Below are 130,890 nucleotides of genomic sequence, written 5' to 3' on the forward strand. Positions count from 1 at the left end.
AGTCTGTTGGAAGATGTAGACAAGGGAAATGTCCAATCCATTTCTGAGAGTTTTATATGTTTCCTACAATTTTACTGTGATACTTTATTTTCCTCCTATAGATCCATTCTGTTGCTGAATCCTAAATGGCTTCTAGTCCTCCAGGCTACTGATATTTCTGCTGGTCTTTTATGCCTCAATCGAAAGCCATCCTAATTTTTCTTTGTCATTTCTGGCTAAACCACATTACCTGTTTTATAACTGTGCCAAATCAGTGTGAATTATTGTTGCCATTCATACATTAAATCCTTCAAGATTCACCATAGCCTGTCTACTACCAAGTGTTTTAGTATGGTTCCCTAATCCATCATTGCCAACTCACATTGCAGACCCCCTTTAGTTACTTTTCAGGACCCTAGTTTCAGAGACAATATTTTCACACTCCATTTTAATAAACAGTTCTATCATTTTATGCTTGCTTTTCCCTAACGGACACTAGAATACAACATTGTGCAATGAGAATTGGTTAAGTAACAATCAACAATCTAAGATCATCTGATCTCTGGTTGCAAGTCTGAAAAGTATCAAATAGATAGCCCAGGAATTCCTTCTCTACAGTATTATTGCCAATTCAGTTTGTCCAGTCTAAAAGTAGGTTAATGTTTGGCATGACGACATTCGTACACTTATTGCTTGTGTCTAACAATGCGACTAGTGCAAAGCAATATCCATGGTTATGTTATAGCTGCAATTACAGAAACATAGCTGCAGGTCAAATAAGGATGGAATTTGAACTGCCAAAGATTTTCAATATTTTGGAAGGACAGACAATAGGTAAAGGAGCCGAGGTAGTATTGTCAGTAGGGGAGAATATTGGCTCGGAAAATCATAACATGAAATTTTTTGGGTGTTGAGCGAAATGCCAAGGGACAGAAATATTGGTGGGGTTGTATGTAAACCCCAAACAGTAGCAACGGTGTAAGGGAAAGCATTAAACAAGAGGTTAAAGACAGAGGCAATAAGAGGTCAGTAGTTCTTGCTTTGCCTACGGAGTTCAGCTCTTTTGAACATGTTTGGAACAATGCTCTCGTGGGGTCTGGTTAATGCTGAATAAATGTCATGCACTATACTGACTTAGAACTAATCTGCTTTCCTTCCCTTTTGTTGGGTCAAAGACCTGGATCTCCCCTTCTAACAGAACTTTGTGTATTCCTTCAGCCCGACCCTGTGGCAGTTCAAGGTGGCAGCTCACTACTGCCCTCTCAAGGGCAATCAGGGATGGACAATAAATGCTTAACGGTGCTCACATCCTATAGTGATTGGAACCAGGTTGACTATAATGACTAAGGGATACTTGATTGGGGTTGTTCACCTTGGTCAATCAAGAAAGCCCTGGGTGACCAATATAACCGGGAGATTAGAAACTCCTCAGTTCAGGGGACTGACTCCAAGCTGGCTGGTGCACAAATAAATGAAGGGTGACTTGGTGATGGGTACCAGCCTCTGTACATGCCTGAAGAAAATTCGCGTGCAACGGCCATCTTGGAGTTGGGTAAGCATTTCTGGCATTATGTCTTTATTTGAGAACGTTGACTCTTTTGATCCTGCAGTCGAAGACTGTGCCCAGTATGTGGAATTCATGCAATTTATTTATGGGCAAATGATGTTGGGGTGGACGAAAAACAATAAGTAATCATTCTGGCATGCTGCGGAGCTGCAGCATTTTCTGTTATAAGAGGCTGAACTTTCCAAGGGGCACCCAACACTAAAACCTTCCAAGTGTTACGGAATATCATGCCTCAAACCTCCTCTAATTCTGAGACGCTATTGGTTTTATTCGGCTGTTAGAGAACCGGGGGAATCTATATTGGGATTTTTGATGAGGTTAAGTTGACCAGAAGAGTCATTTGATTTTGGCTTTACCCTGAATGAGATGCTGAGAGACCGTTTGGTATGTGAAATTAATGGCGAAACTGTGCAGACCCATCTACAAGCTGAAGACCAACTGGGCGCAAACGGGCACTACAACTGGCTTTGTTGTTTGAAAATGCAGCAGGTGGAGCACGGGAAATGCAGGGCATCCCAATGCAAGTGGACACCCTCACCTGTCTGACTGAGCTTGGGGAACACCACTTGAGTGCAGGCAATCACAGAGCCTCAAGCAGGGCACATCCTGAGCAGAGGGACCGGAGGCCAGACCACAACAAAGCCAGGCCTCAGCCAAGTGGCTAAAAAGTTCTTCAGGATCTGGGCCAGCAGGCCATGGTATTTGCTGCTGTTTGCAGACTCGAGACAACAAAAGAGCCCTACAAGGCCCAACTTGAGTAAGAAAACTTGTAGGGCAGTACTAGGAGAGTGCTCACCCCGGAATGTCCCTCGACGTGTGGATTGGAACGATTAAATTGCTTAGTGACGTCCAAGTCAGAGCCGATTAAAATTAATGTTTGGTTAAATGGTCACCAGCTCCCATGGAGATCGAAACTGGTGCAGCTGTATCTGTAGTTGCAGAAGCTGTCTCTTGCAAAATTCACTCAGGACTCCAAACCTTAAGCTTGTACAAGACGTCAGCCAGAGTGAGAACGTACACTTGGGAACCATTGCAGACTAAGGGTTCTGATCACCTATGAGTAGCAATTAATGCAGTTACCACTGATGGTGTGAAAGGCTCGAGTCCAAGCCTGCGCCCTTTTCCAGCAGACCACGGAGAACATTTTACAAGGACTACCCCAGGTCACCTGGATGATGTGTTAGTAACAGGAAGGACCATTAAACGGGCACTTGGAGAACTTTGAACTAGTGTCTAAATGTTTCTCCCAGGTGGGTGTACTCCTGAGAAGGGAAAAATGTGTGTTCCAGGTGCCGCAAGTGACCTACTTGTGTAACTGGTTTTGTTGACTCTGTAACACCCATTGGAAGAGAAAGTGAAGTCGATCAAAGGGTCCCTGGCACCAACATCTGTACCAGAGCTTTGGTCTTTTTTTGGCTTATTGAATTATTACAGAAAATTCATCTATAACCTGGCCTCCATCCTGGCACTCTAACACTCGTTGCAATTACAGAGACATGGCTGCAGGTTAAATAAGGACAGAAACTGAACTGCAAGGAGTAGTCAGTCTTTTGGAAGGACAGGCAAATAGCGAAAGGAGGTGAGGTAACATTGTCAGTAAGGGAGGATAGTGGCTAGGAAAATCATCACATAGCATTTTTTGAGAAGTTACAGAAAGGCCGAGGACCGAAACCATTGATGGGAGTTGTAAATAGGCCTGAAACAGTAACAGGAGTGTAAAGGGAAAGCATTAAACAAGAGATTAGAGACACAGGCAACAAGAAGGCAATAACTCTCTGGAGTTCAGCTCCTCGCAACATATTTGGAACAAGACTCTACTGAGGTCTGGTTGATGCTGAATAAATGCCACACCCAATGATGATTTGGAACTTGTCCGTGTTCCTTCCTTTGTTACTGGGTCAAAGACCCGGATTGCTCTCTCAAACAGAACAGTGAGTATTCCTACAGCCCTGCTGTGCAGCAGTTCAAGGTGGTGGCTCACTACTGCCATCTGAAGGGTGATCAGAGATGGGCAAATAGCACTCAATGCTGTTCACATCCCATTAATGCATAAGAAAATAAATCCTCCTCTTTTAGTTGTCAAATCAGAGTTAGTTGTCACAGCAACAGTGTGGATGTGAACACATGGAGCCCATCATTCACAGCATTTGTAACTCAACACAAGGATGAAATCCAAGGTGATGCAGAAGAGAACTCCACACATATTAGGATTGACAAGATTGACAAGTCGCCAGGCCCGGACCAGATTTGTCCTCGGCTGCTTTGGGAAGCGAGAAATGCAATTGCTTCGCCACTTGCGAAGATCTTTGCATCCTCGCTCTCCACTGGAGTCGTACCTGAGGACTGGAGAGAGGCAAATGTAATTCCTCTCTTCAAGAAAGGAAATAGGGAAATCCCCGGCAATTACAGACCAGTAAGTCTCACGTCTGTCGTCTGCAAGGTGTTAGAAAGGATTCTGAGGGATAGGATTTATGACCATCTGGAAGAGCATGGCTTGATCAAATACAGTCAACACGGCTTTGTGAGGGGTAGGTCATGCCTCACAAACCTTATCGAGTTTTTTGAGGATGTGACTAGAAAAGTTGATGAGGGTCGAGCTGTGGATGTGGTGTATATGGACTTCAGTAAGGCATTTGATAAGGTTCCCCATGGTAGGGTCATTCAGAAGGTCAGGAGGAATGGGATACAGGGGAACTTAGCTGCCTGGATACAGAATTGGCTGGCCAACAGAAGACAGCGAGTGATAGTAGAAGGAAAATATTCTGCCTGGAAGTCAGTGGTGAGTGGGGTTCCACAGGGCTCTGTCCTTGGGCCTCTACTGTTTGTAATTTTTATTAATGACTTGAATGAGGGGATTGAAGGATGGGTCAGCAAGTTTGCAGACGACACAAAGGCCGGAGGGGTCGTTGACAGTATAGAGGGCTGTTGTAGGCTGCAGCGGGACATTGACAGGATGCAGAGATGGGCTGAGAGGTGGCAGATGGAGTTCAACCTGGATAAATGCGAGGTGATGCATTTTGGAAGGTCGAATTTGAAAGCTGAGTACAGGATTAAGGATAGGATTCTTGGCAGTGTGGAGGAACAGAGGGATCTTGGTGTGCAGATACATAGATCCCTTAAAATGGCCACCCAAGTGGACAGGGTTGTTAAGAAAGCATATGGTGTTTTGGCTTTCATTAACAGGGGGATTGAGTTTAAGAGTCGTGAGATCTTGTTGCAGCTCTATAAAACTTTGGTTAGACCGCAGTTGGAATACTGCATCCAGTTCTGTTCGCCCTATTATAGGAAAGATGTGGATGCTTTGGAGAGGGTTCAGAGGAGGTTTACCAGGATGCTGCCTGGACTGGAGGGCTTATCTTATGAAGAGAGGTTGACTGAGCTTGGTCTCTTTTCATTGGAGAGAAGGAGGAGGAGAGGGGACCTAATTGAAGTATACAAGATAATGAGAGGCATAGATAGAGTTGATAGCCAGAGACTATTTCCCAGGGCAGAAATGGCTAGCACGAGGGGTCATAGTTTTAAGCTGGTTGTAGGAAAGTATAGAGGGGATGTCAGAGGCGGGTTCTTTACACAGAGAGTTGTGAGAGCATGGAATGCGTTGCCAGCAGCAGTTGTGGAAGCAAGGTCATTGGGGTCATTTAAGAGACTGCTGGACATGCATATGGCCACAGAAATTTGAGGGTGCATACATGAGGATCAACTGTTGGCACAACATTGTGGGCTGAAGGGCCTGTTCTGTGCTGTACTGTTCTATGTTCTATGTTCTATATTACAGCAGCTCAGGTAATCATTAACTGCCTAAACTGGGATCTCATTTCAATAATCCAACAGTAAGATGAGTTACCAAATAGGAAGGGTCACAAATATCTGTTTGAGTTTGATGGGCTGGGCATGTGTGTACTGATTTTATACATACACAGCACAATGCAGCGTATTCATAACCACGTCAGTGTCATTTCAGAGTTTTATGTTCTTTTTGTTTTGTTTAATTTAGCCAGCATGTTCTTGACATATTGCTTCTGACCACTAAGCAGTAGCTTTGTGATCAAATATAATTAGAGGCAGCAGATTGAAAAACCTGGGTTTCTGATGAAACCTGTAGCAGGACATTGAGTGGGAAGAAGGGACTGAGATGTGCTCTTTGACGTATACAACAAGTAGCATTGTAATGTGTGGGCTGTGCAGACTGAACGCTAAGCACTCATGGCCTGAAAGCTGAGTACAGAATTAAGGATAGGATTCTTGGCAGTGTGGAGGAACAGAGGGATCTTGGTGTGCAGATACATAGATCCCTTAAAATGGCCACCCAAGTGGACAGGGTTGTTAAGAAAGCATATGGTGTTTTGGCTTTCATTAACAGGGGGATTGAGTTTAAGAGTTGTGAGATCTTGTTGCAGCTCTATAAAACTTTGGTTAGACCGCACTTGGAATACTGCATCCAGTTCTGTTCGCCCTATTATAGGAAAGATGTGGATGCTTTGGAGAGGGTTCAGAGGAGGTTTACAAGGGCTACAAGGTTCAGATCATGTATATCTGTGAGGCCACTTAAAGTTAGGAAATCTGTTTGGTGGTAACTGAGCAATAATTCAGAACTCCAGACGTGTGGTCTGGAGATTTGGGTTCAGATCCCACTGCCACAGCAGGTGGAATTTAAATCTTAAAATTCAGCCTTGAACTAAAGCTTTGTTTCGGTAATGGTGACTGTAAAATCATTGTTAATTCTCATAAGAATCTATCCAGTTCAGGCCTATGTGTTACTCTAGATCCACAGCAAGGTAGTTGACTCTTCATTGTGGTCTGAAATGACCCAACTAGCCACTCACTTCAAGTTAAATTGGAAGTAGCCAACAAATGCTGGCCTTGTCATAGAAAACTTTGAATCATTATAAACCAAATCACCTGCAAGTTTTGGAATAGTGTGCTGCACACTATGCTTTAATATTTATCAGGAATAGCAGTGATCCAACAGTGATCAGTTGAAATCTCCAATACAGACCTTTCTCCAGTGTGAAAAACACCCATTAACCATTATTCTCTTTCTTATTAGTGAACCAATTTTATATGCATGTTTTTAATGTCCCTTTTATTTGCTAGGCTGTAATGTTGCTCGTAGCTCTGTGTGCAATACTGAATAAAATAGATTTTGGAAGTCCATAGACATCACTTCAATAACATTGGCCTCATCAACTTGTTATTTCTTCACAAAACTATAGCAAACTGTGTCCGGGCTGGCTTTCCTAAATTAAATTGCATATGTCCAATTGATTAGTAATTTTGCACCATATTATTGTCCTATAAGTTACCCCACCACCAACTTTAACTGATTGGCCTGTAATTAATGGGCTTACCATGACAAATTTTTTTGAACAATGGAATAATAGTTGCAAATCTCAAACCTTCTGAGTGTAGTAAAGACTAGAAAATCCAGGCTAGTTCATCCACAATTTCCAGCCTCTGTTCCCTCGGTATCCTTGGATTGATCTCGCCCACTTCCTGAGCTTTATGAAATTTAATCACAAAGCCTCGCTACAGACACCTTGTTATCAATGTTAAGCCTTTCTAGTGGATTCATAGCCTCATCTTTTACTATGTTCTGGATGGTGTCTTCTTCCTTAGTAAAGGCAGCTGCAAATTATTAATTTAGTACCTTTATCTATTCCCACTGCCTCTTGGCATATAGATTCATAATAGATAACAAAGTGTGAAGCTGGATGAACACAGCAGGCCAAGCAACATCTCAGGAGCACAAAAGCTGACGTTTTGGGCCTAGACCCTTCATCAGACCCTCCTGAGATGCTGCTTGGTCTACCGTGTTCATCCAGCTCCACACTTCGTTATCTTGGATTCTCCAGCATCTGCAGTTCCCATTATCTCTGGATTCATAATAGAGCCTGCTCTTCCTTTTACAACCTCTTGCTTTGTTTGCTGCCAGTTTATTTGTATTCACCCTCTTTCCTTCTCTTTGTTGTTCATTTTTCCTATGAACCTTCTACATTCAGCTCGATTTTCCATAGCAGTATTCAGATGACAGCTGTCATAAGCACTCATTTTCTTCTCCATCTTAATAGCTAACTCTTCTGACATCAAAGCAACCATGGATGCCCTATCTTTAACCTGGGAGGGATCATACCTTGCCTGTGCCCAAGCTGTCTCTTCTTTGAAGGTAGCCCACTGTTCAGGTACCATATTTCCTTAGAAATCTTTGGCTCCGATTTATTCACCCAAATCCATTCTTACCCTACTGAAGTTAGCTTTTCTCCCATTTAGGGCGGCACGGTGGCTCAGTGGTTAGCACTGCAGCCTCACAGCGCCAGGGACCCAGGTTCAATTCCAGCCTAGGGTAACTGTCTGTGCAGAGTTGCACATTCTCTCCATGTCTGTGTGGGTTTCCTCCGGGTGCTCCGGTTTCCTCCCACAGTCCAAAGATGTGCAGGCTAGGTGGATTGACCATGCTAAATTTCCCATAGGGTCCAGGGGTGTTAGGGTTATGGGGGGATGGGTGTGGGTTGGATGGTCCAAGAGGCAGTGTGGACTTGATGGGCCGAAGGGCCTGTTTCCACACTGTAGGGAATCTAATCTACTTATACTTAGTCTGGATGCCCTTTTCCATAACATTCAGACACAATGATCACTGTTCCTTAAATGTGCTCCCACTGACACTTAGTCCCAGCAACCAAGTCCAGCAATGCCTCCTTTCTCATTGGGCTGGAATCAGACTGCTGTGGAAAATTCTCCTGAACACTCTGTAGGAAGTTTTGGTCACCTCTGTCCTCTTAGAATACAGTCCCAGGTTATATTTAATAATTAAATCCCCTGTAATAACTAATCTAAGATTTTTGCACATTCCTGTACTTGCCTTGCAAATTTGTTCCTTTAACCCCCTTCCACAATTGGTGGCCTATAGTCTATATCAAGCAATGTAGTTGCACCATTTAAGTTCCTTGGGGGCTGCTTAATGGTTCTGTCTCAGAGCTTTATATTTTATCCTGCCTCTATTTTTTTCTTGCCATTTTGCCATCCTCCAATGTCTGCACGTAGCACCGATTTCCAGTTAAGTCAATGCATCCCCATCAGTGTATATACAACATGCATGGACACTCTGTGAGAAGCCACCCAGTTTAGAGGGAATTTTGCTTGATACAAATGGAACGCTTTCCCTTTTCAGCACAGATGCTGTCTTTAACCAACACTGTGGCTCCTACCCCTTTCCTTCCTTTTGACTCTTTACTGAGCACATTATATCGAGGGATATTTAATATTCAATCCCACCCATCCTTGACCCTGATTTGAGTCATGGTTGCAGCATCATATCTCCCAGTGTCAATCTGCCCCTCTAACTCACTAATCTTATTAACCGCATTCCACCATTCCCAGACACACACTTTATTACTATCTCCCTTGCCCCCATTAAATAATTTACTGTTCCCTATTCTAAAGCTGTCTATCTATATATGCAATTTGATGATATACACCTTCTGCTTCCCATATCCATGCCAACACAACTTACAACTTACAATTAGCAGAGAGAAAATGAGCCCTCCTCCCACGAGGGAACAAACAAAACAGCAAGTGTCTCACTGCCACACATTATTTGCGCAAGAGAAGTTTTGCCCCCGGCTCAAAACAGCAGCTATAAACTGGAAAGGGGTGATCTGTGCTGCACACTCTCCACCCCCTTCATAAATGGAATGCTGCCAATCATAGGAAGGGGCTAGGTTGAAGCCACAGACTGAAATATTGAACCTTAATCCTCTCTGACCCTTTAGATTTCAGGTACACATTACACACTCTGCATGACTTGTTACAAATCCTTTCATCAGCCACTTCTCTCTCCCTCTCTCTCTGCTCCCCTTTCAGACAATAAACTAACTGTTGTCACACTCCTTTATTTCACATGCAAACAATGGTTACGCCCCTGTGAAAAATAGAAATCGCAAAAGATGAAAGCATCCCACAGGAAGACCAACAGTAACTCATTGCAAACTTTGCAAGCAACAGGTACTTATCGGATGCTTGCTCCACTTTGAATGTTAGAGGTTGTGCCGGTGGATATGGCTGCCCTGACCACTCACCAGGCTGAAGTGTTCGGGAGCTTACCAATTAGATAAGATGCTACGATGCCATTTCACTAGACCTCTGCCCAGCTGACTGAACTTGGGGGCACAGGAGTGTTCCAGCTTCAACTTGTCCCAGGCCTTAACACAGAAATGACAGGACCTCCAGCACCGTCAAGTTTGGGTTCAGTGACTGACAGAGTATGACACGGTTCCTAAAATGTTTAAACCAAACTCAACGTATCAGACAATTACTGAACTGTCATAAACTGGGGCCATAGCTGAAAAAGGCATACATGAAGAAGGCATTAATAGGATCAGTAATCTGTGTGTCTTAAACATGGAAAGAGTCAAAGATGTGTGTGGAGATTTTGTTCGTACACAGCACCATGCAGTTTACAGGGTGGTGTCACGCTTAACTGCCTCAGATCATTGATCCATGCTTCTATTACCAAATATAATTAGAGGCAGAAGACTGAAAGGCCTGGATTTCTGATCTCATTTGGAGAAGGACGACGAGGGGTGGGGGCAGCAGGTATAAGGTTGAAGTATGCTGCGCACACACCCGGCTATCTTTACTTCAGGCAGAACATCACAGTGTAATGTGTGGAGTGGGCACCCTGAACTTCCAGCACTGCTCATGGCCTGTAAATGGGTAGACAGAGTGGGGGCAGATTCTGTGACTCTCTGAGGCCACTTAAAGGCATTGTGCCTTTAGCAGGACAGGATGGCGTCAGGGTGACATCACTGGGCAAGTATTTCCAAACCACAGAATGATGTTTTGGGGACATGAGGGTCAAATCCCACCTTAGCAGTAGGTCGGGTTTAGATTTAGTGATTAATTCTAGAACTCAAGCTTAGCCCCAGTGACGGGAACCGGGGTGGACACCTACCTGGTTTACTAATGCTATTTGGGGAAGGATATACTATTACCTTGTCTGGCCTACTTGTGACTCCAGACCCATAGTAAGGAGGTTAGTTCTGAAATGGCCTCTTAGTTCATGAACAATTAGGAAGGAGGAACTCCCTGTTTATTACAGCTGATGTAACAATTCTAGGGGTATTAATATGTTCGGAAGGCGCCACCAAGGCACTATGCCGAAAGCAGAGGAGACGAGGGAGATCTCCTCCAACTAACTGGGAAGGGTGAAATGCTTTCAACCCTGCCATCAGTGAGAAGGGTTTGCTGGATATGTAAATGGTAGGAGACTGAAATACTAGCTGCAATGCAGTAAGAAGTACATACAAGGACAAGAGATGTTGTGGTATTGGTCGCAGCCTCACTAATTACGCTAATTACCTTTGACTTAGCCGATACATCCGTCGTTCCCAGTGTACCCAGGCATCTCCTCATTGACCTATATTAATCCTATCAGAATAACCTTCACTTCCTTTCTCCCTCACAAAAGCATAAGATGTCGGAACAGAAGTAGACCATTTGGCCCATCGAGTCTGCTGCACCATTCAATGAAATCATAGCTGATCTGTTAATCCTCACCTTGGATTCCCATAAACCTTGATTCCCTTCTGGTTAAAATGTACCTATCAAGCCTCCGCTGAAAAGCATTGACGCTATTCACCTCTATAAAGAAGTGCTATAACTAGTTCTACAGTTTTGTTTTGGAGAAAAGAGACCCCATTTGTCTTCCTCATGTGCTCAGATTAAAATTACACTCCTTATTCTGAAAAAGGTTGAATACAACTCTTTGTTCTACTCCTTTTGATGCATTTGTATTTTTATAGCCTTGACAGCTGCATTGCTGTGAAATCATACATCGACCTAAATTTATGTGTTTGAAATATATTTCATGTTTTCACACCAACGTTTCAGGTTTATTCATACCTTCTTGTATTTTGTTGCAGTCTTTTGAATTAATTATAACGTCCAATTCTGATGTCTCTCTCACACATGTGAAATTATGCTTCCAGACTTCAAAATGAAAGGATCACTGTACACATAAACATCAAGTTACACTGATCCTTGTGAAATATCACTTTTCACCTGTCTGATGAATCTTTAGCACCTATTGTAATTGGTTTTCTGTTTAATAGTCATCTCACTGTCCATTCTCTTGTCTACTGAATCCTCATATTCCGATCTGAATCCTGAATCTCCTATGTAGCATCTTACTGAGACCCATTTGTAAATCCAAGTACATATGTTTATTCTCTCATGCCTGCCTATTCTCTTCCTTACTTCACAAAAATACAATCAGCTTGGTCAAATAGCACTTTCATTTTTGACCATGATCTATTATTTGTTATAACTTTTGACTTCTGTTATTTTTTCTATTATATCTTTTTGGGTGAAGTTTCCATAATGTTTGGTAAGTGCCCATGTTAAGTTCACTGTTCCACTGTTCCTTTTTACCCACAGCTGACATTTCACACAGAGAATATAAATTTATCTCCCATGAAAGGAACAAATGGAATCCTAAGTTTCTCACTGTTCACATCTTTAATGCAAGTAAAGGTTGTGCCCAGCTCAAGGCAACAGCTGGGAGCTGGAATGGGGTTGATCTGTGCTGCACATTTACAATGCCCTTTGTAAAAGGCATGCTGCCAATCATGGGGAGGGGCAGGGTTGAAGCCACTGAGACTGGCAGTGCCGTAAAAGATATCACTCAGTGCTTCTATGCCCCTAATCCTCTCTGTCTCTTTGGATTTCTGCTTCACCCTACACCTTCCGTGTGACCTGTTTCACCACACACTTCTCTTTCTCTCCCTCTCTGTACCTTTGTCTCTTACTGCTCTCCTTTTGCATTACATCCCTTTTTGTAGAAGAAGTCAAAGACAGCCCACGGGATGATCAGCCATCACTTGATCCAAACCCTGTCAGTGTATCAGCCATGTAAATAATGTGGCTATGAACAGCAGGTCAGAAACTGAAGATTGCAAAGCAAGTTAACCACTTCCTGATTCCCAAAGCCTATCCACCATTTACAAGGTGCAAGTCAGGAGCAGCAGAGAATACGCATGGATGAGTTCAGTTGTAATAGCACTCATAAAACTTGACACCCTCCAATATAAAATAATAAGGGCATTGGTGGTGTAGTGAAGATGTCATTGAGTTATTAATCCAGGATCTCAGTTTAATGTTCTGACGACATGGGTTCAAATCCCACCATGGTAGACTGTGAAGTTTGAATTCAATTAAAAACTGAGCCCGTGGGAACAGTGGCCAATTGTTGTTGGTTTATAACAGAAAACAATCTGGTTCACTGAAGTCCTTTTAAGGAAGAAAATCTACTGAACTTAGCTGGTCTTGCTTAGATGTGACTTCAGTCCGAAAGCAGTGTGGTTGTCCCTTAGCTGCTCTCTGGGGGATTGGAGATGGGCAATAAACACTGGCAATGTCAGCAACACTCATATCCTGTGAATTAAATTTTCAAAAAATTTTGATTGGAATGTCAGCCATCACTCACCACTGGTGCATACTGGCAGTCATCTGCATCATCAACAAGCTGTTTCCCGAGGCTCCTTCAATACCACCTTTGACAGCTATCACCGAGGAAAATCACCACCACCTTAAAGTTCTCCTTCAGTATCCTCAGCTGGGAATATATCATATAGGCCTGCATCGCATGAGCTGCAAAGGCTCAAGGTTGTGGCTTACCAGCATCTTCAAAAGGCAGTAAATGCTAGCTTGTGAATGAATTTTTTAAGATGTGAATCGACATTTGTCCGTTCCTTTATTCCGTCCAACTTGCTCTATCAAACTGTGTCACCTTACAGTAATCTGTACTGAAATTCATTTACAGTTGACACACTCGTTTCACCAATTATTAATAGTGCCTTGGCAAACAAACAGGAGGCTGGAAGAACACAGCCAGCCAGGGAGCATCTGAAGAAAAGGAGAAGTCAATGTTTCAGGTATTATCCTTTAGGATCCTTCTACAGTTGAGAATGGGCCCCAGCCCTCGAGAGTTGGGAAAGGTTCATGGCTATGGTGGCAGCTAGAGTATTGACGGCAATGAGGTATCTTTGGCAGAGATGGTGATCTGGGTCTATTCAGCAGTGGCAGGGGCTGCTTCAGTATGCTTCCTTGGTGTCGTGGCCTCAGGGACAGCTTAGGTGGCTGTGCAGTAAGGCACATCTCGTAGCCACTTAGGAATCAAGAATCCGTGATTGAAAAATGAAATTTGTCTTAACATTGTTTGCATTATTTTCTTTTATATAATTTATCAAAATAAAATGGTACCAGATTAATTGTGGTGACTCGTACACATTTTACTGTATTTCATAAATACATATAACAAAGTACTGTACAGTTTTGAAATGTGAAGTGCCTAATCAGAAAATGAGGTGTTGTTGCTTGAGCCTGTGTTGCGCTTCATTAGAACAGTGCAGTAGGCCCAGGACTGAAATGTCTGCTTGAGGGCAGTGTGGTTCATTGAAACAACCAGCAGCTGGGTGGTCAGGATCAAGTGTGCAGATGGAACGGAGGTGTTCTGCAAAGCGGTCACCCAGTCTGCCTTTGGTCTCGCCAATGTAAAGGAGACCACATTGTGAGCAGAGAATACAGTCGATTTGGTTGCAACAGTGACTGTGTCAGTCAGTGAGCTTGTAATGAATATTGGGAGACAGCTATCTTCAGAAACAGAAAAAATGAAGTCAAGGAAGGGAAGAGTCAGATGGATCACGTGAAGGTGAGGGAAAGGTGGAATTTAGAAGCAAACTTTTGCGTAATTCCAGACAAGACCAGGAAACAGCACTAAAGAAATCATTGATGTATCGGAGAAAGAAAGTACAAGTGTAACAAAGAAGATTCCACATACATAACTAAAGGACAAGCAAAACTGGAACCCATGCAGCTTCCCGTGGCTGCACCTTTGTCTTAAAGGAAATTAAATGAGTTAAAGGAGGCGTTGTCCAAAGTGGGAACAAGCTCAACCAGCTGCAGGAGGGGAAATGGTGGATGCAGGCTTCTTTTGAAGGAGGAGGCACAGAGTCCTCAAACTACTAGACCTCTCCAGCATCTGCCCACTTCGTCGTCCTCCTCTGCCTCTGCCAAAAATATTTTCAAAAATCATTTTCGAACACTTTTTTTTTTCCGTTCTGAAGAAAAGTCACACCACGTTTGAAATGTTAGCTGTTTTTCTCTCTCCACAGAAGCTGCCGAACCTGCTGAGTTTCTCCAGCATTCTCTGTATTTGTTTATGGCCATTTTAAGCTGGCCTGTAAATCCCTGTATGTCTGTAACTTAAAGCCTGCGCAGACAGCATCGGCAAGTCCACCATAACGGGTACACAACGCATCACAATGTTCTCACAAACAGATCTCATTCTTCTTTGAAGAAGGCGAGCTGCGTATCATGGGCAGGCATAGTTTTGGACACATGGTGACTGCAGGAGGACGTATCACACCGGGTTTGTTCACAGCCGATTTCCCCCTTATCCCTTCAAATTTCTATCCCTTCCTACAAGTGATGCCCCAAATCCTTGGCAATGATGTCTTTCCTCTTAGTCGCTGTTGAGAAAGGTTGTTTTCTCAAATACTTGATGCAGGAATACTGTGCAGCCTCTTTGAATGTTGGGAAGCAATTTAGTGATAATCACTCCATTAACCAACCTCTGGATGGTAATATCTCAGCACGTACTTCAATTCCTTTATGTGTTATGGTCACGGTGAGGTAAATTAGTTTGCAGATCAAAGGCCATCTCAGAGGCTCTTTCTTGCAGGTAGTATTTTGGGCAATTTGATTCTTTATTATTTGGCCTGAAAACTAAGTTGATAACTAAAGGATGTACCTTGTGCTGCATTTTTATGAATAGCAGTGATCTCTGTCCACTTATATTCCAGGCTATATCATGGAAATACTTTGAACTTCTGTCTGAAAGCCCATTTTTCTGTGCTGGTCTCTACCAGCACCAGCAGCCAGAACATCTTTTTATTTCTGATTGATGACTAGAATTCAAGTTGTCTGGTGTCGCTAGTCATCACCTGAGACAAGTGGATAGAAATGTCCTGAGTCCATCAATTATCTTTTAACACTCAGGACAAAACTCCAGACTGTGGTGTAATTAATTGTGTCCGTTTCACAACCACTCACAAGAAAGACAGTAAGCAGATTTATGAAAGGGTTCTGCATTCACAATGAACGTTCATCACCTGGGAAATGAGTCACTTAGAGCTATAACATCAGATGCCAACTGCACAATGGGAAACAGATCCCAGATCTCACTGCTCTGTCTTACTCAAAGTAGGAGATGGAGCAGAGTGTCTGGAAAAGGTGGCAGCATTGTGAGCAATCATCTTTTCTTTAAATATAGGAACGTTCAGTTGAATTTCATGACCAGGATTTGTCAGCAACGAGCCTCATTGAGTCAGATGGGACCCCAACAGATGAAGATTACTATAAACAAAGGGAAAAGGTTAGTAATTTGTGCTGCACTGTCAGGAACGCAGTTTTCTTGCACTCCAGGCAAGATTCTGGAGTTTTGTCTCTGGTGGCTGAAGTTGATTTATCTTGGACTTTTTGAGCTGTTATTTCAGGTTATCAACTAAACAACAGGGATATCACTGACTATGATTAAAGATGGAAAGAGCTGAGCATCTGATTGCATCTAGAAGTGGCCATGTAGAGGGTGACATGTGAACTGCACATGCCCACTAAACTCATTCAGGCAGCATTTGTAAATTACAAAGAGTGTGGTCAGAAATCCCACACTGCTCACTGGTGACACACCTGTTTTGTGGCAACCAGGCTTCAGGTGCCCATGACCCCACTTAAAGGAAGCCAACAGCTCCTAACCAGGGTGTGATTTTGGAGCTTCTTCTCCTTTGGTGAAGTTTGATTTATTCACAATGTCTTACTTTACTACATCAGGATATTAAGGGCTGCACGGTGCCTCAGTGGTTAGCACTGCTGCATCACAGCACCAGGGACCGGGTTTGGTTCTCCCCTCGGGCCTGTCTGTGTGGAGTTTGCACATTCTCCCTGTGTCTGCATAGGTTTCCTCCAGGTGCTCTGGTTTCCTCCCACAATCCAAAGATATGCAGGCAGGGTGGATTGGCCATGCTAAAATTGCCCATAGTGTTCAGGAATGTGTAGATTAGGCGGGTTATAGGTGGACAGGTCTGGGTGGGCTGCCGTGAGGGTCAGTGTGGACTTGTTGGGCCAAAGGGCCTGCCCCACACTGCGTAGGGATTCTATGATTCTATATCATGACAGGCCTGGGCATCTGATTGGGTCCCACCCCTTAACCATCCATTTCTGGTCACAATCTACACAGTCTGATTGTAACTGACTCAGGAAACATGGCATATCCTAATGAGTGATGTGTGCAGCTGGCACTCCCATTCTGCCCAATGGCTACACACGGTCTTGAAAGCATAAACATAGCTTGATCTGACAGATCTGTCTTGGTCATTGTAGCAGGTGTTGTACAGTCACGGAAAGCTACATGCAGCTTTTCTGAATCTTTCTCTTATCAATGCAGAAACGTTCATCAAGTTATCAGAGTATCGACTGGTCAAGTTTGGGAGCTGACAAGGAGGAAGATAAATTTAAATTAACCGGAACTGCCTCACCATCTAAGGTATTCACAGAACTGCCAAAACTGGGACTAAACTTGCTGAAGGGCTCAGCAATCCTTTGTATTAGAGGTTGAAAGGGGTGGGACTGGGGTATTGCAGCTTTCTGACATCTCTACACAGCTCGGTGGGGTTTATTTATACCCTGGGTGTGTTCCAAGTGATTCCTCTTTTACTGAAGGCTAATTTGTTCAGATATCTCGATCGGCTGACCTGGGATCATTGAACACCATTGCGATCACCTTTGGTGGAATGGAAACAGTAGCTGTCCAATCATTTCGGAGTTGAAGGCACGCAGAAAACAGGGTGCCCCCTAGTGAATTGACTCAGACAGCTGGTCCTGTTCATTCTGACTGATCAAATGTGCAGCCCAGTTACTGTCATGACAGAAGTGTGCAGCTAATGTTACTCACCCTGCTAAGTGACTGCACATTTTAAAGAGAGGCATGCGGTGCGACTGGCAGGATTGGTAGAAACCATATTTCAGACATCTGCCACGCAAAGGCCCAGTGCAGCAGTTTGACACGGTAGACAATTGCCTGCAATATGGTGACCAAAACAGTAAGATCAGAATTGAGCTTTGGCTTAACAAATGCCTTGTGCAGGTTTGACAATATTCCCTAGATTGCATCCTCTACACTTCTAAACACAAAGTGAAGATCTAAGTGAAGGTCATCCTGTTCTGTCTTATCTACCTGCATTGCCACTTTTCATGACCTTCACATCGAGATCTCTAAGGCCCTTACTGCATTACAAATCTTGTTATTTCAGGTGTATTTCCTTTATCTATTCGTACTTCCGGTTTGGGTTATTTCATACTTTTCCACATTGAACTGCCTATGCCACCTATTTGCCCAACTTGAAGTCTACCTAGATCTTCTTTCAATTTTTCAAAAGACGCTTCAAAGGGATGTTAATGAAAAAGATATGAAACCAACCTATGTAAGGTGATACCAGCCTGAATGGCCAAAGTTTGGTCAAAGGTCTAGGTTTCAAGAATTGTGTTGAAAAAGACAGAGACAAGAAAAGCTTGAGAGAGGGAGGTTTAGAAGTTAGGTCGAGTGTCAATCCTTCTGTCCTAGCTATTTCTCAGCAATACCAATCATTTAATTTCTTTTGCTGCTGTCTCCATAATATCTAATATTTGTCTGACCTGACCCCAATTAGCATTAATAGCTGGTTGACCACAAAGCTGATTGTGTTAAAATCCATAACCCCTGTACTCTAAAGGAAAGATGACACACTAGTTATTTGCAGGTAGAATTTTCTTTTTCAAATCTACTCCCAACTCCAGTGGATGGGGAGGGTTCACACTAGTGTGGCAGGGAGATGGGAACCAGAGCAGTAGGACAGTAAAAGCAGAAATTGAAGGAGAGGTAGAAACCAAGGCAAACATGACTAAGAACAAGAACAGGTAGGGAAGCGTTACTGAAAAGAGCAAGGGATGTGGTCTGAAATGTCTGCGTTTCAGTGCAAGAAATATAATAGGCAAGATTGATGAACTCCAGAGATAATGGGAACTGCAGATGCTGGAGAATTCCAAGATAATAAAATGTGAGGCTGGATGAACACAGCAGGCCAAGCAGCATCTCAGGGCACAAAAGCTGATGTTTCGGGCCTAGACCCTTCATCAGAGAAGGGGATGGGGAGAGGGAACTGGAATAAATAGGGAGAGAGGGGGAGGCGGACCGAAGATGGAGAGTAAAGAAGATAGGTGGAGAGAGTGTAGGTAGGGAGGGGATAGGTCAGTCCAGGGAAGATGGACAGGTCAAGGAGGTGGGATGAGGTTAGTAGGTAGATGGGGGTGCGGCTTGGGGTGGGAGGAAGGGATGGGTGAGAGGAAGAACCGGTTAGGGAGGCAGAGACAGGTTGGACTGGTTTTGGGATGCAGTGGGTGGGGGGGAAAGAGCTGGGCCGGTTGTGTGGTGCAGTGGGGGGAGGGGACGAACTGGGCTGGTTTAGGGATGCAGTAGGGGAAGGGGAGATTTTGAAACTGGTGAAGTCCACATTGATACCATATGGCTGCAGGGTTCCCAGGCGGAATATGAGTTGCTGTTCCTGCAACCTTCGGGTGGCATCATTGTGGCAGTGCAGGACGCCCATGATGCACATGTCATCTAGAGAATGGGAGGGGGAGTGGAAATGGTTTGCGACTGGGAGGTGCAGTTGTTTGTTGCGAACTGAGCGGAGGTGTTCTGCAAAGCGGTCCCCAAGCCTCCGCTTGGTTTCCCCAATGTAGAGGAAGCCGCACCGGGTACAGTGGATGCAGTATACCACATTGGCAGATGTGCAGGTGAACCTCTGCTTAATGTGGAATGTCATCTTGGGGCCTGGGATAGGGGTGAGGGAGGAGGTGTGGGGACAAGTGTAGCACTTCCTGCGGTTGCAGGGCAAGGTGCTGGGTGTGGTGAGGTTGGAGGGCAGTGTGGAGCGAACAAGGGAGTCACGGAGAGAGTGGTCTCTCCGGAAAGCTGACAGGGGAGGGGATGGAAAAATGTCTTGGGTGGTGGGGTCGGATTGTAAATGGCGGAAGTGTCGGAGGATAATGCATTGTATCCGGAGGTTGGTAGGGTGGTGTGTGAGAATGAGGGGGATCCTCTTGGGGCGGTTGTGGCGGGGACGGGGTGTGAGGGATGTGTTGCGGGAAATGCGGGAGACGCGGTCAAGGGCGTTCTCGATCACTGGGGGCGAAAGTTGCAGTCCTTAAAGAACTTGGACATCTGGGATGTGCGGGAGTGGAATGTCTTATCGTGGGAGCAGATGCGGCGGAGGCGGAGGAATTGGGAATAGGGGATGGAATTTTTGCAGGAGGGTGGGTGGGAGGAGGTGTATTCTAGATAGCTGTGGGAGTCGGTGGGCTTGAAATGGACATCAGTTACAAGCTGGTTGCCTGAGATGGAGACTGAGAAGTCCAGGAGGGTGAGGGATGTGCTGGAGATGGCCCAGGTGAACTGAAGGTTGGGGTGGAAGGTGTTGGTGAAGTGGATGAACTGTTCGAGCTCCTCTGGGGAGCAAGAGGCGGCGCCGATACAGTCATCAATGTACCGGAGGAAGAGGTGGGGTTTGGGGCCTGTGTAGGTGTGGAAGAGGGACAGTTCCACGTAACCTACAAAGAGGCAGGCATAGCTGGGGCCCATGCGGGTGCCCATGGTCACCCCCTTAGTCTGTAGGAAGTGGGAGGAGTCAAAAGAGAAGTTGTTGAGTGTGAGGACGAGTTCAGCTAGGCGGATGAGAGTGTCGGTGGAGGGGGACTGGTCGGGCCTGCGGGACAGGAAGAAGCGGAGGGCCTTGAGGCCATCTCCATGCGGAATGCAGGTGTACAGGGACTGGACGTCCATGGTGAATATGAGGTGTTGGGGGCCAGGGAATTGGAAGTCCTGGAGGAGGTGGAGGGCGTGGGTGGTGTCACGGACGTAGGTGGGGAGTTCCTGGACCAAAGGGGAGAAAATGGAGTCCAGATAGGTGGAGATGAGTTCGGTGGGGCAGGAGCAGGCTGAGACGATGGGTCGACCAGGGCAGGCAGGTTTATGGATTTTGGGAAGGAGATAGAAACGGGCTGTGCGGGGTTGAGGAACAATGAGGTTGGAGGCTGTGGGTGGGAGGTCCCCTGTGGTGATGAGGTCATGAATGGTGTTGGAGATGATGGTTTGGTGCTCGGGTGTGGGGTCATGATCGAGGAGGCGGTAGGAGGTGGTGTCGGAGAGTTGGCGTCTGGCCTCAGCGATGTAGAGGTCAGTGTGCCATACTACTACTGCGCCACCCTTGTCTGCGGGTTTGATGGTGAGGTTGGGGTTGGAGTGGAGGGAGCGGAGGGCTGCCCGTTCTGCGGGGGAGAGGTTGGAGTGGGTGAGAGGGGTGGAGAGGTTGAGGCGGTTAATGTCTCGACGGCAGTTGGAGATGAAGAGGTCGAGGGAGGGTAGGAGGCCTGGGGGTGGTGTCCAGGAGGAGGACTTGTGTTGGAAGCGGGTGAAGGGGTCAGTGGAAGGAGGGTTGGGTTCCCGGTTGAAGAAGTAGGCATGGAGGCGAAGAGCAGTTTTTCCGCCGTCTATGTCCAACCGTGACTGGTATTCATTGATGTGTGGTTGTAGGGGGACGAAGGTGAGCCCCTTGCTAAGGACTGACCGTTCGTCCTCAGTCAGTGGGAGGTCTGGGGGGATGGTGAAGATGCGGCAGGGCTCAGTGTGGCTGTCTTCTCTGGGGTTGCTGGCTGTGGAGGTTGTGGGCGGAGCGATGAGGTCGTCGGCCGTGGGCGGGGTTCCTCCAGAGCTTTGATTAGTACTTAGAACTATGATATTATTGTGTACAGAGTCTTGGCTGAAAGAGGAACAAGACTGCAGCTGAATATCCCAGGGTTTAGATGCTTTAGGTGTGATAGAAAAGGATGTAAGAGGCGTACATTGCTGATAAAAGATTATCTCACAGCTGTACTGAGAGATGATCCATGCACCGAGACAATCTAGGTAATACTCAGGAATAGAAAAGGCGAAATCATAATGCTAGGGGTATACTACGTGCCTCTCAACAACCAGTGAGCGATAGAAAAGAGAATATGTCGACAGATTTAGGAAAGGTGTAGAAACAGCAGAGTTGTTGTGATGAGTGATTTTAACTTCCCCTATGTTAACTGGGACTCACTTCGTGCTAGGGGCTTGGATGGGGCAGAATTTGTAAGGACCATTCAGGAGGATTTCTTGAAGACAGCAAGTAAACACTCCAACCAGGAAAGGGATTATACTGGACCTGGTTTCAGGAAATGATCCCAGCCAGGTGAGTGAAGTTTCAGTGGAGGAGCATTTCAGGAATAATGACCATAATATCGTGAGGTTTAAGGAACACATGGATAGGGATAACGGCAGTCGTTGGGTGAAGGTGTTAAATTAGGCGAAGGTGAACTACAACAATATAAGTCAGGAACTGGAGAATGTTGATTGGAGGAGGCTGTTTGAGGGTAAATCCACATTGGATATGTGGGAGTATTTCAAATGGTAGTTGATAAGAGTTCAGGAGCGGCATGTTCCAGCGAGAATGGAGGATAGGTGTGGCAAGTTAAGAGAACCTTGGATCACCAGGGACGTTATGACCTTGGTCAAAAAGTAAAAGGAGGCATATGTAAGGTTTTGGAGGGTAGGAACTGATAAACCCTTGAAATATATAAGCAATGTAGGAATGAACTTAAACAAGGAATTAGAGGAGCTAAAAGGGATCATGAAAAGCCATTAGGTTTAAGGAGAATCCAAGGCTTTTTACATACATATAAAGTGCAAGAACGTAGCCAAGAAAAGAATTGGCTCACTCAGTAACAAAGGATGAAGTCTATGTGTGAAGACAGAAGAGTTGGGTAAAATTCTAAATGAATACTTTGTGTCAGTGTTCACCGATGAGGAGGAATTGGTGGAGAATGATCTCGAGGAAGTGAGTGTCGAATTTCTAAGCCAAGTTGCTATTAAAAAGGAAAATGTGTTGTGAGTCTTAACAAATTTTAAGGTAGATAAGTCGCGAGGTCATGGTGGGATCTATCCCAGAACATTGAGAGAGGCAAGGGAACAAATTACTGGAGCATTGACAGACATCGTTGTATCCTCTTTAGCCACAGGTGAGGACCCAACGAACTGGAGAATAGCCAATGATGTCTCATTGTTTAAGAAGAGTAGCAGGGATTAGCCTGGAAATTACAGGCCTATGAATTACACGTTGGTGGTAGGGAAATAATGGAAAAGATTTTCTGGGACAAGATCTATACCCATGTAGAAGCAAATGGACATATTAGTGATAGAAAGCATGGTTTTGTGCAGGATTGGAGGGAGAGATCATGCCTCATTAATTTGATTGAGTTTCTTGTGAGGGTAATGAAGATGAGTGATGAGGAAGAAGTGGTTGATGGTGTCTACATGGACTTCAGTAGAGCCTTTGACAAGGTCCCTCATGGCAGCCAGGTACAAAAGGTGAAGTCACATGGTATCAGGAATTAGCTGGCAAGATGGATACAGAACTGGCTTAGCCATAGGAAACAGAAGGTAGCGGTGAAAGGATACTTTTTCAAATGGAGGGTTGTGACCAATAGTGTTCAACAGGGAGCAATGCTGGGACTTCTGCTGTTTGTGATCTACGTAAGTGATTTGGAGGAAAACGTAGCTGGTCTAATTAGTAAGTTTGCAGATGATACAAGCATTGGTGAAGTTGCAGATAGCAACGAGGATTGTCAGAGGATACAGCAGGATATAAATTATTTGGTGGGATGGATAGAAAAATGGCAGGTGGAGTTTAATTCGGATAAATGTGAGGCGATGCATTATGGAAGGTCAGGTAAAGATGGAAATTATACAGTAAATGACAGAACCCTTTAGATATTGATATGCAGGAAGAACTTAAGGTGGCAATGCAGTTGGATAAGGTAGTTAAAAAAAGGTTTGTGGCATGCTTGCCTTCATTGGAAGGGACATTGAGCATAAGGGTAGGCATGTTGTGCTGCAGTTTTATAGAACTTTTGTTAGGCCACATTTGGAATATTACACAGTCTGTCACCACATCTCCAGAAGGATGTGGATGCTTTGGAGAGGGTACAGAAAAGGTTTACCAGGATCTTGCCTGATCTGGGGGATTTCAGCTATGAGGAAATGTTGGATAGATTGGGATAACCAGGTGTAGAGCTGGACGGACAGAGCAGGCCAAGCACCATCAGAAGAGCAGGGAAGCTGACATTTCGGGTCTAGACCTTTCTTCAGAAAATCCTTGCAGTGATTGGGTTTGTTTTCACTGGAACACAGGAGGTGGAGGGGGTGACCTGATAGAAGTTTATAAGATTACAAATGGCATGGATAGGGTGGAAAGTATGAGGTATTTTTCCCAGGGTGGAGGGGTCAATTACGAGGGGATACTGGTTCAAGCTGCAAGGGGGAAGTTTAGTAGAGATGTATGAGACACATTTTTCACACAAAGGGTGGTAAGTGCCTGGAAAGCATCACTAGAGGAGGTGGTGAAAGCAGACACAACTGCAACATTCAAGAAACACCTGAACAAATACATGAGTAGAAAGGGAAGAGAGGGATATGAATCCTGTAAGCAAAGACAGTTTTAGCGTGAAAGGGCAAAATGTGTTAACGCAAGCTTGGAGGGCTGAAGGGCCTTTTCCTCTGCTGTATTGTTCTTTGTTCTTTGTTCTTTGTTCTTATTATCTCAGTGTTTAAGACAGAAAAATTCAAAAGAGTGAATTGTCCGCCAATTACGAGCTGGACATTCCACCTGTTAAATAAACCTCCTCGTACTATGCTCAAGAAATGTAACAAAGATTCATAAAAAATGTGTACGTCCACAGTTAATTATCCTTAACCGGTCAGTGGTGGTGGCAGAGACAGTTGTGAAAATCGCGTGGCTCCTTATTTCTCCCAATGTCTAAATGCGTCCCTTGGCCTCACTACTCTGCCTGGTTCAGTGTGGGTGGCAGTTTGGTGAAGACAATATGTAACAGTGCCAAAAATAACCATCTTTCTGCTTTTAAACCCAGAAACCTTCAGGGAAATCTTTCAGCCTGCATTTATTAAACTATAAATCTTCATTGACATCGATTCCAAGCGTAGAGAGTGATCAGGACCTAGAGGAGGGAACAAAAACTCCCATGTCATTGTCTTCCTCTGATGTTACCAGACAACAATCCGAAACACAGACCACTGAGGAAGGCGAGCAGGAGGGGAGTTCCCAACAGGAACAGGCCAGTCATGTGTGTTAAAAGTTAAAGGGTCTTGTGATAATTCATTACATACACAGCTCAAAGGAGTTTGTTTGTGCCCTGGGCATGATGAAGGAGTTGTTTTCTTTTTGGTAAAAGTTGAGTTGTTTGGGATTTAGCGCTTTGGCTCATTTAGCTCCCTTGGTATGGCCATCAATAATGAGGGATGGCAACTTGAGAGGCAACACATCATGCCCAGGGCATGAGAGACACACTGTGTGCTGTGTTGTGGTTGACCTAGGTTATGCGTAATATTCATACCACCCTATCATTGCCACAGTGTCTCTTGCACTGTTCGTTTGGATGTGGAAGACACCAGATTGCAGACATCAGTAGTCCCATTTCTTTCTTCTTCTGTCCTCTTCCTCTGCTGGCAAGGTCTCTTCCCTAGGATAGCTCAGCTTGTCTAACTCCCATACCCTCACCACCATCCCAGCATATACCACCACTCCTTTTAAAATCCCTTGTTCCCCAACCACCATCTACCACATTGAATGGTCCACTGCAGACATTCCAGAAACTTAAGCTTCTCCAAACATCTGAGAGCCACGTCTAGCTCGTACCCACTCTTACCATCATGTGCTCTTAGCTACATTTGCTTCTGGTTGGTCCAGACATTAAAAATCTCAATCTTGTCTTTGAATCTGTCCTTTGCCTTGCCCATTCTTTTGTCTGTCACCTCCTGTGGGTCTCCAACCCTCCAAAACCTCTGATCTCTTCCAATGCTGACCTCTCGCACCTCCTCAAGTCCATCACACTACCAGGAGAGGCTGTGCTTCCAGCTTCCCAGATCTAAGCAGTAGAATTCCTTCCCTAAACCTTTCCAAGTGTTCCTTCATTTTAAAATGCACTTTTTTGGCAGAAGTTTAGCTAACCCATCCTAATACCTCCTTGCATGTCTCTGTGTCCAACTTCATTTGCTAACACTTCTCTGAAGGGCTCGGGGCCGCTTTTCTACTGTAAAGATGCTGCACAAATGTGTGCTGCTTTCGTAGGAGGCAGTGCGGAGTGATCGACGAGGAGAGTTGTGACCTAACATTAGAACAATACAGATGGGCTGAGCATTGGCAAATGGAATTTAATATTAAAAATGTTGAGGTGATGTCTTTTGGGAGGAATAACAAGGTAAGAGAGAACACAATGAGTGGTGGCCTTCTAGAAGGAAAAAGATCAGGAGGATCTTGGCATGCATGGCCATTAAGCCAAAAGACAACAAGACTGGTAGATAAGATGGTTAAGAAAACATGGCATACATTCCTTTGTTAGTCAAGGCATTGAATCCAAGAGCAGGGAAGTTATGGTGGAGCTGTGTAAGACAGTAATTAGTCACAGCGGAGTAATAGATGCAGTTCTGGGGAACACATTATGGGAAGGATGTGATTGTACTGGAGAGGATGCAAAGGAGATTCAGCTGATGTTGCCTGGGCCAGAGCAATTCAGCTATGAAGAGAGATGAGATGAGCTCAGGTTGTTTTCCTTCAAGCAGAGAATGCTGAGGGAAGATATGATGATGTGCATAAAATTATGAAGGGCCTGGAAAGAGTTGCAAGTAAGAAACCTTTCAATAGCCGGAAAACATAGATTCAATGTAAGGAGCAGAAGTTTAGAAGAGATTTAAGGAAGAATTTTTCACCCAGAGCATGGTGGGTTTCTGGAGCTCACCACTTGAATGTATGGTAGAGGCAGGAGCCATCACAACATTTAAGAAGTATAGACTTGAAGCACCATAGCATTGAAGGCTGTGACCAAGTGCTGGGCAATGGCTCAAGAGTAGATAACTGTTTGATGGCTGGGTTGGCATGACAGGCCAAATCACCTCTTTCTGTGCTGTAAAACTCTAAGACTGCCTATCCTAATTGTCCAACCGTTTAACCTGACACAATGGCCCTAGTTCTATAGTCACCAACCAGAAGTAATGGATCCTAAATATTCACCTGTCAGGCTCTTTGAATCACAATGTAAGATGGTCACCTACAAATGCAAATTGAAATTCTGGGGAATCGTCTTTACCCAGAAAATGGTTCAAAAGCGGAACTCACTACCACACAATACATGAGGTAATGAGCATATGTACGTTTAAGTGGACACTAGTTAAACATGAGGGTGGAAGAAATAGGAGGTTGTACTGATGAAGTTAAATGAAAATGGTTGGGAAGACGTTCATGCAGAACAAGATAGGTCATTTGGTATGAAAGGCCCTTCTCACTGCCAAGGATTCCATGTAACTCAAAAAAAATCTCGAACCACCTTAGTCCCAATGAGTAAAAAGATCTCCGAAACGTTGATCATTGTTAACTCCTTTCTGATTATAAACATAAGATCTTTCAACACAGTCCGATTCCAGACTGGGCTCAGCAGAAAGGAGCCTTCCCAGGGAACAGCTTCCTAGGCCGGAGAGTGAGGCAGCGCCTGATCGAAATGAAACAATATCCGAACCTCCGTCCACAGCTGATGAGGTCAACTATGAAGAGACTGAGCAACTGGAAGGGGTCAGTGATGTGTTTGAAAGGGTTTGAGGGCTGTGGTAGATATGCTGTCATTTGGTACATAAACAGCACAATCGAGTTTCTTTGTGCCCAGGGTGTGATCTCAAAGGTTTTCCTCTCTTGCTGATGGGTAATTTATTCAGGATGTCTGAATCTACTACCTGAGCCTTTGAGCAATGTTGGCATCACCAGCATATAGTAGAGACAGTAAAGTGAAAGCTCTGGACATCTGGTTCCTCCCAGAAAGGGGCAGACAGGAAATGGCGGATAAGAAAGTGTGGGGCTGGATGAACACAGCAGGCCAAGCAGCATCTCAGGAACACAAAAGCTGACGTTTTAGGCCTAGACCCTTCATCAGGAAATGCCATCTGCTCTGTGCCAGTCTCCGGCAACTGACACTGCATTTGTGCTGCCTCATCATTATTACTTATTCACAGGGTTACATCCTTCCTTTCTATTTTATTCAGTCTTTGCAGAATTCCTTTTGGACCTTTCACTGAAATTGTGCCTCATCATTTGCATCCAACGCAATATTCAAAATATTTAATGTCCTGTATTTAATTTAACTTAATTTAATTTATTAATTTAATTTAATTTAACGACTATATTTAATAACAATTGTGGGAACCTCTATTTGTACAGAACCTTGAACAGAATGAAATGTCCAAAGTTGTATCACAGGAACATTACAAATCAAATCAAGACATTGAACCAAAAATTGTGTTAAATATTGAGCCAGATGACCAAAAGCTTGATCAATGGGATGGGCTTTTTTGAAATGTCTTCATTGAGGAAAACAAGGTGGACAGGTCTAGGGAAGTAATTCCCAAAGTTCAAACTGAGGCAACTGAAAGAACAGACACAGTAGTGGACCAATTAATACTGGTGTTGGATGAGGGATTTGGGGCTGGGAAAAATTACAGCATTACGGAGGTGCAATTAAGGCTATAGATGGATTTGAAAACAGGTTTCAAAATGTTTTAAGAAAATCAAAATGTTCCTTGGCTCAGAGTCCGTGTAGATCAGTGAATGTAGATGTAACTAGGGGAATGGTACTTAGTGCAGGTTAAGGCACAGGCAGTAGAGCTTTGGAAAATCTCAAGTTTATGGCGGGTGGAATGTGGGAGACCAGCCTGGACAGTGTTGGAATGATTGAGTTTAAGGGGAACAAAGGCAGATATAGTTTTGGCAGCAGATGAGCTGGGCCGAGGCAAATAAGCAATTCTAGTGATGGTGTGAATATAGGGCTGGTAGCTTTTCCCAGAATTAAATGTGACACTAAGGTTTCAAACAGACCAGTTGCCATAGAAAGGGATGGAATCAGATGTTAGGAAACAGAACTTGGGGCAGGGACTGCAAACAGCAGCTTCAAACTTTCCAGTTTTTGATTGGAAGACATTTTCTGCTCATCCATGCAGGATATCTGATAAACAGTCTGATAATTTAGCAACAACAGGGGAGTCAAAAGGTTCAAAAAAATCTCCTGACTTATTGGATAAAAGCCACAGGTCACAGCAACTGAAGGGAGGTGGGGTGGTGGGGAACAGAGGAAACAAATTGACTTTCTTCAGGCTTTGATTTGTTTCCTTTCTAAAGAAACAGTCAGGGGAGGTTCGATGGCTTCTAACCAATCATTCACATCCACAAGTTGTTCAGTTACCCAGGAGCCAATCACATAGCTGTTGGCAGGCAGTTGGACTTAGTCAGTGACAATTCATCACAATTCCACAGACCAATTAGCTATTTGTTGCCAGCCGAATCACTGTCCCTGGTTCTAATGCAATTGGATTAACCTTTCCCACTACTTGAACAAACAGCAGTGTAAACAACACTTACAATGAGTGTCAGTAGCCTGTTTTAAAAAGTGCCACAAACCCTTCCAAATCCTTGTTTATTTCAAAATACCCTTTTCCCATTACAATTAAAATTACAGAAAAATAAAATTACAGTGTTTACAATTTCATTGGGTTGGGGGAAAGTGATGGTGTGGGGGTGCTAACAGGAATTGAACCTGTCCAGCCTGGCAAGAACTAGCTTGCAGCCACTGGGGGCTGCCTGGGATACAAGTGTACCATTTAAAAGTTCTCTGGGATAAAAAGAAGAGCAAAACCAAAAACAATCCTCAATCCCTCACTTCACAATTCCTCACTTCCCTCCGTACCCCCCATTTCCCATCCATGCCAATTTAGAGCCCATACCCACCCTGATGCCAACTTAAGACCAACCATGATCCCTCCACTCATCTTCATAGCCTCTTATAGCCCCAGTGGCAGCTGAGTGGTATTTCATGCTAACCCATTGACCCCCTACTCATCCCGTTAGCCCTTTATCACTCCTGTGCTAATAATGTGCCGACTATTCTCCACTCACCACCCAGATTCTGGTAGCTGGCACAGTTCTAGCTGTGGAATATAACTTTTGAAAAGCTCAATCTCTTGTATCCAAGGATATTTACTGCCCAATTGTACTCATTTCTTTTTGACTGGGCCTCTGTTTTTCACCCAAAATAATATTCCCATATGACTCCCACCAACCTTATTTACCACCTCTCCAAGGATTCATACATGTGAAAGCCTAAATTACACCAAATTGTACTGTCTTCCTTGAGCATTGTCAATTCTTCATGCATCTTTTCTCCCCTCTAATGTTGCCCCTGGATTCCCTTCTCCTGCTCACATTAATTTAAATGTTCCCCTTAGCACCAGCAAGCCTCCCTGTGAAAATAGAAAATGACTAAATAGGGTGGCGTGGTGGCTCAGTGGTTAGCACCAGTGCCTCACAGCACCAGGGACCTGGATTTGATTCCAGCGTCAGATGACTGGCTATGTGGGTTTGCACATTCTCCCTGGGTCTGCATGGGTTTCCTTCAGGTGCTCCGGTTTCCTCCCAAAAGCCAAAGATGTTCAGGTTAGGTAGACTGGCCATGCTAAATTGCCCAGGGTGTCCAGGAATGTGCAGGCTTGGTGGATTAGCCATAGGATATACAGGGATAAACTAGGGGGAGTGGGTCCAGGTAAGATGCTCATCAGAGGGTCAGTATGAAGTCAGTGGGCCAAATGGCCTACTTCCACACTGTAGGGATTTTATGAACTGCCTCTTTCATCTTTAAGCAAGAGCAAACTCACAGACTTGAGAAAAATAAAACCCACAGTTGTGATCTGTTCACCAGAAATTCCCTTATGTGGAAATCACTGGCGATTCCATGTGAATCTCCATCTAGTTGCTCATGTTTAGGTGCCTAATCGTTGTCATAACTGCAACTGTTGTGTCCAATTTTTAATGAATAGTTTGATTTTCAGGATGATGGGAAGGCACTGCTGGAGTCAGAAAGTAATCCACAAACATCGGAATCCGAAGTATCTGGAAAAGTATCTGATACCTCGACTGTTCAAACTGTGACTAAAGTTCTTAGACAAGCTCCTGAGGGCGAAGATATTTTTGAATCTATGATTTCCTTGGCAATCAGAGAACTGGAGATGGAAGCAAGCGACACTGAAGAGCAGGTGAGTCAAAGGACTTATAAAACAGGAATGTTGTTCAGTCATTGTTCATCTGATTGTTTCCAGTTGTTTTATTGCTGAGAAAGGCAACATGCTCTTGAAGCTTTTCATCAAGCAGTCACTGAGACAGACAAAGTATGACAAATTTCAGAATGAGAGACAATTTATAGCTGCTTATTTCAGATAGGGCAAGGGACATACTGTTAGATACCATCTGCCAGTTGATGTGATGTATAGATTTTGCACTACACTGACAGCAAAATTCATAAACTACTCATTGGTGCAAAAGGTAGAATGACATTTTGCCTTGTCATCTTTTGTGCTTTGTGCCCTCAGCCAGAAATACCAGGCTGATCACTCCTGGAGTCAGATAGTAATCCACAAATATTGGCACAGGCACAAAGGGAGAAAGCTTGTCACGGTTATCAGTAGGTCACAGTCAGATCAAGGTAGTCAATCTTCACTCAGGGGATCCCAGCGCAGTAAGGCAAAATATGTCAGTGCAGGCTTGGAGGGCCAAAGGGCCTATTTCTGTGCTGTACTGTTCTTCCTTCTTTGTTGTAAGTCAAGGGCAGCCTCTGATGCCTGCTTGGGCTGGTCACAGTCAGGGTCCTCAGTAAATAAGGAGCAGCTAATCACCCATCTTGACTCTTACTGCCCTACTGGGGGTTGTTTTCCTTCTGGAGTGAGAGGGAGGCAGGTATTAAGGGTGATGAATGTGGTTGGCACCACCACAACAGTTGGCGCAGGTGGGCAGGCTACATAGGGCACGAAGGGTTAGTGGTGTCAGGGGTTTTGGTGGGACAGCAATGTGCAAGGCAAGACATGGTGGACAATAGTGCAAGTAGTTGAGGTATGAAACTTGGTGGGAGCTACTGAGTACAGTATTGGAGATAGAGTGAGTGTGAGGTATCAAAGAAAAGGTGGTGGCACTTACCTTGATGGAGTAGAGAAAGACATCACTTCCGACAGTGATGCTTATTGCTCTGGGTAGCTGAGACTGCTCTTACCCAGGTGGCAGCCTCGCACCAGGCTGGCATAGCCTGGTGTTGTGGATCCACTGCCAGCTCTGGGGGAGAAGGATGCGCTTCCCCTGCACCACTCCATCCAACAGGATCTACAGGTCGCTTCTGATATCATGTGGGTCGTCTGTCCGCTGTGTCGATGGCAAATGCCTGGGACCGTGCAACCCAGCTCCATACCGACAGTGCTCAGTCTGGATGCAAAACCAGCTCTTGAACCTGGTGCAAATGCTGATGAATTCTGGGATACCTGCTGAGTGGCAGGTTGCCTCCCCACTTGAGCTCCTGACACCACTAACCCTGCATGCCCTCTGCACCAACAGTCATGGCAGTGCTACCCACATTCACTTCTCTTAATACCTGCTTCCCCCTCATTCCAGAAGGAAAACAACCCCCAGAAAAAGTCAAGATGGGAGACTGCTGTCTTACATTTAACCCCTCACCCTTATTTGGAGAGGATCCAGAGGTTGCTTTGGGAATGGAGCGTACCAAGATGGCCACAGATATGAGGGATGCCATGGAGCACGCAGGTGGTTAAATGGGTGCATCTGGTTAAATGCAATTAGAAATTTCACCAGGTCTTGTGGTGAAAAATCCTCAAAGTCAACTGCAACGTAGCCAAAGAAAACATATAAATCAGCACGTATAGTCCACTGTTGCATGTGATTGTGTGGCTGTATATCTCTTGCTAAGCCAGTGTAGCAAGCATTACACTAACAACTGACAACAGCTAGGGCTGTCACTTCCATCTTCTAAGAATTATACATATTCGGACTTAGGTCCTCTGCAGGCAAAAGGGACATGTCCAGGTTTTGTATCTTCTCTTGGATTAAACAAAAATATAAAGTTCGATACTTTACCGGTGCATTCTATATAGCAATGCCGCAATGCCTACTTAGCAACGAATCAGCACCCTTTTCTCACGCAAGTATAAATCACTGCTCCTTTGAAACTTGGTATTTGTGCACATGTCATGATTACGACAAAAAACTTTCAAGAACATCAGTTTTTCCAGCAATATTCAAATTTATTCTGATCAGTTGTTTCAGTCCTCATCTGTACACTCTAAACAGTGTTCAAAATGACAGATGTGTCGAAGCAGCAAATACATTTCAGTTACATGCTGTATCTGTACCGGTTATTGAGATGGGGTAAAATATCTAAATACTAATATTTACTCCCCGTTTTAATAAAATTTCAGAGACGTCATTCGAAAACTGGCGACAGATGCAGAAAAGTGATTTTATTTCCTGAGGTAGTGGTGACAGACCGAAAGCTAGGCACCCTGGGCTTCAAAATGCGCAGATATATGTTGGAACGAGAGAAAGCAGTGGATAAAAAACATCGCAAAGCGAAGACAGGATCCACAAAAGGGGAGTCCCAGCAACAGACAACGTGCAAATACGTTCCGAAGGTTAAGTCTTCTCTGGACAGGCTGGATTCGGAGCGCATTCTCCGTGCGCTCCGTGCGGGCAATAGAGTCTGTGTCCGTGGTACAGATCCCGAAGATGTGGCCGGCGTGACATCTAACAAGCAAGATACGCAGCCAAGTGGTGGTGTTGAAGAATCAGCCCAGAACATATCATTACAACAACCCTCCAAAAAGAAAGCAGCCCAAGGTGATTGAACAGTGTTACCTATAATACAAGGCAGCTAACAGGGGCGTTTCTGCTGAAAAGACAGGGATTCTACCTTTTTACATTTCTCCATGTAGTTATTTTCTGAGACAACGCAGTGTCTTGTTTTGAGCATTTTTGTCTGTCCTTAATAAAGTTACAAAATTTAAGGACAATGGCAGTTTGAATCTTGAAAGCAAGGTAGATTTATAGAATTAGACTCCAGTTAGTTATCTGTTTCGCCTGTGAGTTCTATGATAAATCGTTAGAATATTTTACCCATCTCTAATTGCTTAATATACACAAGTGATGTTAAAATTGAGATAACAAGGTGTAGAGCTGGATGAACACAGAAGGCCAAGCAGCATCAGAGGAGCAGGAAGGCTGATGTTTCGGGCCTACACCCTTCTTCAGAAAGACCCTTCTTCTGAAGGAGGATCTAGACCCAAAACGTCAGCCTTCCTGCTCCTCTGATGCTGCTTGGCCTGCTGTGTTCATTCAGCTCTACACATGTTATCTCAGATTCTCCAGCATTTGCAGTTCCTACTATCAATGAAACAATGCTAAAATTATGTTTGTTGAGCCACACATGCCTACTTACTTCAGTTACCTTATTTGACATTCAGTATCCAACAGAACAATACAGGCAAAAACTCTTGGAAACGTTCCATGGACAGCTTTCATTGGGAGGCTGGGAGCTTCTGTGGAATAATGGGCTGTACAGCTTTGTTCAACTGCATGTCTCTGTACAGATTAGCAAATGACTAATCAGCAGTTGTTAAATCTGTGGTTGCCACATGGTACGACAGCAGTAAGAGTTAGTTTTACTCTCTCACACCAGCAGATTTTGAGTACAATACATGACTTCAGAGCTTTGAGCATGGAAATTACAGATGGCACTCCTGTGGTGCCATCTTTTGGCTGTGATATGAAACTGAAGTCCTGTCTGGTGGTTATGAAAGATTACATGGAATAATTTGAAAAGTGGGAGACATCTCGCAAATACTATTACCTCAACCAATGTGCTAAAAACTCATCATTTGACATTATTTTTCACATTGTTGCTTGTGACCACTTGCTATGTACAAATCGGCTGCTAGCGTTTCTAATATGACATGTCAGAGGGCCTCGCTGGTTGTAAAGTACTTTGAGACATCCTGAGGTTGTGAAAAGCATTATATAAATGCAAATCCTTCCTTCAACTTGGCATAGGAGTTTGATCTACTTGTACAGTTGGAACTTTGAGATAGCAATCATTTCAGATAATCAGACTATTATATATAGGAGCAGAATTAAGCCATTCAGCCCATCGAATCTGCCCCACCATTCAATCATGGCTGATGTGTTTCTCAACCCTATTCTCCTGCCTTCTCTGCATTACCCTTGATCCCCTTACCAAACAAGAACCTAGCTATCTCAGTCTTAAATACACTCAATGACTTGGACTCCCTTCTGCAGCAATGCTCTACAGATTGTCCACCCTCTGGCTCAAGCTACTTCTCCACATCTTAGTTCTAAAAGGTCGTTACTTCACCCTGAGCATGTGTCCTTTGGTCCGAATCTATCCTATTAATGGAAACATATTTTCCATATCCCCTTTTATCCAGGCCGCTCAGTATTCTGTAAATTTCAATCAGGTTCCCCCCTCATCCTTTCAAACTCCATCAAATACAGACCCAACTCAACTGCTCCTCGCATGACAAATATGAAACATACTCTGAAATTCGGTAAGAAGCAAAAGAGGACAAAGGGATTGATTAAGATGGATTAGATAAAGTATGAGAGTAAGCTTGTGATGAATGTGCAAACTGATTGTAAAGCTTTTATAAATATGTGAAGAGAAAAAGGTTCACAAAAAATGTGTATAGCGCAGGAACAGGCTCTTCAGTCCACCAAGACTGTGCTGACACACTTTAAACTAAAAATCTTTTGCCTCTATGCTGTCATATTCCCTGCCATTCATGTACGTGTCAAGATGCCTCTTAAATGTTGCTGTTGTATCTATCTCCACCACTTCCTCTGACAATGCATTCCAGGCACTTACCAACTTTTGTGTAAAAAAACAGTCTCTCACATCTCCTTTAAACTTACCCCCTTTTACCTTAATCTTATGTCCTGATCGTGATCAGAATCTCCTGTTTAAAATATGGAACTCTTTCACAGTGTAAATAAGAAGGAAGGTTATGTCAATCTACAAGAGATTGGTACTCTTTGGTGTTATAACCTATTTGGGAAATGGTACTGGATCTCAAGCCCCACTTCCCCTAGTGTCACCAAAATTGTTAACGAGCCAATCAAAAGTTGCAAAGTCTCTGATTTACCTGTCTAATAAAAACAAGTGAACAGAAACCCCTGACCATAAGACCATAGAACCATAAGACAGAGGAACAGAAATTAGGCCATTCGGCCCATTGAGTCTGCACCATCATTCAATCATGACTGATAGGTTCCTAAACCCCATTCTCCTGCTTTCTCGCCATTACCCTTGATCCCCCTGATAATCAAGAACCTATCTACCCCAGTCTTAAATGTACTCAATGACCTGACTTCCACAGCCTTCTGTAGAGGCTCTCTGGCCGAAGAAGTTTCTCCTTCTCTCCATTCTAAAAGGTCTTCCCTTTACTCTAAGGCTGTGTCCTTGGGGCTTAGAGTCTCTTATTAATGGAAGCATCTTCCCAACATCCATTTGTCCAGGCCATTCAGTATTCTAAGTTTCAATTAGATTCTCCCCTCATCCTTTTAAACTCCAATGAGTATAGTCCCAGAGTCCTCAAACGTTCCTCATATGTTAAGTTTTCCATTCCTGGGTCCATTCTCGTGAACATCCTCTAAACCCACTCCAGGGCCAGTACATTCTTCCTGAGACATGGGGCCCAAAACTGCTGACCAGGTTCTTGTGCTTAACAAGAACTACTCTTTTTATTAGCTAAAGATAAATTCTCTTCACAAGTAAACAGCTATTAATGATCAACATATGACTCATGGCCAAGAAGAATCCTTGGCAGGGGAATTGAGTATAAGAGCCCTGAGGCTATGCTGCAGCTCTATAAAACCCTGGTTAGAGCACATTTGGAATATTGTTGTTCAGTTCTGGTCGCCTCATTATAGGAAAGATGTGGAAACTTTAGAGAGGGTGCAGAGGAGATTTACCAGGATGCTACCTGGACTGGGGAGGGGCGGGTCTTGTGAGGAATGGTTGAGGGAGCTAGGGCTTTTCTCATTGGAGCGAAGAAGGGTGAGAGGTGATTTGATAGAGGTGTACAAGATGATGAGAGACATAAATAGAGTGGATAGGCAGAGACTTTTTGCCAGGGCAGAAATGACTATTACAAGGGGGCATTATTTTCAAGGTGATTGGAGGAAGGTATAGGGGAGATGTCAGAGGTAGGTTCTTTACACAGAGAGTGGTGAGTGCATGGAATGCACTGCCAGCAGTGGTGGTGGAGTCAGATACATTAGGGACATTTAAGCGACTCTTGGATAGGCACATGGATGATAGTAAAATGTAAGGGCGTACAGGGAAGTTTAATCTTGGAGTAGGATAAACGGTCGGCACAATTTTAAGGGCTGAAGGACCTGTACTGTGCTGCACTGTTCTACGTTCTATGACTCTACTAGTGTTAAACTCTAAACCTCTTGTAAAACCCCTACATACACATAGACACATAGGCAAACAACAATACATTGGGTTTATTGACCAGAAAGAACTGGTGACCAAAGTTCATTAGCGTTAGTCCATAGGTTTCACTGAAAGAATCCTTTCGCCTTTCCCGAATTTTCTGTTCTTTAATCTCCTTTCTCCAGGTTCTTTCATGTCTTTGTTAGAAGTGGTTGGTACACTAATTGCACTGTCCCTTATTTATTGGTACCTCACAGCAACTCACAGGAGAAAAGTAGATGGCTTTTTCCAGACATCAGATTTTTTTTATTGCATCAAGGGAGACATACAATCTGGCCTAGCCCTAACCCAGATGTTGGAAAGCTTCTGACTGTATTGTTTACACCCACAAGCTGTTTGATAACCTGGGAGTCAAAGGGTTGTCATCAGCATGCTGATCTAGGGTGGCACAGGGTTTAGCAGTGCAGTCTTACAACACCAGGGACAATGGTTCCATTCTAGTTTTGGGTGACTGCGCAGAGTTTGCACATTCTCCCTGTTTCTGCATGGGTTTCTGCCAGGTGCTCTGGTTTCTTCCCACAATCCAAAAATGTGCAGATTAGGTGGATTAGCCATGCTAAATTGCCCATGGCATCCACGGATGTGCAGGGTTGGTGGATTAGCCATGGGAACTGCAGTGGTCGGGTAAAACAGCTTCAAGCTGACATTGAGGAAAAGGAAAACCCAGAACAGCAGTTTCTGAAGGTAGTCTCTTCAAGGCCATCACAAGTGTCGTTGCTTCATTACAGACTGTAAAATCTAAGTTATTCCCTTTCATGTTTATTTTCTGTTTGCATTAATGGACCAGTAGAATGAACCTGAAGAACATAATCCAGCCAGTGTGCAGCACAACAATCCAGGAACAGTTCTGATTTTAACTCAGTTGTTAATAGTCCATCCTGTTCCCTCTCTAAATTAACCAGCATAAGAGCCAGAGGAGAAAAAAGGACGTTTATTTTGTGCAGAAAATGCCCGGATTGCGCTGACTGAATGGCTGGTGGTGGCAAATTGAAGCTAATGTGATAAGTACATCGGTCAGAGTCAAACCATTGATTCACCTGAACACTATTCAAGCTAAGGCAGCTCAGTTTACTGGACAATTTGAAGTTGACTCACAACAAAGGGTCGGAAGACGTTTAATACTAGTGCACCACAATCAAGAAAAACTGTTCTCACAATCATCTACTTTTAGAAAAAAGGAGTAGGAAAACTTCCTAGACATTTGTTTGCTGCGAAAACTCATCCAAAAGTCTACTATCCACACTTTAATTGACACTAAGTCCTGTAACTCACACTGAGCTCACTAACCTACATTGTCCTGCAGCATCTTGGCTCAAGAATCTATGTCTTCCTCTTTGCTGGCCTCTCCAAATTTAAACCATTGTAGGCGGCATTGTCTTCTGCTGCCTGGCCTTATGCTCTTAAGTTTATAAAATGTCTCTGCATTGCTACCTCTCTATCCTCCTTTAAGATGCTCCTTAAAATTGGCATCCTTCATAATACTTTGCATCATCAGTCCTAACACTCTGCAGCTCAGTGTCAATTTTTATTTGATGATGCAAGTTTGAACATCCTTTGGGATGTTTCACTGATTAAAAGACATTATACAAATAAATGCAAAGTGTTGTTGGATTTATGAATAGACTTATTGAAATTTAACTTCGTGTGCAGCTGATGGTTACTTTAATACCACTAATCCATTCATGAAAGAGGATATGCACAAAGCCCTCATTCAGTCATAGCTGATATTATTGCATTCCTAATACTTTAGAAGTCTGAATCATGTGGAATTTTCAAGGTAATAAGGAGATGTGATGGGACAAACAGGAAGTATTTTTGTTGGTTAGGAAGTCTAAGGTTGGAGGCTACAGCCTAAAAAAAAGCCAGATCTTCAAGAATGAAATTAGGAGTCATGTCTACAAACACAAAGGGTGGTAGACTTTTTCCGTTATTCATTTGTGGGATACACGCATTACAGGCTAGACTGTCATTTGTTGCCCATTCCTAATCAACCTAGAGAAGATAGTATGAGCTGCTTCTGCAGCCCATATGATGTAGATGTGGTACCAGTGCTGTTTTTGAGATAATTCTAAGATTTTGACAGAGTGACAATGAAGAAATGACAATATGGTCCAAGTGTGGATGGTGTGAGGCTTGGAGGGGAACTTGCACTGTGTTTCCATGTTTCTGTTGCCTTTGTCATGGAGTCATAGAGCTGTACAGCACGGAAACGGACCCTTCGGTCCAACTCATATATGTCAACCAGATACCCTAAATTAATCTGGTCCCATTTGCCAGCATTTGGCCCATATCTGTCTAAACCCTTCCTGTTCATATGTCCATCCAGATGCCTTTTAAATGTTGTAACTGTACCAGCCTCCACCACTTCCTCTGGTAGTTTCATTCCATACACGCACCACCCTCTGCATGGAAAAGTTGCCCTAAGGTCCCTTTTAAATCTTTCCCCTCTCACCTGAAACCTATGCCCTATCTTTCTATACGGTAGATGTCATGAGTTTGGAAGATGCCATTGAAAGTGTCTTCATACATTAATATTGCTCCTTTTACATCCTACACATTAATACCATAGCTCATCAGTGATGGGTGGTGTAAATATTTAAGATCTTGGATGCAAGGCTGAACAGACAGGTTTGTTTTTTTTTAATCTTGGATAGTGTCTAGCATCTTGAGTGTTGCTGGAGTGGATCCAGCTGGGCAAATGTGGATTTTTCCATCAAACTCCTAACTTGTGCCCTGTAGATGGTGGGCAAACCAGTTACTCTCAGTATTAGAGATAATGGGAACTGCAGATGCTGGAGATTCCAAGATAATAAAATGTGAGGCTGGATGAACACAGCAGGCCAAGCAGCATCTCAGGAGCACAAAAGCTGACGTTTCGGGCCTAGAAACTTCATCAGAGAGCTCAGTATTACTCCAGTCTCTGAGCTGCTCTTGTGGGCATAGTATTTTTGTAGCTAGCCAATTCTGTTTCTGGTCAATGAGAAGCCCCCCAGGGTGTTGATGGTGGGGGAATTCAGTGTTTGTGAAGCCATTGAATATCAAACAACAAAGGCTAAATTTTCTCCAGTTGGATATTGCCTGGAACTTGTGCAGTGTGAATGTTTGAATGGTGAAAGTTTAGAACTCTCTTCTTTAGTGGGACTTAATGCTATATCAATTATTGCATTTAAAAATCTGTTAGCCAAAGATTTTAAGGCATAGGAGGTTCATGTGTGTTTATAGGATTAGGTCACAGGTAAGGCATGATTTGAATGAATGGCAGAACTGTCTCGACAGACTAAAGGTATGAATTCAACATTACGATGTTCTTCCAGTGGATCTCTATACATCCACCCAGATAGCGTACTTAGGTCCTAGTGCTCGCTTTGAACACGTCCACTGTCAAGCTAACTTGCAAAAATCCTTCCTGAGACATTAGCCCAGGCGTAAGCAAAAATAACAGTTTTTGTGTCTCTGAGTGAACCATTTTGGAAGTTAGGAACGTAATCACTGTTTAAAGTTGCTTTGTCGGCTGTCTTCAGAGGAACTACCACCTCATTAGCTGTCAGCAAACAGTGCAACACGCCATGCCAGCATAGGCATTCCCAAGGTCATGACAGCAAATATTTCCTCGGAGACTAGTTGAATAATTCTCTGTAATTAATTAACTATGAGAATCTGCTGACATGCTCACACATTGTAATGAGTGGAACTAAGTTTCACCTTATCAACGCCCAAATCCTGGATTTTCCGACCACCAGGCCACTGTTTCTTAAGTGTTGACAGAAGTTGCATTTGGGGACCCTGCGGAATCCCTATCATAGCAGACTATTGCCTGGGCAACTGAAGATTCTTCTGGGAATTTCACTGCACCTGGAATTCCCTGGAGGTCTCCATTTAAATGGAGAATCTGGAGGATTCTGCTGTTACCCCCACGCCCCTCCCAACACCTTGGGCGGCTTGTCTGTGATTCTGGATGTTTACATTTCAGAATGCAGCAGCTAACCGCTATGGAAACAGGCGTTTACCTTCTCCCGATTGATCTGCGCTTACGATGGACTCGTCAGAATGGAAATACGGCTCTGCATTTTGGAGGAGCTCCGATCGGAATCTTCCGTCAGAAATGCAGAGCTCATTCGTTGCACAAAAAGAAACGGAGTGAAGGGTCAATCTACATAAGACTACACCCCACCCCCACAGAAAACCTGGCCACTCCGGTTCCACCTGACAATGAAGCAGCGAGAGGATGAAAATTGGGAATTAGTTTTCACCAGTGTCAGCTTTCAAACTGATCTTAATTTAAACAGCGACTCAACGGCTGTGACGTTTGCCTCTGATACAAGTCCCAAGCCAGAGATTTGAGAGCTTGGGCTTGGCCAATTCTCCCATTGGGGTGCAAAGAGCATGCCCCATGTTAAACCAAGGCTCTGCCTGCTCTCTCACAGCACCCACAGTAAAGAGCAGGGGAGTTCTTCCCATCATTCTGACCAACATTCAACCAACAGTAACCTCTGTTGCCTTTAAATGGCTCCGAGTGACTTCACAGGGTCATTATAGAACAAAGTATGACACCGAACGACAGATGTAGATGTTAAGTTAGAAAGCCAAAGGTTTGGTAAAGGAGGCAGGATTTAAGGAATATATTCAAGAGGGAAAGCACGATGGAAACATTTTACGGATGGTATTCCAGAGCTTGGGCCTCAGCTGAAGGAATGGCTGTCAGTGGCGGAGCCACATGTGGTCAAAAAGGCGAAAATAGAGGAGTACAGCCGTCTCAGAGGGCGGATGTATAGCAGAACGTGGGAATGCTCTGCAGTTGGTAAGACGAAGTCATGAATGAGGGTTCCCACGCCAGATAAGCTGAGACAGAAGCGAGGTTGGCTGAAGTTGTGGAGGTGGAAATCAGCACTCAACAACAATAGGAACGTGAGGTCAGAAGCTCATTAACAGGATCAAATGTGACAATGTCACAAAAACACTGATCTGATCCTTATCACATTGCTGGTTCTGGGTATCTTGTCGTGCTCAAACTGGTGTCACATTTCTTATACTACAACAGCAATGATACTTCATTAACTGTAAAAGACTTTGGGGGAGCCTGAGGTTATGAAAGGCGCTATATAAATGCAAGTAATTTCTAGTGTTCCAGCACTCCCACGGAAGATACAATGTAGATGATGAATTGAAACATTTAAACATAGGCTAATTGACATACACACAGTTCTCCAACACCATTTTCGTCTTAATTTGTTCTCCCGTATCTAAAACCTCAACCACATCATAAGTCACGTCTGATTGAGATCATGGGTAGGAACGTTCTTCAGAGAGACTTTTAACTTCATTCAGGAAAAACTGGTAGCAAATCATGAGGCTTGAATCTATGAAGCATCCAGGGTTTCATATCCTCACGGCTGCACATGTCCATAAACATCTCAGTTGCTGAACCACATTGTTCCCTTTAACCGTTCTTGGGTCTAGTCCCTTTTCTTAAGCTGCATTCTCAAGTTTCCCAAGCATCACCCCCAACTGCGACCAATCTGAATACTCTCCCCTCCGCACGGTGAGTTCCAGATGAACAGCACGCTTTGCGTGGCCAATTCCCCCGTTCCATTTCATACATAAAAGCTAAAATGCAGCAGTGCTAAAAACAAGAGAAGGCCATTTGGCTCCTTTGACCTACTTTGTCATTTTACAGAATCACAGAAACCTCAGAGTATAGAAACAGGCCACACCAATCCTTAAAAGAGCATCCTAACCAGACCCACTTCCCTATCCGGTCCCTGTAACCCCCACGTTTCCTGTGGCTAATCCAACTACACATCCCTGGACACTATGGACAATTTAGCATGGCCAATCCACCTAATCTGCACATCTTTGGACTGTGAGAGGGCACTGGAGCACCCAGAGGAAACCCATGAAGACACAGACAGCATGTGCAAACTCCACACAGTCCCTGGTACTATGAGGCAGCAACGCTAACCACTCAGCCACAGTGCTGCTCATGGCTGTTCTGACTCAGTCCACCTTCCTCTCTACCTTCAATGTCTTTTGACTCTCTAAAAACATTTATGGCCCAACCTCTGTCCTGTCAAAAGAGGATCTTTTAATCAAAGAATTCCTCTTCATCTCCATCTTAAATGGGAGACCCCCCTCGTTTTTCACCTACCTCTCTCCTACAGGAGAAATATCCTTTCAGCATCCACCCTGACAAGTCCCCTCAGATTCCTATATGTTTTAAATGTGCACTGAAACAGATAACTGAGACTTCCAATTGATATTACAACCTGAATGTCTCACTATTAGAGACCAAACTCCCAACCAAAATAACCCTCATGGTGTCGACAGTGCGGAGTTTTATCACATTAAGGTCAGTATGTTTCTATCATGGCCCCAGAGATCATAGGACAATACTTTCATCCTTTTTTAAGAGGCAGAATCTGAAGAATGTGATATGCTTAAAGGGGACACATGTTTAGTCTATATTTTAAAAATGGTTTTGGGTGACCACATCAAATGGATTTTCAAATAGTCATCTTTCATCTCAAAGAATCCATCTATTTATTGTGTTTTAAAACTGGATCCCATTTCTGATTGATATCCCTGGAGAGTCAGAGGGTTCACTGACAGACGTTAGTATGTGTCATACAAATGGTTCTGGAGGGAGGTATGAGAACATCACTCAGGTTTGCTCACCAAGAGACAATAATATTTGGCACGGAATTCCACAACAGTATCACTGGACACTCCCATGGTCTTTTGGAGCCTAAAGAGAGAGAGAGAAAATTCATCAAGTATACTCAACAGAGCACATTCAACTCAACAGAAACAAATGCAACCGTGTGGAACACTCTCAGAGACAGAATAAATTCACAGAAATGTAGGAAGAATATTCAGCCCATCACATTGGAATTAATTCCCTTCATCAACTCATCAAATTCTCTTCTAAAAGTTATTAGTGGTGTGATTCACTGCCGTTTCAGGCAGTGTGTTCTGGATCATAACCTACTTAATTCATGAACAAGCAACTTGCCTCATCTCACCCTGTAATTTCACCAATTGTACCAGTCAGTCTCCTCTGGTTACAGTCCTTTCTGCTAGGGGAAACCGTTTCTATTGACAGAACTCAGCCTACCCCACTCTCCTTTTAGATTTATTATCCTGCTCAAAAATGTTGTTACATGCCTCTGGAGCAACTGGTACTTGAACTTGAGGTGAGGTGTTGCACTCATGTTGTCAGTGGACTAATTATCCAGGACACCAGGTCTAAGGATATGGTTTCAAATCACATCATGGATGTTGGTGAATTTTCAACTGCGGCATTCACAAGATATTGTTTTCTCTTTGGATAGTGACAGCATGCAGTGATATGTGGGAAAAGCAGGAAATTGGTACTAAATAACAGAACCAGACTAGATAATTGAGTTGGTGTACTCACTACAGATTAAATGGACCTTTTCTGCTCTGTACTGATTCAGTGTTAACTCATTTTACACACACCCAGAACCCATGGCAGCTGGCATTGAGATACCTCACTCTGAGCTACTTCTGAGTGTCAAACAAGAGCTGTCACATATTTTGCTTTTAAATTCAGGTCTACAATAACATATTGTGATCCTTTGTTCCACCCCACTTCTGCCTCTAATCCTTTTATTTCTGATCATTTGTAATCTGATAGTGAAAGTTCCTGGTCTCGAGATTTTCTTTTGAAACCAATCCCTTTCCAACAAGTCTATGCCATTTCTCTATGGATTTTAATTGTCCTCACCACAAATTTGATGGCGATTCAAGGCTGTGAATGGTGTCTTGTGTCAAACTGATCTACCTATAATTCGCATATGTTAGTGCCTTTAACCCGTAGTCTTTTATTTTTAAACAGGCTGAGAGATTTGGTTTTGAAACACAATCCATCAACACAACTCTTGAAATCCTTTCATAAAGATGAAAATCTTAAAAATATGGAAGTTATTTTTCTGTCATTTTCCTGGTCAGTTATGCCTCAGTTAGCTCTTACCTTTAAGAATTCGGCTTCAAGCCACAGGACATAAGTACAGAGGAATCAAAGCGGACACCCCATGCCGCCTCCATGATCCTGTGTTCCACGTCAAATGTGAAACCAAGTCCTGTTCATGGTGGCACTGACATCAATCATTGCACTTACAGCCCCATTCATTCCCAACCTGCTGCTCCAGTTTGGTTCATCATCCTGTGTTTAGCTCGCTGCCCCACACCATTGGTTCCATCACCACCCCCCGCCCCAGTTTGCCAACCCATGTTGTGAAAATTATGATCCTGAACCATGACATTCAGCTTACAGAATAAGATCGCATTGAGACTCTGCACATCAGAGAAACATGAGTAAATGTGAAGAAATGTACATTCCTGCAGTTGTTAAAATCACTTTGAAATGCTCCATATTATGGATGGACCAATGCTTTGATGAAGGCAGCTCCCTCAGCATCTGTTGTGGTGCAGTGATAATCACGGTGACTGGCGGGGAGTGTTCTGACTGCAGTTGTGGTGGCAAACACAGAACACGAGTGCTCCCCAATGTCCTGAGCATTTTTGTTTTAAATCCCTCAATCAACATCACAAAACCAGACGATCTGGACTTTCTCATAATGTTGTTTGTGGGAATTGCTGGCACAAGTTAGCTACCATGTTTCCATCCTTACAACAGTGAACACATTCTAAAAGTACTTCATTAGCTGTGAAGGTCCTTGAGATAATGGGAACTGCAGATGCTGGAGATTCCAAGATAATAAAATGTGAGGCTGGATGAACACAGCAGGCCAAGCAGCATCTCAGGAGCACAAAAGCTGACGTTTCGGGCCTAGACCCTTCATCAGAGAGGGGGATGGGGGGAGGGAACTGGAATAAATAGGGAGAGAGGGGGAGGCGGACCGAAGATGGAGAGTAAAGAAGATAGGTGGAGAGGGTGTAGGTGGGGAGGTAGGGAGGGGATAGGTCAGTCCAGGGAAGACGGACAGGTCAAGGAGGTGGGATGAGGTTAGTAGGTAGATGGGGGTGCGGCTTGGGGTGGGAGGAAGGGATGGGTGAGAGGAAGAACCGGTTAGGGAGGCAGAGACAGGTTGGACTGGTTTTGGGATGCAGTGGGTGGGGGGGAAGAGCTGGGCTGGTTGTGTGGTGCAGTGGGGGGAGGGGATGAACTGGGCTGGTTTAGGGATGCAGTGGGGGAAGGGGAGATTTTGAAACTGGTGAAGTCCACATTGATACCATATGGCTGCAGGGTTCCCAGGCGGAATATGAGTTGCTGTTCCTGCAACCTTCGGGTGGCATCATTGTGGCAGTGCAGGAGGCCCATGATGGACATGTCATCAAGAGAATGGGAGGGGGAGTGGAAATGGTTTGCGACTGGGAGGTGCAGTTGTTTGTTGCGAACTGAGCGGAGGTGTTCTGCAAAGCGGTCCCCAAGCCTCCGCTTGGTTTCCCCAATGTAGAGAAAGCCGCACCGGGTACAGTGGATGCAGTATACCACATTGGCAGATGTGCAGGTGAACCTCTGCTTAATGTGGAATGTCCTTGAGATGTCCGGTGGGCAGGATAAGTGTGATATAAATCAAAGTCTTTTTTCACTCAAAGCCAATTTGGTGCAAATTGCCATTTTCTGCCTGCTGGGTATTGAATGGCAGAAAGATCAAGGTGTGGGCAGGCAAAATTGTTCTGCCTCAGAAGGCTGCCCTCTTTATTACTCAGTGACTGATCTGTGAAGAGAAATCTGCGAACAACAACCTAGCTCTGCTACCAAAATTAAACCCAAGATATACAAGGATCAAGAATGAGGGGGCACAAAAGACACAATGAAGACAAGGAGACATTCTATCATGCACACAATGATTCAGATCTGGATTGTGCTACCTGAGAATGCAGTGGAGGCAGGTTTGATTGAGACATTCAGAAAGGCAATTGTGTTATCTGAACAATGTGTGTAGCTATGGGTGATATGAAATGACAAGCTGTATTGATCTGCAGTTATCACACTGTGATTCTTAAGTCAGCTCCCATAATAGGAACATAACATGTGGGTCATGTAATACTGAAGAATTCAATGAACTTTAATAACAACTCCAGATATTCACATAAGTACATTGCAATTTAAGACACTTGTGCGTCTGGATTCAAGCTAAGCAATTCGGACGTACTGCAGCACACATCCATCAGTATGTAATGCTGCCAGAGGACTGAACTCAGTAAGATGGAGACTGAGAACTTTATGCTATGAAGTCACATGCCATGGTATAGTGATGACATCCAGAACGTATATCTTAAAGGCAAATCACACACATGCTGTGAGGCATAATATACTATCAGAAAAATGGTTCTAGTTGCAATTCTTATTCAAAATCACTGCAGACAAGATGGGCTGAATGGCCTCCCTCTGTACTGGATCCATTCAGTAATTCTAATATGTCGTATGAGAGTGCTGTGATCTTTATTAACATACTTAAATTGTGTTCCTGCTGTGTAACCAGAAGCTTGACCTAAAATTCATTATTATTACACAGGTTCTCCAAGGGTCAGGAATGCAGTTAAGGGGATTGGGAGCTGCTGATTGCACATAGTAAAATGTCTTTTTGTAATCGTGTCAAAGTGCTCACATAGCCTGTTTTCCAATGTCCCAGGGCATTGCTGAGGCATCTTCTGGACTACTGTGTCCAGTTCTGGTCGCACTGTTATAGGAAGGATATAATTAAGCTAGAGAGGCTTCAGAAGAGATTTACAAGGTATGGAAGGCTTGAGTTATAAAGAAGGGCTGGATAGACTTGGACTTTTTTCACTGTAACATAGGAGGGGATGAGAGGTGACCTTACAGAGGTTTATGAAATCATGAAGTATTGATAGGGTTAATGATGTCCTTTCCCTCAGATGGGGGATTTTGAGATTAATGGGCATTTTTTAAGGTGAGAGGAGAGAGATGTAAAAAAGGCACGAGGCTCAATTGTCTTTTTTAACACAGAGGATGGTTTGTGTGTGGAATGAACTTCCAGAAGATGCAGGCGCAGTTACAACATAGATGAGAATATGGATAGGAAAGATTTGGAGGGATATGGGTCAAGGTGCTCCGGTTTCCTCCCACAGTCTAAAGATGTGACGGCTAGGTGGATTGACCGTTCTAAATTAGCCATAATGTTCAGGGATGAGTAGATTAGATGGGTTATGGGGGATGGGTCTGGGTGGGATGCTGTGAGGGTCGGTGTGGACTTGTTGGGCCGAAGGGCCTGTTTCCACACTGTAGGGATTCTATGATTCCATGAAGAGCATACAGGTAGGACTAGTTTAGTTTAGGATTATGTTCATGATAGAACTGGTTAGATCAAATGGTCTATTTCCATACTTTCCATTACCCTATGACTCCTCAAATGACTACCAAGCAGCTTTGCTCCCTCCTTATTGCAACCTATTCATCTACCTCCTAATCTCAAACTCTTTGTTGTTCCCTATCTAAGGCCCTCTCATCCATTTCAAATTATCTGTATCTGTTCACATATCTCTCCATCAACATCAGCAAAATGAAGGAGCTGGTCATTGACTTCAGGAAACAGAGTGGAGGGCACACTCCTGGTGCTGATGCAGAGATAGTCAACAGTATCAATTTCCTGGAAGTGATGCTCACCAATAATCTGTCCTGGTCCACCCATTTCGATGCAATGCTTAAGAAAGCACAACAATGTTCCTACTTCCTCAGGAGGCCAAGGAAATTTGGCATGTCCACAAGGACTCTTACCAATTCTTATAGATGCACCATAGACAGCATTCTACATGGATGCCTCACAGCGTGGTTTGACAACTACTCTTCCCAAGACTGCAAGAATCTACGGAGAGTCATGTAAACAGCCCAGTCCATCAAGCAAATCAGCCCACCATCCATTGATTCATCTACACTTCCTGCTGCCTCAGAAAGCACCCAACCTAATTAAAGACCCCACCCAGCCAGTCATAGTGTCTTCCACCCTCTTCAATTGGGATGATTATATAAAAGTTTGTGTATATTTTCAAATGGATTCAAGAACAGCTTCTTCCTCGCTATTATTAGACTTCTGAAACATCCTCTCAAATTTCAAATCTAAAGGTGATCTTAACTTTGTGCACCCTCTCTGCAGCCATAAGATTGCAATCTTCGCTCTGTTCTATTACCCCAATGCACATTGCATGGTATAATCTGCCTGTGCTGCATGCAAAGCAAAACTTTTCACAGTACTAAGACACATGTGACAATAGTAACTCAAATCAATGCGTGGAGTGCATCAATCATGGAACGTCAACACTGAGGTACAGGAAGTAATTTGGAAGGCAACTGGAATGTTGTTTTTATTGTAAGGTGGGGTGGGATATCCAAGTTGGAAAGTCTTTATTGAGCTACACAGGGCATTGGTGGGACAGTACCAAGATTACTGTTACCAGTGTCTATATCTGCTCTCTCTCACTTAAGAAGGGGCATACTTGCTTTGGAAGCGGTTCAACCAAGATTCACTAGGTAATTCCTGAGATGAAGGGTTGTTTTCTGAGAGAAGGTACAGCAAGCTGGGCTGATATTCTTTAGAGTTTTAAAATTGGGAGGTGTTCTTGTTCAAACATAAAATTCTGAGCAAGTTTGACAGAGATGATGAGATGATGTTTCCTCTCACTGGGGAGTATTGAACTAGGGGCCACAGTTTAAAAATAGGGATGTCCTTGTTTAGGATGATGATGAGGGGAATTTCTCAGAGGGTTTTTTAATCTGTTTAATACTTGTCCACCGAGAAGGCTGTGTCATGGAATATATTCAAAGCTGATTGAGACAAATCTCTGATAAATTAGGGCTTTTAAGGGTGAGGTGAACAGGCAAATGGAGTGAAGACCACAGTCAGATCAGTCATAACCTTACTAAGTATGAGAAGGTTTGAGGGGCTGATTGGCCTACTCCTGCCCCTAAGATCCCATGCATATTCAGATGATGAGATGTCAGCTAGGGTCAGCCCTGCTGTCAACACTGTGACATGAATGTGGTAGAGAATGAGAAACCATCTAACTAGCAATACCAGGTCCACAGATAAATTGATATCTTAATGAAGACATCAGGTTAGAGTTAGATGCACTGGTACTTGCCTGAGAGTTAAAGGATGCAAATTCCAAACAAACTGGATGTTTTTTTTAAACTTGCGCTATGTAAAACAAATGGATGACAATTTGCACGACAGAATAAACTGAGCTTTTTGAATCTTTGATGGTTATCACTGCTAAGGTCAGCATTTTCTAATCATTCCTAATGCTTTGGTGGTTTATTAGACCATCTCAGAGAACAGTTAAGAGTGAACAAGGTCAGGAGGCTGTGACTTCAGGAAATCAACATCCCTGTAGAGAGTGTTTCCTCCCTGTAACTATCTTCAGTTGGTTGACGTTTCAGTTTAGGTGAAGGCTTGAGGATTGACTCTTGTTAAAATGCATGTTATTGCAGCTGATGGAATGAGTACCAGTATGAACATGTGCTATAAAGTAAAGGAGGAAAGAAAGGTTTAAAAGGTGAGAAGATAATTCAGAATGCAACACAGATTCACGCTCAATCTCAAACTCAGTATGGGTGAATTCTTCACTACGTGAGTTCAGTTTATGTATAATCATTACAGGTTTCCTTTTCAATTTACTTTCAATTCCCGTCAGTAAATAGTCAGTAAATGATGATGAAACAAAACATTTTGAGGAATGACTCCTGAAGCTATTTGTAGAGACATACCCAAAAGATGGAGTGTAGATGTTGCTCCTGCATGTTCATATATACAGTTATACATGTTAAAATTTGCCTGATTACATATTTCATCAAATTCATCTGTCAATCCCCAGAATTGAACTGACTGTAACCTAGATTTGGAAAAAACTGAAGAAAACCATCAAAGTCATTAACATGAATTAGGGTTAACTGAGCGGTTTTTTAAACCCAGTTACAAAGCAGCCTCGGGGAGTCACTAGAAGCCTTAGATAACTTCATAGTGTTAGGCACAATTTAATATCATCATAAAGACTGGCTACTTTCATGCAGTTTTGTTCCTTTGCTCAATATTTTCCGATAAAGACCTTAGCATCTTCCATCTTCTCCCTCAGGTAAGTTTGGTATAAAACTGAAGACCTCAAATATCCAAATGAACCACAAAACAGGTTTCTTCAATGTAATATAAATGTCTTCAGCTCTAAGATAAAGAAATTGTTGTTAATGTCAGAAGTCCCATTCCAGAAATCGATAGCTAATGAAGATCTATGCAAAATGTGGTCAAACAGCATGAGCAATCCTTCAAACACACATGAGTAATTAAAGTGGGAGAGGTTCCTGGCCAGCCATCCAGTGGAAGGAACCTTAGAGTCTCCACCATCACTATCCATAGCTTCAGACCACAACATGTGAATAAAAGTGTAAGTTGACATAGAACTTCCTGCACAAGGTGTAGCGCACCTACCACCTCTGGTGTTTTTACTGTTTGCTTATTAAGAGCAGTATTCATTTAAAAGATATGTCATGGAATGTAAAGAATATTTATATGTATTAACCCAAGGAACACCTGCACCCTGCATGTGGGGGTGACACTGAGAAGGTGGGAGAAAAGAATTGGAGAAACAGGACAATCAAAGAAGAAGCCATGGGAACAGAATAGCAAAGCAGAGGTGACCACCTCTTATCGGCATTGGGTCAAAAATCCTCTTTGGAAATGTGCTATAGAGTCAGGGAAGAGTGTCCAACTTGAGACACGATAAGGAATGGGTTGGAGGTACTTTCAAACACATTAATCAAGGCCATGGAAAAGTTGTCACTTTTTAATATTGCATCTGCACTGATAATCATTTCAACAGCAATGTACTTCTATGTACTTACTAGCTCTGGACTTGGACAAATTGGAGAAGGTTGTAATTCAGTGAGTGGTTTTGTGAAGTTTTGTGGTTTGGGATTATAGAAAGTGGTTTATAAACAAGATGAGTTCTGTGACACACAGACACATGGAGGAAGAATCGAGGGCTCGGACCAGAGGTGCTTGCAGTTGCTAACCTAATTTTAACCATGGTGTAAAGACTGTAATATTATTCTCACTTAAACTTTGTAAACTGGAGCTGGGATACTGTCAAGTTGAATGGAAGACATTTTAATCACTGCCAATAAGATGGATTAATGTGAAGTCATTGGCTGTTAAGCTTGATTGAAAATGGAAGCTAACAAGGGTTGACATACTCAATACTGATATCAAATTCTTAGCTTTCAAGATACAATGTCCAAATGGACTCTTTAAAAGTTGACTTAAAAAAAACAGACAATATACATCAAAAATGGCTGCCAAAAACTCAGGTGACCTTTTGTGATTTCTAGACAAACCAAGGATTAACATGCTTTTGGTGTATTCTTAAAATGTAAATGACCATGTGTGGAATGCCCTACCCTGAATCATTCACAATGTGAAACCACTTGTGAATTTACATATCCTCTTCATTGGCTGCTCTTTTCCAAAACTCAAAATCAGTTGTCACATTCTAGATATTGTGTCAAGTTCAGCAATTAACAAAGAACTGCAAAGATTCCAGTTTCCTACAAGCCACTGTTTATATTCCATTGTATGGCAGTGGCCTTTAATGTGAAACATTTGTGAGAACAACATAAATATGAATTAATCTAGTCACATGATCGAAACTGATTTCAGATAATGAACTTTGTTATTCTGAGAAACCACCAGAAATCAGGCAGTCTACAATGAAAACCAGAAGAACAGACCCTTGCTTAACAACTTAGTCAACACAGGCTCTATGAGGCAGACTATGTCATTTTCACCTGCAGAAATTTGCCTCTACAAAAACTTATCCAGCACCTCATCTGAAAATCTGGAGACCTCCATCTGCTATTCATTCAATTAACCATGAGAGGTGTGCAAACTTGCAACTTAAATGTTTTACTATGTGATTTCCTTCTTTGGATTCTGTTAGTTATCCATAGAATCCATTTTGACTTGTTTGTGCACATCTGTTGTAAGGATCGTGTCTTTAAAAAACTGTGAACTGAAATGAGAAAGAACTGTTTTAAAACCAATATTTTTGCATGAGTAGTACATCTTTTCAAAAGCAAATCAAATGTGACATCCATGGCAGACATTGTAAATATCTGTGAACAGGCAGTAATTGGAGTTTTAGCTGCAGACAATTTTGCACCAAGAGGTTATACAAATGCAGCTTTTGTGACCAGCTATTAATGACAGAACCCCTAAATTTGCCTTGGCTTTTAGTGCTCTGTCCCTCAGTCAGAGCTCAAAGACTCACAGTGCTTCTTCTGCCTTGACTTTTAGTGCAGACACAAAGCCAGGTAGCTAGTCACAGTTGTCAGCAGTTAGTGGAAAAGGAGTGAAATGTTGCTGAATGGAACTACGCTCGGAACTTAGTAAAATAGAGACAGGAATTGACCATTCAGCATGTCGAGCCTGCTTCACAATTTGAATATGTTCATGGTTAATCAAACACTTCAATGTCTTATCCTCTCACTAGCCATGTACCCCTTTATGTCATTGATAACCACAGATTTAACAACCTCACTTCAAATATATTTATTTAAATGCTGAGTTTCCACAGGCCTCTGTGGTAGAGAATTCCACAGGTTCACCTCTCCTCTCCCCAACCCCCACCCTGAGTAAAATAAGTTCTCCTTACCTCAATCCTAAATTACATCCTGCTTCTTTTATAAATCGTGCCCTTTGGTTCTAGACTCCTCAACCAGGGGGAACATCTCGCCTACAACTAAGCTGTCTATCCCTTTCAGTACTTTTTAAGTTTCAATGAGATCACCAGTCATCTTTCAAAACTCAATTTGCCCAATCTCTTTTCATAGGACCGTCCCACTCTTCCGAGAACAAACTGGTTAATCTCTACTGCACTTTCTCTTTGGCAATAATATCCTTATCGAGACAAGGAGACCAAAACTGCACACAATACTCCAGTTGCAATCTATCTAAGCTCCTATTCAACTAAAGCAAGACTTCAATATTCCCATACTCTTACAATAAATGTGAATGTTAGCCTTCCTCACAGTTTGACACACCTACGTTAGCATCAGTGACTTATTGACAAGGACATCTCAGTTTCCACCCTCTCATCATTTAACAAAATACTCTGCAAGCCTGTTTATTTTCCTACAAAAGTGAATAACCTCATATTTTTCCACATTATATTCCATCTGCCATGTTCTTGCCCACTCTCTAAGCTTGTCCAAAACCACCTGAAAACATTTTACACATTTTCCTCATAACACACATTCCTGCATTGCTTTGTATCATCCACAAATTTGGAAATATTGTATTTGGTTCCCCTGTTGAAATCTTTGGCATGTATTCTGAAATGCTGGGGTTCAAGTATTCATTCTTGCAGCATCCCAATAGTCAGAGACTGCCAACATGAGAATGACCTATTTATTCAATCTGTTTTCTCTGTCTGTTAGCCCAATCATTAATCCACACAACTACATTATTCCCTATTCTCTACAGTTTAATTTTTCCCCTGAACTTTCTGTAGGGACCTCATCAAAAGCTTTTCAGAAAATCCATATAAACACTGACTCCCATTTATTGATTTTGTTAGTAACACCCTCAAAAAACTCCAACAAGTTTGTCAAACACAATTTTATATTCACAACCCTATGCTGATGATGCCCAATCAGATTGTTTTTATCCAAGAGAGTGGTGGGCTTGTGGAATTCATTGCCGCAGAGTGCAGTGGAGGCCGGGACGTTGGATGCCTTCAAAGCAGAAATCAACAAATTCTTGATCTCATAAGGAATCAAGGGCTACGGGGAGAGTGCAGGGAAGTGGAGTTGAAATGCCCATCAGCCGTGATTTAAATGGCAGAGTGGACTTGATGGGCCGAATAGCCTTACTTCCACTCCTATGTCTTATGGTCTTAAGTGTTCATTCATCAGATCCTTTTTAATAAATTCTATCAATTTCCCTACAACTAATGTAAGGTCAACTGGCCTCTACTTTCCTGCTTCCCTCTTTTTCCTCTCTTGTTCCTTTCTTAAAAGGTGGGGTGACATTTGCAAGGTTCCAATCTTCAAGAATCTTCCTGAATCTATGGAATGTTGAAAGACAATTACAAAGTCTGCACCATCTCTATAGCCACATCCTTCAATGCTGTGACATAGACAGAGCAACATGGTGGTTCAGTGTTTAGCACTGCTGCCTTCCAGCACCAGAGACCTGGGTTCAATTCTACCATTGGGCACCTGTACATGTGGAGTTTGTACATTTTCCCTGTGTCTGTGTGGGTTTACTCTGGCTTCCTCCCACAGTCCAAGGATGTGCCCACTCTCCTTACAAATACTAATTTCCCCCAACTCCTCATTCTTCCTAAATCACTTGGATTTCTAATTCTGAGAGATTTTTGGTATCTTTATTAGTGAACACAGTCATTTAGCATCGCTTTAATTTCCCTCATCTCCTGACTCTGCTTTGAACAAAGCCACCTTTTCCTTAGCCAAATTTTTACATATCAGACAATCTAGTTTAAACCAATACCAACAGCACTAGCAAACCTCCATGCGTGATATCTATCAGGTCATGCCCATACCAGAATAGCCCTGATGCCTCAGAAATCTGATGCCTTCCATCCTACACCCGTTCTCCAGCCACTTGTTCAATTGACCGATTCTGTTCTTATGCTCACAAGCACATAACACTGACAGTTATCCAGAGATTAGGACCATTGACTTTTAATTTCCTTTCTAGCTGCCTGAATTCTGCTTTCAGCACTTTGATCTTTTTACAACCCATTTCACTGGTAACAATGTGGACAATGCTGATCCACCTCCATGAGAAGGGTGTCCCACAGCCACTCTACAATATCTTTAACCTTGGCACCACGGAGGCAATGCACCATCCTGGAATTAAGTTTCATCTGCAGAAGCTCCTTATGATCCTCTTACAATGCAATACTCATCCATTCTTGTTCTCCACACCCCCTACCTATATGACCGTGATGTAACGGACTTGGTTTTGACTGCAATCGCATGATGAGCCATTGCCTTAACTAGCTTCCAAATTGGGATAGTAATTAGTAAGCATGATGGACTCAGGAGATTCCTGCACTACCTGCCTGGTTTTCTTAGATTGCCACTTGTCAGTCATCCCTTCTCCAACTGTGCATTTGTAAATTCAGTGGGACCACCTTCCTATACATTCTATCCATGTAGCCCTCTATGTTGTGTGTGCACAAAAGTGACCCCAATTGCCGCTTAAATTTCAAAGCCCAGACCTCAAGCTTGTGTGCACTGGTGACACTTCTTGCAGATGTGTTTGAGACATGGTATGTCTATGAATTCACTCATACTACAGGACATACACTCCATTTTTCCTTGCAGAAGTACCATTCCGTAATTCTGAAAACTATTTGTTATCCTTAAAGTATCAACTCACAGTGAAAGGTTTCTAGTGACAACTTTATTTTCCTATTGTTTTATGTTATTATTTTGTTTTACTCTGACATGATTTAATTTTACCTCATCTTTACAGCATTCCTGAAATCCAAATAACTGCTCTTCTTTTATAAATGATTTTTTTTTAAGTTTTAAGGAATTCAGACTTGTTCCTGACATCAACTTCCCACCAACTAATAAACTTACAGATTTCCTATGACGACACTTGGATTTTTTTTCACACTTGGCAAATCTTGGTGTTGTATTCAGAATGAAGCCACTCCCTAGTTACCATGCTCTTTTTAAATTTGTCTGTTACTCTTTTAGTGCTGTTTTCAGAATGAAACTATTCCCCCTCACTGCACTTTTAAACTTGCTGCCTCCCCTCTCCATGCTGTGTTCATAGTGAAACCACTTCCCACTGATCACTGCTGCCTCCTTCTTGGTGCTGTGTTCAGACAGAATCCTCTCACTGCGGTTGGGAACATACTTGCTGAGCCGGTGGGTTTAATTGCAAATGTTTTGTCACCCTGCTAGGTAACATGGTCAGTGCGCCTCTGGTGAAACGTCAGTGTTCTGTCCCGCTTGTTATTTATATGCCTCAGTTTGTTGAAGGACTTAGAACCAGAAGTGGTACCGTTTGTCAGTGGTTAGTACACAGGGTCTAATTCAATGGGTTTGTTGATGGAGTTCTGATTAGAATACCAGGCCTCCTAGAATTCCCTGGCATGTCTCTGTTTGGCTTGAGCAATTATGGATGTGTTGTCCCAGTTGAATTTGTGTCCCTTGTTGTCCATGTGTAGAGAGACAAGTGAGAATCAGACATGTCTCTTGGTGTTTTTTGGCAAGTCTATATGTTGGTGTGCCTGATAGTGAGACAATGGTCTTAGGGGGACTCCAAGTTTGTGTACTTTGGAGAGTCTGTAGACGTGGGGTGCGTTGTATCCCTCTGGCTTCATTTTTTGGCAGTTTCATCCACAACCCAAGCTACAAATCTTCTCGAAAACTTTTCCCTGCTCTTTTCTCTTTTCACACTTTCTACTTCTTCCCTTAGTATTATGTTCATTGAACACCTGTTATACGTGCAGCTTGTGACAGCAGTGTATGTGACAAGTACACTGCATGTGCGTCAACCAAATGGCCATGTATGAAACTCTAACAGGAGTAGTCCTCAGTCACAGTAAGGGAAACAGCCTTCTGTCAAAGGATGCTGATATACTAAGTAAAGTCTGATATCAGTCCAGGGACTAGGGCACAGTGAGTTGGCCACTTGTGTTGTGCAGGGTTGAGGCTCTACAATCTAGGAACAGATCACACTGAGTTCTGCAAAATCAATGCAATGAATATGTCAGTCAGGAGCTGCACAGGGAATAATCAGGGGTTCAGTCACTTATGAATTGGGATTGTCTGTCCAAGTTGGTCAGTACTGGCAGTTAGCACAATGGGGTGGATCTCAGGGGACCCTGCTACAATAGAGATGTTGGGGAAATAAAGTGTGGGGATTGAAGAATCGTGCTAGGGTAGAGAGGGGTTAATAACTGTGAAGGAGGGGGGCAACTCGACAGGTAAGGTGGGGAGATGATCGTACATTGGAGGACATAGCTGCAGGGGTGAGGGTCACGAAAAGGTCATAAATCGCAGTGACCTTAGTGGGGGTGGGGGCGCAGGGGTATACAGGGGAGTACAACTGTTGGTGTGACTAAGCTGTAGGGCTGGAGTTGAGGGGGTCATATTGGAAGATGAAACTGCAATTGAAAGTAGTGAGTGAGAATGCGTGAAAGCTCAGTTTTGATGGAATTGACAGGGAGTGCCAGAAAGGAAGGAATGTGGAGGGTCAGGGTGGGAAAGGGTTGGAGGTGTTGGCAGTAGCTGTGGGAAAGGGAGAGCAGAGATGGGTATCCCCTGGATTACCAGACTGAGGTTGCATCTCACAGCACCAAGCACAATCTTATATTGCCTTCGACCCTCATGCAAATTGTAAATGCACTCCAGAAATACAGAATAAATACAATTCTACCTGGAGTGGGTTGAGGATTGTGAGATCCCACACAGGTCCCCAGGGGATCCTTGGAAGGAGCTGGTTGTGCAAATTTGAGCATAACTATCAGCTTGACAATGATGGGAATAGACTGACCATCCATTTCTTCATCTCTCAGGTCCTGTTCCAGCAGTCACTATATTCCTGAGAGAATATCCCGGGACATCCTCAGTCTGTGGTAATACTGTGTCTCACTCATTTGAAGGAAATGGCACTGAGGATCGTAGATTCTCAGGACAATACCTCCCACACATCCTGAGGGTATCTTTAGCTGGGACCTCATCATGCACCTCCAGCCCCTGATGCCTTAACAGTTATCTGCCAACCATTTATGTTTGTAAAGAATCAGCCTCCAAATCTCTCCAGTTGTGTACCATCTCAGAGCGGGAACACTTTTTACCTTATTCCAATATTCCAACACTGGCAGAACTGACTGCTTTCAATGTGAATCAGACAAATACCTAAAGGTTAAGTGAGGAAGTGCCAGACCATGGGAAATAGCAATGGAGTGGGATTGATGGATTTGCGGTTGCAGGAGTTAACACAGACATGATGGGCTGAATGGCATCCTTCTGAGTTGTAATCCATCTATGCTGGTTCTGGTCCCACTAATTTGGTGATTGGTACCAGGGGTATGATTCATTGTTAATGTGAAATAGAGTAATTACTGATCTTAACAGGATCCAGTGCAGAAAAGAAGAAAAATAAAAACATAGAAAATAAGAGTAGGTCAATCAGCCCTTCAAGCCTGCTCTGCCATTCAATATGATCATGCCTTATCATCTATCTCAGTAATCTGTTCCCACTTTCTCCCCATATCCTTTGATTCCTTTAGCTCTAAAGATTATATCCAGTTCCTTGTTGAAAACATTAAATGTTTTGACCTCAACTGCTTTCTGTGGCAGAGAATTCTGTAGGCTCACCATTCTCTGGGTGAAGAAATCTCTCATCATCTCAGCAAACATATGATTCCATTTTTATCCTGAAGATTGGTATTAACAGCGCATTATACTTTTACCTCTTTGTCATGGAAAGTGATAGCATCAAACACATCACACTGTAATCATGCCAGACCCTTTTTGTTGCCATGGTCTCATAGGGTTTGAGTTCAATGAATATCTGTAAATAGAACATACAATGGAAAGAAAGATGAAAGGTCTAAATTAAATTGCGCTAACTGCATATTCAAACATGCTCAGATTCAATTCTCATCTGAAAGAATTCCCTCATTGAAAACCAGGATGCAGCTGCTGCAACAGCAGCTTCCATTGGACTGCACTGTCATCATTGCAAAACTAGGCATACCCATGGTAACGCTGGAACATGATGCTCACTATGTGTGTTTGTCTTTGCTTGATTCAGAGCATGAACCTTCCCCTATCTCGTGAAATGACATTTGTTTTTTCAAAAAATTTGAGCTGGTTGAGAGACAGGCAGAAAACTGAACTGGTGATCAGGCACACATTTAAGCTTATTAAGCTCTTCACTTTTACGAATTAACTATTGTTAACACAGATACTTTTGTTAACAAATGGCATGGAGGAATGTGGAGGGAAACCCTGTCTCTATGCAGGCTGCTCTCCATATAAAGGAAATCAGCCCTGTTTGGAAAGAAAAGTGATCCTCTTGAAAGGTCAAGGCTAAAGGTTACAGATTGTGGCTTACAGGAAAAAAAAGGGCAGGATTTTCCAAGGATTTGGGGACTGTGAGGACAAATTATTCAGAAGATTTGTCATTTCAAATTAAGTGACGGAGTGAAGGTACCCCTTTAATATCTGTCAGTTTATCACTGAGGCCAAGCTGCAGACACTAAATTGAATTGTGAGCTGGAGAAGTCCTTGGGGAAATTACAAGGGAGGTAATTTTTCTGTTCTGCAGTAAACCTTGGTGTAACATGACTTTCTGTGGGGGCATCATATACCTTGCACTGAGGCACATCAAATATTCAGAGCTGTGTTACCATCTCTGCAAGCAGGTAACATGCAAATGCTTACATGGCCGAACAGTCTGTATACATGATTGGTGAATATCAACAGAGTGCATAAACTGTCACACCATGCATGGCATCAAATCAATCAACATCCATTTATCCTTGACATCCAGTGTGATGAACAAGTTAGACTCTGTTCATGATAGAGCTTTAAACTTGTAATTATTTCCTGTGTATAAGAAAGTCCCTGCCTCTTGTACATAATCAGGCAGGTGAGCAAAAGCACATTTAAGGATATCTTAATGGAGGAGAGTGAGACAAAATGAAGCAGAGAGGTCTAAAGAGGGAATTCCATGCTTAAGACTTGCCAGCTGAAGGTTTGACGAATTGGTGAGAATTGGGAATGCTCCCAGAGAGCAGGGATCTCAGAGACGTGTAGATGAGAAGATTACAGAGAATAGAGAGGAGTGAGATCGTGGAGGGAGATAGACATGAGCAGAGATGTGAACTGGACATAGTGATAGGCTTCCTTGAAAATGTGCCATTTAGCATTGGATCCATTTATCTTAATTAGCATTTTGTACCAAGGCTGATGCTGACCACAGTACAGCCTCAGTAGAATTTGATTCTCCTTGGTCAGGAAATATCATTTTGAGGGTTAAAAGTGAAATGTGTGCCTGATTTCACCCATACAAGCAGCAGAAAACTCCATCATTGTCCCTTGTTACTTTTTGAGAATTGCATAAATCTTCTAAAGTAACAATATCATGTCTCACAGCGTCCCTCAAGCTTGCATCCTCTTGGGGACATGAATCCAATGTTGGAATCACTGCCATTTATCCCATGTCTTAAGTCAGATTGGTCAAGATCACCTGGTTTAGTTAGTTATTAAATTGTCCCCCAGTTAGACCATATCAGAAACTCATTGATGGGAATTCTTCTAACTAATTCTTAATTGTATAATTGTGACAAAATGTGCCTTTAAGAGCAATTTGTTCTGTTGGCATAGAGTAATACTGGACGAAAACAGACCCTTTGGTCCAACTAATCCATGCTGAACTTAATCCCAAAGTAAACTAATCCCACTTGCCTGCTCCTGGCCCATAGCCCTCCAAATCTTTCCTATTCGTGTATCCATTCCGATTGTCTTTTAAACATTGTAATCATACCCACATCCAGCACTTCCTCAGGAAGTTCATTCACCCTCTATGTAAAATGTTTTGCTGAATTTGCCTGTGTATTTATGGGATGTTGCTATATTGGAACAGTTGATGAGCAGTAGTTAAAAGACTTAACAAAAAAAACATTATTTAAGAGTTAAAGTTATGTCAATTCTTCTCATTTTGTTTGTATTTTAACTGACAAATCAAATCACATCTGGAAAACAGCACCTTACACTTGCCCTTAAATAAGATAAAGGTTAGTGTCTGACTATCTCCTTGACACGTTTTGAGAGGTTTTAGTCTGATCCATAACACTACACAGTGACAAGACTAACAATAATCTCCAATTAGAAGTCTCTTCATTTTCATTTGCACATTAGATTTTAACAATAGTCACTTTCAGCTAGAAGATGGATCTTAAATTAATAACTGTACTTATGCATCTGGCTTTGTCTTTGCACCAAAAGCACCCAGGAGGATAGTACAGGACCTTTCCAAAAGAAGCTTGGCTGAACTTGGCATGGCTCAATCAAACTTGTCCATTACCATTACCAGTCTGCCGCAGAGTGGCATCTGACTCCTTCATTAAGTGCAACTTGCAGCTGAGTTATCCAGAGCCAATCTTCAGACACCAACCAGAGACTGATTCCCCTTCCGGCTGCTCATGGTGACCATGTGGATAAAATTACCCTCAGTATCTCCTACAACTCATTCCCTTCCCCCGTGTTCCTCCCTTCTGACCCACATCCTCCCCTCCTCTTCCCTGTATTTGATGTGGTTCCAGAGTCAAGTCACTGGCCATGTGGCTGAGGAAGATCCTGAGCTTATCCCTCAAGGCTGAGTGGCTGAAGATGCCTCTAGCCACTAAACATCAACCATAGTTCAGCCACAATCTCATTGAATACCACAGCCACATTAATGGACTGATTGGACTATATCTTCTCCTACGTCTTATGGACTTATACACCCACCATTTGAGAGAGTATAGTCCCTCATCTCAGTCCCCTTTGAAAGGAAAGGCTGCTAAAATGTTCTTGCAAAGTCAAGGGAATGTAACCAGGAAGTATTTACTCATTTTTCACTGCCCCCTCCATAATTCTGAATCTCAGATTATACAAAGCACCTTGTGCTGTGCTCTATGGGTGGGAGAAACAATAAATATTTTATGTGAGTCAGGACAAAGGACAGGGACCTCAGGGAATTTAAAAACTGGAACCGTTGAGAAATTTGGAAATAAGCTGCCAGGATAATGGGACATTGTGTGAAAAACTGGGGCTGACTGAGGAATTTCCCTTGAAGATGAGCTTGTGACTCCCTCTTAGTGGTCTGGTCAATATTTATTCCTGAAGCAGCACCAAAAGAGATTATTTGCTCAATACCAGAGTGTTATTTGTGGGAGCTTGCTGTGTACAAATTGGCTGCCATATTACAATGGCAACTACAATTCTTTGGCTTTGGTGTTTTGGGATGTGAAAGTTGCTACATGAAGGCAAGTCTTTTTTTTCTCCCCGAATACTTACGTCTTGGATAATCTGGGCCAGGGCTTCAGAACGGTCATCAAAATTCAGTATACAGGGAACTTTATAGCAATACACACCCAGGCAGCCTTTGGGTTTTAAAACTCTGTCAACTTCCTTCATGAACTTCTCCATATCAAACCATTGTGCTGCTGCTCCCACGGTTATCAGGCCAACAGAGCCATCCTTGAAATCCAGCTCCTCCGCCTGGCCCTGTCTGTGAAGTGAATCAAGAAACACAGGAATACAACAGCTTCAATCTCACTGTAGATGTTTAATGATATTTCAGGTAAATCTCACTTCTCAGGAGTTAATTCATTTGTGATAAAGGCAAACAGAGGATAGGAAGTTCTGTCAGTCCAAACCCATGTAGAATTATCTGTATAGAATTTAATGGCACAGACAGAAGCAGTTCAGCCCATTGTGACTGTGCTGACTCTAAAGCGCCCTCCAAATAGTCTCACTCCTGTGCTCCCAATAATTTTGGGCTTTTTCCTCCCACAGCAAATATTAACTCACTTCAAATAAAAAAAGGAACTAAGGATTCTGAACTCACCATTCTTTATTTTAAGATAGGATACGTCAGAGAAACAGGCCATTCGGGTCAAGTCTTCTTGCCCTGCTTGAGGGTCCTTCCATCTTCTTACATCTGAATCTACCATTTTAACTCTGTTTCCTAATGGCTCAAATGTTTGTCTAGGTATATGCATCAATACCATTCATTTCAATTAGTCCCGGCATTAGTGAATCTCACATTCTCACCACACTGAGTCAAGTCACTTCTTTAGGGGTTGGTTAGCTCAGTCAACAGGATGAATGGTTTGCACAGTGACGTCAACAGTGTTGATTCAATTCCTGTATCAGCTGAAGAATCCATGGAGGACTTCCTTCTGAACATTTTCCCCCTAACTGAGGAGTGGTGACCCTAAGGTTAAACCAACTCCAGTTGTCTATCGCTGATGACAAAGTGGGACTATAGTGACTTGACCTTTCCCACCAATATTCTCAATGCCTTTAGAGAGAGGCGGGCACATAGGGAGTATAGTTGGGTGGCAGTGCAAAATGTGAGGAGGATGTTATGAGAATACAGGGTGACTTGGACAGGCTAGGTGAGTGGATGGATGCATGGCAGATGCAGTTTAATGTGGATAAATGTGTGATTATACACTTTGGTGGCAAGAACAGGAAGACAGATTACTATTTAAATGGAGTCAGGTTAGGTAAAGGGGAAATACGACGAGATCTAGGTGTTCTTGTACATCAGTCGATGAAAGCAAGCAGGCAGGTACAGCAGGCAGTGAAGAAAGCTAATAGCATGCTGGCCTTCGTAACAAGAGGAATTGAGTATCAGAGCAAAGTGGTCCTTCTGCAGCTGTACAGGGCCCTGGTGAGACAGCACCTGGAGTATTGTGTGCAGTCTTGGTCTCCAGATTTGAGGAAGGACATTCTTGCTATTGAGGAAGTGCAGCATAGGTTCACGAGGTCAATTCCCGGAATGGCGGGACGATCATATGTTGAAAGATTGGAGGACTGGGCTTGTATACACTTGAGTTTAGAAGGATGAGAGGGGATCTGATTGAGGCGTATAAGATTATTAAGGGATTGGACACTCTGGAGGCAGGAAGCATGTTTCCGCTGATGGGTGAGTCCAGGACCAGAGGACACAGTTTAAAAATAAGGGGTAGGCCATTTAGAACAGAGTCGAGGAAAAACTTCTTCACCCAGAGAGTGGATATATGGAATGCTCTGCCCCGGAAGGCAGTGGAGGCCAACTCTCTGGATGCTTTCAAGAAAGAGGTAGATAGAGCTCTTAAAGATAGTGGAATCAAGGGTTATGGGGATAAGGCAGGAACAGGATACTGATTGTGAATGATCAGCCATGATCATAAACAATGGTGGTGCTGGCTCGAAGGGCTGAATGGCCTACTCCAGCACCTATTGTCTATTGTCTATAGTGCTTAATCTCCCATTCCAAACTATTTTGATTTAGCTGTCTCTCCTTCTCGTTCATCTTTCATAGATGGAATTGCTCTAATGCACATAAAATACTCAATTGTTAACACAGGTGATCTACTGGCAGCTAACAGAAGAAAAAAAACAGTGACTTGTTTGTTTTATACCTCTTTCATCAGTTGTGAGTGCTAACACTTTTGGATAGTAAGAAAAAAAAAGACATTTCTTCTGGAATTCCCAAATGGATTTCTTAGTGATTATCTTATTTGATGCTCTCCCTTACCAAAAGGAATATTCTCTCTTTATCCACTCTGACCAAACCATTTTATAATTTTAGGTCACCCTATGGCTTTCCTCTGGTCAAAAACAAACCCAATTTCTTTATGCTTTCCATGACCTAATTACTGTGTTTAAATCTTAATTTATTTTCCTTCAAATGATTTTCAATTGAATGAACAAATTGTCGACTCATGGACCAATAAAGATAGTTAATTGTCTAACTTACTGCCTCCTTTGTAATTTCAAGCACTTCGATCAGTTTTCCTTCTAACCATCTTTGTTTAAAAGGTAATCATTTCCTCTTGCTCTAGTGTTTTCTGATAGCTAAAACCTCTGTGCCCAGATATCCTCTTCTCCCAGAGGAGATGGTGGATTTGGGGACAGAAAGAGCACTTATATTAGGTAAGCCAGTGGTATATTTAAACCCTGCAGTCTTCCCTCTTCTGGCTGACCTTCTCACCCTACTGCCATTTGAGGTGGCCAGTTAAGGGCCTCAGCCAACCTCCTCGGGGATTAATCCGGCTGCAGGCAGGCCTCTCACCAAGCAACATGTCCAGATTGATATCCGCACTATCTGTAATGTTGGTGTTATACAATAAAATTATACAGTAAAAGCTATTACTGAAAAAAACTCTAATATATTCTTGTGAAAATATGGGCAGAGATCAAGCTATACATAAGAAGTCCTGCAGAAAAGTCCATAGAGCAGCAGTATTTTGGGAGACTAACTGGAGTTTGACATACAAAAAGCAATGTGCAGGCAGCTTATCATCAAAGGATATTGCCGATTGTGAACTGAACAAGAGCAGGGTCTTGCCCAATGGGAGTCACTGCCTGCCTTTGCTTTTGACCCTCTTGCCCCCACCTCACCTTGATCACCAGAGAATTCCCTCATCTAAACCACACAAATCAGCTATCTCAGTGCCAAAACCTCCAACGATTCTGGGACTCCAGGGATGCTTTTCTGCCAGCAGCCACAGGCTCCTCTGTGGTGCTGAGCACAAAAGCCTCTGATTGGTAGGATCTCCATCTGTAAGATCTCCATTTTAGGCTAGGTCTCACGGGAGGCTTTGCCACTGTCTGTTTAGTGTGTGGCTCACTAAGCCTTCACTTGAAGAGTCAGCACAATTTCCTCCAACCAGATGAAAGACAAAGGAAGTTCTTTGATTTTCCACCATTTGGTGTGAGTTTATCTGCTATTTCACCTCTTCCAGATCACATGGATTTGGATGGGCAGTAAGTGTGTATATCGTGATGGACAAGGCTTTGCAGTTGTGCGAGATAGATGGACATAGCCAGCAACACCCACATCTGGTGAATTACTAAATAAAAGCCCAGTGAGTTTTGTCCACTCCACCATTGTTCATGTTCCGATGGAGGCTATATCTATAAATTATAGGGGATTACTGTTGAATTTATAATCAAATTACCTCAATATGAAGAATGGTACTGGACTGCTGATAATTGTACCATTCTGAATAGATACTATGAGCCCATGACCAATCCTTTTTCATCAGTGCTAATGATATCTTGGCATATCTGTATCTAGTATTCACCTTTCCTATTACCTTACATTTACATACAAGCAAGAAACAAGAGTAGACCACAGGGCCCTTCAAAACTGCTCTACATTCAATAAGATCATAGCTGATCTGATTTTAGCCTCACTGCTACATTCCTGCATACCCCTGATAATCTTTTATCCCCCTAGTAATCAGGAATCTCTCTTCCTTCGCCTTAAAAATATTTGAAGATTCCACATCCACTGACTTTTGAGGAAGTAAATTCCAAAGACTCAACACTCAGAGAAAAAAAACGTTTCATCATCTACTTTAATGGACATCCCCTTATTTTTAAACTATGACCTTTAGCTCTTGATGTTTTCATAAAATGAAACATTCTTTCAACATCCACTCAGTCAAGTCCCTTCAGGATCTTATATGTTTCAATTCAGTCATCTCTGACTCTTCTGAACTCCAGAGGATACGGGCATAGCCCATCCAGACTTTCCTCATAAAGGCAATCCAATAAGACGATTTAGGTTTATTAAAATGCATTAAGAAATCCCATGGCTATGAACTTTATCAGGCTAGATCCCTCTGAATGTAATCAATCTTTCAAAATTAAAATGAACCTCTCTCAACAAAATGGACAAGACTGTACTTTTAGTTGTTGTAGTTTCAATGATAAAACTTGAGATGATTATGGTTACCTGTAAAATACATTATCAGATCTATCCATCTTCTTGGCCTCTTCAACCTGGGCTTCACTCATATCAATTCCAACCACTTTTTCAAAGTGAGGAGCCAAGCCCCTGGTGCTCTGACCTGACCTACATCCAACATCCACTGCGAGGGTGAACGTCTCCTCTTTCTGAGGAAAAAACGACCACATGTATAGATAAACACACACCTCTCCACCCTTCTGGAGCAACACTCAGTAACTCCATGTTCATTTTTTTTACAATTGTCTAGCAATAAGAATGAATATCCAAACTGATTCACATATCAACAAATCAAGCCCACTGTGAGGGGGAAGGTGAGCACTCAGGTCACCATCTCCAGTTGGTCAATTTCCAGATGTCATCACATGACCTTAACTTGCCCCACCCCCTCCTTGCTGGTTCCATATCATACAAGCAGTCAATCAGAAAGCTAACAGACTCTTCAATGTCCAATTGGACGCCTCTTGACCTTTGGTCAAACAGAAACTTTGGTTCCCGGTTGTCAGTATTTTGTAACTAGGAGATAAAAGTGTTCAAATAAACTTTTAAAAATCTAGGAGGGGAGAGCAAAAAGTAGCATACAAAAAAAAATTGTGGGCTGACCCTTGTGTTTCTTCAGGGAAGTACAGTTTGTGCCGGGGGAAATCTCGCCATGAGGCCTAGCGAGTTTGTTGCAACACCTTATGGCAATGCTCTCAGCCGATTTCTGCCCCATCTTAGCACGCACCATTGTCCACAACAACCTGCCACCTCGCAGACATCCACTGGAAGTCTGGCATTCCTGGAGCCCTTGAGATCTATAAGGTTCGCTGTGCATCGAGATTTAAATGCTGCCCTGCTTGGTCAAACACAGAGTCTCAACATGACAAAGGAAGAGAAGGTGGGTCAATACAATGGGACCTGGAAGAACACAGCAGGCCAGGCAGCATCAGAGGAGCAGGAGAATCAACATTTCGGGCCTAGACCCTTCATCAGGACTCGAATGACTCCTAATGAAGGGTATAGGCTCGAAATATTGACACTCCCGCTCCTCTGATGCTGCCTAACCTGCTGTGTTCCTCCAGTTCCACACTGTATTGACTCTGACTCCAGCATCTGCAGTTCTTGCTACCTCCAAAGAGAATATGGTATTGTGTTTCTTTGACAGGGACCTGGAGCTCCCGGGAGATGGGGTCGTGCAAGGGAGAGGTAACCTCTTACTAAAGGACAAGCACAGGAGATCCTGTCAGCCTAGTCTGAGATTGTCACCCATATTAGCATTCTTTCCGGATGCAGAGGAACAGGCAGGAAGAATGTCAATACCATCTCCACTATCTGACAGCAACATGAGTGCTCACCTTCCCCAAACTTTTCTCTCAACCACCTCCCACTCACTCTGTCTCTGGAAATGCACCCATTTCCCACCAAGGCTCATGCTCTGTCACTCTCCTGATTGCACTGCAACACGTTCCCTCACTTGCTCTTGTTTTTCCCACCCCAAACACTCACAGTACTAACTCTGTATGCCTTCCCACAGCCACTTCAGTCCTTCAAAACACCTCAGCACAACAGCCATGCCACTCACTATCATCTCACTCATTCCTCTTACTTTCTCTCCTGAGAAGAGAAGACAGCCCATAACAGGATAGACAAAGGGCACAGGGGTAGAGGTTGCCTGACATTAGATTCCTCAGCCCCAACAAGGAGAGAATGCTTGGCCTTGCAGCAGAAGAAGGGACTGCTCCTTGGGAGATGCAGACACATCCAGATCCCACCAGCTGAGTAAGTCCCACTCTGCATCCCCTGGCCACTCTTCTGTTACTTGTGCTTTTAATCTCATTTATTGCGCACCTCCTATAACTTTCTTTTTTATTCATTCATGAGATGAGAGCATCGCTGATTAGACCTTCCCCAATTTCCCAGTGGGCAGTTAAAAGTCAACTTGCTGTGGGTCTGGAGTCACACATAAGCCAGACTAAGCAAAGATGGCAGTTTCCCTCCCTAAAGGACATTAGTGAACCAGATGGTATTTTTTCAACAATTGACAACGTTCATTATTTGACTCTTAATTCCAGATTTTTATTGAATTCAGATTCCAATTTAATCATTACTCTGAATTAGACCATGTATGCGACAATTTAACTTTTCCGAAGTAACTATTTTGCTTCATTTCATTGCAATCTTCTGAATTCTTTGATTTAAATGGAAGCTTTCAGAGTGCTCCAAGCATGAGGGAATTGCTCAGTGGAATACTGAACTTCCTCAGGAAATTCCTTCAGAGGTTGCTACGAAAGTGCTTCCACAAGGTCGTTATGCACAACTTGGCATGCTGAGTGATTGGCCATAAGAAAATACAGGCTATAGTTTTTAAAGAGTGTCTTAAAAGGAAAGTTTGAAGAGTCTTACAGAGGGAATTCCAGAGTTTTGGACCTTTGCAAATGTGGTCTGGATGCCTGCCCAAAGTGGAGTGGCTAAAATCAGAGATGTGCCACAAATCAGAAATGACAGGGGGATCTTTGAGTTTGCATGGTGGAGCACATTGCAGAGACAGGGATGACTGAGGTCAGTGAGACGTTCATACACTAGGATCAAGGAGTTGCTTGACCTTGGAGCCAGTTTGGCCACCAAGTACTGGGCCTCGCACACTGTATGTGTTGGTATAAGGACAGCAAAGTGTAGGAAGTGCTGAAGTTTACTTAAAGATGATGATGACAGGGTGGTAAATAGAAGTATTGGAACAGTCCAGTACAATTCCAATTTTTAAAATTCATTTGTGGGATGAGGGTGTGGCTGACTAGACCAGCATTTATCACCAACAATAATTGCTTAGAGGGCAGTTAACCACATTGCTGTGCGTCTGGAGTCACATGTAGATAGACCACACAAGGATAGACGTTTTTTCATTCATTCACAGAACGAGGGCATCGCTGGCTAGACCAACAATTATTGACCACCCTAGAGGGTAATTAAGATGCAACCACATTGCTGTCGGTCTGAACTCAAATGTAGGCTAGATAGGTGAGGATGGCAGTTTCCTTCCCTAAAGGACATTAGTGAACCAAATGAGTTTTTCCAACAATCAAAAACAAAAATATAATCCATTAATCATAACAACACTCATTTACAGAACCAACACCAGGGAGAATTCCTTTCTCTATCACATCTATAGGGTTTACTTCTACTGTGGCTTCAATTCCCCATTTTGAGAATCTATTAGCCTCTTCTTTCAGCCTTAATACAACTGAGCATAAAACCTTCTCAGCTTCAAGTAAACCCTTCAGGGTTTAATCAAACAATTAAGTGTCTGGCTTCTGAAAACACTTCTAATATAAACGCATCACCATGTTCCTTGGCTAACATCTCTGTGTCTAGCCTGCTAGATTGCTCCAGCAAAGCACAGCATGAGGTGGAAGACCCTGATTTTTCACTTGGGGACCTTTTTTGGACTCAATATTGAGTTTGACAATTTTATGGCCTGAGCATCCTTGTCCATGTCTATATCCCAACCTCACACACCAGGCCTTCTCATAATATGGGCTGCTACCACTAACAACCCATTGTCAGCCATCAATGATCCTCACTAGCAGCTATTGATTCCCCCAGGCTTACCTTTACCCATTCTTTTATGTGCCCAACTGTTGTCCTCTCTCTCGGCGCTGTATCTCCATCTATTGTTTACTCCTTCCCCCTCCCCCACCCCTTGTCCGGCATATATACTGACATTTTCTGAGCTACAATCAGTTCTGAAAAAGTGTCAGTGGACATGAAATCTTAACTGTGCTTTCTCTACACAGACGTTGCCAGGTCTGCAGACTTTGTCCAGCAATTTCTGATTTTACTTCTGATCTGGCACTTTAAAACTAAACTCCAAATACTGAGATAAGCTCTTCCTTAATAGTTCTACATTATCACCCTTCTCTGGGAACAAGTGTTTTGCACATACAGCTTCACCTAGGACTTCTGCAACACCAAGATAGATGACACCAAAATTGGTGGTATAGTGATCGATGAAGAAGGATATCTGGGAATGCAGTGAGATCTTGATCAACTAGAAGAATAATAGATGGAGTTTAATTTAGATAAATGCAAGGTATTGCATTCTGAGGGTCAAACCAAGGCAGGATTTACACAATGGTAGGGCCCTGGGAATTGAACAAAGAGTCCTAGGGTACAAGCAGACAGGGCGGTGAAGAAGGCTTTCAGTATGTTTGCTTTCATCAGTCAGAGCACTGAATATCGGAGTCGGGATGTCTTGTTGCAGCTGTACAAGATGTTGGTGAGACCACATTTGGAGTACTGCGTGAAGTTCTGGTCTATAGAAAAGATACTATTAAACTAGAAACAGTGCAGAAAAGATTCACTAGGATGCTACCTGGGCTGGACTGGAAGGTTTAAGCTACAAGGGGAGATTAGATAGGCTGAGATTTTTCTCCTGCACCGTAGAAGACTGAAGGGTGACCTTACAGAGATCTATAAAATCATGAAAGGCATAGATGAAAGAAGATATCCAAACTTTTCCCCATATTAGGGGAATGTGAAGTTAAAGGGCAAAGGTTTAAGGTGAAAAGGGAGAGATACAAAAGAGTCCAGAGGGGAAATTTATACACACAGAGAGTGATGAGTGTTTGGAATGGGCTGTCAGAGGTATGGTGGAAGTGACAATTTCATCATTAAGAAACATTTAGACAGATACATAGACTGGATAAGTATGGAGGGATATGGGCCAAACATATACAAATGGGACTAATTTGTGCATGGGCAAGTTGGGCCGAAAGTCCTGTTTCCATGCTGTAGACCTCTGTGACTCTATGACCTGTCAAAATGAAACTAAAAAGATTTTCCATGCTTTGAGCATTTCCCTTAAGCTTAAAGAAACACACCATTTTGAGAACCTATGCCACTTACCGCTTATTACTCCCTACTACCCACTCACTGCCCTTCTGATGGCCTCCATCTCAAGACATCCCACTCACTGCCCCCTCACCAATCCTCCCTCATTTGTCTCACTCATTGCCCTTCTCACTCCCTCCCCCAAAACTCCCTCTACTCTTCTCACCATTTTCTTCCCCCAACTCAATCACTCCTCTCACTTGCCATTCTAATTCCTGCCTCATTCACTCCATCCTGCTCGGGGGCTCCTGCAAGGGCTGTACAGAGAGGCACAGAGTGGGAAGCAAAGAAGACCACAAAAGAGATAAGCAGCATGAAGCATGAAGATCAAGAGAGAGTGAATCAAAGTGGCGATGCATTTAAAAATATCATACTGAGCTTGCACAATTATGAAATGGTTCTTGTTACATGTGCAGCAATCAAATAAATCAAAAGTAAAGACTGTCTATTCAGGCAAGTTACAAACTACACTAGAAATGCAAAGATACCATTAGAACATTAAATGTGGTTAAAACATGCTTTAAGTAAGGAAATTTTTGTGCAAGAGCCATAATGTTCTCAGAGCCCTAAGCCTTTGCTGTATCCACCAATGTCAGCTAATTATTGACATGAGGAGTGAATTGAATTAGCTGAAGACTGGAGGTCAAGCCATATCATCCACTCGGCATTTGTAACCAAAGACACTTGCAATGCTTCAGCCTTCTCTTTTGCACTAATGTGGAATCTCCCATTATTGAGACTGGAGATGTTTGTGGGATTTTCGCCTCCAGTGAGTTATTTAATTGTTCCCTTCTATTCATGACTGGATGTGCTAGAACTGCAGAATTCTGATCTGATCTGTCATTTGTGAAATCACTTAACTCCTGTCTTTGTTTTCTACTTTTACTGTTTAGTACTCAAGCAATGTTCCCTCTAAGCTGCAGAAATTCACAAAAGATTCTCAGACAGAACCTGCCAAACCCACGACCACTTCCATTTAGAACTGCAAGGCACCATATCTACAAGCATCTACTTCTTCCACTACCAGCAGTCCATGCTTTCTACAAGATGCATTACAGTATTTCACCACAGGTCCTCAGACAGCACCTTCCAAACCCATGACCACTTCTCTTCACGAGAGCAGCAGATACATGGGAACACCACCATCTGCAAATTCCCCTGACTTACCACCCTGACATGGAAATCACCGCTCCTTCACTGTCACTGAGTTAAAATCCTGGAATTTCATCCCTCAGGATATTGTGGGACAACATACAGCACTTGAACAGCAGCAGTCCAAGAAGGCAGCTCATCACTACCTTCTCAAGGGCAACGGGGGTGGAAAATAAATACTGCCCAGCCAGCAACACCCAAAACAAAAATAGGATCAGGTTGTAGTTGCTGTCACGACAGATGGACTGAGATTACTTCTGGCTCCTGAAACTGTATCCAATTTTTCCATGTAAAGTTCAGATTTTTTATTTCAGCCACTTTCTCACCTTTGCCTGCAGGTAGTTGAGGATGAGGTCGTAGATTTCACCGGGTGAAGGCTGTCTGTATTATTGATACATGGTAGTATGTTTCTGCTCGTCAAAAAAGTACTGCGCCATTGTTGGTGTCTCAAGAATGACTGCACCTCTGTCACCTGCTTATTGAAATTTTAAAAACATTCGAGGAAAAATATTCGCATACACATTTCCAAAAGCACATGCCAAAAACCAAACCCCACTATTCCCAGAGGTGTCACAGAAGTTGGAATGGCATGGTGGCTCAGTGGTTAGCACTGCAGCCTCACAGCACCAGGAACCTGGGTTTGATTCCAGCCTCGGGCGACGGTCTGTGTGGAGTTTGCACATTCTCCCTGTGTCTGCGTGGATTTCCTTTGGGTGCTCTAGTTTCATCCCACAGTCGAAAGATGTGCAGGGTAGGTGAGTCGGGGGGGGGGGGGGAGGGAAAGTGAAGAGTATGGAGTTAAATGGAAAAATAAGCAACAGGATAGCATGTGTACAGGTGGATTTAAGCTCAAGGCAGACTAGGAATACAGCAAAAAGGAAGGATAACTGAAGACATCTTGGGATTGCCAACCTTTCTAATAATGATAAGAAAGGTAGCATTAAGACACTCTATGTAAATGCTCGTAGTATTCGCAACAAAGTAGATGAATTAACAGCACAAATCATCTTGAATGATTATGATGTGGTAGTCATCACAGAGACATGGTTGCAGGGAGCTCAGGACTGACAGTTAAACATCCAAGGATTCACAACATATCAAAAAGACAGGGAGATGGGCAGAGGTTGGGGTTGCCTTGTTAGTTAAGAATGGAATTAAATCTACGGCACTAAATGACATAGGGTCAGAAGATGTGGAGTCTGTGTGGGTGGATTTGAGGATCCATAAAGGCAAAAAACCTATAATGGGAGTTATGTACAGACCTCCTAACAGTGATCAGAGCCAGGGGCGCAAGATGCACTGAGAAATAAATAGGGCATGTCAGGAAGGCAAGGTCACAGTGGTCATGGGGGACTTCAATATGCAGGTGGATTGGGTGAATAATGTTGCTGGTGGAGCCAAAGAAAGAGAATTCATGGAACGTTTGCAGGATGGCTTTTTGGAACAGCTTGTGATGGAGCCCACAAGAGAGCAGGCTATTCTGGACTTAGTGCTATGTAATGAGCCTGACTTAATAAAAGACCTTAAAGTAAGGGAACACTTAGGAGGCAGCGATCATAATACGGTAGAGTTCAGTCTGCAGTTTGAAAAAGAGAAGGCAAAATCAGATTAATGGTGTTACAATTAAATAAAGGTAATTACAGGGGCATGAGAGAGGAATTGGCGAAAATCGACTGGAAGCAGAGCCTAGCGGGGAAGACAGTAGAGCAACAATGGCAGGGGTTTTTGGGTGTAATTGAGGACACAGTACAGAGGTTCATCCCAAAGAAAAGAAAGATTATCCAGGGTGGGATTAGACAGCCATGGCTGACAAAGGAAGTCGGGAAATATATCAAAGAAAAAGAGACAGCCTATAAAGTGGCCAAGAGCACTGGGAAATCAGAAGATTGGGAAGGCTACAAAAACAGAGGATAACAAAAAGAGCAATAAGGAAGGAAAAAATCATATATGAGGGTAGGCTAGCTAGTAATATTAGAAATGATAGTAAAAGCTTCTTTCAATACATAAGAAACAAATGAGAGGCAAAAGCAGATATTGGGCCGCTCCAAATTGATGCTGGAAGGCTAGTGATGGGAGATAAGGAAATAGCTGAAGAACTTAATAAGTACTTTGTGTCAGTCTTCATAGTGGAAGACATAAGTAGTATGCCAACAATTAGGGAGAGCCGGGGGCAGAGTGGAGTACGGTTGGCATTACAAAAGGGAAAGTGCTAGAAAAGCTAAAGGGTCTAAAAATTGATAAATCTCCTGGCCCCAATGGGCTACATCCTCGAGTTCTGAGGGAGATGGCTGAGGTAATAGCGGACGCTTTGGTTGTGATCTTTCAAAAGTCACTGGAGTCTGGGAAAGTCCCAGATGATTAGAAAATTGCTGTTGTAACCTCTTGTTATAAGAAAGGATCAAGGCAAAAGATGGAAAATTATAGGCCGATTAGCCTAACTTCAGTAGTTGGTAAAATTCTAGAATCCATTGTCAAGGATGAGATTTCTAAATTCCTGTAAGTGCAGGGTCAGATTAAAACAAGTCAGCAATGATTTTAGTAAGGGGAGGTCATGCTTGACAAACTTGTTAGAATTCTTTGAAGAGGTAACAAGTATGTAAGACCAGGGAAACCCAGTAGATGTTATCTATCGAGACTTCCAAAAGGCTTTTGATAAGGTGCCTCACGGGAGGCTGCTGAGCAAGGCGAGGGCCCATGGTGTTCGAGGTGAGCTACTGGCTTGGATTGAAGATTGGCTGTCTGACAGAAGGTGGAGAGTTGGGATAAAAGGCTCTTTTTCGGAATGGCAACTGGTGACAAGTGGTGTCCCGCAGGGTTCAGTGTTGGGGCCACAGCTGTTCACCTTATATATTAATGATCTGGATGAAGGGACTGGGAGCATTCTGGCGAAGTTTGCCGATGATATGAAGATAGGTGGACAGGCAGGTAGTACTGAGGAGGTGGGGAAGCTGCAGAAAGGTTTAGACAGTTTAGGAGAGTGGTCCAGGAAATGGCTGATGAAATTCAATGTGAGTAAATGTGAGGTTTTGCACTTTGGCAAAAAGAATACAGGCATGGACTATTGTCTAAACGATGAGAAAATTCGCAAATCAGAAGCGCAAAGGGATCTGGGAGTGTTGGTCCAGGATTCTCTAAAGGTTAACTTGCAGGTAGAGTCCGCAATTAAGAATGCAAATGTAATGCTGTCGTTTATCTCAAGAGGGTTGGAATATAAAAGCAGCTATGTGCTTCTGAGGCTTCATAAGGCTCTAGTTAGGCCTCATTTAGAATACTGCGTCCAATTTTGGGCCCCACACCTCAGGAAGGACATACTAGCCCTGGAGCATGTCCAGCAGAGATTCACATGGATGATCCCTGGAATGGAAGTTTGCCGTATGATGAACGGCTAAGAATCCTGGGATTGTACTCATTAGAGTCTGGAAGGTTGAGGGGAGATCTAATAGAAACTTACAAGATAATGTATGATTTAGAAGGGGTGGACACTAGGAAGTTGTTTCCTTTAGGCGGGGAGACTAGGGCCCATGGACACAGCCTAAAATTGAAGAGGGTAAATTTAAAACTGAAATGAGACGACATTTCTTCAGCCAGAGAGTGGTGGGCTTGTGGAATTCATTGCCGCAGAGTGCAGTGGAGGCCGGGATGTTGGATGCCTTCAAGGCAGAGATCGACAAATTATTAATCTCAAAAGGAATCAAGGGCTACGGGGAGAGTGCAGGGAAGTGGTGTTGAAATGCCTATCAGCCATGATTTAAATGGCGGAGTGGACTTGATGGGCTGAATGGCCTTACTTCCACTCCTATGTCTTATGGTCTTATGGACTGGCCATGCTAAATTGCCCATAGCGCCCAGGGATTTTAGGTTAGGTGTATTAGACATGGGAAATACAGGGTTAGGGGAATGATCTGGGTGGGATGCTCTTCAGAGGGGCAGTGTGGACCTGTTGGGCCAAATGGCCTGTTTCCACATTGTTGGGATTCTATGATGAAATTAAAAATGTTTGAAAAGTATCCCAATCCACCCAACTTTTCAACCTAGGTTGACAGGGAAACAAATGAGGCTTCTGTGCTTAACAAGCATGACTTTTTATTATAGGTTTGTGTGATGGTGCCAGTGAAAGGGGGAGAGTGATGGGTAAGAGGGGGACAGTGATGGGCAGGAGGCGGACAGTGATAGGAGACAGTGTTGGTGGTGGGAGTGGGGTATAGTGATTGGAGAGGGGAACAGTGACGGGGGAGGCTGGTGTTGATGGAGGAGAGGGAATAGTGATGGGGTGAGGGGGACATTGATAGGAGAGGGAGGTGGTAATGGGGGGGAGATGATGATGGGGGAGGGGGTGGTGATGGGGGAGAGAGACAATGATGTGTGAGGGGGCTCGTGATAAAGTAGGGGGGCAGTGATGGGCATAAAGGGTACAGCAATAGTGGGGGTTGGTGATGGAGGAGGGGGTACAGTGATGGGGGAGGTGAGGATGGTGATGGTGGAGGAGGGATTGCTATTCTCTGATAGGAGTTGGTGGTCCAAATAAACAGTCCCTCCCTACCTTGATGCTGTTGTGAATAGTTTCCCACCAGGTGACTGGTCAGTTTTCTCTCCATGAAGTCTCTCTGACATGAGGCATTACCCCTGTTTCCCTCTCCACAAATGCTGCTAGAGCTGCTGAGGTTCTCCAGTCTATTTTGCTTCTATTTCAGATTTGTGGCACCTGCTGTTTTTTGCATTATTATGGTGGCATTGGTATCTGAGCCACAGGTGTGAAGGAAAGTTGGCTCTGCACATGAAGTGTGGAACAGGTGAAATCGGAATGGGCAGGTACTTCTTTCTCATAAAGTGAGTGGCCAAAGAATAAATGGTCTCTTTCCATCATGTGATATAATGCCTCCAGCAAGGCACAAGGAGTAGATGATTCATATATTGTACATGAAAAACCTTCAACAACAGGACTTTGTTCATACTTACTAAACTCTTGGCAAGAATTTCACAGACGTTTCCCAGCACTCACAAACAGTTTGTAGCTTTCGGCAGCAATTCTGAGAGTGACCTTGTGGAACCACCACTCAATTCCCCTTCTCCCACCTCCTTTACTCACATTCAGGCCAATTCAAACATATTTAACACATGCCTGTCAGCTCAATAGGATGCCATTGGCGAGTATCACCTGCCTTCAACAAATAGGATATGGCCAATCCCATTCCAGCTCTGAGCAGTGGAACAGAACACAGTTTAAATCAATGATATCTTCATGGCTGCACATAACAGACCAAGGTACCAGTCACAATAGACTCCAGAAGTCCTATGATTCCTGTGGGGAAATGTCAACATTTTTTCCTCAATGCTGCTGTGATGTTTTCCTCGATACTGCCATCTCCTGTCCTCAATTCTACTGTGGCTTATTCATCATTTCAACTGTGGACTGTTGCTCTCCCCCTGTGTGATATACATCTTATTCTTAAATGGTCCTGCTGCACTGACTAAACTAACATTGGAATTTTGTCCTCCTTGCTAACTTCTGGGGCTTATAGTGCCAAAAATGTGAGCTATTTCACAGATTAGTCAAGCAACAGCCTGATGTAGTCATACTCATGGTCATACCTTACAGACAACGTCCAGACATGCCTGCCATCACAATTCCTGGATGTCTCCCGTCCAATTGGCAGGAAAGACCCAGAGAAGATGACTGCACATCAATATACAGATGGGAGGGAGTCGCCTGCGGATCTTCAACATTGACTCCCATGAAGTCTCATAGCATTAGGTTAAACATAAGCAAGCAAACCTCCTGCTGATTAGCAATAACTGGCTCACTGACACCCAGTTTGGGTTTTGCCAGGTCCGAACCTGGTTGCTTGGTTCAAACTTGGGCATAAAAGCAGAATTCCAGAAATGAGATGAGAGAGACTGCCCTGGACGATTAGACCGTATTTGAATAAGTGTGGCATCACAGAGGTCTAGCAAAGCTGGATTCAGAAGGAATCAGGAAAAAACCCTTCATCGGTAGCAGTCATACTGGCACATAGGAAGGTGGTTGTGGTTGTTGAGGTCAATCATCTCAGCTCCAAGACATGTCTGCAGGAGGTCCTCAGGACAGTGTCCTAGGCCCAACCATCTTCAGTTGCTTCATTAATGACCTTCCCTTCATCACGAGGTCAGAAGTGGGAATGTTTGTCAACAACTGCACAGTGTTCAGCATCATTCATGACTCCTCAGATGCTGAGGCAATCCATGACCGAATGCAGCAAGATCTGGACAATATCCAGGTTTGAGCTGGCAAGGGGCAGGCCACATTAGCACCACCCAAATGTCAGAAAATAACCATCTCCAACGATAATCTCATCATCACCCCTTAAAAGTTCAATGGCAATACCATCATTGAATCCCCCACTATTCACATCCTGGGGTTACCACTGGCCAGAAACTGAACTGGACTTACCACATAAACACTCTGACTACAAGAAGAAAAGGTAATTGAGGCACAAATATAAACAAAAATCTCAGATAAGTGTAAGGACAACAGGGTTATAATAGTAGGGATTTTAACTTTCCAAACATAGATTGGGAGTGCCATTGTGTTAAGGACTTAGATGGAGAGGAATTTGTCATGTGTTCAAGACAATTTTCTTTATCAATATGTAGATGTACCACTAGCAATGGAGCAAAACTTGACTTTCTCTTGGGAAATAAGCTAGGGAAAGTGACTTACGTGTTAGTAGGGAACACTTTGGACCAGTGACCATAATTCTATTTGTTTGAAAATAGTTACAAAAAAGGATATACCTTGCGTATAAAAGCTAAGGTACTAAATTGGAGTAAGGCCAATTTTGATAGTACGAGATGGGAATTTTCAAAAGTTGATTGGATTAGACTGTTTGCAGATAAAGGGAAGACTGGCAAGCTGGAGGCTTTCAAAAGTGAGAGTTCAGAGGCAGTAAGTTCCTGTTAGATTGAAAGGTAAGGCTGGTAGGAGTAGGGAACAATGGATGAATAGAGATGAGTGATAATGGGAACTGCAGATGCTGGAGAATCCAAGATAATAAAATGTGAGGCTGGATGAACACAGCAGGCCAAGCAGCATCTCAGGAGCACAAAAGCTGACGTTTCGGGCCTAGACCCTTCATCAGAGAGGGACATGGGGTGAGGGTTCTGGAATAAATAGGGAGAGAGGGGGAGGCGGACTGAAGATGGAGAGAAAATAAGATAGGTGGAGAGGAGAGTATAGGTGGGGAGGTAGGGAGGGGATAGGTCAGTCCAGGGAAGACGGACAGGTCAAGGAGGTGGGATGAGGTTAGTAGGTAGGAGATGGAGGTGCGGCTTGGGGTGGGAGGAAGGGATGGGTGAGAGGAAGAACAGGTTAGGGAGGCAGAGACAGGTTGGACTGGTTTTGGGATTCAGTGGGTGGAGGGGAAGAGCTGGGCTGGTTGTGTGGTGCAGTGGGGGGAGGGGACGAACTGGGCTGGTTTTGGGATGCGGTGGGGGAAGGGGAGATTTTGAAGCTGGTGAAGTCCACATTGATACCATTGGGCTGCAGGGTTCCCAAGCGGAATATGAGTTGCTGTTCCTGCAACCTTCAGGTGGCGTCATTGTGGCACTGCAGGAGGCCCATGATGGACACGTCATCTAAAGAATGGGAGGGGGAGTGGAAATGGTTTGCGTCTGGGAGGTGCAGTTGTTTATTGCGAACTGAGCGGAGGTGTTCTGCAAAGCAGTCCCCAAGCCTCCGCTTGGTTTCCCCAATGTAGAGGAAGCCACACCTGGTACAGTGGATGCAGTATACCACATTGGCAGATGTGCAGGTGAACCTCTGCTTAATGTGGAAAGTCATCTTGGGGCCTGGGATAGGGGTGAGGGAGGAGGTGTGGGGGCAAGTGTAGCATTTCCTGCGGTTGCAGGGGAAGGTGCTGGGTGTGGTGGGGTTGGAGGGCAGTGTGGAGAGAACAAGGGAGTCACGGAGAGAGTGGTCTCTCCGGAAAGCAGACAGGGGTGGGGATGGAAAATGTCTTGGGTGGTGGGGTCGGATTGTAGATGGCGGAAGTGTATTTCCATTTCAAGCCCACCGACTCCCACAGCTACCTAGAATACACCTCTTCCCACCCACCCTCCTGCAAAAATTCCATCCCCTATTCCCAATTTCTCCGCCTCCGCCGCATCTGCTCCCACGATGAGGCATTCCACTCCCGCACATCCCAAATGTCCAAGTTCTTCAAGGACCGCAACTTTCCCCCCACAGTGGTCGAGAACGCCCTTGACCGCGTCTCCCGCATTTCCCGCAACACATCCCTCACACCCCGCCCCTGCCACAACCGCCCTAAGAGGATCCCCCTCGTTCTCACACACCACCCCACCAACCTCCGGATACAACGCATCATCCTCCGACACTTCCGCCATCTACAATCCGACCCCACCACCCAAGACATTTTTCCATCCCCACCCCTGTCTGCTTTCCGGAGAGACCACTCTCTCCGTGACTCCCTTGTTCGCTCCACACTGCCCTCCAACCCCACCACACCCAGCACCTTCCCCTGCAACCGCAGGAAATGCTACACTTGCCCCCACACCTCCTCCCTCACCCCTATCCCAGGCCCCAAGATGACTTTCCACATTAAGCAGACGTTCACCTGCACATCTGCCAATGCGGTATACTGCATCCACTGTACCCGGTGTGGCTTCCTCTACATTGGGGAAACCAAGCGGAGGCTTGGGGACCGCTTTGCAGAACACCTCCGCTCGGTTCGCAATAAGCAACTGCACCTCCCAGTTGCAAACCATTTCCACTCCCCCTCCCATTCTTTAGATGACATGTCCATCATGGGCCTCCTGCACTGCCACAATGATGCCACCCGAAGGTTGCAGGAACAGCAACTCATATTCCGCTTGGGAACCCTGCAGCCCAATGGTATCAATGTGGACTTCACCAGCTTCAAAATCTTCCCTTCCCCCACCGCATCCCAAAACCAGCCCAGTTCGTCCCCTCCCCCCACTGCACCACACAACCAGTCCAGCTCTTCCCCTCCACCCACTGCATCCCAAAACCAATCCAACCTGTCTCTGCCTCCCTAACCTGTTCTTCCTCTCACCCATCCCTTCCTCCCACCCCAAGCCGCACCTCCATCTCCTATCTACTAACCTCATCCCACCTCCTTGACCTGTCCGTCTTCCCTGGACTGACCTATCCCCTCCCTACCTCCCCACCTATACTCTCCTCTCCACCCATCTTCTTTTCTCTCCATCTTCGGTGCGCCTCCCCCTCTCTCCCTATTTATTCCAGAACCCTCACCCCATCCCCCTCTCTGATGGAGGATGAATAGAGATATCAATGCCCTGGCTAAGAGTAAGGAGGTAAATGTCAGGTATAGACAATTGGGAACAAGTGAATGTCTTGAACAGTGTAAGGGGAGTAGGGACACACTTAAGAGGAAAATCAAGAGGGAAAAAAGGGGGATATGAGATAGCCTTGGCAGATAAGGTTAATCCAAAGAGATTCTACAAGTATATTAAGGGCAAAAGAGCAACTAGGGAGAGAAAACAGATGACCTCATTGATCTTTAAGGGGCGATGTGTGGAACCAAAGGAGATGGGAGAGATGCTAATTGAATATTTTGCTTCAGTATTTACTGTGAAAGTCATTAAAAGCATTAAGGTAAATAAATCTCCAGAAATTTATCAAGTCCATCCTAGGACATTGTGGAAAGCTTGGGATATATTGTGGGGCCCATAGCAGAGATATTTGTATCTCTATAGCAATGGGTGAGATGCTCAGATATTAGATGGTGGCTAATATAACATCTTTATTAAAGAAAAGCTGCAAAGAGAAGCCTGGGAGCTATGGACCAGTGAGTTTGACATCAGTGCTGAGAAAGTTGTTGGAAGGGATTCTGACAGACAGGATTTTACATGCATTTGGAGAGGCAACGACTGATTGGGGATAGCCAGCATGGCTTTGCGCAAGGAAATCATGTCTCACTAATGTAATTGAGTTTTTTGAGGATGTGACCAAGAAAATTGATGACGGCAGAGCAGGAGATATTGTCTGCATAGATCTTAGTAAGGCCTTTGACAAGTATCCACAAGGTAAACTGGTTAGTAAAGTTAGATCAGATGGGATTCAGGGAGAAAATTGGTTTGATGGTAGGAGACCAAGGTTGGTGCTAGACGGTTGTTTTTCAGACTGGAGGTGTGACCAGCAGTGTCCCACAGAGACTGCTGCTGCCCCAGCTGTTTTTTTGTCATTTTTATAAATTATTTGGATGAGAATATAGGAATCATGGTTAGTAAGTGTACGGATGACACCAAAATTGGTGGTGTTGCGGATAGTGAGGAAGATTATCTAAGATTACAAAGCGATCTTGATCAATTTGGTTAACAGACTGAGCAGTATCAGACGATGTTTAATTTAGATAAATATCAGGTATTGCATTTTGGTAAGACAAAAAATGACAGGACTTAGAGTTAATGGTAGAGCTCTGGGGTGTATTGTTGAACAGACAGGCCTAGGGTTCAGATACATAGTTCTTTGAAATTTGCATCACAAGTAAAAGAATGGTTAAAAAGGCATTTAGCACACTGTCCTTCATTGCTCAGTCCAATGAGTTTAGAAGTTTGGATATCATGTCACAGTCGTACATGTTAGGTGGGCCACTTTTGGAGTACTGCATACAATTCTGGTCACCCTGCTATAGGAAGGATCTTATTAAATTGGAGATGGTGCAGCAAAGATTCACAACAATGTTATAGGACTGGAGGATTTGAGTTAAAAGGAGAGGCTGGATAAGAAGAGAGTTTTTTTTCACTGGAGCATTGAATGTTGAGTGGTGGCCTTATGTGATCTGTAAAATTACGAGGGGCATAGATCAGGTGAACAGCAAAAGTCTTTTCCCTCAGATTGGGGAGTTCAAAATTAGAGGACAAAAGTTTAAGGTGTGAGGAGAAAAATTTAAAAGGGACCTGAGGAGAAATATTTTCAAAGAGGGTGGTTCATATGTGAAATGAACTGTCAGAGGAAGTGCTAGATGCAGCTATGGTTATATCAATTAAAAGACATTTGGACATGTACATGAATAGGAAAAATATAGAAGAATATGGGCCAAATTCAGGCAAATAGGACCAGTTTAGTTTGGGCAACTTGGTCAGCATGACCTGAAGGGTTTGTTTCTGTAAGTGCAAGTCAGAGGCTAGGAATACTACAGGAAGTAACTCACCGAGTGACTCCCCATAACCTATCCCTAACATGGCACAAATCAGGAGTGTTATGGAATACTCTCCATCTGCCTGCCTGAGTGCTGCTCCAAAAACACTCAAGAAACTTGACACCATCCACAGTATGCAGTAGGAAGACAAAGGTGACAAAAGGAATTGCTCGCTTTTCAGCTTCCCATCTGACTTGCAGCCCCGACTCTCAGTTCACATTCAAGGCTGATGTCCTCAGAAACCTTGGCCCTTTGTTGTTGAAATATTAGTCTATTAGATAGGTTGGTTTAGTGCATTACTTTCAAACATTAGGTAGCTTGATAGTTTGAGTACCATGGTCCAGTATACCCTCCGCTATCACACATCTCCAAGTGCTCTTTTAAACTCCTGCTGTGTTGTGCTAAGAATCAAAGCTGAAAGAAAAAACTGATAACATACAGAAAAACTGTCTGTAAAACCATTGCAAAAATTACATTTCAGGGATCATAAAGATGTAATTTCAATTAATTCTACAGTCCAAATGCTGAATTTCAAAGCACAAGTTAAGATATTGTGGGTAGACAAACAGGAGGCTGGAAGAACACAGCAAGCCAGGCAGCATCTGTCGAAAAGAAGAAATCTATGTTTCAGGTATTACCCTTCTTCAGGGTCCTGCCTGGCTTGCTGTCTTCTTCGAACTTCATGCTTGTCTACCTTGAGATATTTATACTCTTCCTAAGATGGAACCATTGGAGGAATTTTCACTTTGTTTCAGTTCTTCCAAAGTGTATCACCGTGGAATCAGTTCAGAGCTGGGATCAAATCCTTTTACCATCTAGTGGAAGACTCAATACAAACGGCCACCCTCTATTAGGTTTGTGAGCCTGACTAACATAATGTTTATAATGATTGTTGATCAGGTGAAGGTGACTGCTCTAAGCTGACATTGTTGTTGGAACATTAACTTATTGAGTATTATCCATTATGTAAAAAGCCATCGGGACTTTTCTTTTACAACCTATGCCCCATCAAGTCTACCCTTTTTTTCAGCAGAGAGTGGCAGGAGTTGGGCAGAAGTGAAGTCGGAGCAGAGAGGCAGTTGGGAAGGTAAGTGATTGCTATTTAAGCACTTACCTCAAAGCCCCAGTTCCAAGACTCGCAGCAGGAAGAGCAGGAGTGTCGATCAGAGGCCTACAGGTGGATGAGTCTCTGTTTTAAAGTTGAGAAAAAACCCACCTCGACTGGCGGAGCCCTCCATTTCTGTTCCAGCAGCAGGAAGAGCAGGAGCTCTAACCAAGAAGGACTTGTGTGTTTTTAAGGTAAGGCTTTTCAATTTATATTTCTTGTGTATCGTGTGATTGATCAAAAGTTTAATTGCTTAATTGAAAAAGACCATAGCAGAGAAGTACTAGAAATTATTTAATACATAAATTGTAAAAGTTAACTAAATAAGTAGTAATGGCTGGAGAGGTGATGTGCTGTAGCTGTATGATGTGGGAGCTGGCTAATCCCATTGTGAACGGCAGTGACCACATCTGCTGCAAGTGTTGGTTGCTGGAAGAACTCCGGATCAGAGTAAATGATCTGGAAACTGAGCTTCAAACTCTGTGGCACACCCGCGAGAGGGAGAGTTACCTGGACACTTTGTTTCAGGTGGCAGTCACACCCAGTAGATCAAGTAATTCAAATTCAGTAAGTGTTCAGGGACAACAGGGTGTGACTGTAAATGAGGTAGGTAGGGGGATTCTGAGTTCAAGAGTGCAGGAGCCTCCAGCCCTTGACCTTGACCAACAGGTATGAGATTCTTGCTCCCTGTACGGATGAGGGAGTGTGGACAGGATGAGCCAGCTGACCATAGCACTGTGGTGCAGAAGGCCATTCAAGAGGGGGGAGCAGAAAGACAGGTAGTTGTTATAGGGGATTCTATAATTAGAGGGACAGATAGTATCCTGTGCAAGCCGGATTGGGAGTCCCGCACGGTGTGTTGCCTGCCCGCTGCCAGGGTGCAGGACATCTCCGACCGGGTTGAAAGGATATTGGAGCGGGAGGGGGAGGATCCAGTTGTTGTGGTCCATGTTGGGACTAACAACATAGGCAAAGCTAGGACAGAGGACCTGTTCAGGGATTATCAAGCACTAGGAAAGAAATTGAAGTACAGGTCCTCAAGGGTCATAATCTCCGGATTACTGCCTGAGCCACGTGCCAATTGGCATAGGAAAAAGAAAGTTACGGAAGTAAACACATGGCTAAGGGATTGGCGTGGGAAAGAGGGATTCCATTTCATGGGGTATTGGTATCAGTTTTGGAACGGGGGGGGGGGGGGGGGGGGTGGGATCTGAACCGTTGGGACGGTCTCCACCTAAACCGATCTGGAACTAGCGAAAAGAATAAATAGGGTGGTCAGTAGGACTTTAAACTTCTGAGTTGGGGAGGAAGGGAAAGCAAAAGTGACAGGGAGTATGGAGTTAAATGGAAAGATAAGCAACAGGATAGCATGTGTACAGGTGGGTTTAAGCTTGAGGCAGACTAGGAATACAGCAAAAAGGAAAGATAACAAGACATCTTAGGATTTCCAATATCTCTAATAATAATAAGAAAATTGGCATTAAGGCACTTTACCTAAATGCTTGTAGTATTCGCAACAAAGTAGATGAATTAACAGCACAAATCATCTTGAATGATTATGATGTGGTAGTCATCACAGAGACATGGTTGTAGGGAGTTCAGGACTGGCAGGTAAACATCCAAAGATTAACAACTTATCGAAAAGACAGGGAGGTGGGAAAAGGGAGGTGGGGTTGCCTTGTTAGTTAAGAATGAAACTAAATCTACGGCACTGAATGACATAGGGTCAGAGGGTGTGGAATCTGTGTGGGTGGAGTTGAGGAACCACAAAGGCAAAAAAACCATAATGGGAGTTATGTACAGACCTAACAGTGATCAGAGCCAGGGCGCAAGATGCACCGGGAAATAAGTAAGGCATATCAGAAAGGCAAGGTCACGGTGATCATGGGGGACTTCAATATGCTGGTGGATGGGGTGAATAATGTTGCCAGTGGATCCAAAGAAAGGGAATGTTTAGTGGATGGCTTTTTGGAACAGCTTGTGATGGAGCCCACAAGGGAGCAGACTATTCTGGACTTAGTGCTATGTAATGAGCCTGACTTAATAAAAGACCTTAAAGTAAGGGAACACTTAGGAGGGAGCGATCATAATACGGTAGAGTTCAGTCTGCAGTTTGAAAGAGAGAAGGCAAAATCGGATGTAATGGTGTTACAGTTAAATAAAGGTAATTACAGGGGCAAGAGAGAGGAATTGACGAAAATCGATTGGAAGCAGAGCCTAACGGGGAAGCCAGTAGAGCAACAATGGCAGGAGTTTCTGGGTGCAACTGAGGACACAGTACAGAGATTCAACCCAAACAAATGAAAGATTATCCATGGTGGGATTAGACAGCCATGGCTGACAAAGGAAGTCAGGAAATGTATCAAAGAAAAACTGACAGCCTATAAAGTGGCCAAGAGCACTGGGAAATCAGAAGATTGGGAGGCTACAAAAACAGACAGATTACAAGGAGAGAAATAAGGAAGGAGAGGATCAAATATGAAGGTAGGCTAGCTAGTAATATTAGAAATGATAGTAAAAGCTTCTTTCAATACATGAGAAGCAAACGAGAGGCAAAAGTAGACATTGGGCTGCTCCAAAAAGATGCTGGAAGGCGAGTGATGGGAGATAAGGAAATAGCTAAAGAACCTAAGTACTTTGCGTCAGTCTTCACAGTGGAAGACATGAGTAGTAGCCCAACAATTAAGGAGAATCGGGGGCAGAGTTGGGTATAGTAGGCATTACAAAAGATAAAATGCTAGAAAAGCTAAAGGGTCTAAAAATTGATAAATCTCCTGGCCCTGATGGGCTACATCCTCGAGTTCAAAGGGAGGTGGCTGAGGAAATAGCAGACGCTTTGGTTGTGATCTTTCAAAAGTCACTGGAGTCTGGGAAAGTCCCAGATGATTAGAAAATTGCTGTTGTAACCTCTTGTTATAAGAAAGGATCAAGGCAAAAGATGGAAAATTATAGGCCTAACCTCAGTTGTTGGTAAAATTCTAGAATCCATTGTTAAAGATGAGATTTCTAAATTCCTGGAAGTGCAGGGTCGAGTTAGAACAAGTCAGCATGGATTTCGTAAGGGGAGGTCGTGACTGACAAACTTGTTAGAATTCTTTGAAGAGGTAACAAGTAGGTTAGACCAGGGAAACCCAGTGCATGTTATCTATCTAGACTTCCAAAAAGCCTTTGATACAGTGCCTCATGGGAAGCTGCTGAGTAAGGTGAGGGCTCATGGTGTTCAAGGTGAGCTACTGGCTTGGATTGAAGATTGGCTGTCTGACAGAAGGCAGAGAGTTGGGATAAAAGGCTCTTTTTTGGAATGGCAACCGGTGACAAATGGTGTTCCGCAGGGTTCAGTGTTGGGGCCCTAGCTGTTCACTTTATATATAAATAATCTGGATGAAGGGACTGGGGGCATTCTGGCGAAGTTTGACAATGATACGAAGACAGGTGGACAGGCAGGTAGTACTGAGGAGGTGGGGAGGCTGCAGAAAGATTTAGACAGTTTAGGAGAGTGGTCCAGGAAATGGCTGATGAAATTCAACATGAGCAAATGCAAGGTTTTGCACTTTGGAAAAAAGAATACAGGGATGGACTATTTTCTAAACGATGAGAAGATTCGTAAAGCAGAACTACAAAGGGATCTGGGTGTGTTGGTCCAGGATTCTCTAAAGGTTGACTTGCAGGTAAAGTCCGTCATTAAGAAAGCGAATGTAATGTTGTCATTTATCTCAAGAGGGTTGGAATATAAAAGCAGTGATGTGCTTCTGAGACTTTATAAAGCTCTAGGCAGACCCCATTTAGAATACTGCATCCAATTTTGGGCCCCACACCTCAGGAAGGACTGGCGCTGGAGCGTGTCCAGCGGAGATTCACATGGATGATCCCTGGAATGATAGGTTAATGTACGGTGAATGGCTAAGGATCCTGGGATTGTATTCGTTAGAGTTTAGAAGATTGAGGGGAGATCTAATAGAAACTTACAAGATAATGTATGGCTTAGAAAGGGTGGACGCTGGGAAGTTGTCTCTGTTAGGGAGGGATACTAGGATCCATGGGCACAGCCTTAGATTTAGAGGGTGTAACTTTATAACTGAAATGAGGAGACATTTCATCAGCCGGAGAGTGGTGGGCCTGTGGAATTCATTGCCATGGAGCGCAGTGGAAGCTGGTACGTTAAATGTCGTCAAGGCAGAGATCGATAAATTCTTGATCTTGCAAGGAATCAAGGGCTACGGGGAGAGTGCAGGGAAGTGGAGTTGAAATGCCCATCAGCCACGATTAAATGGCAAAGTGGACTCGATGGGCCGAATGGCCTCACTTCCACTCCTATGTTGTATGGTCTTAAGTGACCAGGGTTCTCACTGCATATTCTTGTTGATGCATTCTGTCTGCCCACTCAGGTTATTACTATTTCAACCTCTCTTCCTTTCCTCCTGTTCCTGTCCTGCCTTCATTGCCTGCCTGCCGTCCTGATCCTGAGGGTTCTCCGAGATTTCCTTTCCACCCTCACCCTCTCCACTTGGTGACTCCTCATTCATGGTAGTTTTAGCCTCCATTTTCCTTCTGTCATTGACACCCCGATATCTTTATTAGGTATCAGTTATGACCCTGTTCCTTACATGAATTGTATTCAGAAAAAAACGAATGAAGCTGATGAGAAGGAGAAAGACCCTGGGATTGATGCTGTGATGGATCATTCTGATTCTGTGAAATGTGACAGTAAAGACACTCCTCTCATCCATCTGTAATCGTGGGGCTTACCACAAGAGCCGGGGAAAAAAAAGACAAATCTCAAGGCCAATGGCGCAGAAAATGTCTGAAAATTCCTCTCCAATTCCTTTAGACAATTGAAACCAGTCCAGGAGATTTGATTTGTAATGTACAATACCTGTCCACTGTCTGGTGTGATTTCCCTTATCAGATCCAGCCCAAGACTATGTCCACTCTCTGGGCTTCCACACAGAAAATGTGGTTTTGGGAGAAAGGATAAAACCTGCCCTGTGACATCAAACAATGTTGCTTTTGATGTATGTGGACAGACACAGTATGAACAATAACACACAGGTACCTCCGTGTACACACTGGGGACATTTATTCCAGCTAAAGGAAGTTGTGGGTTAGTAACCCAAGCAGATTGAGAGGTTTGATGGGGCTGTTTAATATATCAATAGCGAGAATATATTTCCACTTGGGGCGGGGGGGGGGAGCGGAAATAGGTTCTAGAATAAAAGCACAGAATGTGAACATTAAAGCTCAATCATTCAACTGCCCTCTGACATGGCCTACCTAGTTACTCCATGGTATCAAGCACTAGGAAAAAGTCTCAAAAAAATGAAACCAGATGGACCACCTGGCATCCACCTAGACACTGGAAAAGACAACAGCAAAAACAGCCTTGTTGACCCTATTAACAGCTGGGGCTCATGCCAAAATTAGAGCTGTCTCACAGACTAGTCAAGCAAGAGCCCAACGTAGTCACACTCAGGGAATGAAACCTTACCTACAATGTCCTTGCCACCACCATCATCAACCGACGTTCTGTCCCTTCACCTGGACAGACCCCGCAGAGTTGACGGCACAATGGTGTAGAGTCGGGAGTATGTTGCCTTGGGGGTCCTCAACATAAACTTCATGGTATCTGGAATCAATGGCTTAGGTTAAAGATGTGCAAGGAAACCTTCTGCTGGTTACCACGTACTGCTCCACACTGAACAGTACTTGGAGGAAACAGTGAGGATGGCAAGAGCACAAAATGTATTTTGGCTGGGGGATTTCAATGTCCACCACCAACAGTGGCTCAGCAGCAGCACTACTGATCAAGTTGGTCAATTCGTACAGGACACAGTTGCTATGCTGGGTCTGTGGCAGGCAGTGAGGGAACCAACACATCCACCCCAAAACGTGACTCCACCCCTTCGCCAACTTACTCTCACCCCCTCCACTGGATGCTAACTCAACACACCCTTCCAATCCCCTTATTAGTTAGTTCCTGATCTGTTCATGGAGTATGCTCTGAATGGGCAATGCTGGTTGAGAATGGAAGTCTACAGGAGCAAGTGTTGAGCTGGAGTGGTCAGATACACACTCAGATCTTTACATCAGGAATTGGTTGCCTGGGAAAATGGCAACCAGCCTATAAATGAGGCAAGAATAGGTAATAACGAGATGTTAATATGTGCAACGAGGCTTCCCACCATTTAAACTTGCATGGAAAATCAAACATTTCTCCCACTTTACAAACTCACTTATGCACCCATTCTCTGAATTTAAACTAATCCTGCAGCAACCCATTCCATTAAGGGAGGGCATTGTAATCTTTGCTTTCTCTCCTTGCTGCTCTCTGCTTGGATTCCTGCGCTGAGGGATTTCTTCAGGCTATTCCATCAGAAGTCAGATCCTTTTAAATGTTCTGACACTGATGGAAGATTTTGGCCTAAGACTTTAAAATTACAAAGTTATTCGATAAACAGGATATGGTAAGAGTTTCTTCATATCGAGGGTTAGGGGCTGTAGTGGTAATTGGAGGGTGTCAGAATAAGATCATTACCAAAATAATCAGATAGGGAATTCAGAGAAGGAAAAAGCACTTCACGACATAAGTGGTAGGAATGAGGAACTCTACTACCATAGGGCGTGGTTGAAATGAGTAGTGTTGATGCACTTAAGGGGAGGTTACACAAGCATTTGTCAGGGAAAGGCATCATAAGTTGCTTATATAGTTGGATTCACATGAGGAAAGGCAGACGACAGCTCAAGGAGAGCAGTAGGCACCACTAATGGACAGGTTGGGCTTAAGGGCCTCTTTCTGTAAGATATATCCATGAGTTGAAGTAAAATTGCACAGGTGGATGTCCTCCCAAATATGGGCATGCAAAGACCCTGCAAATTCAGCATAATAAAACATTGTGGGAGTACAGCACACACTGTGTTGTGTATACATAATTATGAGACGCTGTCTTTGCTAGTTTGGTAGCACTTGCTAAATGGCAGCAAGGCACTGGAGCGATGTAAACAGTACTGATTACTGCAGATTATCTCCACACTCAGAAACTCTGCATGAGCAACTGAGATCTGAAAAATATCTCACCCATTTTGTGAGCCACCTGAAGAGAAGGGAAAAGCAAATTGAATTTGAAAATGAGTTAGGTAGTTTAACGACCTGTTTAAGTAAATCCGAACAGTGAAACTATCTTTGCAAAGCCTCTGGTGATAGTTTCACTGCAACAGATTCATTTATCAGGCTTTAAAATGTTACTTCAACCATTGCTTTGCAACGAGATGAAACAGAAATATTACAGCTTTTCAAAATGTGCATCATTATTCTTTCACACAGACATGTAAGACCTTTGAAGACTTACAATAAATGAAGATCATTGTAGGCTTTTAGTCATTAAAAAAGAAATCATTTAATTACACTCAATGCAGATATGCCTGATCTGAACATATGCCCATTTTTAATATTCTCCCCGTGTCTGCGTGGGTTTCCTCCGGGTGCTCCGGTTTCCTCCCACAGTCCAAAGATGTGCAGGTTAAGTGGAATGGCCATGCTAAATTGCCCGTAGTGTTCAGGGGTGTGTGGGTTATAGGGGGATGGGTCTGGGTGGGATGCTTCAAGGCGCGGTGTGGACTTGTTGGGCCGAAGGGCCTGTTTCCACACTGTAGGAAATCTAATAAAAATAAATAAATAAAATATCAAAGGCAATAAAACAAGGATGAGTGTTCTTGCAAATAAGTACATATGAGCAGAACTGTTTCTTGTCTGATCCTCGACTATTTGCAGCAAACTCACTGCTGACCTCACATACGTTAATCATGCAGCTATGCTGATGAACAGGCAGCTTTCTGAGGCTAGACCTTTCCACAAATTTCCAAAAGCAGTCAAGGAGTTCAGTATATGGTCTGCCTGTGTGTGTTCTTGGTGCTATCCTTGTGTGAACACACTGCCAGACTATTCAAGGCTCTGATTGCCTCAGACTGTGGAGAAGGTGCTTAGTAGACAGCTTCCCTATCAATGGTGACTCTACACCTATCAGCATTTTTATTGAGGGCAGCTATCCATAGCACCCACTTATATTTTAATTTGCTTGTGGGGTTCAAATGTCACTGACCGGATCAGTATGCATTTCCCATCCCTGGATGCCCTGGAGAAAGTGGTGGTGAGATGCCTTCTTGAACAACTGCAACGTGTGCTGTAAGTACATCCACAATGCCACTTTTGTGGAGGGGGCTGATGTTCCAGTATCTAGGGAGGCAATGGCCAAGTGGTGTTATCACTGGACTGTTAATCCAGAGACCCAGATAAAGTTCTAGGGACCTGGGTTTGAATCCCGCCACAGTAGATGGTGGAATTTGAAAATAACAAACTCTGAAGAGTCTAATGATGACCACGAACCCATTGTTGATTGTCAGGAAAACCCCATTTGGTTCACTAATGTCCTTGAGGGAAGGAACCTGCCATCCATATGTTGGTCTGGCCTACATGTGACTCCAGACCCATAGCCATGTGATTGACTCTGAACTGCCCTCTGGGCAATTAGGGATGAGCAATAAATACTGCCTTGTCAGCAATGCCCTGGTCCCATTAATAAATAAAGGATTTTGACCAACGATATTGAAGATATGGCAATTCAGTTCCAAGTCAGGATGGTGTGTCATTCAGAGAGGAATACACAATGCATGGTGTTCCCTGTGTCTGCTGTCCTGTGCTTCTCAATGGTGCAGCTTGTGTGTTAATTTGGAAGGGGCTGTTAAGAGATACTCTGTAAATTGCAGCTGGCCCTAAAATGGGCACCGATCCTTGATTGTATTTTTAGACAGAACCAGTTGGATCACTACAGATCTCTCGACAACTCCTGCTAACTCCAAATTAGTCACCAGAGGGCAGTATGGACCACCTTTGTTCCTCCCCTGCAGGCTTTGTGAATTAGAATTAGATTTTATTGTCACATGCACTCAAGTACAGAAGTACGTGAGCACAGTGTAGTGTGTTCCCAGCGCCATCGTAATTACAAAGGTACCTAGGTACAAGATCTTAGGTCCAAGACAGAAAAGTAAAGAAACAAAGTTAAACACTCCAGTCCTTCTTAAATGTTAAGTAGAAAAATACAGAAATAAAGTTAAAAGTTGAACATGACACTCCTTCTTAGTATTAAGTGGAAAAATAAGTGCTTAGCCATGCCAAGCTCACACTCCCTAAATGGGCTTGATATCCTTCACTTTGGCCTGCTCTCTGGGTGACTTCAGGATGCCTACTCTTGCCAGATACCAGAGTCCTTCCCACTCTGGGCTCAATCTCTGACCAAAAGTCCCAAGCCAGGACCCTGGCCAAAGGCTACACACCGGACCCAACGAAGCCGCAACACCATCATCGCCGCTGCCTCCATGACCAAGCGCTCTCCAGAAGGTGGGTCTGATCTCCCCTGCGCTCACCCCCCTCCCGCGGACGCCGGGAGACCTGCAGCCGCTGCTCCCCACCCACCACCACGATGGCTCAGTCTCTCACGGGCTGGGCTCGCCCTTCTCCGCTCCACACAGACTCGCTCTCCGCAGCGGGTGAGCAGAATATGAAAATGTAAGAGAAGGCAGTGAAAGATCTGGATGTGAGTTTGTTCGCTGAGCTGGAAGGTTCGTTTTCAGACGTTTCGTCACCATACTAGGTAACATCATCAGTGAGCCTCCGAAGCGCTGGTGTTATGTCCCGCTTTCTATTTATCTGGTTAGGTTTCCTACATACAGACAACAAATAAAACGAAAGTCATCTACAAAATACCTTGCAAGAATTGTGACAAACACTACATTGGACAAACAGGCAGAAAACTAGCCACCAGGATACATGAACATCAACTAGCCACAAAACGACATGACCCACTATCACTCGTATCCTTACATACAGATGAGGAAGGACACCACTTTGATTGGGACAACACATCCATCCTAGGACAAGCCAAACAGAGACACGCACGAGAATTCCCAGAAGCATGGCATTCCAACAGGAACTCCATCAACAAACACATTGATTTGGAGCCAATCTACCATCCCCTGAGAAAAAGAACAGGAAATGACATCACCAACCCAAGGAAACCTAACCAGATAAATAGAAAGCGGGACATAACACCAGCGCTTCATCAGAGACTCACTGATGATGTTACCTGGAATGGTGGCGAAACGTCTGAAAAACGAACCTTCCAGCTCAGCGAGCAAACTCACATCCAGAACCTCAACCTGAGCTACAAATCTTCTCAAAATTCGCTAACAGTGAATGATGACAGGAAAAGTAAAAAAGCGGAGGGGCGCCGGTCGAGAGCCCTCACAGCGGCTCCCACTGACCCCGTGTCTAATTTCCTAAACCTGTCGAATGGAAGCAGTCGTCGCCCAACTTCGATGTCGACCTTGAGCAGAAGAGCGTCCAGCCCAAAACGTGGTAGTGGGGTGGTGGGGTAGGGGGCCATGCCTGTCCTCATCTGTTAACTTCCAAATGTAACGACTGCCGTTCGGATGGCGGACCAGAGCAACCAAGCCCCAGGCTCTTGACGCGAGAGAGCAACCGAATCCCAGGCTCTTGACGCGGGAACTGCCGATGCTGGAGGGTCCGAGGTAACAAGGTGTGAAGCTGGATGGACACAGCGGGCCCAGCAGCATCTCAGGAGCGGGCAGGCTGACATGTCGGGTCTAGACCATTCACGGGGGGGGGGGGGGAAGACATCAGCTTCCGTGCTCCTCGGACGGCTGTGTTCACCCACGCGCTCACGTTCCGTCTTGTTTATAATTTACCCTCTCCACCCCCAACAAACCCCATTTCTTTTCCACTTTTTAGAATTTCTCTCGCCTGTTTTCTTCCCCGCCCCCCGTAACTTACCTCACTTCTTGTTTGAAGGGCTCGGTGGTGGCGGTTGAACGGTCCCAGCCGGCGCGTGGTGTCACGTGTCGGTGCCGCGGAGTGGAAGTTATTTGATTTGGGGTTTTTTATTTTCCCTCCGCACTGACGAGGCGTCGCCCTCCTCGCCTTGCGGCTGGGTTGCCGCGGGCGTCGGCGTCGCAGGGAAGCGCCGGCTGCTTGTGAACTCGGGGGCCCGCTGCCGCCGGACCGGCTGGTGTCGGCACGGACACCGGCCGGCGAAGGTGGGGCCACGTTTGGCTTGGCGGTGTGGAGCCTGGGCGGCACCCCGGCGGCGTCGAGGTTGGCGTCTGCATTGGCGAGGACCTGGCCAAGTGGCGAGGGGACTGGCGCCTGGACCTCAGGCCCTCCTTTGGCCGACGACGGGAGCCCCCAACCAGGAATGGCTGTTAGTGTGTCTTCACTTATTCTTCCTTCTCTTCCGCCCGCCCGCCCCGCGTTCACGTATATTCTGTGTCCTGGGATAGCAGGAACTGCAGATGCTGGAGAATCCGAGATAATAAGGTGTAGAGAGCTGGATGAACACAGCAGGCCAAGCAGCAGCAGAGGAGCAAGAAGGCTGATGTTTCTGAAGAAGGGTCTAGGCCCGAAACATCAGCCTTCCTGCTCCTCTGCTGCTGCCTGGCCTGCTGTGTTCATCCTATTGTGACCTGGTTTTGTTTTTAAGGTGACGCCGGAGAGCGTCAACACGATGCAACGCTGTATTTTTGAAACAACATGCATGTGGCGATAAATCAGTCGATCAACCAAATTAAACTCGCCGTGGAATTCAGACTCAAAATTGCATTAATTTTGTTTCTTTTAAGAGTATTAACTCTCCCAGAAACTGGACTTGGACTTCAGAGACAGCAGCTCTGGTGGATTTTTTGTAAAGTGATTTGAGTGATCTTTTCCTTTGACCCCAGATGTGACAATATCTCCAGTTTCTTAACTGAGACAGAATCAGATTCACTGAGGCCAGGCGCCAACTCTCCGACACCACCTCCTACCACAACCTCCCCACCCCCGATCGTAACCCCACCTCTGAGCACCAAACCATCCACAACCTCATCACCTCAGGTGATGGCCTCCAACGTCATCGTTGCCCAACCCCGCACCGCCCGCTTCTATCTCCTTCCCAAAATCCACAAACCTGACTGCCCTGGTCGACCCATCGTCTCCGCCTGCTCCTGCCCCACCGAACCTATCTGGATTCCATTTTCTCGCCCTTGGTCCAGGAACTCCCTACGTACATATGCCCATGACGCCATCCACGCTCTCCACCTCCTCCAGAACTTCAAATTCCCCGGTCCCCAACACCCCATTCTTACTACGGACGTCCAGTCCCTATACACCTGCATTCTCCATGTAGATGGCCTAAAAGCCCTCCGCTTCTTCCTGTCCTGCAGGCCCGACCAGTCCCCCTCCACCGACACCATCATCCGCTTATCTGAACTCGTCTTCACCCTCAACAACTTCTCCTTCCACTTCCTACAGACAAAGGGGGTGGCCATGGGTGCCCACGTGGGCCCAAGCTATGCCTGCCTCTTTGTAGGATATGTGGAGCAATCCCTCTTCCAAAGCCACACTGGCCCTATCCCCCATATCTTCCTCTGTTACATTGATGACTGTTTTGGCACTGCCTCATGTTCCCACGAGGAGCTCGAACAGTTCATCCACTTCACCTTCCACCTCAACCTTAAGTTTACCTGGACCATCTCTGACACCCCTCTCTCACACTCTCTCTCCTTCCTGGACACCTCTGTCTCCATCTCTGGGATCCGCCTGGAAACCAATATCCATTTTAAGCCTAACGACTCCCACAACTACCTAGAATATTCCTCCTCTCTCCCACCTTCCTGTAAAAAGACCATCCCCAATTCCTTCGCCTCCGCCGCATCTGTTCCCAAGATGAGGCATTCCACTCCCGAACATACCAGATGTCCCTTTTTTTTCCAGGAACCCCATCTTCCCATCTGCAGTGATCAAAAATGTCCTCAACCGTGTCTTCGGCATTTCCTGCAATTCATCCCTCACACCCCCATCTACAATAATAACCAAAACTCAATCCCCCTTGTCCTCATGTACCACCCCCTCCATTTCCCAATCCAACGCATCAGCCTCTGACATTTCTGCCATCTGTAAACTGACCCCACTACCAAAAACTTTTTTCCCCCTCCCCACCCTTAAGTGCTTTCCAGAGGGACCACACTCTCCATGACTCCTTTGTCTGCTGCACATTCCCCTCCAGCCCCACCATCCCCGGCACTTTTCTCTACAACTGAAGCAAGTGCTACACCTGCCCCTATACCTCCCCTCACCCCCATTGCAGGCTCTAAGAAGACTTTTCACATCAAACAGATGTTCAGCTGCACATCTGTTAAGGTGATACACTGTATCCGCTGTTCCTGTTGTGGCCTCCTCCACATCTGGAAAACCAAGATTAGGTCTGAGGAAACACTTTGCAAAACACCTACACTCAGTTCGCAACAAACAACTACACCTCCAGTCGCGAACCATTTCACCTTCACCACCACCACCTCCTCTTGGATGACATGTCCATCCTGGGCCTCCTGCATTTCCACAATGACGCCGCCTGAAAGATGCAGGAACGGCACCTCATGTTCTGCTTGGGAACCCTGCAGCCCAAGGGTATCAATGTGGACTTCACAAGCTTCAAAATCTCCCCTCCCCCGACCACATACCAAAGTCAGCCCAGCTAGTCCCCGCCTTCCTAACCATTCCTCCCATCTCAAGACTCAGGACCATCTCCTCCCCATTAACTTCATCCCAACTCTTTGACCTGTCGATCCTTCCTGGACTGACCTATCCCCTCCCTAGCTCCCCACCTACATTCACCTTCACTGGCTCTAACCCCCGCCTCTTTGACGTGTCTGTCTCCTCTCACCTTATCTTCTCCTTTATCCATCTTCTATCTGCCTCCCTGTCTCTCTATTTCAGAATCCCCTTCCCCTCACCCATTTCTGAAGAAGGGTCTCGACCTGAAATGTCAAACTTTCCTGCTCCTCTGATGCTGCTTGGCCTGCTGTGTTCATCCAGCTTCACACTGTTATATTAGATTTGCTGATCTGCCTAGCAGCGAATTCATCTTGGTGCCTTATACAGCACGACATACGTTAACATTTCCATAACTCTCCGGTATTCTCCATCCAGAGAGCTGGGGGAGAATAACGAGTCGAATATATTCAAGGCTGAACTACAGAGTCAGGATTTTTGGGGAGAAGTGGAGTTGGGGCAAGGATCACATTAGCCGTGACCTCAAAGAAGACTGAAAGCTTGTGACGTGAATATATCACTTACTTCTGATCCTATTTTTTTACATTTCATATCTTTACTACTGAATCTCGTCATTTGTTGCCCTTGTGTAGTACTGTGTGCATTTTCAGAGGCATTGGCCCCTGGTGCCCTTGAAATTGGCTGAAACCTGAGGATAATTTATAGCCCTCAAGATCAAAAACTGAGTGTAACGTCTAGAGAATGAAGAGTTTTTAATATTGATCAGTCATTAAGTACATTAACTATTTCTCAGGCAGCAACATTTAATGTACAATTACATTATTAATCTGAGTAATTTATGGTGGGTAATACTGTCAAAAATTGGGGACAGTGGCATTGGAAAAGTTTGGGCTGAACATGTAGGAAAAAATAGTCAAATTCTCTGTTCATTTTAAAAAAAAAAGTACTTGTATTACTATCACCACCAAAATATGGCCCTGTGTACTGTTAGGTTCTGAATCCTAGAAGTAAATTTAGCATAGATTTAAATACATAATGAAAAAAAATGTATTTCACATTCTTCATTTGAATAACAGACCAAGTTCTTCAGTACTTTTATTATTGCTTGTTCTGGAGCCACACTCCAAAAAGGGATGTGCGATACATAAATAAAAACTGAAAGAACGGTGGATAGATGTGGTACATAGATGGTTTCCAGATTATACGGATGAATTAGCAGTAAAGTCGCCATAGTCCTACTCTCTCATTCAAGAGAAATGACTGGTGATTTTAAGGTATGGATCACCATGCTTCATGCTAGGGGAGAGTTCGAGAAGGAGAGTCTTTCACAGTAACTTAGCTAGTGCAGGAATCAAACTCACACTGTTAGCATCATTCTGCATTGCAAAACCGGCTATCCAGACAACTGTGCTAACTGACCCACTGTGATAACAATATGGTTGAGTCATAAAACCTCATCACCAGCCAATTGACGTCGACTAAAGCTAAGGCCATTCGTGCAGTTATATTACTGCAAGGTTCAGAAATTTGGGGTATATACTTAATGAGGAATGTACATCAAGAGTCTTAAAATTGTATTGATGCACTTCAGAGTAGAACATGCTGTGTGAAGGCAAGTTGAATTTTATTGCACATCCTGTAATTTTCAAGCCAAACTGTTTTGTAATGCACTGGTGTAAATTTCCAAAAATGTTATTTGTAAAATGAAATAGGGAACGAGCTCAAAATTGAGGAATAGCAGCACTAGCACAAAAACCTTAACAGTGGTCAAGATCACCTGCACAATCCCTTCCAAAGTGCAACTTAAATCTGTCTCTCAGATTTAAGTGTTGTGCCTGGGAGCTCTTCAAAAAATTATAACAAAATATTCTGCATCTAAACCACATTATAACTGAATCACCATTGGTTAATCAAGGCACATCCAGCAAAGTGATTTATTAACTAGTACCTTCTGATCAGTCCAAAATTCAGGATCATTTAAGGACGAACTCCAAGACAAATTGACAACCGTTCAATACTTCTCTGTAAAATGCAGCACTGTGGAACTTGGCACGCTCTTAATTTTAATCACTTCAAGCTGCCTGGTGCTTCTGATCAATCCATCTTCCTCCTTGTCCACTTTCACCAGGAAATGTTAGGTCAAGTCCTTTTTCCGCACATTAAACCAATTGGAAATGGGTAAGTGAAGAGCAATGAAGATCACTTGGTGACTGCGGGACTTTGTCAGACACCATCAGCTTGTTGACAAAGGCAATGATTTTCATGGCTGAGAGCCAAAAGCTGAGTCTGTGAAATATCATCATTTGAAACCCATCTTGAGAAATATTCAGAGTATCTGGAAGACTGTGACAGTATAGCAAAGCTGTTGACAGATTATTCATATAATACTAATCATCCTAATTTGAATGCGATATGAAATGATCTGGCATTATTACAGAACTTAAAGTCTTTTTGGAATTTATTCTGTAATTGAATGTCACAACAGCAGAAAACCTTCTGCTGCACTGCAGAAATAAGGACAGCTCCCTTATTAGAGAGAGGACTGGTGGTGGTTAAACCCTTAGGGTACCATGCTTCAGGCAGAAGGAGGTTGAGAAGGTGGGATCCTCATGGTAATCCTTTTGTAACATTGAACCTACCTCTGGATATCACTTCATGTCAAATACAATAAATTTAGGAACTTGGTGGCTCAGTGCTTAGCACTGCTGCTTCATACTGCCAGGGAGCCATGTTTGATTCCACCCTCAGGTGACTGTGTGGAGTTTGCACGTTATCTCTGTGTGGGTTTCCTCCCACAGTCCAAAGAGGTGCAGGCTAGTTGGTTTGGCCATGCTAGATTGCCCGTAGTGTTCAGGGATGTGTAGATAAGGTGCGTTACAGGGGTATGGGTCTGAGTGGGATGCTGCGAGGGTTGGTGTGGACTTAATGAGCCGAAGGGCAGTTTCGACACTGTAGGGATTTTATAGAACAGAAGGTGAGATGTGAGGACATATATTTCTATCATTGATCACATCTGTTACGTTCACTTATTTAAAATTTTTCTCAACTCTTACATTGCATTGAGATTAAACATTTGGATCAAAGCTTCCAAAAATTCCAGTAAAATATCTCTAACCTTCACCTATTCACTAAATGGAATTGTATAGGATAGGAGTAAATGATTTGGAATTTGATCAAATGGGATTCTGCATAAAGAACAGTCCTGTACTTACAAACAGCTATTTTATATTGTCCTGCATTAAGTTCAGACTTTAATCAAATCAACTTGTGAACAAAGTCAAGAATGGACCCCATTTGCAACCCTGGGACTGCCTGTACTTTCAACATTGTAGCTCGCCATCTGTATGTTGTTTTGGTGGTAGCCAACATGAGGAGGTGCTGGTGTTAGACTGGAGTAGCCAAAGTTGGAAGTCACACGACAACAGGTTATAGTCCAACAGGTTTATCTGAAACCACAAGATTTTGGAACGCTGCTTCTTTGTCAGGTGAAATTAAACGAAGCACGCACGCACAGAATTTATAGGCAGAGAGATCAAATGGCTGGAATAAATGATTAGTATAAGAGTAACCTCTGCAAGACTTCGGTACTATCTCTCTCTCAATAACATTTGAAGGAATAAACTCCAAAAGCTTGTTTTCAACTAAATCCATTGGACTATAACCTGGTGTCATGTGATTTCTGACCATTTAAATGAAGATTTTGTCTTTTTGTACAGGTTGTGATTATGCTATCATCTACAGTGATTCGTATATAGTGAGATATTAAAGTCTGTCTGGGTCTTTACTCTATTTCTAATCCTTCCATTTGAATTCTAACTTACAAATTAGTTTTGGATACACATTGCTCTTGTGGAGGTGATGGGAATGAAATGTTTTTCATTTTTCCTCTTAGTTTCAGTGTCATTCCAGATTCACTCCGGAAGATGAAAATCTCTTTTTTTTTGTAATTGATTTATAAACTGTACATCCTCCCTCACCCTCCTGATTCCACCCCCACCCCCCCCCCAATTCCTCCTTGAACTGGTGAAGATTGAGGTTCTTTTCAACTCAACAGTCAAGCCATTCCATTTAACCAGTCAGTCTCCACAGTGCCATGAACAGAGTTAATCACCTTTGTGATATGAAGAGATCCTTAAATGATTGTTAATTTACCATTTAAGGTCTCAACTGGTGGTGCAGGTGGGTAGGTGGTGCGACTTTCCTCTAGTACCATCACACCTAATTACCTATCCTTCACATCACTACTCAGGGAGAGTGTGAGATCCCATTCTTAATTTAATTTCAACTAATGTAAGAAACTTGTGGAATGAGCTATGAGGAAGACAACAGAAAAGTATATCGGAGAGTTGAATTGGTATTTGAGGAGTTAGTGGCTGGTGGGTTTTATTTGGAGGATTATTATCTTGAATGGTCCCCTCAAGTTTGATGATTTGCATTGCCTTTAACGGCCATTGCATGCAAATATTCACTTGGTCACAAGGATGTTTTACTGGTGGTGGTTACTAGTTTTACAAAAAGTGAAAAAAGTGTCACAGCGATTTTGGTGGAAAGGCGCTCAGTTCTGTGCAATAACATTCCTAGGTAGATAAGAAAAATGAAAATTTGGAGGTGCAGTGGCAGTGCCCCTATCCCTAGACTAGGAAGCACAGGTTCAAGTCCCAAAGAAAACAATGATCTCGAATGGGGTTTGGCTACCTTGGATGGCCCTTCTGGAATGCAGAGTGATGCCAACAGTGCGGCATTCAGCTGAGGTCATCGTGAAGGTCCAACCTTCTCAACCTTGTCCCTTGTGGTGAACCTCAAGCCCTACTCACCACCAGTCATCTCTCTTTTGAGGGAGAACAGTCCTCTGGGATGATGGATGACTTTACGTGTAATCTTGAGTGGTGATGAGTTGCAGTTCATTTCAGAAGTCTAAAATATTGTGCCAAGGTTACCTGCATGTTTTAGTCTGAAGTTTTGGATAATGATGGTGGAAACTACCTATTTTCTTTCCATCACATTTCAAGAGGAGCCTCCCACATTTTTTACCACCTCCCAATGGCATACTTTTAAATGATTTGCCACATTACGAAATGCAACTTCCTTGGCCAACAGATCCTGAAATAACCCTTTGGGTTGAGAAGCAACTCACTGCTGTACAAGATGTACTTGGAATTGAGTAGGGAAGATTAATGGGTTAAATTATGAGAGCAGATTTCACTTTGGAAGCTTGTGTTCCTTTGATTATGGAGGATTAAAGATTGATTGAGGGGTTTCAGATGAACAATGGAATTGATATGGCAAATGGAAACTTTTTGTTTGGTAGGAGAATGCATAACAAAAATAAAACCTTCCAGCTAGGATGAGACCATTCAGAGTAGATGTCAGGAACACCTTTGAGAGCAGTGATAATCTGGAACTCCTATCCAAAAGGCTGAGGGTCAGTTGGAACTCTTATTATGAGTTAAAGCTTTTATTAGGTATGAGTTTTGAAACTGAGTTGGCAAGACAGAGTTTAAGATTCCACCGACAAAAGGACTGGGACCTGCCTCAACTTGCCTGCAACTTCTGTCTCCCCTCCAGACTCCACTCGCTTTCCAGCCTATGCACAGGCTCCCATCCCCAGGGTCACTCCTGGGTCCTACTACCCACCTGCAGCCAGCAAGCACACCTCTCCCTCCCCATTTGCCCACCCCACAATACACTCTGCCCCTTCACCTCTGTACCTCCTTTCTCCCACGCGCCTCCCCCCCAGTCCAATCATCCTTGCCACTCCCCAGCCCACTCCCCTTTTCCTCCCACAGCTACTCTCCCTCACCACACTGCGTCCAACCCTCAACCATCACATGCTATTGCACTAGTCCCTTCCCTTCCTTCAGTTTCAGAGACTCCCCACAAAACCCCACCCCAGAACCTTGCTGCATTTTCACCATCCCCCTTGGCCTTGAATTCTGAGGCCGAATGGTCTGTCCTCAGTAAAAGGCTCACATTTGTTCCCCTCCTCCTCCACCTCAGAGTTCAGTGCGCGCCACGTCGTGGAGCTGTACTTCCGCTGCCTTTGCCTCCATGCCTCCTTCCTCAATAAAGACTCCCAACCACCCTCCGGGGACTCCTTGTCCCGCCACCAACCTTCCTCCTCCACTTGGACACTCCCACAGCCTCTTACCTACCCCAGACCACTTCATTGCTAACTTCAAAAGTGACATCAACCACCTTGATTTCTCCACCTCCCTCACCCACTCCAATCTCTCTCCCTCCAAATGTGCAGCACTCCACTCTGTACGCACCAATCCCCATTGCACTGTCAAACCCACTGACAAAGGCCGGACAGTCTAGAGGATGGAAGTCTTTATTGCAGAGGCTGTAAACCAACTCTCCAACACCACGCCCAACCACCCACTTGACCACAATCCCACCATGGCCCAGCAAGCCCCATCTCCCACACTGTCCATGATTTCATCACTTCCAGTGATCTCCCCTCCTTCACCTCCAGCCTCATAGTCCCCCGACCCCACCGCCCGGATCCACGTGCTCCCCGCAATCCACAAGTCCAACTAGCTCAGTCGACACATCGTCTCTGTGTTCCTGCCCCATCTCTTCCCCCTGTGCCCAGGCACTCCCCACCTATGCCCTGGATACAAGCTATGCCCTCCACCTCTTCTGAAGCTTCCGGTTCCCTGGCTCCTAGCGCTTCACCTTTGCTATGGAAGTACAATCCCAATACACATCCACACCCCACAAGGTCAGTCTGCAGGCCCTCAGTTTTCCCCCTCCAACAGACCCTTCCAGATCCTGTCCCCACCAATACCCTCCTCTGCCTTGTCGAACTAGCCCTCACCCTCCATGACATTTCCTTCAATTCTTCCCACTTTCTCCAAGTTCAGGAGTGGCCATGGACACTCTCATGTGCCCCAGCTACACCTGTTTTTGTCGGTTATGTCGAACCGTCCTTCTTCAGTACGTACACTGGTACAGTTCCTCAACTCTTCTGTCATTACATCGATGACTGCATCGGTGCTGCACCCTGCACCCAAGTTGAACTGGAACAGTACATTGACTTCCTTTCCACCCTGCCCTCAAATTCCCTTGGTCTATCTCAGACATTTACCTGACCTCTCCATTTCCGGTAACAGTTTACAGACCAACATTTACCATAAACGCACAGGCTCCCATAGCTACCTGGACTACACTTCTTCCCACCCTCTATCCTGCAAAATCTCCATCCGTTTTTCCCACTTACTCCATCTCCGTCGCACCTACTCTGATGACATGATATTCCACTACCAGGCATCCCTGATGTCCTCTTATTTCAAAAACATTCTTGCTCCTCAATGCCATCCAGACTGCCCTCCTCCATTTGCTGCTCCTGAGTTCGAAACCCCCACACCCCTTCAAACATAATAAAGATAGGTTCCCCTTTTACTCACTTTCCACCTCACCAGCCTCTGCATCCAAAGCATTATCCTGTAACATTTCCGCCAACTTCAGTTAGATCCCACCCTCAACATCTGCCACTTCACACCGCTTGCTGCCTTTGCAAGGACCATTCCTTTCGCCACTCCGTTTGCATCACACTCCCCACCAACCACCTCAGTACCTTCCCCTGTAATTGTAACAGATATAACACCTGCCCACACCCCACCTCCTTCACCTCCATCCAGGACCCTAACCAGTCCTACCAGGAGAGACAGATTTACACCTGCATCTCCTCGAACCTAGTCTACTGCATCCAGTGCTCCTGATGTGGTCTTCCCTACATTGGTGAGGACAAATGTAGACTAGGTGGTTATTTCGCCAAGCATCTTTGCCTGGTGCGCAACGGCCAGCCTAACCTCCCAGTCACCACTCATTTTAACTCCAAACCCCCACCCACTCCCCTTCCAAAATGTCCGTCCTCGGCCTCCACCAGTGTTGCAGCAGTTCAGAACACAACTTTGAGGAACAACACCTTACCTTCTGCCTGGGCACCCTACAGCCTGGAGGACTCAACATTGAGTTCTCTAATTTCAAATAACCTTCCCATCCATCCCCGGCTCCCTTTCCAGCCCCACCTCTTACTCTTCCATTCCACCTACCTACCCTCCCTTACAGCTAACATCTGGATTCATCCCTCCCATTGACCAGCCAGGTCATACCTGGTACTGGCATCCACCCATCACCACCATTTGGCCTTCACCCCTCTCCCCATCTTTATCTGCAGCTCCCACTACCCCCCACATCCAAACCTGAAGGGTAATACCCGAAACTTTGACTGCTCCTTTCCTCCTGATGCCGCCTGGCTTGCTGTGTTTTCCCGGCCTCCTGTTTGCCTACGTTGGATTCCAGCATCTGCAGAGATAGCAGGAACTGCAGATGCTGGAGAATCTGAGATAACAAGGTGTAGCACTGGATGAACACAGCAGGCCAAGCAGCATCAGAGGAGCAGGAAAGCTGACGTTTCAGGCCGAGACCCTTCTTCAGGAATCAGTTTTTATTTGTCTTTAACAGAGTTTAAGATCCAGATCAGTGATTTAAATTGATGGCAGATAAGATGTATGCTGCAGGTTACAGATCTTCTTGAGCTCTCTGCCAAAAGATACGTTTGAGCCCGTGCATTGTAACCTTCACCACAGACAGGGCGCAGGTCCCAGATCCATCCCAGCCAGAACAGGAATTCAACCCAGTGCTGTAAGCATCAATCTGATCCACACCAGCCAGCTAAACCAGTCTGAGTTGATTTTTGCAACATACACTTTTGCAAGCATGTTGTAGCCTGCAGCAGTGTACACTGAATGTGGGAGCTCCAGATTTCTTTCTATCACATGGCTGACCAGGAATCTCACCCGCTTGTACCACTTGTGATGTTTGTTGGAAAGGTTTACAGGATGGCCATGTTATGAAAGCACCTTCCTGGGCTATTAACACCTGTACATGTGGCATACTTGGATTTCCAAAAGGCATTTAATAATGCATGGTACCACACAAGAGAACATAGAACATAGATAGAACATAGAACAGTACAGCACAGAACAGGCCCTTCAGTCCACAATGTTGTGCCGACCATTGATCCTCATGTATGCACCCTCAAATGTCTGTGACCATATACATGTCCAGCAGTCTCTTAAATGACCCCAATGACCTTGCTTCCACAACTGCTGCTGGCAACGCATTCCATGCTCTCACAACTCTCTGCGTAAAGAACCTGCCTCTGACATCCCCTCTATACTTGCCACCAACCAGCTTGAAACTATGACCCCTCGTGCTAGCCATTTCTGCCCTGGGAAATAGTCTCTGGCTATCAACTCTATCTATGCCTCTCATTATCTTGTATACCTCAATTAGGTCCCCTCTCCTCCTCCTTTTCTCCAATGAAAAGAGACCGAGCTCAGTCAACCTCTCTTCATAAGATAAGCCCTCCAGTCCAGGCAGCATCCTGGTAAACCACCTCTGAACCCTCTCCAAAGCATCCACATCTTTCCTATAATAGGGTGCCCAGAACTGGACACAGTATTCCAAGTGCGGTCTAACCAAAGTTTTATAGAGCTGCAACAAGATCTCACGACTCTTAAACTCAATCCCCCTGTTAATGAAAGCCAAAACACCATATGATTTCTTAACAACCCTGTCCACTTGGGTGGCCATTTTAAGGGATCTATGTATCTGCACACCAAGATCCCTCTGTTCCTCCACACTGCCAAGAATCCTATCCTTAATCCTGTACTCAGCTTTCAAATTCGACCTTCCAAAATGCATCACCTCGCATTTATCCAGGTTGAACTCCATCTGCCACCTCTCAGCCCATCTCTGCATCCTGTCAATGTCCCGCTGCAGCCTACAACAGCCCTCTACACTGTCAACGACACCTCCGACCTTTGTGTCGTCTGCAAACTTGCTGACCCATCCTTCAATCCCCTCATCCAAGTCATTAATAAAAATTACAAACAGTAGAGGCCCAAGGACAGAGCCCTGTGGAACTCCACTCACCACTGACTTCCAGGCAGAATATTTTCCTTCTACTACCACTCGCTGTCTTCTGTTGGCCAGCCAATTCTGTATCCAAGCAGCTAAGTTCTCCTGTATCCCATTCCTCCTGACCTTCTGAATGAGCCTACCATGGGGAACCTTATCTAATGCCTTACTGAAGTCCATATACACCACATCCACAGCTCGACCCTCATCAACCTTTCTAGTCACATCCTCAAAAAACTCGATAAGGTTTGTAAGGCATGACCTACCCCTCACAAAGCCGTGTTGACTGTATTTGATCAAGCCATGCTCTTCCAGATGGTCATAAATCTTATCCCTCAGAATCCTTTCTAACACCTTGCAGATGACAGACGTGAGACTTACCGGTCTATAATTGCCGGGGATTTCCCTATTTCCTTTCTTGGAGAGGAATTACATTTGCCTCTCTCCAGTCCTCAGGTACGACTCCAGTGGAGAGCGAGGATGCAAAGATCTTCGCAAGTGGCGAAGCAATTGCATTTCTCGCTTCCCAAAGCAGCCGAGGACAAATCTGATCTGGGCCTGGCGACTTGTCAATCAGCTTATGTTTTGGGAGAAAATTGGCATGGTTAGAGAATTGGCTAAGACGAAACAGAATGAGGATAAGAGTTATTTTCAGGGTGACAAATAATGGGTGATAATCAGCAGAATGTCATAGGGATAACTCTGGGACCTCAACTGATTACAACATATTGATGATGTAGATGAAAGAAATGACTGCATTGCAGCCAGATTTGCTGCTAATGTAAAAAAAATCAGTAAAAGATCACAAATGTGAACATAAACAGAACCCAAGAATATTGGAAGTCAAAATAGTTTATGACTTGGAGGGAAATTTGCAGGCTGTGGTAGTTACCATGCATCTGCTACCCTTGAACCCAAAGCTCCTGAGGCAGAGGCAGGAAGACTACCCACCTCCTGTATCCCCCAGTGTGGCTTGGTATGAAATTTTGTTTGCTAACACTGCTGTTTTTGCTTCCGTATTCATTCATGCAATGTCATGTTGATTGAAGGCCAGCATTTACCATCCACCCTTGATTGTCCTTGTTCAATTTGTGTTGTATTTATTGCTGATTGTTTTTTGATACCTGTCCAGTTATTGATGGTTTTCCATTTAGACAATGGCGTATTTGAACCAGTCAATACATAACAGGACAGTTGAATCAATCACTGACTTCTGCATTGCCTTCACTTTGAGATGTAACCTTAAATATTATTATTTATTCTTGGGATATGGACATCACTGGCAATGACAGCATTTATAGTCCATTCCTAGCTGCTGTTGAAAAGGTGCCAGTGATGTTACTTCCTGATCCTCTGCAGTTTATGTGGTACCAATACCCTTGCAATACTTTTCCAGGATTTTGACATAGGGACAATGAAGGAACAACAAGGTCATTGAATCACTGATGCTTAAAACACAAAGCAGCTGTTCAACCTATCATGCCTGGGCTGGTTCTTTGAAAGTGTAGTCCTGATTAGTCCTGTACCTTTCACTTCTGTAACACTGCATGTTCCTCATCTTCAAATATCTGTTCAACTCCCTTCATTAAAAATATTCATGAAATAAGCTACAACTGAATTTTCAGCTGTAGCATTGCAGCTTATTTGTTTTTCACTCATGGGATGACAGCATTGCTGGCCAGGCCAGCATTTATTGCCCATCCATAATTGCCCAGAGTCAAGAGTCAGCCATATTGCTGTGGGTCTGGAGTGACATGCAGCCAGACGAGGTAAGGATGGCATATTCCTTTGGTGAGCCAGATGGGGTTTTCCCCAACAATCAACAATGAACTCATGATCATTGTTGGACTGTTAATTCCAGATTTTTATTGAATTCAAATTCCATCATCTGCTGTGGTGGATTCAAACATGGGTCCTGGAACATTACCTGGATTAATAGCCCAACACTCTTGACTGAAAACATTACACAACATCATTTGCCAATGACTTTGTACCCTCCGACCTCTGGCCGTAGACCCATTTGCCAGAGGGATTACTAATTCTCCATTTACCCTTCTCATCACCTTGAGAACCTCCACTGTAAACTTTTGATTGTCCTTTATTCATACAGAATAGACTGAACACTTGCCACCTCAGTCCCCCAACAAAATTCCTCATCCCTGGTAACCTCTTGATAAGCCTCATCTCTACTCCTTTCTAAAGACTTTACTAATTTCCTGAGGTGTCGTGCCCAGAACTGTCTGCAGTTCTCCAGCCGAGTATAATTTAGAAAGTTTTAGCCTACCTCTTTGTTTTTCTAATGTATGCCCTTGTTGGTAAACACAAGTAACCATACTGCTTTTATAAATGATTTATCAAATTTCCCTGCCACCTTTAACATTTCAGGTAAATGGACACCAAGGATGGTGAGTAGCCTGGAGGGAAATTTGCAGACAGTGGTATTTCGATGCATCTGCTGCCCTGGTCCTTGTAGCTGGTAATGGTCACTTTTGCAAGTTGTTGTCTACAGAGTTTTGGTGAGTTGCATCTTGTTGATGGTACATGCTACTGCTGCAGGGTGTCAGTGGTGGAGGGGATTGACAAGCAACTTATCAAGTGTGGTGCTGTGTCCTAAAGGATGTGACATCTGTGAACTTTGTACAGACTAATGCATGAAACAGTGATGTTGATACAAAAACTGGGTGATCTAGTTACCTACATATTGATAAGCCTCATTGAAAACCCTCACCTCCACTTCTGCCAAGCTTGCAGGGAGAAAATAGCATGTCAAGGGGTGAGAATCTGAAGGTGAGAACATTGTGGTGGTTCAAACAAATATTTCTGCAAGATCTTACCCACAGTTTTTAGTAATACACTTTTTAAAGTATATACATCAACTGAATGGCAAGCCAAAGAGAAAAAACAGATGATGGTGGTATTTTCCATGACCCCCCCCCCCCACCGTAGTCTTTTCCCTCCTTAAATGGGAATACCAGGGATTGTGTCCACAGTAAAAATTCTGAAAATATTCCAAGAATGTCACTTTACACCAGTGTTTCCAGAAGAGATTCTTTGCCAGAGCTCTGATTTGTTAATCATTCAGTCAGTCCGACTCAGTCCAGGGATTGTTGCTGGAGTCTAACCCACAAGTTGAGTGGCAAATGGAATTTAGAAGTGATTATCCAATAGCTTTCAAGAGGGGATGGAAACCATTACCTGTACTGTTCTGACTTCCTTCAATGTCTGAGATTGAATTGCAATCTTATATATCTATACAATTGTGAAACCGAGCAGATTTCTGTTTCTAACTTAATCAGGTGGTAGTATTCAAGGATCATTAGCATTATGGATCCCAAGCTTTGGTAGCTCATCTAGCGATCCAATGTGATTGTATCAGCAATTTATTCTGGACCTGTCTGTGTTTAGTATTCAACCTGATGGATTTAGTCGGAAATATATCCGGCTGGGTTCGCATTAACCACAGACACCTACTCCGATCTGTTTGTGAAACCGAATAGGGCAGCACAGGGAACAACAGCCGCTTCACAACCTGGAATTAGAAGGTATCATTCATAATGGAATCCTGGTACCAGTCCCTTGCATTTGGATACACCAAGAAGCTCAATACTGATTAAAGAAGGGTAGCAAACTACATGCAAGCTTGCCACGAGAATTCAAGAGCTGAGAAAAATTCTGCTGCTTGATTCCCTGCTGTCTCACCTCTTTCCTTGTTTTGAAAAAGGCTGAAATATTTCACTTTTTCAAAATAAGCCTCTCTTTAAAGCCAGGCTTCTCTCCTTCACTTCCACTGCTGCTGAGAGACTGTGTTTACTGTAGTGACCACTGTATGAAAACGAAAAGTGACCGTCTTCCTCATCTGTTCCTTCCCTGTAATCTTTAAGCGTTCAAGCAAGAATCTGGTCAGTGGAGACAGTTTAACTGTCCTGCCCAGTAGGATTGTAACTGCATTATGGCTTGATGCCAGTACTCTGTTATGTGTATGAGGTTGTTCCACTCCAGAAAATGAGAACAAGACAAACTGTGAGTGACACATAATGGACCAACTCACATTGGATAGTTCAAAAATGAGCTCCAGTACAATCATGTTTTCATATCAAGGCATTACCTTGAGTTAGTCAGGGTCTGCAGAGGTGTAACTGTTATGAAAAAAAAACAGCTATTTGTATCCCATCATCCCCTAACACTCACCCACCTAGCAGTTAACATTCTCTCACAGCTGACACCATCACCTGCTTATCACTAGCATCACCTGCCTGGCACTCCTACCACTCCCCAACTTGGCACCCAAATTCCATCTACCTACTAAGCTGCCAGTCCTCCCCCAGCTACATCCTATCCCCTCACTAACTTTACACATGGCCAGGTGTCAGTGGCTGTCCACGCAAATATGGGACTTCTATATGGAATATGGCAGTTACTGCCCACAAGTACTGACATTCAGTACCAGCTGTCTGTACTGCAGAAATTCACTAAGGCTCCTTAGACAGCATGTTCCAAACCCATGAGCACATCCATTTCAAAGGACAAAGGCAGATACATGGGAACACTACCACCTGTAAGTTCCCCTCCAAGCAATTCCTGACTTGGGAACATATCAGCGTTCCTTCACTCTCACTAAGCCCAAATCCTGGAACACCCTCCCTGCCAGCATTATTGGTGTGCCTACACTAAATTACTGTGGAGGTTCAAGCATTCTCCTTGGTGTCCTAGCCAAATTTATTCCTCAACCAACAAAAATGGCAATTACTGTTGGGCAATAAATGCTGGCCCAGCCAGCAACACCCATATCCCAAGGAGGAATAAGAACAAAGTGTAAATTGTTGAGATCATTTGAAATCTGATCTTATTTGGATTTGTCTTCATGAATCCAAGGTGAAAAATTTTGGCAAAATCTCTTTTTATTAACACTCAAGGTCTGTACTACTAAGCAACTGTTTGCAAAATCATTTGGTGCTTTTGAACCTGGTTAAATAATCTTTTGATGGTCGTCTGAAGAAACAATTCTTTTATATTCATGAATGAAAAACCATTCATGAGAAGAAATATCTTCTGATAATCTGCCTGATTAATGAAGCAAACTTTTAAAGTGTTAATTTATCAAATCCCTCCACCTTGGTGGAAATATTACAGCCCAGTCAAACAGGACAGAACAGCATAGTGCTGGGAGATAGCAACTGCACTCCATGTGTCGAACTTAACAGTGCAAGTTAGAAGTTCCCAGTATTGATAGATCTATCTAGAGAGATATTGGCTCTCATAACTGCCTGTTGCATCACGAATTCAAACTCCAGGCTCACACCCTGTTGCAGCACAGCTAATAGTGCTATCTTTCAGATGAAACATTGAACCTCCACGCTCTCTAGTAGATGTAAACTATCTCGCAGCAGTACAGAAAGAGGTGCAGTAGCATTCTCCTTGGTGTCCTAGCCAAATTTATTCCTCAACCAACACCAAAAACCAGATGATCTAGTTACAAGCTAGTTGTTGGTTGTGGAACCTTGCCATGCATAACACAAATAATTTCACTTCAAAGTCACTTCGTTGTCTGTGAAGCACGTTGGGATGTCAGAGGTTGTGAATGGTGCCATATAAATGTTTCTGTCGAGTGCGCTACCCAGGCAAACATAATCCAAGAACTGTGTCCTCTCTGTTTCAGCACCCTGTTGCAGTCATTCATGTACAGATTGCTGATACCATGTTATCTTAGCGACACAAATAGTTTGGTGTAACTTTTGTAAAGCCTTTGCAACACAACTGACCACTTTAAAATGATCCAGCATCAGTGGCTGTTATGTGAAGCAAAGCACAAATCATAGTAATTTAATGCTTTTCTTTGTGTTTGCTGCCCCTGTACACAGTCATGTTTGTGAACAATAGAAGCCCTCATATATACTTAACTATGCCACATAATCTAAATCAGGTTTTGTTGTTACTGATGTTGCTAAATACCAGAAGCAATGATGGTCATTGAGGTTTGGTTCCTTTTGAACAGATTGAATATTGAATGTGTGCTGATGTTCTATTATTGTGTGCATTTGCATATTAAGACCTATTCAATACAGGTGTCAACTCACCAGCAACAGACACAACTACATCAGAGTACTGTTATGACTGAGGTGGAAGGAATGCACTCTTTTGTGTAGTCCCCTGCACTCTGGACCACAATATAAATTTAAAAATATTATGTCCAATTCCCAATATAGCCAATCATCTGCTTTCTATAAATTAGACTTAGAATGAAAACGGTCATCAACCAGATTTATTGTAAAATCTCATCCAAGGAAGATGCAGAACAACTTACCTCGTAATTCCTAACATGAAAATATGGATGTTTGCCTCTAAGTGCCCCCCCCTCGCGCACCCGAAATATTAAATATGAAGTAGCTTTGCAACTTTGCAGTGTGCATACAGAGTTTACTTCTCCCTATAGATGCTGCCAGACCAGCTGAGTTTCTCCAGCAATTTCTGTTTTTGTTTCAGATTTGTAGTATCTGTCGTTCTTTGTTTTGGTGTTTAATGGTTATTTGTCGTGTAATGGAGTGGTGGTAGAAAGAACACTGAGAGACAACACAAAATGAAGCATGAAGGGTGCAATAGAAGAGATCCTAGCTCCATATGTGCATGCATCCATCGAAGGTGGCAGAACAGTTTGAGAGAGTGGTCAATAAAGCATACAGGATCCTGGGCTTTATCAACAGGCACACAGTATTCAAAACCAAATAAGTTACTTTAAACTTCTATTAAACACTGGTTTGGCCTCAACTGGAGTATTGCGTCCAGTTCTGGGTGCCACACAGTTTGAAAACTGGCAAGCATTGGGGAGGATGCAGTAAAGATTTCCAAGAATGGTTTCCCAGGATGTGGAATTTCAATTATATGGATTGATTGGAGAAGATGGAACTGTTTTCCTTGGAGAAGACAAGGCTGAAAGAAGATTTTAACAGAAGTATTCAAAATAGTGAGAGGGATTGCCAGAGGAGATCTGGAAAGAAACTGTTCCTATTGGCACAGAAGGCACAAATTTAAAGTAATTGGAAAAAGAGGGAATGGTTGCAAGAGGAAAAATGTTTCCAATTCTCTAATTTCATCTACTCCTGCTCCCTTACGTATTTACGAACATTATCCTTTGAAATGTCACCTCTCAATGAAGGCTTCAGTTAATGTGGCAATAGATCTAATTGCTTTCATTTCTAGTCTTTCCAGCATATAGTTATGCAACATTAAATCTCGAATTGCATTTGTGACATTCCTGGGAGGGACCATCTATTGCTCAGTTGATCATTTTGTACACATCCGAAAGGATCAGAGTGCACGTGAAATATATAATGGACCTTAAAATGGGCCACATCTGGTTATATTAATTAATTCCCATACAATCACTGAGTATTGTCCAATGTTGAATTGAACACTGCTCCCCATGCGCAGGACAGTGGGACCCTAATCTGTTTTTGTCTGTCTGCGTACAAACCGGCAGTTAGTCAGAAATGAGCTGAATTAGATCAAGATGTGATTAGATTTTCTCCTTTGTATTTCTCTTAGAAACCGTATCTTTTGCTAGTTCGTTACTTAAGTGCCTTGCAAAACAAAGCCACTTCATCACTTTAATTTATCACATTCAGTTCAGTCTGTGATTTTCCTTCTCGTTCCCCTTTTCCAAGATACAATATCAGACAAAATTCAAATTTCTATCATTTTTAATGTCATTGCTGTTGGCTAAGAGACACACACCAACACCCAAACCTGGCTTGCACCAGATGTTAAACCCACTTACTCTTGTTATACCTGATGGCTGAATCCTTGCCCACCCCCGCCTCAGTGTCCCGTGGACACTGACAAATTGTCTGCTCTATTTTACAGTTCTATTACTGACCTAGAGGTAGAATTGATGCTGGTATTGGGAGATACCAGCAATGTTGAACAGTGATATTATAAAAAATGAAATTGAGGTGAATTGTCCAATCCATTGTACAATTTGCTATCGCTGTTTGTTTTTGACAATACATGACAAGAGTACCCTGAGGTCAATTCACAGGTCATGCAGCTAAATTGTTTCTAAATATGAAATATAGATCAAAAGCCACGTCTGGTGCAAACATGGAGTATCCGATTCAAACAGAGTACAAGTCACTGGGGATGAAGGACAGATGACCAAGTATTTGATCATTCAGTGGTGTAGAGATAAAAGGTTATAAAGGAGGGAAATTTCAAAATTTAGGACCAAGGCAGCTAAAAAACACTGCCACTATTTTAAAAGATTTAAAATTGTATATTGCAGAACTGTTATTGTAATGTGCAGAAGGAAGCCATTTGGCCCATCGTTCCTGGCTGTGATGTATCAGAAATGGAGGAACACAGATTACTCATAGGGCTGTGGGGCTGCCAGAGGTTACAGAGATAGGGAGAAATAAAGGGTACAAAGAAATTATAAAACAATATTTACTTTATTCAGTTATGGGATGTCTGGATCTCTAGCTACACCAGTTTGTATTGTCCATCCCTCGATTTACTTGAAGTTGGTGGTGAGCTGCCTTTTTGAATCACTGCAGTCCATTTGGTATAGACAGATCCACAATGCCATTCAGGAGAACCTTAAAATCAAGGCCCTCAAAGTAAATAACAATTAAAATCTGTCTACCATGCAGTGCAATTTGAAGTTACTGTATCATAATCAAAATGCTCTTTGCATTGCTTTGCTGGTGAGTTGACACCTGTACTAAATAAATCTTAATGTGAAAATGATCGCAATGATAGAACATCGCACATTCAATAGAAACAGTTCATCAACTCAATTGGAGCCCAGCCACAGCGTTAGTTTTGCTTCTGGTATAAAACAACACATTACAGCAACAACAATGGGCAAAACCCGATTCAGATAATGTGGCGCAGTTAATTAATAATGAGGGATTCTATTATTAAAACACATGACTCCACATGGACTGCAAATAGAAAGAAAGTGATTAAATTACAATATAAATTGTGTTTAGCAATGAAGCAGTCACTTCACAGACCAGTCACTGATGCGGGATCTTTTTAAAGCAATTACATCCATTGTAAAGGCTTTACAAAAGTTACACTGAATAATTTGTGTCACCAAGATAATACAGTATCAACAATCTGTACACAAATGACTGCAGTCAGGGGGCTGCAAACAACGAAGGCAGAGATCTTGCATTCTGTTGGCCTGGGTAGTGCACCTAAAAGACAGTAGAAGTGCATTTATAACCTTTCACAACCTCCGATGTCCCAAAATGCTTCACAGGCAATGAAGTCATTTTGAAGTGTAACCGTTGTTATAATGTAAGACACGGTGCAGCCAATTTATGTACAGCAAGGTTCAATGTACAAATGGTAATGAGATAATGATTAAACAATCTGGCTCTAGGAATTGGTCACGGGTTAAATGTTGCTAGGACACAGGGGAGAATGTCCCTGCACTTCTTTCAATACTACCATGGGACCTTGGTTTCAAAATTCAACAGCCTCTGAAAACAGTCATAGAGACAGTACAATGTGAGGTTAACACTCCACCATTCCTCTCAATTTAGACCAGGCACTAACTTAACTGTCTGTTAAATGAAATGTGAGGCTGGATGAACACAGCAGGCCAAGCAGCATCTCAGGAGCACAAAAGCTGACGTTTCGGGCCTAGATGCTGCTTGGCCTGCTGTGTTCATCCAGCCTCACATTTTGTTATCTTGGAATCTCCAGCATCTGCACTTCCCATTATCTCTGTCTGTTAAATGAATTCTGCTTAGCCAGGAGTCAGAGATAGCAGGAACTGCAGGTGCTGCAGAATCTGAGATAACAAGGTGTAGAGTTGGATGAACACAGCAGGCCAAGCAGCATCAGAGGACCAGGAAAGCTGATGTTTCGGGCCTAGACCCTCCTTCAAAAAAAAATATGAAAGTTTGGGGAAGTGTGGCTAGCAATGTGTCCAAACTACATGAAGTGGAAATGAGACTCGCTGCAGTGCTATGTGTTTGAGAAACTGAGATGAAGCTATGAATATAAAGTGTGCTTGGTGGTTGATGGAGAATATTGGCAGACACAGTGAAAAGTTGCTGTAGCTGGTATGTGAGGCTAGTGGTTCAGTTGATAGGTCACGCGTTTTTTTTTCTGAAAAAGGGCCGAGGCCAGAAACATCAGCCTTCCTGCTCCTCTGATGCTGCTTGGCCTGTTGTGTTCATCCAGCTCAACACGTTGTTTTCTTAGCCTAAAGCCAAACTGTACTGCAAAAAGGGAGGTGCATTCTGAATGAAGCAACTGCTGAAAATAATTGCACTGCAGGAAGGAATTCAATGACCTTACACAGGAGGTTAAGGTCAGTGGAACCCCCTGGAAGGCCATCCCCTATCAAGCGAACCACTAGCCTCACATAACAGCAACAGCGACTTTTCACTGTCTGCCAATATTCTCCATCAACCGCCAAGCACGCTTTATATTCATAGCTTTATCTCAGCCTCTCAGACACATAACACTGCAGCGAGTCTCATTTCCACTTCATGTAGTTTGGACTCATTGCTAGCCACACTTCCCAACCTCTCAGTAGGCAAGGTAACAAACACAAACGCACGCACACTAACCCAACAGGAACGGGTGCGGGTGAATGCCTCTTCACCCTGATGAAGGACATCACTATCTCAGAAACCAGTCCTTGCGGCAGTGACAACAAACCTGCAGTTCGCCCCTATGATTGTAGCATTTGTATCCCCAACACTGCCACTCTAGTTAGGCCCGGCAGGTGTTCAGGCACTCCCCACTTCCATCCAGGACACAAACCACGCCCTCCACCTCTTCAGAAACTTCCAGTTCCCTGGCCCTCAGCGCTTCATCTTTACTATGGACATACAATCCCTGTACACATCCATACCCCACAAGGACGGCCTGCAGGCTCGCAGATTTTTCCTCTCCAATAGACCCTTCCAGACTCTGTCCCCACCAGTACCTTCCTCCGCTTTGCCGAACTAGTCCTCACCCTTAATGACTTTTCCTTCAATTCTTCCCACTTTCTCTAAATTCAGGGGGTGGTCATCGGCATTCGCATGTGCCCCAGCTATGCCTGCCTGTTTGTGAATTACGTTGCACAGCCCCTCTTCAGTACATACACTGGGACTGTTCCCCCAACTCTTCCATTGTGACATCGATGACTGCATTGGTGCTGCATCAGTGCACCCAGGCTAAACTGGAGCAGTACATTGACTTCACCAACGACTTCTGCCCCATCCTCAAATTTACTTGGTCTACCTCAGACGTTTCTCTCTCCTTTCTTGACCTCTTTGTTTCCATTTCCGGCAACAGCTTATGTACCGACATTTACAATAAACCCACAGACTCCCATAGCTACCTGGACTACACCTCCTCCCACCGTGTATCCTGCAAAAAATTCCGACTGCTTGTCCCAATTCCTCCGTCTCCATTGCATTTGCTCTAACAAGATGATGTTCCACTCCCGAGCATCCTAGGTGTCCTCTTCTATGAAACAACGTTCTTCCACAAACCCCGCCCCCATCATCCAGAAAGCCCTCCTCTGTACCTCCTCCATTCCCTACTCCTCAGCTCTAAACCCCCAACCCCCCTCCAAACATAATAAAGATAGGGTCCCCTTTAGCTCACTTTCCATACTACCATCCTCCATATCCAACATATGATCCTCAAACATTTCCGCCAACTCCAATTAGGCCCCACTACACTGGAACATCTTCCACTCCCCACCCCTCTCTGCCTTCGCAAGGACCAAATGCTTTGCCACTCTTTAGTATGTACCACACTCCCCACCGACTACCCCTGTACCTTCCCCTGCAGTAGTAAACGATGCAATACTTGCCTACACTTCACCTCCATCCAGGGTCCATAAACAGTACTACCAGGTGAGACAGAGTTTTATCCAACCTAGTCTACTGCTTCTGGTGCTGCCGATGTGGTCTTCAGTGAGACCAAATGTAGACTAGGTGACTGTTTCGCCAAGCATCTTTGCCTGGCCCAAAACGGCCAGCCTAACCTCCCAATCACTGCTCATTTCAACACCCCCCCCCCACCACCCACTGCTCCTCCAACATGTCCATCCTAAGCCTACTCCAGTGTTGCAGTGAATCAGAATACCAATTTGAGGAACAATACCTCACCTTCCGCCTGGGCACCCTACATCCCTGAGGACTCAACATTGAGTTCTCTCATTTCTAAAAACCTTCCTGCCCAATCACCAGCTCCCTTTCCAGCCCCAACTCCTCTCTTCCATTCCAACACTGACCCTCCCTTCCAGCAAGCAACCAGATTTATCCCTCCCATCAACCAACCAAGTCATACTTACTACCAGTGTCCACCTATCACTATTCCACTACACTCCCATCCCATCTCACTTTGTTTGCAGCTTCCTCTACCCCGACATCCAGTCCTGAAGAAGACTAATACCCAAAATGTTGACTTCTCCTTTCCACCAGATGCTGCCTGGCTTGCTGCGTTCTTCCAGCCTCCTGTTTGTCTATTTTGCTGCCTTTCATGATGAGATGATACGATCTGAAGCCCAGCAAGAACATCTGCAGTCTCCCCCACTGAAAGGTAGCACCCTTTCATGAACAAAGCTGCTGTCATGGGAGGGGAAATGCTACTTGGGAGCATTCAGATCACCAAAGGTACGTGAAAGCTGGGAATGAGGGAATGTGCAATAGCGAATAGTTGATTTTGTGTGGAATTTTGGATGGTTTGTTTGATAAAGTTGGTTTGTAATGTTTGTTTTGTGACTGCTAGTATTTCAGCCCCTTGGCTGAAAGGACTTTGGGATGGCCAGTGACAGTGAGAGGTGAAGTGAAGATATGGAGCCGTGACAGAATGATGCATTGGGATCACGGTCATCGGTATTACTGTTGGATGGCCAATTAACAGCAATCCTGCTGAAAAGAGGATTTTTTGGTTACCGCTTCCTTTTTCTACTCCTACTCTTCCATTTCCCCATTGTGATCCTGGTGCCAAGGTCTGTGCCCTCAATGTAGAAAAATGTGTCTAGATAATGAGTTATAACACATGCAAAATCTGTTGAATTCTGCAGGATTCCTATAGAGCAGTTCAGACAGTTGCTGAGGCACCCCAATCGTCTGCTCCATGATATTCTATGCGACAGCTTGGCTCTCATTATACAAAAACTGCCACAAGTGGGTGGGTTCCACAGCAGAATTCCTGAACTAGATGTTTAGTGGACAGTCCTAATCCTCCCGTAAGGACCCTTGCAATTGTCACGGTGGCTCAAGTGCTGATGATGGCCAACATCACTAAAAACAAAAAAAATCATTAGGGGCAATATGTGTAAACTATCTGCCACATTCCTCAATGCTTACAACCCTTTTGTACTTCACTGACTGGAAAGTGCTTCAGAACACTCTGGGATTGTCGAAAACAGAAACTGAGCAGGTCTGGCAGCAATCGATGGAGAGAAAAGCAGAATTAATGTTTCGAGTCTGGTATGACTCTTCTTCACTGGGCTCAAAATGTTAACTATGTCCTTCTCCCCATAGATGGGGCCAGACCCATTGAGTTTCTCCAGCAACTCAAGTGCAAGTCTTCCTTTTATTTCTTATATGTGATGCAGATAATTATTCATCTATTGCTCCAGCCTTCTATAAAGAATAGCTGAGCTAGACCCACACAAATCTTTCAGCTCATTTCTTTCCCGCAGTCCAAGCTTTACTGGTTTCCTGTTGGGCTCTGGCCAATCCGAAACCATTCCACAGCTGTGAAAATTGGGTCCATTGTTCAGGATCGTGTGGCTGACATCATTTCTTGTAATCATACCAACTGGAAGAAGATCCTTTCCATTTATATCAACAACAACATGGCGACTATGCCCTACCTTATAATGTGTTTTTCTAATATTTCAATTCCCCCATCAGCTTGCTAATGCCAGTTACATTGCACATGAAGTATTTGGAGAGGGTTAGTACAAATGCACGTCACTCCAGTCTCATCCTGTTCCCTGTTATATAGTTTCAGCCAAACAGACTTCAGTTCAGTAGGTACTGAGTGTCCCAGACACACCACAAAACTCTGATAAAATTCTAACAAGATGTGGACTGAGTTGTGTATTGTGGAATCGATGAGTTGATTCATATAGTAGACGATTGACAGTATTTACATCAAGTTGGGTAACTTAATAACAACTGGGTCATATTCTAATGCCTTCCTGCCTGGCCTCCCACTTTCTGGCCCTCATTTACATTACCTCAATTGAATAACATCACCTTCAACAGTGCAGTGCTCCCCAATACTATACTTGTGTGCCAACACGACTTTGTGGTCAATTTTTTGTCTGGAAATCCCCCTAAAATTGTAAAAACAGGAGCAGGAGTAGAAATGAGGCTCCTTGAGCCTGCTTTGCCATTCAATATGATTGCAATTGATTTTCTGCCTTAGCTCCGCTCTCCCTCAATTCCCTGAGAGGACAAAACTCTGTCTATCCCAGCCTTATAGGTGGTCCATAATAGCACGTCCACAAAAGTCCCAAGTAGAGAATTCAACCAGGTTCCAACCCTTTGGGTGAAGGGATTTCTCCTCATCTCAGAAATAAATGATTGACCCCTTATCCTTCTGTGCTCCAGATTTCCTAGTCATAGAGTCATCCATATGGAAACAGACTCTTTGGTCCAACCAGTCCATGCCAAACATAATCCCAAAGTAAACTAGTCCCACCTGCCTGTTCCTGGCCCATATCCCTCCAAACCTTTCCTATTCATGCACTTACAATGTTAAAAAGACACTTTTGTAACTGTGCCCATATCCACCACTTCTCAGGAAGTTCATTCCACATGAGAACCACCCTCAGTGTAAAACAACTGTCCTTCGTGTCTTTTTAAAATCTCTCTCCTCTCACCTTGAAAATATACTTCCTAGTCTTGAAATCCCCCACCCTAGGGAAAACACACTTACAATTAACCGTATCTACACTCATGATTTTACACACCTCTGTTGGGTCACCTCTCAGGACAAATCACCACCCGGTGTGCACCCCATTTCTAAACTACTGTATTTAATATGCTTCAATGATCCTGGTTCTTCCTAGACATAGTGCAGTTTTCAAAGCTTGAGGGTAAGTTTTTGTCTTTGCATTCCTTCACAATTTTCTGGCTTGCTACTTGTGAATGAGTGAAAGGGTTGCTCTCCAGTAACCATCCCTCACTCAGCTCTCTGGTTTAGGATGGACTGGTTAGTCAATGTGCCAGCAAATGGTCAACTAATTTTTGAACATCTTGGATATGAAATGAAGGTAAATGCTGTTTACTAGAACAGGATATTAATTATATTTATGATATATGATCAATGGAACAATATTTATTCTTATTACTAAAGTACTGGGCCTGGACTTTCATAGAGTTGGAACATTTCCAGAGCCATTTAGAAATTGCAGAGAGGCCTCTATTCAGGGATACCAGTCCCATTCCTGGCATCCCCAATTCTTGCTGGTATAAGACAAAGGTGCAGATATTCAGCCCACAGTTTGCATCCCTGACCTGGCAGTTCCATCATGGGGAAGGGCATCTGTTAGCCCTCCCTACAATTTTCATGAGTCAGGCCAGCTCTTCAAAGACATGTAGTCCACAGCCTTTCAGAGGAACTGTGAACTACAGCCAGGGTTCAGGAAGCTTTTGAAAGTTGTATTCAAGCAGTGATCCCCCACCCATCTCCATCCCATGCCAACAAATGACCCCAACAAGTCTCCATGGCCCCTTATGGCTCCATGCTAACTCATACCCTTCTAAACAGCCCGCATCAACTTTCAACCATGTCGGGGGCTACCTGTGCGTCTGGAGTCGGTATACCTGACCCCATCCCAGAGCCGTACCACCCACTTGCTAGCACAGACAAAAATTGGAGCGTATCAGGCACCCTTCTACCTGGGACCATGCAGCAAGTTGGGAAATTTGCCAACTAGAGCTATTTATCTTGACAGTAAAAATCCAAATTCAACTCTAATCTCATTGTAGTCATTCTGAATGATTATTCAGACATACGTGCACTCTGTAACAAGATAATAAAATGTGAGGCTGGATGAACACAGCAGGCCAAGCAGCATCTCAGGAGCACAAAAGCTGACGTTTCGGGCCTAGACCCTTCATCAGAGAGGGGGATGGGGAGAGGGAACTGGAATAAATAGGGAGAGAGGGGGAGGCGGACCGAAGATGGAGACTAAAGAAGATAGGTGGAGAGAGTATAGGTGGGGAGGTAGGGAGGGGATAGGTCAGTCCAGGGAAGATGGACAGGTCAAGGAGGTGGGATGAGGTTAGTAGGTGGATGGGGGTGCGGCTTGGGGTGGAGGAAGGGATGGGTGAGAGGAAGAACCGGTTAGGGAGGCAGAGACAGGTTGGACTGGTTTTGGGATGCAGTGGGTGGGGGGGGGAGAGCTGGGCTGGTTGTGTGGTGCAGTGGGGGGAGGGGACGAACTGGGCTGGTTTAGGGATGCAGTTGGGGAAGGGGAGATTTTGAAACTGGTGAAGTCCACATTGATACCATTAGGCTGCAGGGTTCCCAGGCGGAATAGGAGTTGCTGTTCCTGCAACCTTCGGGTGGCTGGCATCATTGTGGCACTGCAGGAGGCCCATGATGGACATGTCATCTAAAGAATGGGAGGGGGAGTGGAAATGGTTTGCGACTGGGAGGTGCAGTTGTTTGTTGCGAACTGAGCGGAGGTGTTCTGCAAAGCGGTCTCCAAGCCTCCGCTTGGTTTCCCCAATGTAGAGGAAGCCACACCGGGTACAATGGATGCAGTATACCACATTGGCAGATGTGCAGGTGAACCTCTGCTTAATGTGGAATGTCATACAGTGGATGCAGTATACCACATTGGCACTCCCCCTCCCATTCTTTAGATGACATGTCCATCATGGGCCTCCTGCAGTGCCACAATGATGCCACCCAAAGGTTGCAGGAACAGCAACTCATATTCCGCCTGGGAACCCTGCAGCCTAATGGTATCAATGTGGACTTCACCAGTTTCAAAATCTCCCCTTCCCCAACTGCATTCCTAAACCAGCCCAGTTCGTCGTCTCCCCCCACTGCAGCACACAACCAGCCCAGCTCCCCCCCCCCCCCCCCCCCCCCCCCCCCCGCCAACCCACTGCATCCCAAAACCAGTCCAACCTGTCTCTGCCTCCCTAACCGGTTCTTCCTCTCACCCATCCCTTCCTCCCACCCCAAGCCGCACCCCCATCCACCTACTAACCTCATCCCACCTCCTTGACCTGTCCGTCTTCCCTGGACTGACCTATCCCCTCCCTACCTCCCCACCTATACTCTCTCCACCTATCTTCTTTACTCTCCATCTTCGGTCCGCCTCCCCCCCCTTCTCCCTATTTATTCCAGTTCCCTCTCCCCATCCCCCCTCTGATGAAGGGTCTAGGCCCGAAACGTCAGCTTTTGTCCTCCTGAGATGCTGCTTGGCCTGCTGTGTTCATCCAGCCTCACATTTTATTATCTTGGAATTCTCCAGCATCTGCAGTTCCCGTTATCTCTGCACTCTGTAACATTCAAATTTATAAGTGATATCTAGTCCTTGTGATTTTACTCTACACAAAGAGAGTTGCAGAATGCAATTCTCCCTGTAGCAGTTCCCAACTGACTGGCAGCAGCTGAATACAATGCTGTGTCTCTTCAGATAAAAGGACAGCATGACCAATTTCATGAAATCATCATTAGACAACTGGAAAATCTTAAACTAAGCATTGTTGTTTTATCAGTCATGATGCCATGAAGATTACTTGTCTGTGGGAACATGCTAAACAGTTTACCTGCAATATCATTGCATTTTGCATTTGTTTATTAGAATACACTTACAGTATTTCGCCATACAACATACTTAAGGCTCCATTAAAGCAACATTTCAACATTTTCATGAAATGCATTACAAGAAGAATCCCACCAGTTTTCAAGTTCCATGTCTCTATGTTTGTAGACTATAATATTCAACTTTAGAAGTTTAAAATATTCACATCTGCAGATTTCCTATAATAGGAACCATACACATATTTTGTATTTGAATTCAAGGTTATTTTTGAAAAATTATTTAGTAATTTTGACTTTTTTTTTAAAGATCGGAAATGGTGAACTATGTGCGTATATGTCAGTGCATTTGAGTGCATGTGTGTATGTGTCAGTGCGTGGAAAGTGTGTTTGTTTGTATGAGAAACATACATACACCTCCCTAAACCAGTCTGGGCCAAGATTAGCACAAGCCAGAAAGTTGCATCTAAACTGTTCTGTCAAGCACTGCTTGCTCAGAAAGAGCACTGAATATTTACACTAGATTCCTTCTACGGAGTACTAATAGAGCTCCAAACCTAAATGGTTAATATGTTGATATGAACAGAAACTTTGTTAGGAACCTGTAGGTCAGAGACAGTGCTAACTAGATCATGATGTAATGGTCTCAATACGTAGCTCAATTAGTAACTCGTAGGTGAAGTAGAGTAGCATTTTAACGCAGCAGAATGTTTCTTTTATTTCCAGTTCCACTCACCAGTTTCTCATCAATCACCTGCATTCTTAGAATTTCTAAATCCTCATCTCACTGCTATACTTGCAGAATAAGCAAAGGGATTGCAATAACCCAGAGTTTCTGTGCGCCAAAATGAAAACCTGAAACCACAAGTGAATCTTTGGAACTTGGGTCTTCAGTTTCACACTGTATTCCTCAAGTTGAAAGATTTTAGTATTTTGTTAAGCCAACTTTAGAGTGCCAGACTAAAATAATTTATCTCAAAATTGTGAGCATTTCCAGCTGTAGGTTTACATTCATGAGGAGCTGAGAGATGACTGCCCCAACATTCATTTATTTTAGTAGGCTTTGAAATAACACCACAGAAACCAGTATCTCTTTATTTACACATGAGAGAGGCCTTTACCCTGATCCAGCTCCCACAGAACCATCTCTCAGAGTGAACAGGATGACTGACACTCCTTCCTTTATCTGTCAAACAGGGCTCTCTGATTGGACCAGATTATCAGCCCCAGTCAGGGAACTCATATTTCTATTATTTTCTATATAATATCACATACAATCACTACATCACTCCTGTTTTAAATCCAAGGATATAGGGCTGCTTTAACTTGTAGCTCCTCCTGGGACATTTTAACACCAAATCAGGTTCCTCTGAATCTGCATCTCATACAGGCAATTAGTAACACACAGTAGCTCATCTCTTGTGCCGGGAGCATCTTGGAAGAAATTCATTTTCTTCTTCAGGTGGCAAAGGCATCGAGGTGGTGGCATTCGCTGTGTCCATCTCAGATTCTAAGATCTCTTCAATGCTTGATGGAGAGAGATAATCCATGGGTTCTGCCAGCCTTTCCAACTGTTCAGAGGAACCAGGCATGTTTTACTCCCGCCCCATTTGCAAGCTTGCAGCTTTCATATGGTCCACATGCTTGTTCAGTACTGTTGCTCCTGCCAAAACTTTATACATCAGTGGACCTGACCTCGCATCCACCATGCCTCTTACCCATGCATGGCCCTTCCCATGGATCCTACACCAGACTTTGTCATCCGAAGTAAGCAATCTCTCTTGCTTAGTATAATCTCATGTCGGGCATCAGCGCTCCAGATGCCATTTCACCCTCTCCCCAGATCCATGAAGATCAGATTTTTATGTGGTGCAGAGTTTCTTCCCATTAATATCTTTGCTGGGGCCATCCCTATATTTGCATAAGGGGTGGTCTTATAATCAAATAAGAACCAGGACAGTTTTGTATCTAGTGAAGCTGTAGGCTGTTTCTTTAAGCCTTCAAAGTTTGGACTGCTCTTTCTGCATGCCAGAAGAAATTGTTATGGCTTGCCAGCCAGCAACCTGACAAAAATTTTAACTGTTTGGCCAAGTCTTGGCTTTGTTTTAGGGTTTTGCTGTGGACTGACCTAGAGTCCCTCTGTTCATGATATGTTCTGAGTGAGGCTATGCAATTGATTGCACTCAAGTAGTGTTCCCCAAGCTCCCATCAGATTGGCAAGGTTGTCCACTTCCACTGGAATACCCTGCAACTCATATGTTACACTTACCTCATTTTCCAATGATAAAGCCAGTTGTAGTGCCTGATTGAAGTCCAGTTAGACTTCAGCTAGTAGGCACTTTTGCATGGTTATTTCATTAATCCCACATACCAAACAGACTTTCACCATCTCGTTAAGGGTTAAATCAAAATCACATGCCTCTGCCCATCATCATAACCTTGTTAAAAATCCCAATAGGGAGTCCCATGGTTCTTGAATTGCCAAGTAAATCAATAGGGGGTCAGAATTAGAGGAGGCTTGATGTCACAATATTCCTAAACCCAATCCATCAGCTCTTGAAAGGTTTTAGTATCTGGTGCCTCATGGAAATTTAGGGTCCAAATAACCATAAAAGCTGCAGGTCCACAAGCTGTCAGCCAAATTGCTTGTTGCTTTTTATTTGCCCCAGTGTATTGCCCAGTGAAAATAACACGTTCTTTCCACATACTGGGCCCAATCTTCAACAGCAGGGTCAAAAATGTCAAGTTTCCCAAATAAAGGAAAGTCAGGTTTACCCTAACTCAAAGACAACTATTGCAAGTGAACTTCTTCACAGGGTGCTTTATTGTCATCTCCACCAAAATACCACCTCAGAGGCCAGTATCTCATCACCAAGTCACCCTTTATTTGCACATGGAAGGTTCTTGGTACTGATCCAGCTCTTTCAGAGTGTCAGGATGTCTGACACTCCTGTTTTTATTTGTCAAACAGGGGTCACTGATTGGGGTTGTTAAACTGGACCAATCAGGGAACTCGCATTCTATAAGATCCACCAGGCTGACCTTGTTACAATCACTGCAGACTTACTGCTATAGGTCATGAATTCAGGGCCCACTGATGAAAGGGCAATGTATGACCTTATTTCAGGCTCCAAGTTTCAGTGATTCTGTTGAAAATACGCTGTTTATGGAGATAGTCTACTTGCCTACTTGTGAGTATTATGTGTCTAATGCAAAATGTACATATGCCCTAAACAATTGAATTGAAACCACTTGAGGAATCTGAGTGCTATAGTGCATTACTCTCTAATCTTCATGAACAATATTATGATGTCATGGCCAAAGAAAACAAGAGCCATTATTGTATTCACAGGAAAATACAATACAAAACATTTTGTCCTTGTATGAGCCTCTGTTGGAATAATGTGTCCTGTGTTGTCATCCTGACAAAGTGAATGAATTTGAGACATTGGAAAGAATGTGTAATGATGAGTGTAACCAAACTAGTTTTTAATTTAAAACACCTCTATCACCTAGATAGGCTGAAAGGAATGTTTCCTTTAGAAAGGCTCCAATCAGATAAACTCAGGACCAAGCATCATTGAACAGTGAAAGCATTATACAGTATTAACATAGAC

General features: G+C 43.9%; 1 protein-coding gene across 1 annotated transcript; it reads right to left on the minus strand.

The window, feature by feature from the left end:
* Positions 1-50,774: 50,774 nt before the first annotated feature.
* On the minus strand, positions 50,775-107,038 carry LOC125453951 (uncharacterized). Its single transcript, XM_059647643.1, has 6 exons — positions 106,993-107,038; positions 96,809-97,305; positions 74,013-74,158; positions 63,213-63,426; positions 59,618-59,718; positions 50,775-51,321 (listed from the first exon to the last, which is right to left on the minus strand). Exons 1-6 carry the CDS (start codon positions 107,036-107,038, stop codon positions 51,210-51,212), a joined length of 1,116 nt encoding a protein of 371 aa, XP_059503626.1. The 3' UTR covers positions 50,775-51,209.
* Positions 107,039-130,890: the final 23,852 nt, after the last annotated feature.

This window comes from Stegostoma tigrinum, chromosome 7, assembly GCF_030684315.1.
Source record: "Stegostoma tigrinum isolate sSteTig4 chromosome 7, sSteTig4.hap1, whole genome shotgun sequence".
NCBI classification, from domain to species: Eukaryota; Metazoa; Chordata; class Chondrichthyes; order Orectolobiformes; family Stegostomatidae; genus Stegostoma; species Stegostoma tigrinum.

Bases quoted from the DNA above. Each gene is read 5' to 3' on its own strand.
- LOC125453951 (XM_059647643.1), bottom strand. From the start codon at position 107,038: ATGTTACAGGATAATGCTTTGGATGCAGAGGCTGGTGAGGTGGAAA. The intron at 63,427-74,012 runs GTGAGAAAGTGG...TTCACTTCACAG, and splicing joins TCAACTACCTGCAGGCAAAG to ACAGGGCCAGGCGGAGGAGC. The intron at 51,322-59,617 runs GTAAAAGTATAA...TCTTTATCTTAG, and splicing joins TCACTTTCCATGACAAAGAG to AGCTGAAGACATTTATATTA.